Source organism: Dromiciops gliroides, chromosome 1 (genome assembly GCF_019393635.1).
Source record: "Dromiciops gliroides isolate mDroGli1 chromosome 1, mDroGli1.pri, whole genome shotgun sequence".
NCBI lineage: Eukaryota > Metazoa > Chordata > Mammalia > Microbiotheria > Microbiotheriidae > Dromiciops > Dromiciops gliroides.
This window is the reverse complement of record NC_057861.1, coordinates 525,881,240-526,025,418: the sequence shown is the minus strand read 5'-3', so window position 1 is coordinate 526,025,418 and position 144,179 is coordinate 525,881,240. Positions and strand designations below refer to the sequence as shown.

General features: G+C 40.5%; 2 protein-coding genes and 1 pseudogene across 4 annotated transcripts; 1 reads left to right on the top strand and 2 right to left on the bottom strand.

Annotated features, from left to right (window-relative positions):
* The first annotated feature begins 32,699 nt into the window (after positions 1 to 32,699).
* On the top strand, positions 32,700 to 48,207 carry LOC122741767 (transmembrane protein 11, mitochondrial). 2 transcript variants are annotated; one of them, XM_043985533.1, is made up of 3 exons: positions 33,052 to 33,172; positions 35,657 to 35,817; positions 46,614 to 48,207. In XM_043985533.1, exons 2-3 carry the CDS (start codon positions 35,756 to 35,758, stop codon positions 47,128 to 47,130), a joined length of 579 nt encoding a protein of 192 aa, XP_043841468.1. In that variant the 5' UTR covers positions 33,052 to 33,172; positions 35,657 to 35,755; the 3' UTR covers positions 47,131 to 48,207. The 2 variants fall into 2 exon arrangements, with proteins under 2 accessions (XP_043841458.1, XP_043841468.1); XM_043985523.1 differs by lacking the exon at positions 35,657 to 35,817 and having other exon boundaries at positions 32,700 to 33,172; positions 46,614 to 48,205.
* A 4,612-nt stretch (positions 48,208 to 52,819) lies between these two features.
* On the bottom strand, positions 52,820 to 120,727 carry DHRS7B (dehydrogenase/reductase 7B). Of its 2 annotated transcripts, none has more exons than XM_043985507.1 (7): positions 120,494 to 120,727; positions 84,673 to 84,851; positions 79,678 to 79,787; positions 66,182 to 66,392; positions 64,947 to 65,039; positions 63,271 to 63,423; positions 52,820 to 54,485 (listed from the first exon to the last, which is right to left on the bottom strand). In XM_043985507.1, the coding sequence occupies exons 1-7, from the start codon at positions 120,511 to 120,513 to the stop codon at positions 54,280 to 54,282; spliced, it is 972 nt and encodes a 323-aa protein (XP_043841442.1). In that variant the 5' UTR covers positions 120,514 to 120,727; the 3' UTR covers positions 52,820 to 54,279. The 2 variants fall into 2 exon arrangements, with proteins under 2 accessions (XP_043841442.1, XP_043841449.1); XM_043985514.1 differs by lacking the exon at positions 120,494 to 120,727 and adding an exon at positions 96,779 to 96,872.
* A 22,861-nt stretch (positions 120,728 to 143,588) lies between these two features.
* On the bottom strand, positions 143,589 to 143,921 carry LOC122739012 (annotated as a pseudogene).
* Positions 143,922 to 144,179: the final 258 nt, after the last annotated feature.

Below are 144,179 nucleotides of genomic sequence, written 5' to 3'. Positions count from 1 at the left end.
ACTATACTGTTTTAGCAAACAAAAAATTCACATTTAGTACATGTCAATGAAGTCCTTCGAGAAGGAAGTACCTACTCATGTATAACTTACATTGAGTTCTTGGGGTGGGGAGTGGGAAGGGAGGGAGGAAGAGAAGTTGGAACACAAAGTTTTTAAAAATTGATGTCAAAATTTGCTTTTACATGTAATTTGGAAAATAAAAATTTTAAACAAGAAAAAAAAGAGAGAAGGAAGTACCTATTTATTCTGCATATAGCTTGTTTTGTATATATTTGTTGGTATGTTAACCCCCTATTCGACTGTAAGCTACTTGAGGGCAGGGACTGTCTTTTGCCTCTTTTTTTTTTTTTTTGCTGGACTACTATGGGGGTTAAGTGACTTGCCCAGGGTCACACAGCTAGTAAGTGTCAAGTGTCTGAGGCTGGATTTGAACTCAGAAACTCCTGAATCCAGGGCCAGTGCTTTATCCACTGCACCACCTAGCTGCCCCTTTTGTCTCTTTTTGTATTCCCAGCACTTAGCACAGTGCCTGGCACATATAGATGTTTAGTACGTTTACTGAATTAAAATATCAGAAATTAATCTTTTTTCTTTTGAATCAGATGTCCTGAATTCTGTTGAAATATACACAGAGACATACACATAAAAATACAAATACACGGGCACAGGTAGTGAGCATAGTGAATAGAGTATGCCTTAGGACCTGGAAGGAGGAGCTTACACTCAGATAGAAGAAGGCAGCCCACATTAGGGAGTAGTGGCTGGTGAAGGGAGTTTTGGGGTGATAAGCATATCAATCATAATACTGATTTGATTTGTGCCCCAAAGAAGAGGTGAAGGTGGAACAGGAACAGGGAATACTCCAGAGTAAGGTGGATGGCAAGATGGCCAGAATGAACTTCTGAATGGCATGTGAATGAAGCATGGCCTGGTCTGAATCTGACCAGCTATGATGGTGAATTTGTGTTCATTATCTCATTGGCCAATTTTAAAGAGTTCCCAAACTAAGTGAATTCATTCCCCCCAGGCATGGTGACTGGAGGTCTCAACTAGGATGATATTCTGGGTAGAGAGAAAAGGACAGTAGCAGGATGAATGGCAAGATGGCCCAGGTAAAAGGCCAGATAGGGAGGAGGAGACAAAAAATGAAATAGTTCCTGCCCTGAAGGAACTTACATTAGTAAGTACATTTGGAATGAGAGCTTCTTGCTACTAAAGATTGGTTCACTCAGCCATTTGATACTTACTAGCTGTGTGACCCTGGGCAAGTCACTCAAACCCAATTGCCTCACAAAAACGAAACAAAACAAAAAAAAAGATTGGTTCATGCCTTGAATTTGTATCCTTAACACCTATCACAGAGCCTGATACATATAGTAGGTGTTTAAATAAGTGCTTGTTGGATGGCTGATTCATTGATATTGGGAAAGATTCTTAGACCAAATGGTCTCTGGGGTTTATAATGTGAGGTTAGAATGTTTCCATGGAAACTTTTAAAAATAAAATGTTTGTAGTCCTTCACAATCAGCCACTCACATATTTATATCACACAAGTAGTAAAAGAGGTTACACCAAATAGCTGTGCCTGCTATTTTCCCTGAAGTTCAAGTAAAAAACTTTTCTTTTGTGCTTTCAACACACTAGGCAACCACTAGGGAGCGAGAGTGCTGTGTGAATAGTCAACTCTACTCCTGACTGTCAGCAGCACCTCAAACCAGTTTGGGCCTGAGCTACCTTCTCCGTGAGATGTTGCCAAAAAAGGAAGGAAGAAAAGAAGGGAAGGAGGGAGCAAGGTAGGAAGAGAGGAAGGAAGGAAGGGGAGGGAAGGAAGGAGGGAGGGAGGGAAGGGGGAAGGAAGGAAAAGGAAGAAAAAATCCCCAGTGTTGCAGACTGTCTGGCTTCAAAGAGAGTACAGAACCATTCAGGATGGTAGCCAAGGTTTGTGTACCTTTGGAGTGGAGCTCAACCAAGTAAAGTCTACAGACCAAGTGTGACCAACATAACAATAGAACTGTCAATACTACCAATCCTCTCCTCCCAAGACTTCCCTTAGGAATAGAACCTGACAGGGGGGTGTGGGCTAAAATGAGCAGGATGCACAGCATTTCTGGGTGCCAAAGGGGGTCTTCCCTCATGTAATTTGCCTGGGAAAGCCATGATTCCTCAAAGCAAGAAGCTAAGTATTTCCCACTGAGGCTTGTGCTTCAAATCACTGCAACCTAAAGGATGGAATCAAGTAGCTACTGGAAATTAATCTCTTCCTTCCTCCCACCCTTGCCCTTGACTAATTGGTACAATGGGACACACACTGACTCTGGAGTTAAAAGAACTGACTTTAAATACTACCTCCAATTTCCAGTTCTTTGCCACCACAAAGAGAGCTGCTATAAATATTTTTGTACATGTGGGTCCTTTCCCCTTGTTTATGATTTCTTTGAGATACAAACCTAGTAGCGGTATGACTGGGTCAAAGAGTATACACAGTCCCATAGCCCTTTGGGCATAGTTACAAATTGCTCTCCAGAATGGCTGGATCAGTTCACAACTCCACCAACAATGTTCCAATTTTTCTACAGCTTCTCCAACATTTATTATTTTCCTTTTTTTAAAAAATCATTTTAGCCAGTCTGATAGGTGTGAGATGGTACCTCAGAGTTGTTTTAATTTGCATTTCTCTAATCAATAGTGATTTAGAGCATTTTTTCATGTGACAATAGATAGCTTTGATTTCTTCATCTGAAAACTGCCTCTTCATTCAAAACTGCCTTCTTAGAGGCAGCTAGGTGGCGCAGTGGATAAAGCACCAACCCTGGATTCAGGAGGACCTGAGTTCAAATCTGGCCTCAGACACTTGACACTTGCTAGCTGTGTGACCCTTGTCAAGTCACTTAACCCTCATTGCCCCATGCAAAAACAAAACAAACACAAAAAACAAAAAAAACAAGCAAAAAGCTGCCTTCTTATTTGACCATTTCTCAATTGGAGAATGACTTGTATTCTTATAAATTTGATTTAGTTCCCTATATATTTTAGAAATGAGGCCTTTATCAGAAACACTGACTGTAAAAATTGTTTCCCAGCTTTCTGCTTCCCTCCTAATTTTGGCTGTGTTGTTTCTGTTTGTACAAAACCTTTTTAATTCAATGTAATCAAAATCATCCATTTTGCATTTCATAATATTCTCTATCTCTTGTTTGGTCATAAATTGCTCTCTTCTCCATAGATCTGAGAGGTAAACTATTCCTTCCTCTCCTAATTTACCTATGGTATCACCCTTTATGTCTAAATCATGTACTTATTTTGACCTTATTTTTGTATGATGTTGGTAAGATGTTGGTCCATGCCTAGTTTCTGCCATACTATGCCCAAGACATTTTTATGCAATCCCGGGAAAGTATATACATAACCTTTTACTGCAGCCAAATTTTTCTCATCCCCACATTCAGTTATGTGACTCCATATGGGGTTTTGACCCACAGTTTAAGAAGCTTTGGTCTAGATTAACATTTATGTAAGACATGTAGAGACAAAACTTCAAAGCCAGAAAGGAACTTGGGAATTGTCTGCTCTCTTCTCCCTATTTTCCAGAAGACTAAGACTGAAGTCCAGAGAGGGGAAGTATTTGACCAATGTCATTAAGATCGTTTATGACAGGGGGCAGCTAGGTGGCACAGTGGATAGAACACCAGCCCTGGAGTCAGGAGGACCTGAGTTCAAATCCAGCCTCAGACACTTGACACTTACTAGCTGTGTAACCTTGGGCAAGTCACTTAACCCTCATTGACCAACCAAAAAAAAAAAAAGATCGTTTATGGCAGAACTGAGCATGTCTTATCCCAACTCTGGTTTGTACCAGGATATATAAGAATGTAACCATCATATCTATGGCTGCAGCAGCTTGGGATCAGCCCAAACTACGAGTAGGGACAGTTTGTTCATAAGGACATCAAGTTATTCATTTATTATTTTATTTTTTGTGTGAATATCAACAAAAACAAACATTTGAATACTCCAACAACATACAAAAACAAAATAGACAGAAATAAAATAAAAACTTCCATTATTTGCCATTTATTTAAAAATTGTACTTTCCATCTGTATATATACATGTATATGTATGTGTATATATGTATATATAAAATATGTGTATGTGTATATATATATAATATGTGTATATATATATAAAATATGTGTATGTGTATATATATATATAAAAATATGTGATAAAAAGATGTGGTTCCCAGTTTCACAGGAGGCTTCTGGGAGGAAGAAGGAAGAGTTGAGTCCTTTTTTGTTCCTGACCTCGACATAGCAGGTCGAATGATGGGGTCTCTTAGAAATAGGTAAATTTTTTTTTACCTTTCTCTCTGATCATTAGATCCTAATGCTCTTTAATAAATACTTAAACACTTTAAAAAAAGATGTATATGTGTGTATTTAGCAATGGAAGGGATCTATGGGTAATTGAATAAAAAGCCAAATGTAGAGCTTTTGACCAAAAGAGTAAAAATCAGCAAAATTATAAAAAGAGTGTGTTTTCTGAAAAAAAAAAAATGTTTTTCCCTCCATTTGGATTCATCAACTCATGGGGTAGGGAATTCCCTGTATGAAAAATCCCTCCACAGTGCAGAGTGGCAGTTCATCTGTAATTTAGTTTTAGAGAGTTACCAAAGACACTCAGTGAAAGGTTAAGAGTTATGCCCATGGTCATGAAGTTAGTATGTGTCAAAGGCAGAATTTAAAACCTAGGTCTTCCTGGTTTAAAGGCCACTCTTCTCCCTACTTTACTATGATACCCTACCCAAACACACACACAGACACACACACAGAGGAAATGGCAAACCACTCTGGAATCTTTGCCAAGAAAATTCCAAATGGGGTCATAAAGGGTTGGACATGACTGAAATGAAACAATAACAACAACAAAACACACACAATTGACTTTAATAAGATAATAACAAATGTGTTCTATTTGATTTGGGGAAGGCGGGGCAATGGGGGTTAAGTGACTTGCCCAAGGTCACACAGCTAGTAAGTGTCAAGTGTCTGAGGCCGCATTTGAACTCAGGTCCTCCTGAATCCAGGGCTGGTGCTTTATCCACTGCGCCAACTAGCTGCCCCACCCTATTTGATTTTGTAATCCTTCTTTGGAGTCTTTTTTTTTTTTGAGTTGTTTTTATTTCTATTGATGTTTTTTGTCCACACAATGATTTCAAATTAAGTCCCTGCCTTCCCCAATGGGCCAGCCCTCCTAACAAAAATTAAAAAAGAAAGAGAAAAAGGCAGCAAACCCTTTTTTCTTTTATGTATTTTTTCTTTTTTAGATTTTGCTGCTGCTGTTCTTTTATTTTATCAATTTTCTGGATCTCTTTTGTTTTTATATCATCTTCCTTTCCAAATATATCCTCATTCCCTTTCCTACCCATCACGCTATCCTTTGTTTTTTGTTTTTTTTTCATTCTGAATAGAATTTTATTTTCCAAAATATATGTAAAAACAAATTTTTAACATCAATTTTTTTTGTGTGTGGGGGGGCAATGGGGGTTGTGACTTGCCCAGGGTCACACAGCTAGTAAGTGTCAAGTGTCTGAGGCCGGATTTGAACTCAGGTACTCCTGAATCCAGGGCCGGTGCTTCATCCACTGCGTCACCTAGCCGCCCCCAACATTGATTTTTTTGTTTTTGTTTTTGTTTTTTTTTGTTTTTTGTTTTTTTTTTTAAGAGCAACGGGGGTTAAGTGACTTGCCCAGGGTCACACAGCTAGTAAGTGTCAAGTGTCTGAGGCCAGATTTGAACTCAGGTACTCCTGAATCCAGGGCTGGTGCTTTATCCACTGCGCCACCTAGCCGCCCCCCAACATTGATTTTTAAAAACCTTTGTGTTCCAACTTCTCTTCACCCCTCCATTCCCACCCCCCACCCACAAGAACTCAAGCAATTCAAAATAAGTTATACATGAGTAGTCATGGAAAAATTCCCATATTAGCTAGTTGTGAGAGAAAACAGTCAAAAAAACCCAAAACTTCAGATTAAGGAATTGTCAAAGAGGAAATCAAAAAACATTTTTTAAATGTGTTTCCCTCTGTTTTCAGATACTATCAGTTCTTTGTCTGCAGATGGTCTGCAATTTTCATAAGTCCTTCAGGGTTATATTCGATCATTGCCTTGCTGAAAATAACCACATGCCTCCCAGCAGATCATCCCCCACTATTGCTGTTATTTTGTATACAGTACATTTCACTCTGCTTCAGTTCATGTAGGTCTTTCTAGGTTTTCCTGATAGTATCCTGTTCATCATAACCTGTATATAGTACCTTAAGCTTGACAGAGAATTTTCTTCATAAAAGCCCAGCAAAGTAGGTACCATACGTTTTGCCATTATAATCAATCATCATAACTATTTCCCTCCATCCCACTCCCTTCCCATGACATTTACTCTCTCTTCTTTTTACCTATTTCTCCTCAGAAGTGTTTTACTTCTGACTATCCTCTCCCTCGCTCTGTACTCCCTTTTTTTACCCTTCCTTCCTTGTCCTCTTCCCCTCCTATTTTCCTGCAGGGTTAAATAGATTGCTCCTCCCAATTGGGTATGAAAGCTATTCCCTCCATGAGCCAAGCTATCCTTTGTAACAGCAAATAAAAAAGAGAGAAGAGTTCAGCAAAGCCAACCAACATAAAGGTGTAAATGTGGTATTCCCCACTGAGTCCTCAAAGAAGAGGGAAAGTCCAGATTCTCTGCTGCTATACTTTCGAACACAGGTGTAGACAACAGAGATTGATTCTTCTTCCCTCACTCTGTCATTTCATATATGTCTTCCCATGTTAATATATTTTTATCTTTCATAGTTGCCATTTTAGGGCATATTCACATCCCTTTATTATCATATGTCTTAATTCCACCTCCATGATGCTTCACACTCCCCTTTTGAATTTCCTTTTTTATGTTATCTTCCCCATTAGAAGGTAAACTCTTTGAGGGCAGGATCTGTCTTGTTTTCTTGTATTTGTTATCCCGGTGCTTAGCACAGTGTCTGAAACCTAATAAGTACTTAATTCATGGTGGTTTTTTTCATTCATTCATTAAAAAACAAAAAACCAAAAAACCCAAAAAACAGCTGTCCAAATTCAAGATAGTAAAGACTGGGCTGGACCAGGGCTTCTTAAACTTTTTCCACTCATGACCCCTTTTCGCCCAAGAAATTTTTATGCAACCCCAGGTATATGGGTATATAAAATAAGTATACATAACCTTTTTTTAAAAAATAATAAACGTGGCCGCTAGGTGGTGCAATGGATAAAGCACCAGCCCTGGATTCAAGAGGACCTAAGTTCAAATCCAGCCTCAGACACTTGACACTTACTAGCTGTGTGACCCTGGGCAAGTCATTTAACTGTCATTGCCCTGCAAAATAAAAAAAATAAACATTTTATTTTAAAGTTTCTAGTTCCTAATTCTATCCCTCCTTCCCTCCCTCCCCTCCCCCTTCCTTAAGCCAGTAAGCAATCCGATATAGGTTATACATATACCTGACCTTTTACTGTTGCCAAATTTTTGGCGACCTCCACATTTAGTGATGCAACCCCATGGGGTCCCGACCCTCAGTTTAAGAAGCTAAGGGCTAGACAACAATTCATAAGAAAAAGACCTGGTAGTCTTAGAAGACTGAAGCTTAATGTGAGCCACAATATGACATGCCAGCCTAAAAACCCACAGCAAAGTTAGGCTATATTGATGGAACCAGAATATTCATAATGAAGTGGGTCATGAGGTGGCCCAATCATACCCTGTCCTGGCCAGACCATTATCTGGGGGACTGTGTTCTGTCTGGGTGCCATATGTTTTAGGAAAAGAATGGCCCATTCAGAAGATAGGAAGAGGGGCAGCTAGGTAGCACAGTGGATAAATCACCGGCCCTGGATTCAGGAGTACCTGAGTCCAAATCCGGCCTCAGACACTTACTAGCTGTGTGACCTTGGGCAAGTCACTTAACCCCCATTGCCCTGCCAAAAAAAAAAAAAAAAGAAGATAGGAAGAACTTGTAAATCATGCTGATGAATTGCATATAGTATGTAGGAATATTGGGGCGTAGGGGGTTAGGTGTCTTTTTTTTGTCCTTAAATTTAATATTTGATTTTTCCCAATTACAAACAAGGGGTATATAATCTGGAGTTGAAAAAACAGGGAGACAAAACAGTCTATAGACTCTCCAGCAGGAAAAGGATTTACTTTGTTCTATCTTGCCCCAGAAAGTAGAAATGAGCCCTGAATGCAAATTGCTGAGTGTCAGGTTTCACAGATTCGAAAATCTCAGAATTGGAAGAGACCTTTAAGGTCGTCTAATCCAACTTGAATCCTGTCCCTGAACAAGAGCCTGTCTATAAAGATGGTCGCCCACTCCACTGGTAGCTGGATGGTACAGTGGCCAGACCTCTGAACCTGGAGTCAAGAAGACCAGCACTCAGGGGGCAGCTAGGTGGTGCAGTAGATAGAGCACCAGCCCTGGATCCAGGAGGACCTGAGTTCAAATCTGGCCTCAGACACTTGATACTTACTAGCTGTGTGAACCTGGGCAAGTCACTTAACCCTCATTGCCCTGCCCAAAAAAGAAAAAAAAAAAAGACCAGAGCTCAAATAAAGCCTTAGACACTTACTAGCTGTGGAACTCTGGGCCAGTCACTTAAACCTTTGCCTGACTCAGTTTCCTAAAATGTAAAATGTAGATCATAACCATTTCCCCCTTTTGTTCTGATTCTTCTTTCACAACATGACTAATGCAGAAATATGTTTAATGTTGATGTGGGATAGAATTTAAGGTCAAATTGATTGTGAGTCGTCCCAAAAGAATTACAAGACTCAGTGACTCAGTTTCCCAAGTTTTATTGCAATGCTGTGGGTGACCACAGGGAGAGAACCAGAATATTGGAAAGGTATCTTTTGAATAAGGAAAGGAAAGACTTTTATATTTATAGTATGGATAAATTGATTATCAGTCTCATTATAATAATCTCCACCTAGGGCTGTTACAAGGGAGGGCTTAAACTAATTTGGAGTTCCTGGAGTCCTAAGCCAACCTGAGGCAGGTACCTTTTTCTATGGAGGGGTGTTTTGGGGGTTTCCTCATCATAAGGTGAATCTGGGAACAAATTTGGCCTTTTCTGCGCATGTCTCTTTCTGATTCCCATGGCGAGTTTCAAAATATAATCATTTTTCATTAGAATTTCTACAGCCTTGTCATTTCCTTTATTGTTATTTTGACCTGACGCGTTTTGGTCATTTATGGATACTGATCACTGTGGGTACGAGAACCTAGCATTTTGACTTGTAAGTTATCCATTAACTGGGATCTAACTCCCTTTTGAAGCTAATATCTGAATTAGAACTTGGATCTTAGGTTTTTCTATTAACCCTTTTTTTCCCTTCTACATCAATGCCATCGTACATATCAGATTTCTTTCTGTCTTGGGGAGGGGGGGAGGGAAGTGTGGTGATTAAAAATTTTATGGGGTTGCCCTATAATTGTCCCAAGTTTTAGGGAAAATTAGCTGGGGTTCTAGTATATTGCTACTTAGAAATTAGAGGCTAGTGCACCAGTTTGGGCCATTAAGCATTTATTAAAGCATATTAAATATTATTAAAAAGAGAGCATACGGCTCCAAAAGATTAGAAGCCCTATATACCTAGGATAGAAGAGAGAGAAAGAGAGAGAGAGAGTGAGAGAGAGCAAGAAGCTTAGGAGAGGGAAGAGCGTGCGAAGAGAGTGAGAGACTCCTCTTGAGGGTTTTTTTGTTGTTTTTTTAGTGAGGCAATTGGGGTTAAGTGACTTACCCAGGGTCACACAGCTAGTAAGTGTTAAGTGTCTGAGGCCGGATTTGAACCCAGGTACTCCTGACTCCAGGGCCGGTGCTCTATCCACTGTGCCACCTAGCTGCCCCCTCTTGAGGGTTTTTAACCTGTCTCAGGTAGAGCTGGGTCACTCCACCTTGATCCAAGCTAATTGGCCAGTAACATTGGCCTTAAGAAAGAACAGGCAAGGCTCTCTGGGTCTCATAGAACCCCATTATTTTCTCACAGAAGGGAGGAAAGGAGAAAAATTTGGAACTCAAAATGTTATAAAAAACAAATGTTGAAAACTCTTTACATGTAACTAGAAAAAATTAAATACTTATAAAGGTTGAAAAAAATAATAGGGTCAGCTAGGTGGTGCAGTGGATTAAGCACCGGCCCTGGATTTAGGAGGACCTGAGTTCGAATATGACCTCAGACACTTGACACTAGCTGTGTGACCCTGGGCAAGTCACTTAACCCCCATTGCCCCACCCCACCCCCCAAAATAAATAATAGCACCTACCTCACAGGATTGTTGTGAGGATCCAAAGTGTTTGGCACAGTGCCTAGTACATCATAAGCACTTAAATGCTTGTTTCTTTCCTTGCTTCCTTCCACAGTGAAAGAAGGACTGCTACCTCCGGACTCAAACCATTCTACTTTTGCAGCACTCTCATTGATAGGTTTTCCTAATGAGAAAATTGAAATCTGTCTCTCTGCAACTAACCCCACTCCTCTTAGTTCTGCCTTTTAGATACTTGAAGACAGCTATTGTATCTCTCCCTAAATCTTCTTTTCTCTAACTTTAGTTACTAGTATCCTTACATTCTGATTGTCTTTCCTAGAAACCCTCCAGTTTGTTAATGATCTTCATGATATATAGTGCCCAGAGTAGAACCCAATACCCCAAACATCATCTGTCCAGGGTAGAGTACATCTGGTACATTTTTTTGCCCTTCTTTGTATCTCCAGAGTTTATGGCACAGTGCCTTATACACAGTAAGTGCTTAATAAATGCTTGTTGGCTGAACAAATGGGAAGAGCAGGCTCTCTGGTGTCAGAGGACCTGGGTTGAAATCCTGTCTCTGAGGTTTACTACCCATGTGACCTTAGGCAGGTACAGTAACTAACTTGGGTCTTGGTTTCCTTATCTGTAGGATAGGTGGGCTGGAATAGATGACCTTTTAGATTCCTTCCAAAAGGTTAATAATGCAAATTAAACTTAAAAGCATAGCATGTAAGCTTTTCCCCTTCTCTAGAGTCAATTGTTATACATTTATCAGAACACCACCTATGAGCTAATGAACCCTCCTGAAGACTCTCATCTCCTTCATTCTATATTCTGTATTTTTTCTTAATGTGACCTATGATAACGTGAAGGGTTTTTGGCTGCTATGTCATAATGTGGACTGATATGAGCAAAGGCTCATCGATTTGGGGTTGGAAGAGACTTTAGTAGCCATTTAGTCCAACCCCTTTTATTTTCCAGATGAGGAAACTTAAACAAACAGGTTAAGTGACTTGTCCAGGGTCACATAGCTGGTTAGTGTCCGAGATGGAATTTGAACCCAGGGCCTCCCGACTCCAAGATCAGCATTTGATTCACTCTGCCACATGACACAGTCTTGAGTTTTTAGCCTTCTAAACAATATAGATCTTTTTCACATGGACCATCTTCTAGTCATGACTTCTTCAAGTTGATTTTCTTAATGCATATGTAGGACTTTACATTGATCTTGGTGAAATTTCTTTTTCTTTTTTCTTTCTTTCTTCTTCTTTTTTTTTTTTTTTCCGTGAGGCAATTGGGGTTAAGTGACTTGCCCAGGGTCACACAGCTAGTAAGTGACAAGTGTCTGAGGCTGGATTTGAACTCAGGTGCTCCTGAATCCAGGGCCGGTGCTCTATATACTGCGCCACCCAGCTGCCCCGATGAAATTTCATCATATGTACTTTGACCCATCATTTCAGCCTGTCAAAGTTTCTGCTCATTATTGATGCTGGAATTGTGAACTGATCCAAACATCCTGGAGAGTAATTGGAAATTAGGCCCAAAGGGCTATCAAACTTTGCATACCCTTTGACCCAGAAATACCACTACTAGGTCTGTATCCCAAAGAGATCATTCAAAAAAAGCGAAAAGGATCCACATGTACAAAAATATTTCTAGCAGCTCTCTTTGTGGTTGGAAATTGAGGGGATGCCCATCAATTGGGGAATGGCTGAACAAGTTGTGGTGTATGAATGTAATGGAATACTATTATGCTATTAGAAGTGAGCAGGCAGATTTCAGAAAAACTTGGAAAGACTTAAGTGGACTGATGCTGACTAAAGTGAGCAGAACCAGGAGAACATTGTACACAGTAACAGCAACATTGTGTGATGATCAGCTGTGATAGACTTAGCTCTTCCCAGCAATACAATGATCCAGGACAATTCCAAAGGACTCATGATGGAAAATGGTCTCCACATCCAGAAAAAGAACCATGAAGTCTGAATGCAGATTGAAGCATACTATTTTCACTTTTTTTGTTGTTTTTTCCCTTTTGTTCTGATCCTTCTTGGGTTTCATTTCCTATGTTGAATCCCTTCCTGATTCCTCCAGGTATAAGTACATGTTCCTTATTCCTACTACTTTGTTCTAACATATTTTTCTGTGTATAAAATGTATATATATTTTTAAAAAATAAACATTTTTATTTAAAGTTTTGAGTTCCAAATTTTATCTTTCCTTCTCTTTCCTTTCTGCCCCCCCCCCCCGCCCCGGCAGTAAGCAATTAGATATAGGTTATACATGTGCAATTATTCAGAACATTATCATATTAATCTGTATAAGAAAACTTAAATAAAAGAAAAAATGAAAGAAAGTAAAAAATAGCATGCTTCAATCTGTGTTCAATCAATGTCAGTTATTTATTTGGAGGTGAATAGTATGCTTCATCATTATTCCTTTGGGATTGTCTTGGATCATTGCATCACTGAAAATAATTGTCATTCACAGTTCATCAAACAATATTACTGTCACTGTGAACATTTTCTTGGTTCTGCTCACTTCACTATACATCAGTTCACACAAGTCTTTCCAGGATGATCTGAAATCATCCTGCTTGTCATTTCTTATAGCACAATAATATTTCATCACCATCATATACCACAGTTTGTTTAGCCATTCCCCAGTTGAAGGGCATCCCTTTGATGTCCAATTCTTAGCCATCACAAAAAGAGCTGCTATAAATATTTTTGTACAAATAGGTCTTTTTCTCTTTTTGGGGAATGTCTTTGGAATATAAACCTAGCAGTCGTATTGCTGGATCAAAGGCTATGCATGGTTATATAGCATAGTTCCAAATAGTCCGGAATGGTTGGATGTTTTTACAATTCCACCAACAGTAGATTAGCGTCCCAGTTTTCCCACATTTCCCCCCCCCCAAGAAGATTTATATTTTTAATAGAATAAGATGGCAGGGACTGCTTAATTTTGTCTTCATGTCCCTAGCACCTAGCATACTTCATAGACAGCACTTAACAAATGTGGGGTGAGCTACATTAAAACACTGTTGGTTGGGGGCAGCTAGATGGCGCAGTGGTTAGAGCACCGGCCCTGGAGTCAGGAGTACCTGAGTTCAAATCCGGCCTCAGACACTTAACACTTACTAGCTGTGTGACCCTGGGCAAGTCACTTAACCCCAATTGCCTCACTAAAAAAAAAACAACAAAAAAAAAACCCACTGTTGGCTAAGCTGGGAATTGGTCCAAATATTTTGAATGACAGTCAGTTCTGTTATAAGGTGACATGTGCATTCCTGCTCTGTTACGCAAAATTGTGTGTAGGGATGTGTGGGCCTTGCTATGTTTTGCCCATGGAAGTTATTGTATCCACATGGGTCTGTCTAGATGGAGCTCACAGAGAAGCAAGAATAGATACATCTAGAATCTCCTTCCCTCACCCTTCTCCATGGGAGACGTTAATTCCTGCCAGGAGGGGAAGTAGGAAGTTGGGGGACAAACCCTGGCTACTCTGCTTTTTTCAAAGAAAGGGGGTACCAGACTAAAATGATACCAAACTACTCCCTTAAATATTGTTAGTCAAAGGGAAACAATGTTTAGGTTCAAGCCATGTTCTTGATTGCTATCCCTTAAGGGTGAAGAAGTGCCCAAGCCATGTATCCTCTTCCCACCAAATGTCAGTCCCTCAGTGGATACACCTAGAAAATAACAAATAAAATAATTTATCCAAATAGATAGCAAACTGAAAGTAGAGAAAGTGTGTTTATATGTGTGTATGTATGTATATGTACATTTATATATGATAATACATACATATATGAGATTATATGAGTGCATCGTGTATATGTCTGTATATCCATATATATCTATATCTATATCAGAATACATACAGAGTAATACACAGAGTAAATGAGCTTTCTGATTGGGAGCAAGATCTGACCCAAGGGGACATTCCATGAAGTATCTGATGCAGTATGCTGGAAATAGGGGTGTGGTTACAATACTGGCTTCTCTACATTCTTCCCAATTAGTGGAATTGAAAATTGATACCCCACTTTATAATGTATTATTTTATTAAGTCTTTGGTGGTGGGGTGTTTTGTTGTTGTTGTTGTTGTTGTTGTTGTTGTTGTTGTTGTTTTATGTTTGGTTAGGGGGTTTTTTGTTTGATTGGTTTTTTGCAGAGCAATGAGGGTTAAGTGACTTGTCCAGGGTCACATAGCTAGTAAGTGTCAAGTGTCTGAGTCTAGATTTGAACTCAGGTCCTCCTGATCCAGGTCTGATGCTTTATCCACTGTGCCACCTAGCTGCCTCCTATTTTATTGTCTTTTTGCAGTAACAAAAAGCTAGAAGGAAACCAGGTACTCACCAATTGGGGAATGGCTGAACAAACTGGGACATATGAATGTAAGATTGTACCATAAGCAATGATGAAGATGAAAAATTCAGAGAACCAATGGGAAGACATATGAAAAGAAAGAGAAAAGAAAGAATCAGGAAAACAATTAAATATTATGATTACAAAAAATGTAAATTCAGGAAAACAACAGAATATAGATTAAACTTAATGACCAACGAGAATAATATGGACTGACTAAATTAAGCAGAACTAAAAGAACACAATATATGCAGGGCATACAGACTCAAGAGTAAGTTGGGGGCTTTTTTTCCCTCTCCTGCTGCTCGAGGAGCTGGCTGCCACCATGAATGACACTGTAACCATCAGAACCAGGAAGTTCATGACAAACAGACTTCTTCAGCATAAACAGATGGTTATACATGTCCTTCATCCTGGAAAGGCCACAGTGCCCAAGACTGAAATTCAAGAAAAAGTGGCCAAGATGGACAACTCCAGATGTCATTTTTGTCTTTGGATTCAGAACCCATTTTGGTGGTGGCAAAACAACAGGCTTCGGCATGATTTATGATTCCCTTGACTATGCAAAGAAAAATGAACTGAAGCACAGACTTGCAAGGCATGGCCTGTATGAGAAGAAAAAGAGGTCAAGAAAGCAGCAAAAGGAATGCAAGAACAGAATGAAGAAAGTCAGGGGTACTACAAAGGCAAATGTCGGTGCTGGCAAAAAAGGAATAAAAGGCACTATGGATTTTTCATCAGAGCATAAATAAACCATGTAAAAACTTAAAAAAAAAAGAATGAGTTGGGAGCAGGGGTGGGGAGTGGTCCTTACCCCAACCCAAACTTCACACTGACAAATTAGGCCCCCTTAGGGTGGCTACATCTCCTCAGAGTTGTAAGGGTACTTCTAAGGAGTTGGAGGGTCTTTCTAATGCCATTGGCTCAAGCCCCCAATTCCAGTGTGTTCTCCAATATTATTTTTCAGTGCCAGTTAGTATCTCCCCAATATCACTGATTGACCCAATGATTGATGCCCCCAATATTAACCAACCAATTAATATCAATTAGCTCTTGCACAAGATTATTCATTGAGAATATATAGCAAGAATAGAAATACAAACTCGCTGAGACTTTCCCCTTTTCTAGCTTGGTCCCTGGGGAGAGAGGATTCACAATTAAAAAGGCTGGTACAATGCATTTGCTTCACTAAGTTCACTTCACAGTGTGGCATAGCTTTGGATGATTTGTTTCCTGCTGTAGGATGTGGTATCTTGGCTACCAGCTGGATTCCCTGCTGGGCTAGACCTCACAGGTCAGTCCTCCAGGTTGCACTGACTATAGATGCTGTCAAACTCTGTTGGCTCTTCCAACCTTTTAAAGCTCACAAGGTGATGGTAGTCTTCCCCATCTCCAACACTCCACTTAAGATCAGGAGAGAATAGACACTGCAGAGACAGACACAACAGGGCCATGTAGTTGTAGAATGCATGGCAGCAGGCCAGGTGGGAAAATAAAGGCCTAATTCTGAGACCTCTCTCTTCCCACCCAGAGCCTTACAGTACTTCATCCTCCTCTCAAGCAAAGAGACAGAGACAAGAGTGAGAGACACAAAGAGAAAGAAACAGAGAGACAGACAAAGACAGACAGACAGACAGAGCTCAATTTGACTAAATGTCTTTGAAAGCCCATTCAGTTCTGGCTCATAAGTAACACAAAGGCCATTTTTCCCCCACCAAGGAGTAAGCAGACAGGAAACAGTTATGAAATATTTGCACATGATCTAGAGTAAAGAGTTGGGTCTCACCATGTCTTGTTATCATGAGCTTCCAGAAGCAGGCTCACTCCCAGCCTCCAGGGGGGGAATGGTATCAGGCTGTGCATGTTACCAGGAGTGGGCTCTTATTGGCTAGTCCCCCACTATGTATACTACCACCACAGGAATGTAAATTAAATAATCACTAAAAAGGAAGCCCTATTCTGAGTAACTGAAAAACCAATAATGGTTTCAGAGAACAGGTATGAAACATTTCCCCCTCTGCTCTGCAAAGAGGCGCAGGCTATGAAATCATCCTATTTGATTTTGGGGTTTTTTGTTTTTGTTTTCATCCTATCTGATTTTTTTTTTTTTTGCTTAATTTCTTTCTTTTGTTATAAAGGGAGATTTCAATCTGGAGAGGGAAGAGAGAATCTTCAAAATGGCTGAGATGTAAAAATAGAAGATGTCAATAAAACTTATTTTAAAAAAATACAACGGCCATTATTGGTTCTAGATGACTAACATTAAGACCTCCTTCCTCACTATTAAAAAGTAGTAAACTGGGGCAGCTAGGTGGCGCAGTGGATAGAGCACCAGCCCTGGAGTCAGGAGGACCTGAGTTCAAATGTGGTCTCAGACACATAACACTTACTAGCTGTGTGACCCTGGGCAAGTCACCTAACCCCAATTGCCTCACCAAAAAAAAAAAAGTAGTAAACTATAAGTGTGGAAAGTTATGTGATCTATAGATCACAATGATCATCTCAAACAATAGTTGGATATTGACAATACCTGAACTTGGTTTTGTTGTTGTTGTTTTGATTTTTTTGTTGTTGTTGTTTTTGGTTTTGCAGGGCAATGAGGGTTAAGTGACTTGCCCAGGGTCACACAGCTAGTAAGTGTCAAGTGTCCAAGGTCATATTTGAACTCAGGTCCTTCCTAGAGGTGCTCCTTTATGAAGCACCCCACTTTCTGCAAACAACTTGATCCAAATATTTAAAGGAATAGCAAAAGATGGAGTTTTAGAAGGGCATTAGAGATCATCATTTGAATCTATTCCCTTTGCTTTATTGATGAGGAAACCATAGCCCAGAGAGGTTATTTAATTCACTCAATCACACAGTAAATGGTAGAAGTAGACTAGAATCCTACTCTGCTACCTCCCGAATCGATGTTCTTTCCCCTATATTCAGACTCCAGTCTCTTTAAAATTCTGTACATTCTGCTATCTCTAAAATAGCTCTTACTTTTCCCCCCTCTGTGTCTTGCTTATTTCTTTTTTTTTCTTCAGTATTCCTTTCAATTGCCTCAACAATTCTGTGTCTCTTGATTGACTGCTAATCCCAGAAGAGCAGAAGATCTGGTGTAGCACACAAATCCAGAGGCAGAGGATAGCAGATGGTGGCAAGATCAATATTATTTTAAAAATCTGGAGGGAAAAAAATCTGGAGGATTCCCAGGTAGAAGAAGGAAGAAATTTATTTCCAAGCCATCCTTTTTCACTCAAATCAGGGCTGGGGGGAGGTGAGGGGGGATGGTGGAGGGAGGGGTTGGGTGATGAAAGGCCAAAGGAAGGAACATTTTATGTCGCTGGGCCACCCCCCCCCCAAAAAAAAAAAAAGCCATCCTGCTTTGGGAAAAAAAAAAGATGGATGCGTCTTTTGTTCACTTTCCCAAGCTGAAGTTTGCTCTTTACAAGAATATTTTTTTTTAATGCATTATTGCCAGAGTCCAGGGAATCAATGTCTTCAGTTATCCCCCCTATTATTTTATAGCTAATATTTATATAGTACTTGGGCCACTAGATGGCACAATGGATAGAGAGCCAGGCCTGGACTCATGAAGGCTCATTTTCCTGAGTTCAGATCCAGCCTCATACACTTACTAGCCTGTGACCCTGGGCAAGTCATTTAACCCTGTTTGCATCAGTTTCCTCACCTGTGAAATGAGAGGGAGAAAGAAATGGCAGACCACTCTAGTATTTTTGCCAAGAAAACACCAAATGGGATCATGAAGAGTAGGACACAACTGAAATGACCGAACAGTAACAACAAATGATCCCTCCAGGTCTAAATCAATAATACCATCTTTGAACTATATAATTTGGGGGCCAGCTGGGTGGCTCAGTGGATATAGTGCTGAGCCTGGAGTCAGGAAGACCTGAGTTCAAATCCAGTATCGGACACTTACTAGCTGCATGACCCTGGACAAGTCACTTCACACTGTTTGCCTCAGTTTCCTCATCTGTAAAATGGGCTGCAGAAGGAAATAGCAAACCACTCCAGTATCTTTGCCAAGAAAACCTCAAATGGGATCATGAAGAGTCAGGCATGACTGAAACAACTGAACAACAAGAATAAACAAACCTGACTGCCTTGGAATCAGGTAAATTTTGAAGCAGGCAGCACTGAGGTATCTCTCACCCAGTGGCTTTTGCTTTCCAACTCCCACAGTCTTTGACCCAGAGGTGCCTCCCAGTAGGGGAAGGTACCTGATTATCTTACTCTGATGTACCTAAACAACATATCAACAAAGTGGAGTGGAAATAATGTTGCATTAGGGCTCAATATACCTGAATTCCCATCCTTCCTCTGTGATCTTGGACTAATTACTGAATTTCTCTAAATCTCTGTATTCTTACCTATGTAGCAGTGGTGTGTTGTGGCGAAGGAGTAGAGGGGTTCAACCACTCCTGTTTTCACTAGTCTACTACTGACTCATTGCCTATGTAAGGGATTGATGAGGTAATCAATCAGTTGCTCCACCCCCATTTAGCCTTTATCAAGTGAGAACATATCCCTTTTGAAAGTCAGAGGTGTAGGGGGCAGCTAGGCGGCACAGTGGATAATGCATTGGCCCTGGATTCAGGAGGATCTGAATTCAAATCCAGACTCAGACACTTGACACTTACTAGTTGTGTGATCCTGGGCAAGTCACTTAACCCCCATTGCCCCACCAAAAAAAAAAAAAAAGGTCAGAGGATCAATCAGTCAATCAAAGGAATTATAGCTGGCACCAGAGGAAATCTGTTCAAATTGGTTGAAGACTTGGTCATATCCTGCAAAGTTTCTATGAAACCATCAAACTAGTTTTTAGCCCTAAGCCAGAAACGGTACCTTGGCAAGCTTCTAATTGTTAGCTCTGTCTCTCTCCTCTGGAGATGGCTCCCCACTCAGTGGCCTTTTAATTTCTTGTAAGTACTAGCAGAGTAGCAAGGGCTTGTGGTAAAGTTTATAAAGTAAATATTTAAAGCAAAGGGGAGTAAATACACTTTCCCATCTCCACAAGGAAAGGTTTCAGGCTTCCTCCAAAGCAGGAGAAAGGAGATTAAGGACTGCTGTCTTAGAGTCTGTAGTCAGAAGATGGTTTCAGCAATTCAGCATCTGTTGCAATATCATTGTTGTTCAGTGGTGACTCTCTGTGACCCCATTTTGGGTTTTCCTGGCAAAGATACTAGAGTAGTTTGCCATTTCCTTCTCCAGATTATTTTACAGATAAGGAAACTGAGGCAAACAAGGTGAAGTGACTTGCCTAGGGTCATGCAGCTAGTCTCAAATCAGATTTTAACTCCAGATGATGATTTATTTATTTTTTTTTTTTTGCGGGGCAATGAGGGTTAAGTGACTTGCCCAGGGTCACACAGATGGTAAGTGTCAAAGAGGAAAGACTCAAATTCCTGACTCCAAACTCAGATCTCTATCCACTGTAGCATCTAGGTGCCTAAATCATAAGCTATTAAACCAAGTAGGCAACTTCACTGTTCATCTTTTCCAATCTGCTCATTTTATAGATAAGAAAACAGGGGGGGCAGCTAGGTGGTGCAGTGGATAAAGCACTGGCCCTGGATTCAGGAGGACCTGAGTTCAAGTCCAGCCTCAGACACTTGACACTTACTAGCTGTGTGACCCTGGGCAAGTCACTTAATCCTTATTGCCCCACAAAAACAAAACAAAACAAAAAGCAACAACAACAAAAAAGAAAACAGGGCTGGAGAGATGAAGTCACTCTCCCAATAGAATGTAAGCTCCTTGAGGGTGGCAGAGTGTGAGAAACCAAATTGTGAGAAACCCCATTTAAAGATTTCTAGGACTCAGTGTTGGAGAAGTATCAAAGGCCTTTATTTATACATTCACGAGCAAATAGGCCAGCTACCTAATGGAACTGGCAGGGAGCTAGGACTCGGGACCCTTTTATCTCTTAATGGGCTGACTCCACCCTTCTTCCTCAGTTATAATCTTCCAGCCAAGACACTGGCACTAAATGCTAGCCAATTGGAATACAATATAGCCAAAGGGGCAGCCCTCTAAACTCCTCCCGTGTGACCAGCTCTGGGTGTCTCTCATCACGTGATCCTGATTGGGGGGGGGGGGGAGGAAAGGAGCCATTAATAAGCACCCTTCTTCCAGCTGAAATTCACCTCCCAGACATTCCCCAGACAACTTCTGTCAGCTTTTGAGGGGGGGGCCCATATTTTTCTCACAATCCCTCCTCTTTGTTTTTGACCACTGAGCTCCCCTCAGTCCTCTGCTAATATCATATTTGTGGTTTTAGTAACACCCCCCCCCCCCAGTGTCCATTCAGTGCGCAATTTCATCATGAATCTCAGATGTAGCTGTCAGGTCTCTGGAACCACTTTCCTTGGGGCAGTCTAGAAGATGTCTTATTTCCAGGGCACTTCTCCAGTGGATTCACTTCTCTGGTTTCAAATTACTTGCCCCGTTAAAATCTCTTAGACAAAACAGATTTTAATAGCAAATATGACTGTTTCCCAACCAAGCTCATGTTATAAATTAATCAACTATTCTGCTTCTCCAAGAAAAGAATAATCCCCAACCAACCCCCCTCAGGGCCAGAGCATTCCTAACTGGACTCAGGTCTACCAGGTTGCTACTGCATTTAACTAAGGGAAAAGAGGGCGAAGATCTCTTCTTCTGTAACTACTTCAAGCTAAATACAGTTGTAGAGCTGGCGCTAGGTCTTAGTAGAAGGAGTAGAAATCCTGGCAGACCTGGTTCAGAGAGAGAAGGGGTATATTACCATAAGGTTGAAAGCCTTGAGCCTAGATGAAGCAAACTACTGAGAGGTTCCAAAAATTAAAAGGACAAGAACCAGTATTACTATAGGGAGAAAGGGGGCAAAACCAAGAGGGAGGGGCAGCTAGATGGCGCTGTGGATAAAGCACTGGCCCTGGATTCAGGAGATCCTGAGTTTAAATCCGGCCTCAGACACTTGACACTTACTAGCTGTATGGCCCTGGGCAAGTCACTTAATCCTCATTGGCCTACTCAAAAAACAAAACAAAACAAACAAAAACAACCAAGAGAGAGAATCCAGGAACCCCAGGATCCTGCATCAGGAGTGAAAAGCTGTTCCAGTGAGAGATGTCACGAATGGCCCATGCTGTTCAAAGCTTTATCTAACATAGCAAAACATTCTATAAGTTACCCTTTTCTACCTCTCTTGAAACAAACTTGAGATGTTAAAAACTTTCCCAAGCCACCCACAAAGGAGTCCATAAAGTTATACTCTTATACCCTTCTTTAATACAAGACAATTAAGAATAGAATTTTCATCTTTGTTTCATCACTTTTTGCATCATCTGCCTACTTATCCTCAGGCCATTATGAGAAATTTAAGAATCTAATACCATTGGTACAAGATGCCAAGGCCAAATTCAACACTGTGTTTATCATGCCACCTGGGATGATAATGGGGGTTACCATAAAAGAACAAAAGTTGCCAAGCCTCATGGAAGCCAGTGCAGGGGAAACCGAGTCAGGCTTAATCAGATGCATGGGATTGAGATGTCCATGACATCAGGCATATAGGAGGGGGGATTGAAGTCAGGTATAAAATGAGATGGCATAGCCAGCCATCCAGTGCTATGTCGGGGCTGGGGGGGGAGGGCAATGAAGCCAAAAGAATCTCACCCCTAGCCCCAGCCTTTGCCAATGACTGTGCTCTCAGGCCTTTCCCAAAGCAGTAGAATACCTGAGCTTCGAGAATCCCTCTCCTCCTGTGACAGTTTGGTACCTGCTCTTCTCTCCCCGTGGATAGTTGGCACCTTGGTTGCTCAGATCTAATAACTCAGAATTAAGGCAATTAATGTCTTAAAATGGTAAATTTCCCATAATCCAAGTCTCATATGGATTTAACAGCTGAGGATAATTTGATGGCAAAAAATGTGAATTAAGTTTATAAATAGTTCTTATCCTTATAGTAATTTATTGGCCCAATCATAAGTTCAGTTCTTAAGGACAAACATGTATAGAATCCAACCAGTAATTATTAAACTCCTTTAGAACTGCTGAAATTTTAAAAATACATTGCCCCTTTGACTTTCAAGATTGCTTCTAACCAAGAAAACCTAAAATAACAGCTATTTTTCCAAATACTAATTACAGATATATAATTTCCATGAATGCATATGTAGAGCAAAATACGCATGGAAGAATAAAAAACAATGAAAATCAAACTGGCTTGAAACACAATTTTAAAAGAATGAAAATCTCTATGAATAAAAAAATTTTATCTGAATCAATTTGAGGAGGAGGGCTATATAGGTACAATTTCTTACACAAAAGCTGCAGTGAAAGCTTTCAGTTAATCAATAAACTCAAACAGTATTTAACCCTTAGCAAAATTATAAAACCAATTTACAATAGCATGCAACATATGAAGTACTTAGAATAAATAGCCCTTGTGTACAATATAATATTCAATAATAGAAATTAAAGATTAAGGTTCTGTATGATGACATTTGGAATACAGATCCAGATGTAATTAAATTCTGGTCTCATTTAAGTTAAATTTATTGGTTTTTTTTATTATTTATTGTTATTGGTATGCTATATCAGAAAAGCTCAATGATCTTGAAAGGCATGGGGGACTTACCTGAAATGGTAAAGAGTAAATGAGCACAAGCAAGAGAACATTGTACACAGTAACAGCAATATTGTTTCAAGAACAACTTTGAGTCATTTTGACTATTATAAATATGCACATTAAACTTATAAAATATATAAAGTAGGGGCAGCTAGGTGGCGCAGTGGATAGAGCACCGGCCCTGGAGTCAGGAGGACCTGAGTTCAAATCCGGCCTCAGACACTTAACACTTACTAGCTGTGTGACCCTGGGCAAGTCACTTAACCCCAACTGCCTCACTAAAACAAAACAAAATAAAATATATAAAGAAAAATGCTATCTGCATCCAGAGAAAGAACTGATAAATAGAACTATGTATGGAATACTTGAACATATATATGTATGTATATATGTATATGTGTGAGTATATATATATTTATATACACATATACATATTAGGGTCTAATAGTCATTTCTAGGATGAGGGAAGAAGGGAGGGAAGGGAAAAAAAGACCTATGTGATAATTTTGTTATATATTTGGAAGAAATAGTAACTTACATATGGTAGATTTGCAGTTTCATGTACAATCATCTTTTTTCATTGTACTGTGTTATGGAATTGGAAAGAAAATAAATAGAAAAATAAATTTAAAAAAAAAAAAGGAAGAGTGGTGTGCCCTCAACATAAATGAGTAAATTTGAAAGGGGAATGGGGGGGTACAATGTAATGAGATATTTGAGGTAGCTAAGTAGCACAGTAGATAGGACACTGGGCTTGGACACAGGAAGACTCAACTTCTTGAGTTCAAATCTGGCCTTAGACACTTTCTAGCTGTGTGATCCTGGGTGAGTCACTTATCCCTGTTGGCTTCAGTTTCCTCATCTGTAAAATGAGCTGGAGAAGAAGATGTCAAGCAAACCCCAAATAGAGTCATGAAGAGTCAGACTGAACAACAATGAGATATTCATGGCAGATAACCCACCTATGCTTGCTGGTCCTATGGAACTTGCCCTGTCCCATCTCAAACTAAGGGGAAGTGGAACTCTTACCTTACCAATTAGTGTTATAAGCACAGCTTCAAGTCCTTTTAGAAGCATGTGCCAAAGCCACAAAGTGATGGGGTGAGGGTGGGGGTGGGGTATAGATTTCCCCAATATCACTGTATAGCTAAGGTTGTAGGTGTATGGTAGTAGTTAGGTAATCATTGCCCTGAGGAAGAGCCAGTTCGGAAAAGGAAGGTGAAGAGGGGGCAGTTGGGAGAGAAGGGTAAGTGTGGTTATGTTGGAGACAAGCAGAGCAAATGTTTTCTTGGGAAGGGTAGGTAGGCTCCAACCCATCTTCTCTACCTCTGGCTGTTTACACATGCTCTTGGCGATAGTTCCCATTTAAGAGACTACAGGTCTCCTGAGGGGTCAAAGTTGAGGCCTAAGAGCCCCCTGCAACCCTCAGAACTCTTGAGTGAGGCCCAAGACATTAAAATGTAATTGGAAAGTTATTAATAAAATAAATAAAAACGCAAACCAACATAGGTAATGTTAATCTGAGGCTTTACACTTTGACACCATTGGTCCAGATGACCCCTAGATGATTTCCCTCAATCCTTTGGTTCCTATATGTTTTCGAAGAGGATGAAGTTAGGAGGGGGGGAGGGGGATGTCTTGATTCCCATGTGAATTGGATTTATCAGCCTCACTTTCTCTTTCAGGGTCATCTGAGTCCACGGCAAGGCAAAAGTCAAGATGACTGACAATGACCAGTCTTTGATGTCTGACCAAGCTCTAAGTCCTCCAAGGCTTCTGCTTCTTCACTTTCATGGCTATTGGAACAAATTGTTCTCATCTGTCCATTCCATAAGGAAGTCTTTCTTATAGAGCAGAGCTTCTTAAACTTTTTCCACTTGCGACCCCTTTTCGCCAGAGAAATGTTACGGGACCCCAGGTATATAGGTATATAAAATAGGGATGCATAACCTTTTACTGTTGCCAGATTTTTCACGACCCCCACATTTTGTTACAGTTTAAGAAGCTTTGTTATAGAGGACCCTTCAGATCACTTCCTTGGTTAAGAAACATTTGAGAACTACTGTACCTTAAGAGCTGCAGAGAAGAAAATAGTAGTCATTTAGATGCTGAGGGTGGAGAAAGTGGGGCTTAGAGTTGGAAGATAAAGAAACTAAGGAAAAAGGAATATAGATCCTACATAAAAATAGAATGTGGAGGTGTCCCCAAAACAGCCCCTAAAGGAGAAAAGCAGAAAAAAAAGTAGATCAGACTCCAAAACCCAGGTGCCTTTTCTCCCAGGCAGAGCATGGTAATGCCCCATTCTTGAGCAAGTTTCCAGCAAGTTTCCTGCCCAGCTGCTGAGATAATTTGCTCAAATGTCTCATCTTCAAAGGGCTATGGAAATGCCAGGGCTCACCACACCCTGGGTAAGCATGCTGAGTCCTGCAGCCCCAGGAGCAAGGTAACTAGAAGATGATGTAGAGGAGAGAAACTGAGGTAAGGAGTCAGCTGGAGAGACATGCCCAGGCCCTGCCTGAAATACCCCATGGTGAGGAAACTGTGAGAAATCAGAGAGAGCCTTGGCCCAGGTATTGTAGGGAGGGAGGACTAGCTTCCAGGGGTGTGGTTAAAGGGGGACAGTTCCCCTCCCTACCTGGAGCAGTTGTATGGGAGAAGCAAAAAGGGAAAGACAATCCAGTTGGGGGGGAGGGGTGGCGCCCTGGCGGCACAGGGAGACATGAGGACTATCGCAGAAAGCACAATAGACCCTGTCTTCCAAAGCTATAACTGCCTTGTCTTAATTCTGTTATGGGCCTGGGGTACCTCAGAAGTTTTTTGGGGGAGAACTCATGGAACCTTCTAGAGAATCTAAAACAAAGGACAGACAGACCTAAAAAGATGGGGGGGGGGGCGGTGGCTAGGTGGCACAGTGGATAAAGCACAGGCCCTGGATTCAGGAGGACCTGAGTTAAAATCTGGCCTCAGACACTTGACACTAGCTGTGTGATCCTGAGCAAGTCACTTAACCCTTACTGCCCCTCAAAAAAACCCAAACAAGCAAACAAAAAGAGATAAGTAGCACACTTTCAGGACTGAGTTAACTCCAAGACTACCACCCTTCATTCCTCTCCCCCACCCATTAGGTATGGCTGCTGCCTAAATGGTGCCTAGGGGATCCATAACTCCCAAAGGTAACTTTCCACAGTCAGATCATCAACCCATCAGTCCCTCCACCATCAATCCTCTATAAAAGTATTTGCCTTTCTCCTGATCAAGGAGATAGATATCTCAGAGAACCATGTCTCTGTGCTGTGCTATCTCCCCATGAGAAGATGTCCAAGAACTTCTCTCGTGGTCTCCTTTCTCTAGTGCCTAAATGAGAGTATTTATTCTAATTGATTTTTGTGCGAGAGGGTGTGATTCTTTTTTTTCCTGCCCACATAAAAGTAAAAAAATAGATTTATTACAATTTCCTAGTACAACTTAGACATAAGTCTACATTCTTAGTATTCAAGCCATGAAAAACAAACAAAAAACAGCTTACAAAGTTAGAGGCTCTTTTGTCCAAATAGGTCATAATGACATAATCGACACCCAATGTTTCTACGGGCAGATGGCACTTATCAAGGTCCAGCTATGTGCTCAGCCCTGTGGGATACAAAGACGAAAATGAAACAGTCTTCACCCTCAAAGAAGTTTTGTTCTATGCAGGGAGACAACATGAATACATCTAAGTTTCTACAAAATAAAGACAAGGTAATTAGCAGTAGTAATTGGAGGTTTAGGGGAGATCAATAAGAGCTTAATACGCTCTTTCCATGTGCCAGGCACTGTGCTAAGAAACAGGGCATACAAAGAAAAAAACAAAATGGTTCCTGCCATCAAATGGCCCCTTGCCCATTAGAATTTACATTCTAATGAAAGAGCAATAACATATACTTTGTTGTTCAGTCGTTTTTTAGCCATGTCCTCCTTTTCATGACCCCATTTGGGATTTTCTTGGTAGAGATCCTGCAAGGATTTGTCATTTCCTTCTTCAACTCATTTGACAGATGAGAAAACTGAAGCAAAAAGGGTCAAGTGACTTGCCCAGGGTCACAAAGCTAGTAATTGTCTGAGGCTGGATTTGAACTCAGGAAGAGGAGTCTTCCTGACTCCAGGCCCAGCACTCTATCTACTATGCCACCTAGCTGCCCTAATGACATATATAAGCCTAACAAAAAAGACAAAGGAAGAGTAGATTTAAAGTAAACCTAGAGAGGGTGACCCTAGCAACTAGGAGAGAACATGAAAGGCCTCCTTGAGGGGATGGCACCTGAGCTTAGTCCTAGAAACCAGCATTCTTAGAGGTTGAGAGAGAGAACATTTCAGGGAAAAAGTTGATGAAAAGGCATAGAAATAAGAGATGTAGCTTGATGTTCAAGGAGCGGAAAGCAGGACTGTGTGGCTGGATCATAGAGATTATGGAGGGGAGTAACATGTAATTAAACTGGAAAGGAAGGAAAGGGCCAAGTGTGAAGAGGTTTAACCGCCAATCTTCTTTTTTAAAAAATATTTTATATATATATATATATTTTGTTGTTGTTGTTGTTGGTGGTGGTGGTGAGGCAATTGGGGTTAAGTGACTTGCCCAGGGTCACACAGCTAGTAAGTGTCAAGTGTCTGAGGCCAGATTTGAACTCAGGTCCTCCTGAATCCAGGGCCAGTGCTCTATCCACTGTGCCACCTAGCTGGCCCCAGTTACAATCTTCTTGCCAAGACACTGGCGCCAAAAACTAGCCAATCAGATCCCAATGTAGCCAATGTGGGGAGGCGACACAGAGACAGCCCTCTAAACTGGTCCCCCACGTGACCAGCCTTGGGTCTCTCTCATCATGTGATTTGGTTTGCTGGGTAGGGGGAGGGGAGGCAACCCCTTTTTAGACTGGGAGGAGCCCGGCCCTGTTTGTGGATATTAGCATTTTCAACTTGGGGGGGGGCCCACATTTCCCACATGTTTCCTCCTCAACTCCTAACAATCTCTTAGACACTTCAGTATCCAGTCTGTTGCTGAGGTCTGTCAATTTCAACTTTATATTGTCTCTCTAATGTACTCCTATCTGTACTGACACTATCTACCACCGCCGCCACCACTACCACCTTGTTACAAGGTCTCATTACCTCACTTCTAGAATATTGCAATAGTGTGCTGGTGGGTCTTCTTACTTGGAGTCTCTCCCTACCCAATTCATCAGCTGCCAAAGTAATTTTCCTAAAGTTCACAACCAACCAAGTCACCCCCTTACTCAACAAATACTAATGACTCCCTATCACCTCCAGGATCAAATACAAAGGCTTTTGTTAGTCAAAATCCTCCATAATCTAACACTCTTTCCCTTCACTTTCACCATTGACAAAATGAATATAATTGTTAATACCATTTGTAATATGGACTGCATAAACTTCTTAGTCATCATGATAATCTAAAAATTCCAGTAACATCCTTACATTCCTACCCTTAAGATAATGAGATTAGATTGAGTTGTCCCACACCCTAGGTCTCTCCATCCAGGGATGTTGCCTTGTGGGGAGCCCAGATCAAGCTGGATCTCACCTTCTAGTAAGCCTTGTAATCCTTTAATGTCGAAGCTGCCAGGTCCTGTGTAATCCTGACTGTGGTTCCATGCTATTTAAATTGTTTCTTTCTGGATGCTTGGAGTATTTTCTCCTTCACTTGATAATTCTGGAATTTGGCTACAATATTCCTTGGAGTTGTCCTTTTGGGGTCTCTTTCAGGAGGTGGTCAATGGATTCTTTCAATGAGGATTTTATCCTCTGATTCTACAATATCTGGGGCAGTTCTCCTTGATAATTTCCTGGAATATGGAATCTAGACTCTTCTTGATCATGGCTTTCAGGTAGTCCAATAATTCTTAGAATATCTCTCCTGGATCTATTTTCCAGGTCAGTTGTCTTTCCAATGAGGTATTTCACATTTTCTTCTATTTTTTCAGTCTTTTGATTCTGCTTGACAGATTCTTGGTGTCTCATGGAATCATTAGCTTCCATCTGCCCAATTTTAATTTTTAAGGCATTTTCCTCAGTAAGCTTTTGCACCTCCTTTTCCTTTTGGCCAATTTTTTCTCTCATTTGGCCAACTGTATTTTTGAAGGAATTGTTTTTTTTTCTTTTCTTTCTTTTTTTTTTTTGTGGGGCTATGGGGGTTAAGTGACTTACCCTGGGGTCACACAGCTAGTAAGTGTCAAGTGTCTGAGGCTGGATTTGAACTCAGGTACTCCTGAATCCAGGGCAGTGCTTTATCCACTGTGCCACCTAGCTGCCCCAAGGAATTGTTTTCTTCAGTCAAATTTTGTGCTTCTTTTTCCAGAGTAACTCTCATTTCTTTCTTCTTCTTTTTTTTTTGGTGAGGCAATTTGGGTTGTGACTTGCCCAGGGTCACACAGCTATTAAGTGTCAAGTATCTGAAGCTGGATTTGAACTCAGGTCCTCCTGACTCCAGGGCCAGTGCATCTTCCCACTTGAGGTTTCACTTGTAGGCGTTTTGAAAAAGTCATCTGAGTTTGTCTTTTGGTCTTCCCTTTCACTATAGAAGCTGTCAATGGTAAGGGTCCTTTTTTGTTTCTTACTCATATTGTAGCCTATTTTATTTGTTTGTTTTTAGTGAGGCAACTGGGGTTAAGTGACTTGCCTAGGGTCACACAGCTAGTAAGTGTCAAGTGTCTGAGGCCGGATTTGAACTCAGGTACTCCTGAATCCAGGGCTGGTGCTCTATCCACTGAGCCACCTAGCTGCCCCTGTAGCCTATTTTAAATCTCCTTTTCCATTTGGCTTTTCAAACTGTTGACTTTTTTCTCATGACTCTCCTGTATCGCTCTCATTTCTCCTTCCATTCTTTCTTCCCTTTCTCTATATCTTCTTTCTATTTCTCCCACTTTCTCTTCAAAGTCCCTTTTGAGAGCTTCCATGGCCTGAGACCAGTTCATATCTTTCTTGGAAGCTTTGGATGTTGGAGCTTTGACCCTTCTTCTTCTGAGGTTGTATTGTGGTCTACCTTACCCCCAAAGAAGTTTTCGATGGTCTTCTGCCTACTCATCCTGGCTTACTATTTCTTGGCTTTTAACTCCTTTGGTTTTTTTTGTTTTTGTTTTTGTTTTTTACAGGGCAATGGGGGTTAAGTGACTTGCCCAGGGTCACACAGCTAGTAAGTGTGAAGTGCCTGAGGCCCGATTTGAACTCAGGTCCTCCTGATTCCAGGGCCAGTGCTCTATCCACTGCGCCACCTAGCTGCCCCCTTTTAACTCCTTTTTAAAGTGTGGCACTGCTTCCAGGACACACTGTTTGAGCTACAGCATGGCCCGGGGAATGAGTGGGCTTCTTCTCAGCCTGCCTGGCCTCACTTTTATTTGATTTTAAACTCTCCACTGGGAGGTGGGGGTGGGGTTGGGGGTGGGGGGCTGCTTCTTGCTCCGCTCCTCTTTACAGCTTCAGAGGGCCCCAGGTGTTTTGGTTTGAGCAGGGGCAGGTTTTAATCTCACCTGGCCTATTCTCTGGTCCAGAGATAACCTCAAGACTACCCAGCCATTCAACTCAACTGAGCCCTCGGTTCCAGAAGACACTGGTTCTGCAGCCAATTCAGAGGCACTGGGGCAAATTCCTTGGGTGGGTGTCTGGTGTGTCAGCCTGGTTGCAGGGTTAGGCTTTATTCATGGCCCGACACAGCCCCCTGAAATCTATCTATAGCTGGAGAAAACTCTCAGCCCGTATTTTTGTGTGTTTTTCTGCTCCAAGGGTTCTTTTATTGCTATTTTTGGGGTGATTGTATCAGGAGTTCTGTGTGTTTAATGTCTTTCCTCCACCATCTTGGCTCCACCCCCCTTGTAGCTTATTTTTAAACTGATAAAATTGAAGTCTGCTCCTGGGGCAGTGGTCATTGTTGCAAGCTTCTTGTGCTAGAGGATAGGGGCCAGGTCACTGGCTTTCTGTTCTAAGGCCTCTATGGCTTTTGGATTCCTCACTGACCTGGGCTTGCTCCCTGTGTTGGGATGGCTTGGCTAAGTCACACCTGTCCTTTGGGTGTCCTCTAGGTGGCAGTTTGCCCTCTCAGCCAGGGATAGTGGGTCTCACAAATGGCCTGTTGTGCCACCAGCCTTCTGAGTCAGGACCAAGGGGCCTCAGCGACTTATTTATGCTGTGTCCAGGAGCCTCCTACTAACCTGCCCAGACCCCTCCGTGCCGCTCTCAGCTGTACTGAGCGATGCCAAGCTGAGCTGCCCTCCCCTTTCACCAAAGTGAGACAGACCTTTCCTGAAGTCTTCTAAATTATCTCAAGTAAGACGATTGTGTCTCTCTGTCTTTTTGTAGGTTCTGTAGTTTCAGAATCTGTTTAGAGGCTTGATTTAGTGTTGTTTTTGAGGGAAACTCGGGAGAGCTCCGGCAACTTCCTGGCTTCTCTCCGACATCTTGGCTCCTGAGTGAAGAGGAGTGTCAAACTCAGCTGACTGAATCTGACCTTGCCCCCATTCCCATACCCATGAATTGCCTGAGACTGACCAAACATTATCACTTTCAGCCTCTGACTAATTTTGTAAATGTCCCAAACTCTCCCTTCCAGAGATTGCCAAGCTTTCTCTAAGGATTTTTGCTTGTTATACAAAACAACTTAACTGGTGAAAACTAGAGATGTCTCTCACCTCTCCCACCTGCAGCCTGGCCATTTCCCCTGCCTCAGTACCCTATAAACCCTGTTCCCAGCCCCTTCCTTGGGTACCCCAAGTGGGGCAACTCACTAGCCCTGATTAAAGACTTTAATTTTGCTATATTAGCTGTTTTCTCTGAAATTCAGGTTGACAGGTGACATGGGAGAATGGATGAGTGGTGGGAAGGGGAAATGGGTGAATGAATAGGTGAGAGGAGAGTGAATAGGTAGGTTTGTGAAAGGAGGGAAGGGGAGGTGGGTGAATGAATGGATGAGTGAATGGAGGAAAGGGAGATGGATGGCTGAATGCATGAGTGGGAGGGAGGGTGGATGGATGAATGAATGAGTGGAGGGAGGGGACAGCGAATGGGCGAATGAGCGGAGGGAGGGAAGGGCGGGTGGCTGGATGCAGTTTCCCTCCTCTCAATGACCTTAGCTAGCAAGTAAAGGCGCCCGTGAAGGACAGAGCCTCTCTCCGGCTGGGCCCGCTTGGCTCGCCTCAGGGGGAGGGGGCGACTGGGAGGTCAGGCCTTCCGCGGAGGCGCCCCGGGAAGGGAAGAAACAGGAAGGGGCGGGGCGCTCGTTGGTGAGAGTCCGCCGCTATAAACTGCTGCCAGGCCCAGTCCGGAGAAGGCGCCTTGGCTGCAGCGTGGAAGCGGGAGAGGCGGGAGACCGAGGGGGGCGGGGAAGGAGGAACGCCTCCCCAACGGCATTCTGGGACTTAGAGGCTCTCTCCTCGTGTCCCTCCGGCTTCTCCTTCTCGGGGCCAGTGGCATGCTAGTATTTGCTGAACCTTTGCATCTGAACTCCTTGGGAGTCTCACCTAGAGAAGGGACGAGTTTAGCAAACAATGTAGCGTAGAAGACGCTTTTACTTTCTTTTAGTCCTCCTCCCTTAGGGTCGAGACTACGTTTCCCAGTCATCAGAGCTCAGGCCGCTTGGAGAGATGGCGCGATGCACCTTGGGTGTTGTAGTTCTCGCTTGAACCAGGCTTCCGCACCCGGGGCTATCCCGGTGCCGAGGGCCGGACTACATTTCCCTTCAGTCCTCCCGAATTCCCTCGGCCGCCTTGGCGGAGACATTTGCGAACGGAGTGTCTCCAAGATGGCTGCTTGGGGAAGGAGGCGCCTTGGTCCGGGCAGCAGTGGCGGCAGTGCCCGAGAGAGGTGAGCTTGGGGGAGCCAAGGTTCCCCCTGGGCCGGTGGCGGAAGGCGTGGGAAGCCAAAGGGAACCAAGCGGTACTGCGGTGGCCTCGGCGCTGGCCTCTTCTCCCGCCCTTCACTCAGTTCGTTGGGCTCCTCCTTCCCCCCCGCCCGCTCTGTCCCCCTGCCTGCCTGCTGAGGGGCGCCTGGAATCCGGGCTCGAGGAGAGAAGCCGAGGGGGGGGGGGAGGGGCGGGGAGCCAAGCTGCGGGCGCCGGCCTCCAGCACCTCCCGGGGCTCCAGGGTGCGCCGCCGCGGCGGGGCGGGGTAGGAGGCGCTGGAGGGAAGTGTGGCCCAAGTCCGGGCCGCTGAGGGCCCGGATCGTGAGGGGAGGACCCGGGGGCAAAGCTCCAGGGGACGGGCGCCGGGGTCCCACCTGGGCCCCCGAGGGTCGGAGCCACAGCACCCGCGTGTATCCATACGCTGCCCCCCTCCACCGCCTCTCGCCCATCCCCCACGTGGGGCACGGAGGGGGGCGTTTGGCGAGGGGCGTGCGTGTTTGAGTGTGCGTTCGCGCGTGTGTGAGTGCGCATGTGGGTCTGTTCGTTTGGGGGTGGGGAGGCCGGAGGAGAGGAACCAGTGACAGAAGCAGGTCAACCGCGGGAAGGTCAGTGCGAGCGTGCACGTTTACCGGGCCAGGCCTTAACCCTTTCCAGATGTGGAACTCGCGAGGACAGAGGTGCCCGCCGCCCCCACCCCCACACTGGCCCCCGTCCTGGCCGAGGCTTCTTAGGACTTGGCTAGGTCGCTCTTCGGATCAGTCCTTCCAAGTGACCTTTTCCTACCCTCCAGGGGCTCGGGTCGGCAGGCAGAAATGCGTTTCCTTTTTTCGGTGGCCGAGTTGTCTGTCATTCGAGATGGGGTGGAAACTGATTTTTGGCTCTAGAAACCCCTCTCTTAGTAGGAATGGATTCGGAAAGACCTTTCCTGCTCTTGGTGCTGGGTTAATTCAGTACTGAATGGCTTCGGGGAAACTGTCTAAACTTTTTAGTCACTTGTGTGTGTGTGTGTGTGTGTGTGTTTAAACAAAAGAAACGTGTTTCCGGCAGTCTGCTATCCTGATTGGGGTAACAGTCGATCAGTACAGGAGAGGAGATATGTACTTGGGTTGCTTTAAATTAAAGTTACATTGAAGAAAGAACACGGTGGAGAGGGGGAAGACTCAGTATTAAGTCTTAAATGTCATGGTGCTTTCTTTTTTGTTCCCTCTTCACTGGAATGGGATGGGGGCGGGGCGGTGTTATGTTGCTGTTTTGACATTCTTTAGGGGTAGTAGTAAGAGGCTAAGTCAAAGAGCTATTTTGATAAGTTTTCAGATGGTATTAGAAATATTCAGATTTCCTGTACTTGTTTTATATGCATTGGTTTAGAAAACTTAAAGGAATCAATGAAGAAAAATATACACCCTCAGTCAATGTATGCAGGTGATAGAAAATGCCGAGTTGGGATGCTGTGTTCCATCTTCCTATGACATTGTTAGGATTTTTTTTAAACCTTTGACTGATCCCTGGAAGTATCCACAAAATGCAGCAGAGAATGATTTGTGCTTTTGAATAACTAAGTCAAGAATCTAGGAAAGAACCCATTCAAACCAATGGCTCATTTGTAACAGTTGTAACAGAAGAACGTTTGCTTCCTAGAAACAGGGCATCTGATTTTCTCGTTTCATGGAGTTGTCTTTCTCCTTCCCCCAATATGACTTGTTTTGGCTGAAGGTTACCTATTTGTTTTCCTTGTAAACTTTTTTAGCTAGGTTTTGTTTGGGTAGTAGCTCACCAGATCTCAGCTTCCCTAAAGATCCACCTCCCACTCAAGAAGCAGGAGGTGGAAACAACACTGCCATCTAGATCTAGCTTGTCAGCTGCTTTCTGTGGCACACCTACAGATCTTGCCTGGCCAGCCGGTGGGAAGACTGCTCTCTAAAGGCAGGGTAGATTAATTGATTACACACCACCATAAATTATAATGACTGCATGTTATTGGGTCTTATGACTAAAGTAGACTATTTCTGGCCCTTTTAAATGACTTTGTTCCATGTCCAGTTTGCACTAATGAAAATCTCAGCTTTAAATCTCATTCACTTTTAAGACCACTTGCTGCATTTTCCTGACTAGCATATGGTTTCTGGTAGAATTCTGAAGAAGCATTGTCTAGTGTGTGGGAAATAGAGACTGGGAAAACCTAATGAAATAACGAGTAGTTGCAAACACTGCCTTATGACGGAAGGGCTAGGTTTTCCATATATGTATCACCATTAGAGAGTCTTGTGGCATACCCAAGAGAAGCTATTTAAGCCACCTTGCCAATGTCTGTGGATTCTGGATTTACTTTGATAGGGAGGGTAACAGATGGGTGGAAATAGTGAAATGATAGCTGTTTGCATGTTGCTTTGTTCTTCATTCTAGCAGGACTCTTAATAATTCGTTCTTACATATTCCATTAAATCTAGGGATTCAGCCATGTTTATAATGAAGAACAGCAGACTCTGAGCTGTGACCTGAATTCTTGTCTAAAATTCAGCACACTGGCTGCAAGAGCGCCAAACAGAATGCCACTTGTTCCGTCGGAGTCTGTGAGACAAACTTGCACACCTAGGACAGAACAGTGCAGGTATCTGTGTGTTCTGCAATAATACATGGGCCAACTTGGAACAGACCACAGCTCTGCTCTCCCTATGTTTGCTGCTTAGACTTACGCAGGGACCTTAAGAGTTTGCTTCCATCAGTGGTGGTTTGAATGTGAGTATAGTCATTTGTTTGGGGTTCCTTCTTTATAGTTGACTGAAAATGGATTTGCTTTGTACCCTCTTCTTTTTGGCTGCTATTGCAGTCACTACTTAGAATGAGCCTTCAAAGGCCAGCAGTATCACAGATTTGTAGGTAAATGGGGCTCCAGGGTGGTTTCAATTTTTATTTTTCCAGGATTAAAGTCATTTACTAAGCCAGAGGTGCCTCTTTTTATATATTATTGGGGGCGGGGGCAGGGCAATGAGAGTTAAGTGACTTGTCCAGGGTCACACAGCTAGTAAATGTCAAGTGTCTGAGGCCAGATTTGAACAAACAGAAACCTCTCCCAGTGTACACTGTCCACTGCCTTAGGATTCCATGTTATCGAAGCATCCTTTAGGAAGCAAGGATTTGGATGAGACTACTTTTAAGTCTTGCTGAATCACACCTTATTTAGCTGGAACTTGATTTCCTCCTCAGTGGAGTCCACAGACTCAAAACTAGCTTTGATTTGACTTGGATTTTGATGGTGAAATGGTAGTTTGGGGTTACTAACCATGTTAAATATGTTGGCCACTAAGTTGAGGGACTTGAAGAACAAGACCACATTGGCAGGTTCCAGGAAAGTTGGCTCATGCTCCTTTGTTAGTGGACTTCTGTCCTGACTGGCACCTTTCATTTTAGATTTGTGGATTTTAAAGCTGGAAGGCACTTTTGAGATCTCTAGCCTGGCATCTCTTCAGAGAGACTCTTGAACTTTTATAAGTGGCTTTGTGGCAGGACTTTTTTCCATGACTGATTTGGAAAAGACCACCAAGTGTATTTTTTGTTCATGACTATAGAGGATTAAATCCCCAAGCCTTTAGATGTCTGAAAAGTTCCGTGTTTTTTGCTTAGCAAACCAAACAAAGGATAGATTCTTACTTCACTGAAGTAGGCACCCAGTTGCTGTATTGATTCCTGGAGTTGGATGTGTCAATTAGGGTATGCTTGGGTTCATTATGGTTCAAGGTTGGAATTGAGGTGCCTTACTGAAAATTTTATCTTAATTCATTCTTTTGGGGGGGGGGCAGTGAGGGTTAAGTGACTTGCCCAGGGTCACACAGCTAGTAACTGTCAAGTGGGGCTGGATTTGAACTCAGGTCCGCCTGAATACAAGGCCAGTGCTTTATCCGCTGTCACCTAGCTGTCCCCATCTTAATTCATTCTGACAAACTGCTGCGTATTGTAAAATATTTCTTGTTTCTTGTGAGTGCATTAACTGTCCCAGTATCTAATCACAAAATCATAATGCTTTTTTATGTGTTTATGTGTAATCAGACATTTCTCAAATGGTAATGATCAGCTAATTGCCTTTTGAGGTTCAGGAAGCTGAAAATTAAAGATGTGAAGAACCTGGACTTTAGTAGTCAAGCTTAACATAGTTTATAACCAGCTTATATGAAGGCATTCTTCATTCAACAAACTGAAATACTTAAAAATAGAAAAATGAGTAAAGGAAAAAGATGGGTGGAACTGGAACCTCCCCTTTCAGGAGGTGTTCTGGTGATTAAATAAATTCATGTGTCTCCTTTCCAGTTTCACCAATGATGTGTGACATTATTGCCTTTAGGCAGCAGAGATTTATTTGTGACACCTTAACATTAATTAAGTCTATATGTACCCAAAGGGGAAAGGTTATACCCAAAGGAAACCATAGTCCCCAGTTCTTGGGAACTTATAGTCCCTCTCCAGAGCTACCAGAGCTTGGAGTTGTCTGGAATATTACCAATGTACAGCACTCTTATATTCCCTCCTCCCAGGCCCCTTCATTTCCCAACATCTGCTCATGTTTCAGTAGCATGTAAGTTGCCATGCATGTTTTGGTCACAGCAGTTGCCAATGGAAAGAACGGGAAGATATTTTCCTGTACCCTTGTTTCCTTTAAAGGGTGGAAGGTTGGGATATTTGGAGTAATGTAACAGTTGCTAGCAAAATTTGAATTGTTAATATCTTGGGCTTTATACCACACAACTTACTGCTTTGCTGGTCTTTAATTTTGTAGTACATAAAGTAGGAATACTTTGATCGTTGGTTTGTTCTTTGCCACAAAGGGAACAGTTTTCCGTGTGAGACTCTTGGTCTCTAATTTTTCAGGATGCAAATCGGTAGCAATGCTGCTCTCAGTAATGTTTTATTCACATAGGCATATTTCATTTTATGTAGTAGATGTTGCAAACACTTGAGTTTTATTTGCTTGGGTGGGTTGAGTCTGTCGGGAGTTTACTGGGTGGGGGAAAACATACAGCTTTGTGCCCTAAAGGTTACAGTTAAGAGAGGAGATGAATTGGACAAATAAATCATGTGCCACAAAAGAAAACTTGTGCGCAAAGAAATTCAGGTCTAAATCTATAGGCATCTCTCCCTTAACTTTATATAAATTACATTGTAGGTTACCTTGGGGAAATTTTCATTTCCAAGTTGGCATTGCTTTCAGCCCAATTCTAAGCTACTGAACTGCTATTATTTAAATTGAACTCATAGTTACTAACTACACTTAGTGTTCAGGAAATGCAAAAGCATTTCAGAATTTAACCAGCTATTGTTAGGAACTCTACAAAGTATTAGAAAGCTGTTTGTGTGTGCACATGTAAATTACTCCCATCCTCACTTCTACCAGTAAGGGAGAAAATTAAGAATTTAACATAGAGTAACAGTAGCAGAAATGAATTGAACTGAGTGTCCAGCTTTGTTTTGTCCATAAAAACTATATGGAAGAGGATAGAATTCAGTTTTAAAAGGCATCATGGAGGAGCAGGGAGGCTTTCCCCAGATGTGTGAAGGCCTGTGCAAAGGTAAAAGTCTTTAGGGGTGAAATGACAGATAACAGACCTGACTAGAGTGGGTAGTTTACCCCAGACCGTGATTTTGGTTGATTTGAGGTCAAATGGTGAAGGCCGGCCAAGGTTCTTGACAGGTATTTAGTTTCATGTTAATGGACATTTCCACATCTGTACTTATGGTGGATGGTTGTTACTAAGAACTGAAAATTGGGGGTAGAGTGGGCACGAGAGTGGTTATTATGTATTTTAGTTCATGTTGATGTTTATTTGTTTTGTTTTTGCGGGGCAGTGGGGGTTAAGTGACCTGCCCAGGGTCACACAGCTAGTGTCAAGTGTCGGAGGCTGAATTTGAACTCCGGTCCTCCTGAATCCAGGGATGGTGCTTTATCCACTGTGCCACCTAGCTGCCCCTCAGGTTGATTCTTTTTTTGGGGGTTGGAGTGGGACAATGGGGGTTAAGTGACTTGCCCAGGGTCACACAGCTAGTAAGTGTCAAGTGGCTGAGGCTGGATTTGAACTCAGGTCCTCCTGAATCCAGGGCCAGTGCTCTATCCATTGTGCCACCTAGCTGCCCCAGGTTGATTCTTTTTTTTTTTTTTTTTTTTTTAGTGAGGCAATTGGGGTTAAGTGACTTGCCCAGGGTCACACAGCTAGTAAGTGTTAAGTGTCTGAGGCCTGATTTGAACTCAGGTACTCCTGACTCCAGGGCCGGTGCTCTATCCACTGCGCCACCTAGCTGTCCCAGCTTGATTCTTAATACACATTTAATGCCTGCAGTGAAAATCATTTGATAATATCATCTAAACTGTTATAGTTGGATTTGTCAGAGAAGCCTAAACCCCCCAAAGATACAAGCTTTTTATTTGTCACTTTCTAGAACCAAGACATGCTTATTGCATGCCAACACGTTTTAATCCAAACCAGTGATTAGTTTGGGAGGAAGTTGGCCAGTGGGACTTGGACAGTGTAAAGTAATGTTTTAACTATGTCTTGATTTTGTGTAGTGATTCATTTAGATTGTGTGAGTTTTAGAGTATTAAGTACTACAGTGTTGGGTGATGGCTAGAAATTAGAAATAGCTTCCTCAGTGGAGCAATGGAACGATTTCATTTCTTAACTAAACCAGGATGAAAAATCAGTATCAGCAGTTCAAAGCTGAACCAACAAGCAGCTTGATCTTGGCAGCTTGATCTTGATCTTACAACCCTAATGATCCATGTTCATAGTGGCAGAGAATTTTAAAAATGTGGGCTTAATGGGTGGTTACATGCACTATCTGCTCTGATCTAAATGAGTTCTGACAGAAGATTATTTGTTCTCTTTGGTTTTAATATGTTGATTGTAAAGCCAGTAGTCACCGAACAAGGCCTACTCCTAGGAAGGAGACTGGGTCCCAGAGACAAAGATAGAGCAGTCGGCCCTCAAGGACTCCTAGGAGGGGGGAGGGGCAGGGGATGCAGCATGGTAGACTCATGGAAGCAAATACTGAGTGTAGGCAAAGCAATGCAAAACAGTTATTGGGGGACAGCTAGGTGGCGCAGTAGATAAAGCACCAGCCCTGGATTCAGAAGGACCTGAGTTCAAATTCAGCCTCAGACACTTGACACCAGCTGTGTGACCCTGGGCAAGTCACTTGACCCTCATTGCCCTGGCCCCCCCCCCCCAAATAACAGTTATTGGGATCTAGAAGCCTCCAATTTGGAGGAGCTGTGATATGATTTGTGTCTGAAGGTAGATAAGGCAGAGGTGAGGGGAATGTGGCCTAGAAAGCCAAGAGATACAAGGCCCTGTGGACGGAAGAGCTTGTGTATCAAACTGTAGAATCAGTTGAGGAACTTGGTTATCTGGAGGGCGTTAGGAGTCTGGCAACAAATACAGGATGCCTGTTTGTGGACTGGCGGAAGGAGATTTGGGGTAGTACATCTCTGTAGAGGCAGCATGTGAAATCTCTTCCTTCCCAGGCAGGTCTAGGTTAATTCTCAGCAGGTATGATTGGACAGCTCTTTTCAGGTCCCCAGGTGGTGCTGTGATTGCCTGTCATGGCCTAAGCCCTGCTGCTTATGCCCAGTCCTCCTGGAGCACCTTTCTGCTGTTATATTGTTCACCATCGAGCTGTGGGTGCCATTTGTTGGGTGGCTTCCTCTGCTGAGCTGCACCTTCCTTGACTTGGAAGGTTTTTTCTTTTCAAGTAGACACCTCCATAAGCTAGAGACACATCCAAAGGAAGACAACCAGGATGACCGAGGGCCTTGAGACCATAGCATGTTTAAATTGGTTGCAGAATTTAATGATGATTAACCTTGAGAAAAGATGGGGGTGGGGGGGCTGCTGTCTTTAAGTACTTTATTTTTGTTTTGTTTTTTGTTTTTGTTTTTGTGGTGCAGTGAGGCTTAAGTGATTTGCCCAGGGTCACTCAGTGTTTGAGCTGGATTTGAACTCAGGACCTCCTGAATCTAGGGCCTGTGTTTTATGTACTGCGCCACCTGTCTTCAAGTACTTGAAAGGCAGTCAGGTCAAAGAGGGGATTATTAGGCTTAATTTGTGGTGGTATTCTCAGAAAGCAGAAGTAGGACAATGGGTAGAAGTTTAAAAGAGGTAAATTTAGACCCGATTGAAGAGGAAATGTCCTTAAATTGTAGAAATCCAAGTGGAATACGCTGCCCTTGGGAGGTAGTGTGCTCCTCCTTTAGATTTTGGGGTGGACTTGTCATCAGTGGTTTTGTGACTTCTTCCACCTCTGAGATTCTGTGACCTTTTATTTTGAGAATATCTCAAGTTCATTTTTTATTTTTTCAAGTTCCCTTTTAAAACTGCACTGTTGATGCTTTGGCACATTTTATATGGCCCATGTTTTATTTGGAGGCAAACAGTGATCTGTTTTCTTAGCAGTAGATCCCCTAATGCTTTTGAGGGACTCGGGAAGAAAGCATGATGACCAGATACAGCTTCTATTTGTCTTGAAATACACTAAATAGAATTTACTTACACACACACACATTGGATTTACCTTCTCTGGTAATTTTTATTTGCCCGTAACCAGAATACCAAGGGCTACACAAATCTCATTTTCATGTATGGAATGTAAATTATCTCCTGATAAAAAGAGGTATCCGGATTTAAAAAGCTGCCATAAACTGCATGATAGTTTAGGGAGAAGATTGTCCTGGGATGGAAAGCTTTTATAATTTCTTTCTTTTTTTTTTTTGTGAGGCAATTGGGGTTAAGTGACTTGCCCAGGGTCACACAGCCAGTAAAGACACTTGTCTGAGGCCAGATTTGAACTCAGGTCCTCCTGACTTCAGGGCCGGTGCACTATCCACTGCGCCATCTAGCTGCCCCCTTTTATAATTTCAAAGCAACTGATGCCTATTATTAGCTATTTCATCAATTTCAGCAATAACCTTAATTTTAAATAACTAGTTTTTCAAAGGAACTAAAATTGAAAACATTAGCTTGTTTGCTTCTCCCTGGCTTTTTTTCACATGTTGTGCCCAGGGAAAATTTTGAGTCAGTATCTTTTATTTCACTTCCCCATATTAAGACAGAAAAGTGGTTGTTGCACCTGAAGCTATGGAGGGAGGTGTAGAGTGTTCACCAGGAGTAGAATAGAATGGCAGGGCATTCAGAATTGGAAAAATAGGATTGGGCTGAAGATTTGACTGCCCAATGATGTGTGGTTTGCAAGAGAAATAACTTCTCAGGTACCGTGGTTTTGATCTGTAGTCTTAAGTAAACAGTGTTTTTCTCTTTAGCTTCACAACAGCTGTCAAGAGTCACACTTTAAGGTAGGGGTTCTTAACCTGGTGTCCATGAGTTTTGTTTTGTTAATTTTGATAACTATTTCATTCTATGTAATTGGGTTTCCATTTAAAAAATTTTATGCATTTTAAGAACACAATTCTGAGGCATTTATAGACTTCACTAGACCTCCAAAGGGGTCCACTTCCACAAAAAAACAGTTAACTCCTGCCTCGGGAAGAAGCAGATTTCTTCATTTGGAGGAGTTGAGGTAGCCAGAACATTTGGGGGGGGGCAGGGATTGGGGCAATGAGGGTTAAGTGACTTGCCCAAGGTCACTCAGCTAGTAAGAAGTGTCAAGTGTCTGAGGTCCTTCTGAATCCAGGGCCAGTGGTTTATCCACTGCACCACCTAGCTACCCCCCCCCTCCCCCCAATATCTTAAACCTGTATTTGAGACATTTGTTTCTTTGCATGAACAGGGAGTTCTTGATTCTCTCTCTCTTTTTTTGCAGGGCAGTGAGTTAAATGACTTGCCCAGGGTCACACAGCTAATAAGTGTAAAGTGTCTGAGGCCAGATTTGAACTCAGGTCCTCCTGAATCCAGGGCCAGTGCTTTATCTACTTCACCACGTAGCTGCCCCCTAGTTCTTGATTCTCAACCTTTAAATCATGGAATTCCCAGGACTTTGAGTGTCATTTGATTCATATTCTTAAGGAGGTCACATAACTAAATTTGAAGCAACTTCTCTCTTTATAAAATACTCTTACCTTTTCGATTTCTTTTCTCTATCTTCCTCTCACTATGAGTCATGGATTTTTGACTGCATTTGAAAATCCAGAGAAAATGTCTAGGTTTTGAGATTCCCATGAACTTAGTTTTCATACACTTCTCTAAAGAATTAAGACCTATTAATGCAAAATTCTATTCAAGGTTTCTACCTGTTTCTTATAACTATTCATTTCCCCCTCAAGAAAGAACTGATAATGATAGATTTAGACTCTGCTATTTCTGCACTGTGGACAAGCTGTTTTGGCAACCCGTAGTTGGAAGCATTTTAACAACCGATCATATTTATGTACCCCAACTGCCTTTAGGGAACTAATTTGTCCTCAAAGCACAGCAGTTAGTCTACCACCTGGTTAATTCCCATGATTGCCACCTTTAGAGTATACAAAATTGAATTCTAGCACACAATTTAATTAGAATGGACTAGCCTTATTTTAGCCAAAATTAATTAACAGTTTCATTCCCTGGGATAAAAGGGTTATTTATTTCTAGGCTCTTATACACACTGAAATCAACTCAAACCTGCTGCTGCTTATTGTAGTGTGCCAGCTCTGTACCTCTTCCTCTCCTACCCTGTCTAACAGAGTTTACATCCTGCGACAGCTTTATCTCTTAGGACGCTTTTAGGAGCAGTTATCAGTCCATTAATAACTACTTTTCATTCTAATGTGAGCATGTGGGAGAGCTAATCAGTTGTTTACCTAATTAACTTGTAAGTAGACTAAAACTAAATTGCCTCAGGCTAATTTCTGCTTTAAAATGCTTTTTAAAAGTTGATTTAACCTGAGAGTAACATTTGAAATCACAAGTACCTGCCCTTTTTCTTTGTACTGATTTCAGTTTACATACCCTGTGTAACATTAGACTATAATTGCTTTCTTATTGATGATGGGGGGAAAGAATTCACTTAAATGAACTGGTTTTTAGGGAACTAAATAGCAGACCAGATTCTTTGTAATAAGGGATGGCTCTCTGGAAAAGGGTAGGTGGGAAGATATTCAGGGGGGAATGTGGACAGTGTAAAAACAAAATATATTTTAAACTAAATAGCAAACTTATAAATTTTGAGTCATATCTGTCGCCACATAGCTAATTAGGAAAATGAGTAGCTTTTAATCTAGAACTTTTGGCATAGTTTAAGGGATATATTTCAAATGACCTTTTATTTGTGGTTCAGGATGGTATCTCTTTTAGCCAGCTTAGCTAAGAGATCAGTATTAGCATGTAGAAAATAGTGATCACTAGAAACTTTGTAGTACAGCCTCAGCCTCTCTCCTTCCTTGAGAAGGGTCTGTAGACTGGTGCATCAGAAAAACTTGTAAATAGCATGTCTTGTTTCTGCAAGGTGTTTGACACATTCGCTCATGGTAGTCTTATGGACAAGATGGAGAAATGAGGGCAGGGTTAGAGTAGCAGCCTAGTTAAGCTCATTTATGAAATTGAGCAGCTAGACCCAAAGAATGTTGGATTGAATGATGGATTGGTATCACTGTAGTCAGATGTCTTAAGTTGCTTGTTTCAGTGCTGATCTGTAGCCAGCATTTTTGTCTACCAATGAAAGTAGGCTCATCAAATTTGGAGAGGTAGTAATAAAAAACTGAGAAATAGTGAATATAGTGGTTAATAGAAACAAGACCTTAAAAGGTCTTTGTGCTGGAATAATTGAGCTGAAACAATAAATGAAATCAAATTAAGTACAAATCCTGAATGGGGGAAGTGTTTGTGTTAAACAGACCAGGGCTCAGTTGGTTTACCTCTTAGAAAAGCTTAATGTAGCCTTGTACTGTTTAAATCTAAGTGTAGTTCCCAGAATAAGAAAGGTGGTAATATCACTGTCCTCAATGTTGATCAGATCACACCTTCCACACTATGTTCAGTTTTGGAAATCATGTGATCTGAATTTGAGATGATGTTCCTGAGGACAGTTTAACCCATTTTGGAGGAGGTAGAGAAGGTACAGGATATGACATCTGGTTTGAGGGCTGTCATGGGAAATCTGTTGATTTAGTCTTTGTGGCTTCTGTTTTGAAGTGCTAGGACCAATGAGTAGAAATTATAAAGAAGCAGCTTTTTGCTCAAGCTGTGGGAAGAACTTTCTAAATTAGTGTTGGACTTGTAGTCATGAAGAGACATGAGTTTGACTTCTCCCTCAGATGGTCCTATAATTTCAGCTTCAGTTTCTGCATCCATAACAGGGTTGGTGATAATAAGCACCGACCTCAAAGGGTTGTTGCAGTTATCAAGTGAGATTTACAAAATGTTTTTTGTTTTTGTTTTTTTGGAGGGGGGACAATGAGGGGTCACACAGCTAGTAAATGTCAAGTGTCTGAGGCTGGATTTGAACTCGGGTCCTCCTGACTCCAGGGTCGGTGCTCTATCCACTGTGCCACCTAGCTGCCCCCTGCAAAATGTTTTGTAAACCATAAAGTGCTTATATCAACATCAGCTATTTTTTCTTTATTAATAACCTTAGTGAAGCTTTTTCTGATTTCATAAGACTTCAAAAAATTTATTCTTTTTCCCTCCATTCGGACATACATGAAGTCAAGAGACCAGAACATTCAAGTTAGTCTGTCTCCAGGAAGAAGTTTGTAGTTCTGCAAGAGAAGCAGTTTTAAAACTGAAACACAAGATGAAAATTGTAGTAATTACCTTTATGGGTATCCATAAGGTTCTGCTATTCTCATTAGTAACAAGCCATGTTTAACATCTCTGAAACTATTGAGCAGGTATTTGGGCAGTGGATGAAAGGAGACAGTAGGGCTGTTGTTACCCATAGCTTTTGAGGACTTTTAGCAATTTGGTCTCTGACATCTATGCCACAGGCTGCTTTGTGCTCAATCACTAAAGACTACATTGTACTGTTGTACCCTTTGTTCTTAGACAAAGATAACTTCCTTTGAGCACGCTGAGGGCAGGGTGTTATACACTACCTTTTATCAGTGTGTATTGTCTTCGACATTGAAGTCTCTCTCTTCTCCGGGTAATAACTTAAATAATAGTAAACTTAATTTTGTGCACTTTTTTTTAGTGTGTTAAAAGGTGATTTTCCCATTCTGTCCCTTCCCCTAGCTTTTTAACTGAACCCCACTTTTTAACTAGACCTGGTATGTTGCATTAGGAACTTTTCCTAGACTTTAGGGTGCCCTTTATATGCATGATTCTAAATTAAGTTCTTTCTAGAGTATCCCTGGAGGCTTGTTGAAGATGTTGGATCTTTTCACATTTAAACTGAACCTCACCCTCCCAAAACCCTACTTCAAAGCTGGCATTGTTGAAATTAAGCAAACCAGGTTCTTTGTTTATTAATTGTCTCATCTTTCCTCAACAGGGTAACCTTGTCTGCCACAGAGTGTTATATCGTTCATGAAATCTACAATGGAGAGAATGCCCAAGACCAGTTTGAGTATGAGTTGGAACAGGCTCTGGAGGCGCAATACAAATACATAGTTATAGAGCCCACCCGGATTGGCGATGAGACTGCCCGATGGATCACTGTTGGGAACTGCCTGCACAAGACAGCTGTGCTGGCAGGCAGTGCCTGCCTCTTCACCCCGTTGGCACTTCCCTTAGATTATTCCCATTACATCTCCCTGCCTGCCGGCGTGCTGAGCATGGCCTGTTGCACCCTCTATGGAATCTCCTGGCAGTTTGACCCCTGCTGCAAGTATCAAGTGGAGTATGATGCCTATAAACTTTCCCGACTGCCTCTGCATACGCTCACTTCCTCCACTCCTGTGGTGCTGGTGAGGAAGGATGACCTGCACAGAAAGAGACTGCATAATACAATAGCACTTGCTGCCATGGTGTACTGTGTAAAGAAGATTTACGAGCTCTATGCTGTATGATTTCAGTAGAAAAGGGAGAGAAAGAGAAAAAACACCCACAAAAGACAACAGTGTATTAAGATTTCCACAGTAACATTTTTTTTCCTCTGAAATGCAGTGGAGACTGGGAAGGTGTTTGGTTTAATATTTGTTATTTTTCAGAGTAAGACAAATCACTGCTACACCAAGGGATTTTCAGCTCATTACACTAAGATGTGGATCTGCAGTGACTTGACATGTTCTAGGCTGTGGAAGTCTGATTGAGCAGTGGAATGTTGATGGAAGCAAACGATATCAAGGGGGGTGTGAAATGCTTTTTTGGGGGAGGGGGGAATCTTTCAAGTATATTGTTTAACTGTACCATCCAGAGCCAGCCAGAAGCTATTGACCATTAAAATAATGAGCATTTCAAGTGTTTTTCTCTCCATGCCTTTATATGTACCTGTTTTTAAGGATCACCTTTAGGATGGTGGCTTAAGGTTGATCTGAGGGACAAGTTGTGGTTTTGTTTGTATTTAACATGAATCTTAGAAGTTTGTTGTTCATGAGGTGCCTTCTGCACCACTGTTGAAACCCATTGGAATGGGGTGACCATAATCAACCAAGGGTCCCGCCCCCCCCCCCCCCAGTAGAATACAAAACTTTACTTGGTCACTCTGTGGCTCCACTTTGTTCTGGGGAGGAGAAGAGGGGCACTAAACTTGACAGCAAAGTGCTATGGACTTGACATCCTACTTTACTCTGTAGTGATCTCAAGACTTCCAGGAAATGTGAACGAAATCTCCTGAAAAGATTAGAAACTCCTGCCCTAGCTAACAACTGTTGTAAGATTTCTCTTCTCATCTGTCCAGTTATTTATCTATTCTCTCTCTCTGGGTGGCCAGTTGCTAGACTGCCAGATTCACTTGTGGTTTAGATTTAAGGTTTTAAAATTGCCAGGAAGTCCTATCTCTAGAACTGAATGCCCAAACCATTCACATTCCACTTGGCGAGTCACGGTGTGGGTGGCAAAATGATGTTGGGGGATCTTTTAGATTTTGAATTTTAACAGTAAATTTTTGCAGGTAACTGGCCACAGGGAAAGTGATCCCCAATAAATGCCTACCTGATTCTGCAGAGCTCATTGAAATCCTGTTGTAATGATTATCTCTCAGGTATCGAGAAGCTTGTTACCTACTTGGAAATCCTGTTTTGCTTGAATGACAAATGTTTATGTAATAGGCCCTGACTTGGGAAGGGAGCCACTTGCCCTGTTTGGAAATGTTCTGCCTGCAAATCAAATTTCAGGTGGTGTGGTGGCTTGAAGCAGATAGGCCTTCACTTGAGCAATGGAAGATCACTGTTGCCAGCTGAGGAGGTGTGAGGCAGAAGCTCTTTACCCTTGAAATAGAAACTGTGTAAACAGGTAGACTTGTTTTATCACTACTTCCCAAGCAGCATTTAACAAGGTTTGTTTTGTTAAGAGAATAACCCACATTCTGAAACACCATCTTATTTACATTTTCTGTAGCCAAAGTAGACTGAATTATCACTTTTGTTAACAAGACAGGAAGTTTTAGTCCTTGGTGTCTACATAAGTAGTAGACCTTGTTGATAAGGAAACTTGAAAACACCTTGTCCTGGCATCTGCTATACTAGACTGTAGCAAATTCCACTCCCTAATATGAGGGTTAACCAACCATTTTATCATATCCCCATTAAGGAGGTTTTTTTTTTTTTTGATATTTCCTTGTTTGTAGTGCTAATTTTTTATTTCTAGAGATGGGGCATGGAAAAACTAAAATATGCCAATCCCAGTGGTAGTTTTGATCAAGGTAATATAAGTCTTTTTTTTTTTTTTTTTTTAGTGAGGCAAGTGGGGTTAAGTGACTTGCCCAGGGTCACACAGCTAGGAAGTGTTAAGTGTCTGAGGCTGGGTTTGAACTCAGGTCCTCCTGACTCCAGGGCCGGTGCTCTATCCACTGTGCCACCTAGCTGCCTCAAGGTAATATAAGTCTTAAGTGGGGATTTTTGTATTTTGGGGGGGGAAATGAATCAGAAAACATCTATATATGATTACATTTAAGCCTCAAAATGACCTTATTAATAAATTGTGCAAATGTCCTTTCTACTAATGAGAAAACTAAGACACAGAATAAATAATTTGTTCTAAGTACAAATCAACTGAAGATTACCCATGTGAGTTACTGACATGGATTGATCTAGTTTTATCCTTTGGTGTTTTGAGAAAAATGAATACCTTTCTACTTTATGCATGTAAATCAGTTACCTAGAGTCTGAGTAGGAAGGGACCTTTAGGGTTCATCTGATCTAACCTGAGCCTTAGCCAACAGACTTTTTAACATCTCAGAATGAGTGGACGTTCCATCAATGGGAGGAAAATCCATTATCTCCTGAGGCAGCACGTGGCACTTTTTTTTTTTCCTCTCCTCACACTGAGCAGAAATTTTCCTCTCTGGGACTTCTACTCATTGCTCCTCCTCCTATCTTCTGGGGCCAAGCAAAACAAATCTAATCCGTCTTTCACATGACAGCTCTTTAAACACTTGAAGACAGCTATCATGCCCTATCCCTTTACTCCCCCCTCCTAGTGTTCTCTTCTTTCCAGACTAATGCTGTTAGCTCCTTTAGCCAAATCTGGGGTGGCATGGTGCTCGGTCTCCTCATCCTGGTCACCCTCCTCTGGACCTATTCCAGCTTGCAAGTGTTCCTGGCAAACTTTCCAACTTCACAGCTTCATATCTCCTCATTCATTCAGTGAATAAACATTAACTGAATATGCTGAACATATCATATAAGACCATAACACTAGGTACGAAGGACAAGACACGGCCTTTTCCTTCACGCAACCTGGAGCAACTTCCGTTTCAGAAGTCCTCTGTAACCTTACAGCTGGTTAAGAAAACTTGCTAGGCATCATTTATTGTTCCCGATAGCTAATAAACATAATTTTCTGTGCTCCAGAAGCCTAGGGTAACCAGCTCTATATGAAGAGTTTACTAAGTTGAGGGTCAATGAAAAGGGTGATGAGGAAATAGCTGGAGGAGGAAAATAAGTAGTTTAAGCAATCCAGGGGTTGGAAAGGAAAACATGGGAAACTGATCTGATTCATCACCTCTAGTTTGTAAATTCTTATGCTTTTAAAAGTTCTACTTTTTTTTTTTTTTTTTTTTTTGCAGGCAATGGGGGTTAAGTGACTTGCCCAGGGTCACACAGCCAGTAAGTGTCAAGTGTCTGAGGCCGGATTTGAACTCAGGTACTCCTGAATTCAGGGCCGGTGCTTTAACCACTGCGCCATCTAGCTGCCCTAAAAGTTCTACTTTTTATGAAAATTGATAGAAAAAAGTTTTATAACCCAGAGAATAGTAAGATGGTTTGATGACTGAGTCAAGAGTCAGTCATTCTGTTGTGTTAGACAGAAGTAACATCAATCTTCTCTATTGTTGGCAAGTTTTCAAGTGCTCATTAGGAAAAAAATCCATTCAATTCCATTAGTTCCAGTGGAACTAATGAGCTTTGTGGAATCTGAATGATGAATCATTATTCAGAAAATTCATTTATAGGCAGCTGCCCATCTGAGCTTACAAAAAAAAAAGTCCAAGAGAACCTAAAGATAATAGTAAAGGGCTTTGTCTGTTGGAAAAGAACCACTGAGTAGGTCTGGGCTCTGCTTTTTCTTCATGAACATTTCAGTATTAAGGCCTACACTATGTGCCCAACCACCGTGCTCGATGCTGTGGATACAAAAAGAAGGCAAAAGACAGTACCCTGCCCATAAGGAGCTCACAGTCTAATGGGGAAGACAACATGCAAACAAATGTATGCAAAGTAAGCTTCAAAGAGAAGGAACTGGAATTAAGAGGGCTTGGTAAAGACTTGAAGAAAATAGGATTTTGGTTGAGACTTCAAGGAAACCGGGGAAGTCAGTATTCCTCGATGAGGTGAGAGTGTGTTCTGGGGTAGGGGCTGGGGGGGGAACAATCTGAAAGTACCCAGAGCTGAGAGATGGAATGTGGGTCCTGAACAGCCAGGCCAGTATCACTCCATCACAGTACACTGGGGAGTAAGGTGTAAGAAGACTAGAAAGGTAGGAGGGGAATAGGTTTTCGTGAAAGGCTTTGAATGCCAAAAAGAAGTCTGATCCTGGAGTCAACAGGGAGTTGGTATGATTGAACCTGCACTAATTTAAGGAAATAGCTTGAATGGCTTAATGGAGAATGGATTGGAGCGAGGAGACTTGGGGCAGGCTATTGCAGTAATCCAGCCTGTACTAGATTGACGGCAGTGTTAATTTGAGAGATGTTGCAAAGGGGAAATTGACAGGCCTTGACAATGGATTGGATATGGGGGTTGGGAGATAGTGAGGAGTCAAGGATGACTTCTAGGTTGTGAGCCTAAGGGACAGGGGAGATGCAGAAATAGGTACGGTAAGAGCAGGGGAGGGCGTGGGGTTAGGGGTGGGGGAGGGAGAAGATGAGTTCAGTTTTGAACATGTTAAGTCTAAGATTGGTATCCAGTTTGAGATGGCTGAAAGGTAGCTGGGGATGTGAGCTCAGGGCTAAGTAGAGGTTGGGGCAGGAAAAGCAGATTTGAGAATCATCAGAATAGAGATGCTAAGTACAGTAGAGTGGAAGAAGAGAGAGGGTCCAGGACAGAACCCTGCGGGGCACCTACAATTCAAAGGCTTGATCCACAGGAGGAAATAACAAAAGAGATGGAGGAATTGTCTGATGGATGGGAAGAGAACCAGAAGAGGGGTGTCTCAAAAATCTAGAGAAAAGAATATCGAGGAAAGTGATCAACAGTGTCAAAGGCTGCAGAGAGGTCACAGATGAAGGATTGAGGAAAAGCCACTGGATTTGTCAATTAGGATAACTGGAGAGAGCAATTTTGGTAAGAGTGAGAAAGACAGGAAATCTATTAGAGAAGACAGAATGGGATGGGATCACTTGTGGTGAGTATTAAGTAAGGAATACTGACCTCATGTAAGACGGGTGACAGAAGGCATCTGAGTGATCAGAGATGAGGAAGAGGGGAGGAGAGAGTTCACAGCTTTCAGGTATGGCAGAAAGAATTGTTACAAGCTTGGAAACCCATCTCAAATTAAACTTGAGTAATGGATTACTGGGCTATTCTGATGTATCCATCTATGCCCATAACTTTCCCTCAAAGGTCATTGTTTCAATAAATGTCTGTAGATAGTCCTAGCTTGTCTTAAAACACTCCCAGACAACCACCTTTATTAACATACACTTTCTTCACTGTCCTTTGATTTAAAAAAAAAAAAAGAAGCAAACAAAACTTCAGTATTCGAGCAGAGCATGGAGCTTTAAGCATTGATGAGAAAAAACACCATCCACTACTTGTAAATGTCCTTATTTAATACCACAGACATACAAGGTAGAGCTGTGCTTTTTGTTTTGGATATTCACTGAAAGGGAAGGATACAATGTTACAATGTAACAAGATGGTCACATTCATTCATCACTAGTGAGAGGAAAGAATGACAGGAAATTTTTGTTGTGTTCAGAATTGGGGTCAGGCAAGAATCTAGGTCTCTGCCTTACTGATTACTGTCTTGGTTTGTTTCACTTACGGCCAGTTCCATTCCCTGATGAAAAGAAAACTGGAAAAGGTGTCTCTCTTATGATAAGGGCCTAAAAGGACAGCAAGTTCAAGTGTCTGCGAGTATTTTGGGGTAGGAAGAGAACCACTTCCCACTTATCTGCTTCCATAGCACAACCAAGAATCCCTGGAATGTCCAGTACACCTTTGGTTGGGGGAGGTAGAAAAACCAAACCAAACCCAACCCAAGTTCTTCTTCCCAGGAATTATAACTATGTAATAAGCCCTTACCCCATGGCATGTGGCTAATTTTACTTCTGGGGTAGCCACAGGACAAATACTCAGTGGTGGCTAGATCTGTGGCATATATATCAGGACATTAGGGAAATCTCCATTGGACCCACCAAAGAAAGAAGTCGTCTAGATAGAAATGGTTTCTTAAGCCTCAGAACAGAATCTGACCTGCTTATGTTCAATAAGGAAGGTGTTTTGGCTCAGATCTTGGAAGTTAGAGAGCTAACAAGTTGCTCAATGTATCCTCCAAAGAACCAGATATCACTCGCTTTAGGATTCACTCCCTTGCCTGACGGTATTTCTGAATTCTTGCTTTTGAACCATAGCTGAGCTATGCATTGCCAGATCTAGTAGCTAATACTCAACTGAGGCTACAGCAATAAACTTGCCACCTTACATTTATTATGGTATCACGTGGAAGAATCTGGCATTTCTCAAAATCCAATTTCAATCAAATCTAGGATATATCAGAAGTTTCCAAGACCAGGGTCAGCATGCCAGAGAGGTTAAATGCTGAGACACTGCTAACGTTTTGAATGAGAGGCAGCAGAATGTTGAGGACCATAGCTGACCATGGAGTCAGAAGACCTGAGTTCTAGTCCTGCTTCTGATATACATGGACTGTAACCATGGACAAGTAAGTTACTTAAACTTCTCAGCACCCATGGCAACTTCCTAAGAATAAGTTGCCTGATCGGTGGAAGGAATCTCCACATGTAGAGTTCCATACACACCAGAATTCATAGGTCAGGACCAAAAGTAGTTGAATAATTCTATGGAACAGAGAGAAGAATTAGTTTTTCAAGTGTACAGAGCCTTGCAGGAAGGATTAGGAATGAGTTTTATGCTGAAGATTCACAGGCCAAGTGATTTTTGATAAGCTAAGGCTGGTCAAACCACTGGAACAGATGTCCTGATATTCCTCCTGACTTCAAGGATTGTACTGATTGACAGTAGAGAGCAGAACCGGCAACCTGGAAGTGCCAGGAGATGTGGTTTCTCCATCACCTACATGTCGTGCCTATCAGACTCTGGCTGGTAGCATTCATTTCTTTCATAATTAAAGACATGCATGTTTCTGGGATACAGAAATTTCGTCCTTTTCCCTGGTGAGTTCAGCATAATTTCCTCAGTTCCTTTTCCCTGCTACAAGAGGCTACCCGGTGACCTGCAGCAAACAGCTCCACCACCTTCCCCCTGGTTAGACCTTTTAATTAATGTTTCCATTAGTTCAGCTGTTGCACATACCACTACCAAACCAAGATCAGGCAGCATATGCTCAGTCTTGAATGAACCCTCTCTGAAGGAAGACTAACAGTCCTTTGCTTTCCTTTCCTTTTTGGCTCTCATTGCCATGATATAGAAGAAGAGCCGAGGAGAAAGAGTTCTCAGGGAGATGGCCAAACAAGGCAGCAGGTCTGCCACCATCACTTCCTTCTTCTTCTTCCCCACAGCTGTGAGAACTGCTTGAGCCACCTCTGCAGGACTTCTGCCACTGGCCGTGGTCTTGTCCATAACTAAAAAATAAAGTCAGAAATCCTAGTACATAAAGCTTTAAGGGAATGTGAAGAAAGAAAAACCAGCTGGTTAAATTTGCCTATAAAGAAGCTACTTGTGCCTCCTACTCTTCTGTAGCAGGTCAACATCCCAACATAAGAGTTTACTGATGTTTTGCTCATCTGTATTTGGTCTATGGTTTCACCACTGAGTAACGGTTCCACTTATGTTTGTGACATTGGACAAATCACAAGATTCCTTCCAGAACAAATGTTGTACAATCTTTCTTTTCTTACTTTAAAACAAAAAAGGTTCAGATGTTCACCAGACTATCCTATACAATAATCCAAGAAAGGCTCCAACTGGTTGAAAAGATGTAACCTCAGCAGGTTGGTTGTACTTTGATTTATCAATTTATTAATAATAGCTACCATTTATATAGAGCTTACTATGTGCCAGGCACTGTGCTAAGCACTTTACAAGTATTATCTCATTTGATTCTCACAACAGCTTTGTGAAATAGGTGTTACTATCCTCATTTTACAGATAAGGAAACTGAGGTGAAGAAACTTAGGTAAGTGCCTGAGGTTACATTTGACCTTAGGTCTTCTTGACTGCAGGCCCCATGCTCTATCCTAGCTGCCTATTATAAAAGCCCTACTGTGTTCTAGGTATTAGAATGAAATATATTCAGTCTCAAGAAAGCGAAGAATCTTCCACAGAGGTTATTGCCATCTAATGTTTTCATCATTGGCATGAATGATGAAAGAAAAAGCATGTTTATTGGGGTTTACAGCAGAAACCATCTAGAGAGGTATGACCAACACCCTGGGAGATAAAGCACTGGCCATGGATTCAGGAGGACCTGAGTTCAAATCTGGCCTCAGACACTTGACATTTACTAGCTGTGTGACCCTAGGCAAGTCACTTAACCCTCAAAAGAAAAAAAAAAAACAATTTGCTCTAATCTAAGATAGGGAAAGACTGACTATAGACAAGTATACCTTAAAAAGATAGAAGGTCATCATGGAAAACAAGCTGATTACGACTCGTGACAAAGACTAGTGATTTTGAAAGGCAGTAGGATACTGGGTGGGAGTCAAATCAAGTAGGCTTTCATTTTTCATAGACAGTATTAAGCTCAACTGCATATCAACCTGATCTAATGATGCACACTCTATAAATATTACAATATAAGGCTGGCAACATTTTTGTTCATACTTCTTGTTGGGTTTTTTGTTTTGTTTTTGATTCATACTTTTTTTGGGGGGGGTAAGGCAATTGGGGTTAAATGACATGCCCAAGGTCACACAGCTAGTGTCAAGTGTCTGAGGCTGGATTTGAACTCAGGTCCTCCTGAATTCAGGGCCAGTGCTCTATCCACTGTGCCACCTAGCTGCCCCGATTCATACTTCTTAAAGCAAGTATTTTGGAAATGTCTGAATTCACATGACTGATTCTTTTTTGTATTATGGTAGAATGGTGATAATTATTATCTTATACTCAGAACTTTACCATGATAAGTTCTGTTGTATACTCTACATCAAAAGATGAATGGCTATGGACAACAGAAGAGCAAAAGGGGGTGGGGGAGGATAAGACTTATGTTGAAGGATTAAGAGAAGTGAAATTCATCAAAGCCTAGCTGAGAAATGGTCATATTAGGTAATGGCCAGCTGTACTTTGCCTCCAGTGAGGGCGCAAAGTGCAAACAAGGCTTGTGAAGAAGCAAGGAGGCTGCTTAACTAAGAACTGCCAACTGCCTAGAGGCTGCAGATGCCTCAAGTCACCCCATCCAGCCTCAATTCTCCCAAGCTCTAGCTCCCCATCACAAACTGCCCGAGGGACATCTCCATCTATTGGACTTGTTTAATAGTCACCTCGAACTTCATGTGTCTAAAATGAACCTATTATCTTGCCCCCTCCTTCCAGTGCCCCAGGTTTGAAACCCTGGAGTCACCCTAAGCTCTCACCTTTCTCACGCCCTGCCTCTCATCACCCTTGGTGATGCCTCCTCCACCGCATCTCTGCTCTCCACCCCCTTCGTTCCACCTCTTCACATTCAGTAAAAACCTTCGTCATGTCTCTTAGAGACTATGGCAACAACTTCTTAATTGTTCTCCTTTCTTTGGGCCTCTTTCCTCACCAAAGCATCCCCAACACAGGTAGCAAAATAATCTTCCTAAGGTACAGATTTTGCTGTTATTCCCCTTACACAAGAATTGTCAGTGGCTCCCTACTGGGTCTGAGATAAGGTACAAGGCTCCTCAGGGTGACATTTAAATCTCTGTACAATCTGGCCCCAGCCTCGTTTTCTGGACAGTTCATATCACTTCCCTTCACATGTTCTATATTCCAGCCAGACCAACCTACGAGCTGTTCCTTGAACTTGGTATTCCATTTCCCACCTCCAGGACTTTGCACAGTCTATTCACTCCTCCTTAATTCCATTGCTTAGAAACCCTCCTTCTCCTAAAGGCTCTGCTCATGGGCTGCCTTCTACAGTAAGCGTCTCCTGAGAGACCTATTTTTGGTTATAGTTCTCTTCCTCCAATTATTTGGTTATAGTTTTTAGTTCTCTCTTTCTCCAATTATCTGGCATTGGGTAGAACATCAGTTCACCAAGGGCAGGCATTGTTTTTCATTTTTGTCTATGTCTTCATCATCTAGCAAAGTGTCCTTCAGAGTCATACACAGAATCTCAGAACTGGAAGGGACCTTTGGACGCCATCTGGGCCTCCTTAGACCTGGGCAAGGACAGCACTCCCACACTTCAACTCTCACTGCCTCTTCCCCCTCCCCAAATATCCAAGACAAGCAATTATCCCAGCCTTCCCATGAAGATCTTTTGACTAGGCAGGGAGTCTAGGGGTTATCTTATAATAATATAGTACTTACTATGTGGCATCAGGTACTGCTAAACGTGTTACAATTATTCTCTCAATTGGTCTCACAATAAACTTGGGAGGCAGGTGCTATTATCATCCCCATTTTATAGATGAGGAAACTGAGGCAAACAAAAGTTCAGTGAATTGCCCAGAGTCACACTGTTAGGAAGGGCCTGAGGCCATATCTGAACTCTGGTTCCCCCTTACTCCAGGCTCTGCAGGGGGTAGGTAGGGGAATATCACCAACCTCACTACTTCACTTCTCTTATCCCCTGAGACAGCCCACTCCTCACATGGAAAGTTTTAATTGTTAAGAAGTTGGACCTTATACCAAGCCTAGAAGTACACCTTGAACTTGTTCCCCCTGCTCCTAGCTCTGGCCTCTAGAGTTAAGCTGACCCACTTTAATCCCTTCTCTAGGACAGGCCTTCCAATACTTGAAGATGGTGATGCAGTCTGCCCATGCTTTTCTTTTCCAGGCTACACATCTCCAGGTCATTAATTGGTTCTTCAGTGACCCAGTGGCTGTGTGAGCTTCTCCTGAATATCTTTTGCTAGAGGACAGAAATCCATTTCTCTTAAGATTTCTTGAATTTTAAAACAATTACTCCAAGGCAGATGTTTATTAAATCAATGGTTGCTGAATGAATCAGTCATGTGAGACCATGTATATCAAGTGCTTTGTTTAGCAATGGCAGTGATCCCTATGGATCTGAGAGTTAGTTAAGAAGTAGTGCTTGGGAATCTCCTTTGGAAATCTGAAAATAAAAACGGCTGGGCAGCTTTCCCTTTCAATTTTCCTAAGCCTTTTTTTTGGGGGTGGGAGGGCGCTATGGGGGTTAAGTGACTTGCCCAGGGTCACACAGCTAGTAAGTGTCAAGTGCCTGAGGCCGGATTTGAACTCAGGTATTCCTGAATCCAGGGCCAGTGCTTTATCCACTGCGCCACCTAGCTGCCCCATCTTCCTAAGCCTTTTACTGAATCCCTGTGGTATATAAGGGCTATGGCCTAGGCCCTAGAGGTGTGAGGATCGAAACAAAATAGTCTTGGCCCACTAGGAGAAGACGTTCTACCAAAAGGAAAAGAGGAGTACTGCTGAGAGTAGATATAAATCCATGCAAATTAATTTCTGGGAGTGGTTAGAAAAACAACTGGGGGAAAGGCCTCTGGTAATCTTTAAGTAGGCAGAAGCAGATGAACTTTCAAGGTTATTCTAAAGCATACTTCTGTGAGTCAGTGAGAGTCCCTATTTTTTTTTTTTAGTGAGGCAATTGGAGTTAAAGTGACTTGCCCAGGGTCACACAGCTAGTAAGTGTTAAGTGTCTGAGGCCAGATTTGAACTCAGGTACTCCTGACTCCAGGGCCGGTGCTCTATCCACTGCACCACCTAGCCGCCCTGAGAGTCCCTATGTTTTATATGGGGTGTCCTAACTTTGGAAAATGACTAATGGGATGGATTGCCAAAGGCACTGGAATTTCCTTCTGTCTTATGTGTAATCAGTCAGTCAGTTGATCAACAAGCATTCATTAAGCAGCTACGGGGTGCTAGCCAGGTGGGAAAGATGGTCTCTTGCTATTGGGAGGTGGGGGTGGGAGAGTTCCCAGGGTAACAGGAGAGAACAGTATGGTAGAAATGGTGCTTGATTTGGAATCAGAGGATCTAGGTTTGATCCCCCACTCTGATAATTAAGACCCAACTTTAGCCAAGTCACTCTCTAGGCCTCAGTTTCCTAATCTATAAAATAAGGAAGTTAGAAATAAAATAAAACAAGTAAGTTGTACCTCTAAGGTCCTTTCCAGATTAAAATCTTATGATCCTATTATTTTATTTTATTTATTTATTATTTTTTTTTTTATGGGGCAATGAGGGTTAAGTGACTTGCCCAGTATCACACAACTAGTAAGTGTCAAGTGTCTGAGGCCAAATTTGAACTCAGGTCCTTCTGAATCCAGGGCTGGTGCTTTATCCACTGTACCACCTAGCTGCCCCCAATCCTATGCTTTTAAATACTGTCTAGAGACATGGGATAGACTAAAAGACCTCTATAAGCCCCTTCAAGTCTTATGACTTCACTTGTTCAACTAAGGGAAAGGATGGGGACCAGACATAAGATTTCTTGGGGACAGTGAACTCCCAGGTGAGAAAACTCCCTCTACCAGTACAGGTCAGCAATTCTCTGAAACTTATTAGTCTTACATGGATGAGATGGCCATAATAGCATGCATATTTATATGGCACCTGCTTTCAAACCTTATAGTGTAGGTAATGCAATTTAATAATACTAATGTATTCCCAGTTGAGGAAACCAAGGCTCAGAGAAGGTAATGGGTGGAAGTTAATCCTTTGCAACAATCTAATTTTAATAGTGGTTACTGTACTTTTGGTTAACATTTTTTTTGTATGGTGCCTGACATCTGTGCAAAAGTAGTAAAAGTAAATGATTAATAAATGTTTTTTGAACCTAACTCTACCCCCCCCACCCCCACCCCGGGGGAAAAAAAGCCAAAACACAAACCTTATCAGTCTTATAAGTTGGGCCCTCAAAGAGTAATTGAGTCATCCAGGGTCCCCCAGTCAGCATATATCAGAGGCAGGTAGTCTTGTCTGAGGCCAGTCTCCAGTCACTGTGCCATGATGCATCACTTTCAACTTATCTAAATATACCTTAATGTTCATCTGTGAGTCAATATCATAGAAAGGGGAGCCTGCTTCTCAGGCTAATCTTGTAACTAGTAAATAACTGGGAATTCAGTTAGCAACATTTTAAGAATTAGAGATTAAAACTGAGGGCCATCTGTTATAGGATTGATTTGAGCTAGCGGGGCCATCCAATCCAACCCCCAGAATAGTGACCCACCAAACCTAGGACCAAGAGGGAGCACAGAATATAAGCATTCCCAGGATTGTTGGTTTTCTGAGTGTGACTGATAGGAAATATAGGCAGAAGAACAGCCAAAAGGCCATGTGTAACTATTAGTCAACAGTCAGAACTCGTTTCTTCATATTGTATTTCTGTTAATATAAATACATGGTAGTATACTCATTGTTGCTCATTTGAAAATGAGCTCAGAACACCATCAAGGCAACCGTTTTGTAAGTATCAATTCTGCTAGCCCTACTCCTTGAAAGTCATTATGCTGTAAGGGAGAAAAATAAGCCATCAAGAAAGGCGTGGCTCCTGACTAGTTTCAATCAGGCTGAAATGTGTGTGTACGTGTATAAATGTGTATGCATATATGTGTGTATGTACATATATGTATATATTCACATATATGGATGGATGGATCTTATATACTTTGCTTCTGAAGATGGATTTCTGTCATTGGTGAACTTCTTGTTAGAATTTGCATGTTAGAAAATACCTGTGCCTCAATAACTTCCCCAAACTCCAGTTTTAGATTTCTAACAACTCACTTCCTCAATGTCCCGTAAGTACCTCAAATTCCACATGTACAAATCTGAATTTATCATTTCCCTTTAAAATAATTTTCCTAGTTACCCAGGTTCAAAATTTCAGAAGCATTTTTAACCCTTTCCTCTTCCTCATCGATAATATCCAATTAGATCCCAAATCCCATTGAGTCTAGTTCCACAGTCTCTCTCATCTCATCTATCTTGTGCTAAGTGTTATAATGGGCTTGAAGTCAGGAAGACCTGCTTCAGATATTTACTAGCTATGTGATGCTGGGCAATTCACTTAATGTTTGCCTGCCTCAGTTTCCTCAACTGTAACATAGGGCTGTAACATAATAGTACCTACCTTTCCGGGTTGTTGTGAGGATCCAATGACATAATATCCTAAAGCACTTAGCACAGTACTTGGCACATAGTAGAAGCTTAGTAAATGCTTATTCTCTTTCTCCTCTCTTCCCAACCCTTATTCATAATATCACCACCCCAATTTGGGTCTTCATTGCTTTTCAATTGAACTAAATATTGTAACATTCTTCTTACTGATGTCTCTGCTTCAAATCTTCATTTTCCAATTCCAATTCCATTCTTCTTCACATTAATTCCAAAAGTATCTAATATATAAGTCGAACTACGTAAACTCCTCACCTTGAGTGGCTCCTTACTGCCCATAAGAGAAAATACAAATGTTGCAGCCTGGCATTTAACCAACTGGATCCAACCTATCTTTCTAGTCTTATTTAAATTTATTCTCCTCATAAACTCTATTTTTCAGCCTCCTACTTCACTGATGCTGCTATTCTCTATCTCATTTGACATTTTCCCACCTCTGTGCATTTGCATATACTATCCACCACACCTGGCAGAGATCATCCCCATGTCTCTGCCCAATGAAATCCTTTCTCTTTCTTCCAGGGCCAGTTCAAGTACCACCATGTCCTCCATGAAGCCTCGACTAACCCACCCCCCACTTACCCCCAAGCTCAAAGTAATCTCTCCCTTTTCCTTCTCTTTCTTAGAGCACCTTGTCTAGACATTTCTCCTTTGTCCTTATTGGCTCTGAATCATATCTATTCATGTCCATATCATATTCCCCATTGGGTTCTTGAGGCCAGGAACTGTGGTGTTTTTCAACTTTATATACCCTCACTAAAACAGTGTCTTAAGCTGAGCAGGCTTACACTAACAAATATGTGCTTGTTCAACTGCAGGAGAATGAGTGACAATATGTCAGGAGCTTCCAGGACAGGAAGTCAAACTAAGTGAGAGAAGTCTCAGAGATCTTGTAGACCTAGACAGACAAGAGGTACTATAGGCCTAGGCAGATAGACATAGTTCAGAGTCAGTAAGAGAGGCAGACCTATGCAGGGTTTAAACTCTGACCCTGACTCAGAGACTGGTTAGTTTCAGCCTGGCTTTCTACTGTCTGATGAGGGTGAATAGGACCTGAGGTATTGCTCTTAACTAAAAAAAAGCTTAAAAGTTTGAAAAATAAATCTTGTTCTTAGAAGGGTTCCAGAATTATTTCTAACAATTTGTAACCTCTGGAATAGCAGCAGATTCAGAGGGAGTAACTGCTGTGTCAACATGGAAGTTCTCTTTCATTTCTCAAGCATAAAGGGAAAAACACCACCACCTTTAAGGTCATGACAATTTGTGGATTTGGTAAACTTACTTAGTTTTAACTGATTCTCATGTCTGAAGGGAGGTATGGAGATTTTTCAAGTTAGGGATGAACTGTTTTTTTTGTGTGTTTTTTTTAAACTATTTATTGGGGCAGCTAGGTGGCGTAGTAGATAAAGCACTGGCCCTGGATTCAGGAGGACCTGAGTTCAATTCTGACCTCAGACACTTAACACTTACTAGCTGTGTGACCCTGGGCAAGTCACATGACCCTCATTGCCCTGCCCCCTCAGCCCCCCCCCTTTTTTTGGTCGAGGCAATTGGGGTTAAGTGACTTGCCCAAGGTCACACAGCTAGTAAGTGTTAAGTGTCTGAGGCCAGATTTGAACTCAGGTCCTCTTGACTCCAGGGCTGGTGCTCTATCCACTGCACCACCTAACCGCCCCACTATTTATTTATTTTGGCAAGGCAATGAGGGTTAAGAGACTCGCCCAGGGTCACACAGCTAGTAAGTGTTAAGTGTCGGAGGCTGGATTTGAACTCAGGTCCTCCTGAATCCAAGGCCAATGCTTTATCCACTGTGCCACCTAGCTGCTCCTGGGATTAACTGTTTTTAAGGTCCTCAGGCACCACAGAGGCCTTTCTCTATCTGATATCACATTGCTTAAACCTGACTGGTCAGGAGTCACAAGATGTTGCTGAGGAAGTAGGGAAATGATTCAAGACTGGTCAGAGTTAGTATCAAAGAATCAACCCTGGGATCTTTTCACTCTGGGGAACTGAGCTATAAGAATCCCATAGTCAAAGGAAGCAGTACTTCGTGATTTCATATGCCTGCAGCCCTCAGTGTTTCCTGTCAGCACAGGGAAATCTGTTCCTTACCTCCATATTTGGATCCGTCTGCAGTTAGGGCATTGAGAGAAAGGTTGGTCTGGATATAGCCAGGGCAGATTACAGTCACATCAATTTCATGCTGTTCCATCTCCGCCCGCAGGCAGTCAAAGAATGCTTGGGTTGCATGCTTAGAGGCGGCATCTGCAAAACATGGCCACTTAAGGAGCACGCAAAGAGAAGGAAACATTGACCCGAAAACAGATCATATCGTTCTTTATGCATTCCATTTTGTAAACCATTTCCTCTGGTGTATTTCATTTAGAAATGTTGTGGGAATTACTCACCTGCTACAGAAATGTGCCCATCTCAGCTTCTCAACTGAAGTGACTGTGAGGCACTGCTTCAGGGGAGGAATGTGGCACCCCTAAACAGGGTACAAATGCCCTAACATATACTTTTAAAGTATAGAGATGGAAGACTCTCAACTGAAATTCATTGTTCTCTAAAATAGTGTTCCGAGCCTTTAAGTTTAAGGAATGAAAGGGTTATTTACCTACCAGCCAGGAAATAGGAATAGAAATGGCTATAAAATTTAGGAAAGGGCAAAGAAAGCCAAATGAAGGAAATTAAGCAGTTATTTCACTCACTGCACTGGGTTGCACTCCTCAGATCAGTTTTTGGATGAGTTCTTTCCATAGGAAGGCAGCAAGGTTTGGTGGAAAGAATGCTGAACCTGGGAGTGTTAAACTCAGTGTCTTGAGATCTGAATCAAGTGCCAACTCTGTCACCTACTGCTTTTCTGATCTTGGGGCACAGTCTCTCTGGATCTTAGTTTGCTCATCTATAAAATGAAGGAGCTGGATTAGGTGACCTTTAAAAATTCCCTCCAGGGCTAGATCTATGCAGCATAAGACTGACCTGATCCAGGGTTTCCAGGGGTATGAGCTGGGGATGGGTGGTGAGGGATTTGCTCCTATCATCAGTGATTCTATGAATTCAGTCTAGTCCTAAGGATTCTCAAGAAACCAGATGCTTACTTTTGGGGCTCCTTAAAGATCTGGATTATTTTTCAGCAAGCATCAAGTGCCAAACCAAAATTGGACACCAAGGCTACATACCAAATGTAACCTGTATCTTGCCAAGGGATGCCAGAACCAGTTTAGGCTCCCTAGAATTCTTGGGCCTGGGATTTTTCTATAGATAGGGTCTTAAAGAGCTGCAGAATCCTGGTTGATAGCATCCTTATGCTTAGTCAGTTCCAACCTAATCTCAAGAGATTGGTGAGATCTTGACCACATTTAATAATGCAATGGGACACATGTCTGTTCGATTCAATTCTGTATTGGGTGAATGCAAAACCAATGGAATGTGGCAAAAGTGAAAATTTATCAAAATTAAATAAATGACCTAGTTTTTAAGAAATAACTTAGAAAATAGATTGGTAGTTCCGTGCCAACAGGGAATTATAACAGGTGGATAAAAGGAGAAAGATACTAATTTTATAAAATCACATTTCCAATTCCAATTTTTCTGGACACATCATGTGACCAAATTTCGCTTTTCCTTGAAAAGTTATATTTCTAACCTTCATTTTAAAGTGTCTTCAAGAACGCTCATCACTATTCTTTGCCTTCCCTTTAGTTGAGGGGTTCACAGGTTGGAAGCATGCAGAACTTTGAACAGGACCTTTTAGATTTCAATAAAGGATTTGAGGAGATACTTACATGCTGATCTGAAAGGAATACTGATTTTGCCCTGAATGCTGCTAATCACAACAATGTGACCTTGTTTCTTCTCTATCATGGAGGGCAGAATTGCTAAAGAAAGAGAAAAAGCCTTAGAATATGACAGATCACAGTCATGGCAGCTAAAAAGCAAAATAAATAAATAAATGATTTTTTAAAAAGCCATTATGCTAAACAGATATAGCTCACCAGAACATCTGTATAATCTTAACTGGGCTCTTACTGCAGCAAGGCAACCTTTTTTGATCTCTCTAATCTCTTTGTGCTCTCATTCACCAATGGCCAGCTTGTTCCAAACCCTTTCAAACTTCCTGAAGCCTCTGATGGCACCCTCTCCCCCGACCCTTTCAGCTGAGTACCTTGCCTTATACTTCACCAAAATACTGGAGACATTTAATCTCTCTATCCTCCCCTCATCTCATTTCCCCAAAATCATCCTGCACTATCTCCCTCTTTCCAAACTCTGAGGGATAAGGTGTCCTTCCTACTTGCCAAGGCCAGACCCTCTATATGCACCCTAGAACCCATCCCATCTTCTCTAGCACATTGTCTCCTCCATCATCCCCACTGTCTTACTAATTTTCAATATCTAAATATATCCTGGTTCCTTTCCTGTTGCCTAACCCTTTCAAACCTCCGGAAGCCCCTGACAATCCTTCCTAGCTGGCATTTTATATCTGCTCTCACCAATGGCTAAACTCCTTGAGAAAGCCTAAAAAGTGACGATTGTTTCATTTAGCTTTGTATTACCCAAATAATCCTTTACTCATAAAAGGCACAAAGAAAATAGGTGTTCAATGAAGGAATGATTGACAGCTTTAAATGGTAAATTCAATGCCCCTTTACCCCTATGAATAAAATTAACAGCAAGCACTAATCAAATTAAAAGCAGTGCTTACTAAGTTCTCTCATGTAGGGTAAAACCCTAATTTCTGTCCCAAAGGAGATTTTGACCAATAACAATTCAGAATGAAAAGGAAAACAGTAGCAATGGAACTAAAACCTGGGGTAGTATCTTGAGATGAAGCTATAAACTAGAGACAGCAAAATTTGGACAGATGAAATAACCAATAGCCAAACTATTATGAAAACAAACATTCTAACGTAAATTATGGGATGGGAAAGAGAGACTTGATAGAGGGTAACTGAACAAGGGGCCAAGTTAATTCCAAAATGACATTCCTCTATTTAAAAGAAATCCATAGTCACTGTACCTTTTGTTAAGGCAACTGGACCAAAGTAGTTTGTCTCCATCACTTTTTTGTCCACCTCCAGGGTAGTATCCATTATTGTGCCTCGATAGCTGATCCCTGCATTATTGATTAATATGTCCACATGACCAGTGTATTTTAGGATTTCATTCGCTGCAGGGACTATAGTGTCAGAATCAGCAAGGTCAAAGACTACAATATGAGGCTTGTGTGTCTGAATTTGAACAAACAAAACAGTAACACAATTCAGCTTCTGAGCAACAATCATGTGATCAACATATTTACATTTTGCAGAGCTATGGAAAACCAGAAAAGAATCAAACATTTTAAGAACTTCAAATGTGGCCAATTTGATCTTTGTTACGTAGGACCTCAGAAGATGTACTGACCTGGAATAAAATTAACCAGTTTATAATCACCTTCATTCATCTTCATGCCTGTTAAAGCATTCCTTGCATGGAAGGCTTCAACCTGATATAAGAAGCTTTCAGCTTCAATCACAAATTATTCTTCTCAAAAGGCGATAATATAGGGAACTTCTTAGCAGCGAACCCAAGATATTTAATTACCAGTCTATCTTGCAGGCACACTGGCCATCCTGGAATAACCGAGATCTGTTACTTCTAGTAGGATCAGTATATTCAAGCCCAAAAGACATGTATATTTTGCCATTAGTTACATATTAAGAGGCACCTACAAGTCTCTCCAAAGAGATTAATTTTCATTCCTTAATCCTTTATGTTCGCCAGTAAAACTCACAGAAGAATGTGCTGAAATCCTTTATGCTCATCATAATCTGACTTTACTTAGGAGATGAAAAGCTAACTATTAATAAAGTCAATTTTTAATTAATCAGAGACCAAGGTTATGGCTTATCTAGGATCTTTTTTTGGGGGGGGCAATGAAGGTTAAGTGGCTTGCCCAGGGTCACACAGCTAGTAAGTGTCAAGTATCTGAGGCTACATTTGAACTCAAGTCCTCCTGAATCCAGGGCCGGTGCTTTATCCACTGCACCATCTAGTTGCCCCCTAGGATCTTGATTGTTATAACAATTATCCCTCTACAGGTTGACTGCCTTTTGGCTACAGTCATCAGCTTTTCTCCTGAAAGAATGGCAGAAGAAAGAAAAGATGGAACACACATATACTGATTTTACTATGACAAGTGACTCTGATGAAAATTTGGTATGAGAAGGGCTTGAAACTATTGATGTCAATGATCCTTTCGACAGCTGTCTTCTGTTTCCTTGACTGTACTATACTAGGGATATTGGTATATGTGGGACGAGGATGAAGTATGGTTTGGACTAGACATGTCTGAAAGTCAGGAATCAGGTCTGTGTATTTCCTTTTGTATAACTAGCAAGACAGCACACACAATTAGGAAGGTACTTAAAAGCCGTTGATGACAATGAAGACTAAAATACAGAAAAGGAACAGGAAGTTCTCAAAACAACGAAATGCAAGCTATCAATAGCCATCTGAAAAATCGCTAAAATTAAATGAGAATTAAGACAATTTTGACGTTCCAACTGACACATCACATTGGCCAACGTGACAAAAAAGAAAACTTGACTATTGTTGGAATAGTTTCCAGAAGATGGGCCAACGGATGGTTGCTGGTGGAGCTATAAATTGGTCCAGTTATTCTGTCTTTTCAAGTGTTGGATCATTTCCTTTGTTTTCCAATATTGATTCACAGATGCCTGAACGTGTTTACTAGATCCAGGGACCATATCTGCTTCAGTTACAAATGTTTTCCCTGTTAATTTATCTGCTTTTGTTCAAGGTCTTTGAGCTTTCTCCTTCCAGAGATCTTTGGTAATTTCACTCTTTTCCCCCCTGATTTCCCTCTTCTCTTTCTGATTCTGTCCCCGATGATAGTGATTTCCTTGGGGGCTAGATCTCAGAGTCTTGGCCTCCTTCCATGCTAGGCAATTTACAGTTTACCAGCCTAGGCCTCTGCCCCAAGTGACTTTTGGGTGGTCAAAACTGCCCCCAGATGGATGGTGTGTGCTTTCCCTCATGCTGCACAGCCTTCCATACACACGGTGTCCTGGTGATGCGTCCTGCTTCTTCTGTTCTCCAGTTCTCTGGCCACCACACTTGTGCTCTGGGTTGTCCACCCTAGCACTGGAGGATTGCTATCTGTGTGGGCACTAGCAGAACTGCTGGGCTGGTGCTACAGGGTTATCTGCTCCCACACCAGCAGTTCAGAGCTTTGCAGTGCAGATGCTACTGGGTTATGGCCTCCAATATGCTTTTGTTGCTAACGGACTGCTGGCTGGTTCTTGCAGCTTGAGTAAATTTCCACACCCTGGAGCCAGGTCTCCACAGCACTGGAAAAAGGGAAGAAAGACTGGGTGTGGGGTTAGGTTATTTTTGGACTCACTTGTTGGGTCCTTGGGTTGGCTGGTGCACCCTCATATGTATGGGGTGTTTAGGAGGACTAGTAGCTCTGGTGTGAGGGCTTGTCCAGCCCTTTTCAAGGATGCCTGTCCACTTTTGGCGACCACCTGATTCACCCGACTCTCACCTGTGGCTCCAAGAAGCTGTAGTATGCACAGTGACGACACCCTGGTAAACCACCATTGCACACTAGCTAAACCAGGTTGAGGGGTAACTGAGAGACTTCAAAACTGTTACGGGTCAGTTAGGGGAATGTTTACCTCAAGCATGTGAAATGGGTGGATGACAACTATTTATTTGTTCCAACAGCCATGCTGTTGGAGACGTCAAGGTCAGCCACTGCATCCCCAATCATTGTCAGCTGTCTTGATTTTTGTCCTGCCTTCAATGACTTCAATGACTCAGAGAGAGACAGAGACAGAGACAGAGAGACAGAGAGAGACAGAGAGAGGCTGATGATTTTGTGTAACTTAAATCCAATTTGCACACAAGACATCATCCTGTGAAGTCATTGGTCCTTTTCAAAAACAAAAGACAAACAGGGGGCAGCTAGATGGCAGAGTGGATAGAGCACCAGCCCTGGAGTCAGGAGTACCTGAGTTCAAATCTGGCCTCAGACACTTAATACTTAACTAGCTGTGTGACCCTGGGCAAGTCACTTAACCCCAATTGCCTCACTAAAAAAAAAAAAAAAAAGACAAACAGCCTCAATGCTAGCAGCATGGGAGGTCCGGGCAGGGTGCTGCTGAACGACCTCAGGGTCAGTAAGCCTTAGTTCATGGTTTTTTTGTTTTGTTTTCTTTTTTAACTCCCTTCTGGATTTTGAATATCCTAGCCCATGGAGACTGCTGAAGCTGTTTTATCTTTGGCACATTATTTCTGTTTTTGAGAAGTTTGAGAGGTCAAAAGGATCAGAGAAGGGTACAGCTAGGTAGTGCAGTGGATAAAGCACCAGCCCTGGATTCAAGAGGACCTAAGTTCAAATCTGACCTCAGACACTTGACACTAGCTGTGTGACCCTGGGAAAGTCACTTAACCCTCACTGCCCTGGAAAAAAAAAAGGATCAGAGAAAATAACTAGTCCTCCATCTTGTCACTCATGTTACCCAGAAGTTGCTTGATCCAGCCTTTCTAGACAACAATTTGGAACTATACTCACATCAGAAAATCACTAAATTGTACGTATCTATTGACACAGCATTACCACTACTACGAGCCTAAATCCCAAAGATATCAAAGAAAAAGGAAAAGAACTAACATGTAAAAATGTTTATAATAGCTTTTTTGTTGTAGCAAAAAATTATAAAAAGAGGAGAGGTTCCCATCAATTGGGGAATGGCTAAACAAATTATGGTATTTGGATGTAATGGAATAGTTAGATCAAGAGTAGTGTGAATAATAAATCTTCTGAAGTGGTTGCATCACTTGAATTTGCACTGCACATATAAACTGGGCCAAAACCAATGATCAAATTTTACAAAATATAACTTTAAATAGTGCAAATTCTAATACATGCAACAACTTCAGTTGATTATTATTTGCACTAATCATGACCTAGCTGTATTGTTGTGCCATATGAAATGAGGAAAGGAACGGTTTCAGGGAAACAGAGGAAAACTTATATGAAGGGAAGCAGAGTGAGGTGAACAGAACCAGAACAATTTGTACCATAACAACAACATAGTAACGACAACTTTGAAAGCCTTAAGAAATCTGATGAATGAAATGACTGACTATGGTAACTCCAGAAGAGTAATAATAAAGCATACCTGACAGAAGTGAGAGAGACTTAATGAGGAGAATGAGACATGTATTTTCAGACATAACAAAAATGAGGATTTGCAAATGTGAGCATTTGACTCTGCTTATTTGGTTTTTTTGTTGTTGTTGTTTTTTGCAGGGCAATGAAGGTTAAGTGACTTGCCCAGGGTCACACAGCTAGCAAGTGTTAAGTGGCTGAGTCCAGATTTGAACTCAGGTCCTCCTGAATCCAGGACGGTGCTTTATCCACTGCACCACCTAGCTGCCCCCAAGACAGTTTTTTTTTTTTTGGCGGGGCAATGGGGGTTAAGTGACTTGCCCAGGGTCACACAGCTAGTAAGTGTCTGAGGCTGGATTTGAACTCAGGTACTCCTGAATCCAGGGCGGTGCTTTATCCACTGCGCCACCTAGCCGCCCCAACTCTGCTTATTTGTTACAAAGATTATGTTTTTCTTTTTATTTGGAAGGGGAGAGAGGAGCAGGGATGGAGAAGAGAAAGAAAAGTGTATCACAGAAGCACAGATGAGAACAGTAAGAAGTACAGAAGGAAATATGAATAAGCAAGACAACTCTAAAAGTGACATGTTAAATTTATTATAGACTTTTTAAAAGAAGCAAGCTATGTAGAATAGAGATGAGTGGCTTCACATGCAATTCTTTTTTTTTCCTACTCTAATCTAAATATGGAAATAGTCATTTTTTGGATGTTTCTTAAAACTTTAAAAATTTTAAAAGAGATATCAATAAAACTTTAATATAAAATGGAACAAAACATTTATCTCTTATCTTTCATAACAAATATCAATCTAAAATTTTTTTAAAGACTCTTTAAAAGACAAGAGCAACAGCACTCATTCAAAACAGCAGCAATTCCTATTAAAAACACAAGAGAGCATAGGAAAAAATGGAGCTTACCTTAAAGGAGTAATACTTATGTAAAACTATCAGTGAGCATTATCTATAATAAGGATAAACTAGAAGCCTTCCCAATAAAACAGGGGTGAAACAAGGATGCCCATTATCTCTTCTAGTATTTAATATTGTACTAGAAATGTTAATTTTGCAATAAGAGAAGAAAAATGAAAGGAATTAGAATAGACAATGAGGAAAAAACTATTGTTCTTAGCAAAAGATATGCTAGTATACTTATAAAATCCTAGAGAATCAACTAAAAACTACCTGAAATTATTAACAACTTTAGCAAAGTAGCAGGATACAAAATAAACCTACATAAATCATCAGCATTTCTGTATTTTACCAACAAAGTCCAGCAGCAACAGATAGAAAGAGAAATTCCATTTAAAATGACTATAGATGATATAAAATACTTGGGAGGCTACCTGCCAAGACAAATCCAGGAACTCTATGAACACAACTATAAAAGACTTCACACAAATAAAGTCAGATCTAAAAAACTGGAAAAACATTAGTTGCTCATGTGTAGACCAAGCCAATATAATAAAAATGCCGATCCTATCTAAATTAATCTATTTAGTGCCATACCAATAAAACTATCAAAAATATTTTATAGTGCTAGAAAAAGAGTAACAAAATTTATTTGGAAGAACAAAACCTCAAGGACATCAAGGGAATTAATAAAAAATATGAAAAAAGGTGGTCTAGCAGTACCAAATCTCAAACTATATTATGAATCAGTAATTATCAAAACAATCTGCTCCTGGCAAAGAAATAGAATGGTGGGTCAGTGGACTAGAATAGGATTGGAATATACTATAGTAAATGACTATAGTAATCTAGTATATGATAAACCTAAAGATCAAAGCTTTTGGAAAAAAACTCATTATTTGACAAAAACTGTTGGGAAAACTGGAAACCAGAAACTAGGTAAAGACCAATTATCTCACAGTGTATACTAAAATAAGATCAAAATGGGTACATGATTTACACACAAATGATGATACCATAAGCAAATTAAAAGTGTTTCTGTCAGATTTATGGACAGGAGAATAATTTAGGATGAAAGAAGATATAGAGAGCGTTACAAAATGTAAAATATATAATTTTAATTATATAAGCTTTTTCACAAAAAAAATGTAAGCAAAATTATAAGGAAAGCAGAAAATTAGTAAAGAATTTTTGCAACAAGTATCATTGATAAAGGCCTCATTTCTCAAATATATAGAGAACTAAGTAAAATTTATAAAAATACAAATCATTCCCCAATTGATAAATGGTCAAAGGATATGAAAAGGCAGTTTTCAGATGAAGAAATCAAAGCTATCTATAGTCTTATGAAAAAAATGCTTTAGATCACTATTGTTCAGAGAGATACAAATTAAAACAATTTTGAGTTATCACCTCACACCTGACACTTGACACTTACTAGCTGTGTGACCCTGGGCAAGTCACTTAAACCTCACCCTGCCCCCCCCCCCCCAAAAAAAGGACTAGTAGTATGGTAATGTTCTACATAATTGTGCATGTATAACCTATATCTGATTGCTTACCACCTCAGGAATGGTAGAGGGGAGAGAGAGAAAGAGAGATAGAATTTTAATCTCAAAGTTTTATTAATTTTGTTCCCCCGGGGCAATGAGGGTTAAGTGACTTGCCCAGGGTCACACAGCTAGTAAGTGTCAAGTGTCTGAGGCTGGATTTGAACTCAGGTCCTCCTGAATCCAGGGCCGGTGCTTTATCCACTGTGCCACCTAGCAGCCCCACAACACTCAAAATTTTAAATAAAAATGTTTATTCTCTCTCTGTCTCTCTCTCTCAAATTAGTCCCCCCTCCCCCCCAAAAAAAGACAGAAGAGCAGATAATGGAAGACGACTATAAAAGTGTGGCAAAGTTCTGTAATAACGGCTCAGAATGAGCAGAAGCTGGTAGGGAAATCTAAAGACAACAAAAAGATTAATTTTTCTTTTAACTATATCAAGGAAAAGAAAGGATGGGCCCAAAGCTCAGGTGGATGGGACAATGAAGACTGATGATGAAGAGAGAGCAAAACTAGTCAACTCTTATTTTGCTTCTGTTTTATTTTCCAAGGAGAACATTCTTTGAAGTAGGAAGCCTCAGGCAAAAATGATTAATCAAGGGTTGTAAACCAAGATAAGTAGGAGGACAGTAAAAAGCATCTATCCACCCTTGATAAATTCACATCACTAGTCCCAGATGAAGTATCACTTTGGGGGTACTGAAAGAAATGGCAGCACTTCCTGCTAAGATGGCTGTCTGAATGGAAGGCAGACCACCCATTAATTCTATTTTTTTTCTTTTTTCTTTTTTTGGTGAGGCAATTGGGGTTAAGTGACTTGCCCAGGGTCACACAGCTAATAAGTGTCAAGTGTCTGAGGTTGGATTTGAACTCAGGTCCTCCTGACTCCAGGGCCAGTGCTCTATCCACTGTGCCACCTAGCTGCCCCTACCCATTAATTCTAACTAAAACCTAAATTTTCTCTAGACTGAATAACAATAAAAAAAATCAGTGAGAAAGTATGTTAAGTGTCTTCCTCTATCCCAGAAATGCACAAAAAAAGTCAACTAAAAGCCCAGAGACAATAGTACAAGTAAAGTGAGTTATGGTGTAACTAGAGACAAAACATATAGCCTTCAAGGCTCTGTGTTCAGAGATAGGAAGAGTAGAGTGATTCCCTGAGAAAGCTCCAAGATTGGGACCTTGGGAGTCCCTGGAAATTAGCAGGACCAAATAACCAGCACAGTACCAACTAGTGTGGTGCCACAGCGCTTAGATCAGGACCATCCAGGGCCTTTGAGGTTCCTACTTTTCTGTTCTGAGACTCCAGAGTAGGCTCTGAAGATCCAAGATTCTGAATCTCAAAGATCCATAGGATCTTTGGAGGCAGATTATAAGGGATTCAGTGCAAGAACAAGCAGGACTGATCACCCTCCATCTCCCAAGAGTGAATCAAGGATTAGCATATGGTCCTGGCACAGAACCCCAACTCAAGAGCTAATACTGGAGGAAATGAGTAAATCAAAGAAAACACCCACCAGTATCAAATTTATAGCAGCTCTAACTCCATAATACCTGCAAAACAGGGAATTAAAGGAAAAAATAGATTTTTCCAAAAGAACTATAATGGATATGTAGAAGAAAAGAGGAGATTTTTTTAAAAAGAAAAAAGAAAAGCTCTAGAGAAAAGAATTAGAAGGAGAATAAGTAGTTCAGAATAGAAATTGGTCATCATTAACCAAGATATGGAACACCTGAAAACTAGAACAGACAAAATGGAAATCAGTGACTTCCTAAGACAGAAAGAAATTTTAGAAATGAATCAAAATACTGAAGGAAAAAAAGGGAAGAAAATGTAAGCTGAATTAAAAACAAACAAACAAATAAAAACTACTGACCTGGAAAACAGATGAAGGAGAGATGATTTAAGAACTGCAGGATTCTGAAAACCATAAAAAAAGAGCCTAGACACCATATTTCAAGAAATTATAACTGAAAACTGTCTAGATCTATTAAAGTAATATAGCACTGGCCTCAGACACTTGACACTAGCTGTGTGACCCTGGGCAAGTCAATTAACCCCAATTGCCTCACCAAAAAAAAAAAAAAAGTAATATAGCAAAGACAAAAAGAACCCATCAATTAGTTAATAAAAGGAACCTTAAACTGAAAACATCCAAGAGTATCTGGACCCAAATCCAGAGCTTCCACATGAAAGGAAAAATAAGAAAATACTTAGAAAGTAACATGTTATGTGCCAGGGAACAATCAGTATCACATAAGACATGGCGGTATCTTTTAAAAACCAAAGGAAAGCTTAGAATACAATATTGTAAAAGGCAAAGGAGATAGGCCTACAACCAGGAATAATTTGCCCTGAAGAACTAAATATAATCCTATGGGGGGAAAATGGAATCCAGGACTTTTTTTTTTTAATTAACGTATTTATTTATTTAAGTTTTCAACCTTTGTTGTTTAGATAAGATTTCTAATTTCAAATTTTTTCTCCCTCCCTCCCCTCTCTGCCCCCCTCCCCTAGACAGCAGGCAATCTGGTATATAACATTAAACATATTTCTGCATTACTCATGTTATACAATAAGAATCAGAACAAGAAGGAAAAACCTCAAAAAAGAAAAACAACAGCACCAAAAACAAAAGAGGTAGTATGATCCAATTAGCGTCCATATTCCACAGTTTCTTTTTTTTTTTTTTCCTGGATTTGGAGAGTCTTTTCCATCATGAGTCCTTTGGAACTTTCTTGTACCATTGGATTGGTGAGAAGAATCTAGTCTATCACAGTTGATCAACACACAATAATGATGATACTGTGCAAAATGTTCTCCTGGTTCTGCTCATCTCACTCATCATCAGCCCATGCAAGACTCTCCATGTTTCTCTGAACTCCTCCTGCTCATCGTTTCTTACAGCACAATAGTATTCCATTACATTCATATACCACAACTTGTCCAGCCATTCCCCAATTGATGGGAACCCCCTCAACTTCCAATTCCTTACTATAACGATTGGAATGTCGCCACCTGCTGGAGACTTACTATAGAAAAGCTCTGCCATGAGGTGAAGATCTCTGAGGGCAAGACCATGCATCTTTTCTTTGGCATCAGGAAGTGACGTTTGCTTGTGGGAGGAAGAAGGGGGAGCCTGGCACTCTGATTCAGGTGGAGAAGGGAGCTAGAAATGTGCTCTCCCTTTAATAGATAGATGAATGTAGGCCTTTCTCTCTCTCTTTACCAAATTCTTGTTCTCCTTAATAAATGCTTAAAAGTCTAACTCTTGCTAAAGCTCATAATTGAATGGCAACCACTCATTAGATATTTTAGACAGTATAGCTAGAATTTTAGCCTTACATTGCCACCACAAAAAGAGCAGCTATAAATATTTTTGTACATGTGGGTCCTTTTCCCTCTTCCATGATCGCTTTGGGAAAAAGACCCAAAAGTGGTATTGCTGGGTCAAAGGGTATGCACAGCTTTATAGCCCTTTGGGCATAGTTACAAATTGCTCTCCAGAATGGTTGGATCAGTTCACAGCTCCACCAACAATGCATTAGTGTTCCAATTTTTCCACAGCTTCTCCAACATTTATTATTTTCCTTTTTTGTCATTTTAGCCAATCTGATAGGTGTCAGGTGGTACATCAGAGTTGTTTTAATTTGCATCTTTCTAATCAATAGGGAATCAAGGACTTTTAAGCATTTCTAATTTAAAGAATAGAACTTTGGGGGCGGCTAGGTGGCACAGTGGATAAAGCACCAGCCCTGGATTCAGGAGTACCTGAGTTCAAATCCGGCCTCAGACACTTGACACTTACTAGCTGTGTGACCCTGGGCAAGTCACTTAACCCCCAATGCCCTGCTTTAAAAAAAAAAAAAAGAATAGAACTTTGAAACCCAGATCTAAGCTTGGAAAGTTGTAGAAAGGTAAATTTATCCAGACAATTGGAAGGAACTACATATAATGTGATCTAATACTAACATTCTAATATGGAGAGAAGAAACAACTGTCCCATCAGAACCTTAAAGGGTATTGAGGGAGTTGAGTAAAAAAAAAAAAAAACTGTCCTGAGTGTGGATTTATTTTATTCTGAGGGTTTGAAGAGGAGAAAGAGAAGGCAAGGTAAAAGGATATACATCACACCAGTATAGTAGAAAGGAAGGAAAAGGAAGGGGAGTGGGGAGATACTTGCTATTTCTTATAATTAGAGTTTGTGAGAAGACTATACAAACATGAAGAAAGGGACAGCGAGAGCAGGTATATGATTAACCTCACTTTTATTAAAACAAAACAAAAACAAAGGAGGGTTGACCACAGAGAGTTTCATGTAGAACTACATCAAACTAAGCAGGGAAACAAGCTGGGACTACATGAAAAAGACCCTCCACAATATAGCATCACCATAACTTTCTAGACTTTATCTTTTACTCTTCCATGTACTCTGTGCTCCTTCCTGCCAAATTAGATCACTTGCCATATACCTCTATGGTGAACACTTATCACACCTCTGACCTTTGGCTCATTCCATTCCCAAATGGAAATGCTCTACTCTTTCCTACCTAGTTGACTTTTTACCCATCCTTGTAAGCCACCTCTTCTAATAAGCCTTGCCCAAACTCCTTCAAATATGACCTATTATTTTGCTCGTGCTGCTCATATCATTTGTCATTTGTACTGTAATTATTTGTATATGTGCCATATCCCCTACTGGACTGTATAGGACATGAGGATGGGCTGTGTATCTTATCTGAACTTTGCTTTGCAATAAGCACTTAAGTTTTAAGTTGTATCTCAATCTTGGCCATAAATAATATTTCATCTTGGTCATACACCTCATCAGATTTGGCTCCAAATAACCCTTGGCCACTTCCAAAAATCAAGTTTACCCTCAGAGGATGAGAATATTCAAAACAATTTGCTGTGTGTACTCTGGTACCCTGTGCACTACCTTGTGGTACCCTCATTTATCACTTAGTAAGGATGAGCAAGGGTCTTGAAAGTCAAATAAAGATAAAGGAATTTAAATTTTACCAGGCAGGTAACATGGAGCCTTCCCTGGGTTTTTAATAAAGAATTGATATGAACAGATTTGTATACACAAAAGATAAGCCTAGTAGTGGTATGATGGATGTTTTGGAGAAAGAAAAGAGGTGAGATGAAAAGACCTGCTAGGGATCTATTGAAAAAATCCAGGTAGGTATGGGGCCAATGAGAATAGCAAGGCAAAGAACAGATACGAAACATATGATAGAGGGAAAGCTAATGTTACTGCTTTTTCATGTAGTTCATAAACTGAATCTTTCTCCTCATCAACAAATGTTCAAGTGTCTATTCAATGTAGGGACCAAGACTCAGAAGTAAGAAAAATGTCTGGAACAATGGTCGCATCACCAGACTAAGCCTTATCCTCTCAAAGCTTACACGTGTAAGCTTTGATTTTTTATGTTTTTTAAAGTCTTGTTGATTTTAATTTTAATTTTTAATTTTGTTATAGCTCACAAGGGAGCAATATAATAATACACAGTAAAAACTTAAGGTAACATTGTTAACTTACAAGATAGCTACTGTTAGTCTCTCACTACTTACCTCCCCCAACACCAATGTTATCCAGGGGTTCTTTTATACTTCCTTATATTTGATCTACAACCACCTTCTTTCACACTACACTGAGCATTCCTAGTCTTAGTATTAAGGAAATTGAGTATTCTAGAAATGATCAAATGGCTCATTCATTCATGCCGCAATCATTTATAAGGTGCTTATTATGTCCAAAACATTATGAAGGGCAATGACAAAGCCTCCCTCATTAATTTTTTTTAAATTTTTTTTTTTAAGTGAGGCAATTGGGGTTAAGTGACTTGCCCAGGGTCACACAGCTAGTAAGTGTTAAGTGTCTGAGGCTGGATTTGAACTCAGGTACTCTTGACTCCAGGGCTGGTGTTCTATCCACTGTGCCACCTAGCTGCCCCCATTAAATTTTTTAAAACCCACAAATTTTAACAAGAGTCAAATTAATTGAGGGGAGGACGTGTTGTTAAAATTGATTAAAAAAAAAACTATCTGGGAAGTGAGACTGATTATTTTCACTTTTTAAAAAAATGACCAATACTACTATCGGACACAGCTGATACATTGTTTGCTTTCACTGAATTACTTTTTCTGCCTTTTTTGTTATTTATTATAAAGGGATGACTTGTTGGGTAGGGGAGATGGATGAGGTATTTGGGAATGAAGATGATATAAAAACTATATAGATATAGATGATATATGTAGAAATATACATATGTAACTGTATACAATTATATATGTGTATATATGTAGATAATGTTTTTGTTTTTGTTTTTTTGGTGAGACAATTGGGGTTAAGTGACTTGCCCCGGGTCACACAGCTAGTAAGTGTGTAAAGTGTTTGAGGTAGATAATATGTTTTTAAATGAATAGCTGTTACTTGAAAATTGGTTACTACATCCATCCATCTATCTATGTATCTATGCATGTATCTATTTATGTATGCATGCATGTATGTATGTATCTATCCCCATGTGGTAGGAAATGAGCAACCATAAAAGAAAATCAAAATATCAGTAAAGTTACCAGTAACTCTAAAGGTATATAATTTGCATCTCTTAACTGAAAAAGCACCGAGTGCTCCTAAGTAAGATTGGGAACATAGTTCTTGAGTCTGTTTGCCTCTGTTCAGTTTTTGATGTGTAACAACATTTCAGGAGATGTTACTGCCTCCATTTTTGGAATATGAAGAAGCTTTGAATGTCTAGTGGTAACAAGAATGCCTCAATGTTCCCTCAGAAATGCCTGACTACAGGACACAAAATGCACATCTCCTGTGCAAAGGCAACAAATGCTCCAACGTTCCATCCTTACCTTTCTGTACTGAGTAGCAGACAGCTCTCTAACGAGCTCTTCTAGCTTCTCTTGGTTTCTTCCACAAAGAATTAACTTAGCACCAGCCGCATAAAAAACTTTAGCACATTCTAAAGGAAGATACAACAAGAACAGAACTTTTATAGGTGAAGAGATCCAAAATCATTCTCTACTAATGTAACTAAAGGAATACTTAATGAAAATTCAGAAGATACAGGCGACTGTCCAATGCATCTCTGCCAATACATCTCACCCCCATGAGCACTGTCTCCTACTTCTGGGGCCTATGTTCACAAACCTGACTCTCATTTTCACAACAGAGCCCCACATAGCAAAGGATTGGAAATTGAGGGGATGCCCATCAATTGGGGAATGGCTGAATAAGCTGTGGTATATACAAGTAATGGAATACTATTGTGTTGTAAGAAATGATAAGCAGATGGATTTCAGCAAAACCTGGAAAGACTTACATGAATTGATGATGAGTGAAATGAGCAGAACCAAGAGAACATTGTACACAGTTTCAACAACACTGTGTGATGATCAACTGTGATGGACTTGGCTCTTCCCAGCAAAGCAATGATCCAAGACAATGCCAAAAGACTTATGGTGGAAAATGCTCTCCACATTCAGAGAAAGAACTATGGAGTCTGAATACAGATTGAAGCATACTATTTTCATTTTTATTGTTTATTTTTTCTTTTGTTCTGATTAATGTAGAAATATGTTTAACAGGATTGTAATGCATAACCTATATCAAATTGCTTACTGGCTTTGGGAGTGGGGAGGGAAGGGAGGGTAGGAGGAAAATTTGGAACTCAAAAAATGTCTTTACTTGTAATTGAGCAAAATAAAAATAAATAAATAAATTTAAAACCCCAATAATAGAGCCCCACAGCCCCTATGTCTGAACTGTCCTAGAATTTTTTTTAAAACCTGAATCATGATGTGAATTAAGGCTTAAAGCTACTTGTTTAAAGAGTTGCTACCCCCATATACTTAGCTAGAAGCCCAAGACAAATAGCAGCATTGTTGCTAAGTGTGTTAAAAAGAGTAGTAGTTCTGGGATATGCAGTCTCCATAGTGGTTCTGTGTGATATGAATAATGAGGCTTTAGACCATAAAACAGCTTTTTAGTATCCAGGATATAAAAGAAACTTTTTATCTTGGTATCCATTTTTAAGGTAGTTCCAAGTTAGAGAATTAATGACTTCACTGCCAAGAAGAATGAGAAGGCAGGTATTGGTATTAAGGTATATTCTTTTAGTCTAAATACCCTTTCCCCAGTATTGTTTCAAACTTCTTTGTAACTATAAGAGTTCAAAGCAGGGTGGGATAGGAAGCCATAAGACTGTTTCGTACATAGGGGCTCTTCTTCTCAAGGAAAAAAGTCCATAAAAAAATTTTTAAAATTAAAAAATTAAAAAAAAGAAAAAAGTCCATCATTATAAGAATCATCCTAGTTCCATTGTTTTAAAACCCTCTACTTCTCACTGAAAACCACTCCAAATGGTCTTCCTTCCTACTGCTCAACCTCAGTGCCAAATTTCTCTCACCAATTTTACATATCTATATGAGTACATTATTTCTGTATGTAAAAAAAAAATGCACTGGGGGCAGCTAGATGGCACAGTGGATAGAGCACCAGCCCTGGATTCAGGAGGACCTGAGTTCAAATCCCACCTCAGACACTTGACACTTAGTAGCTGTGTGACCCTGGGCAAGTCACTTGACCCTCATCCCCCCCCCCAATGCACTTAAGAGCAATTTGGAACTATGACCAAAGGGCTATAGAACTGTGCATACCCTTTGATCCAGCAATACAACTGCTAGGTTTATATCCCAGAGACATCACCAAAAAGAGAAAAAGACCTATTTATACAAAAATATTTATAGCAGCTCTTTTTGTTATGGCTAAGAATTGGAAATCAAAGGAATGCCCATCAATTGGGGAATGGCTAAACGAACCGTGGTATATGATGGCGATGGAATATTATTATGCTATAAGAAATGACAAGCAGGGTGACTTCAGAAATACCTGGAAAGCCATGTATGAAATGATGTACTGTGAAGTGAGCAGAACCAAGTGAACATTGTACACAAAGACAGCAATATTGTTTGATGAAGGACTGTGAATGACTTGATATTTTCAACAATGCAATGATCTGAGACAATCCCAAAGGACTATTGATGAAACAGACTATCCACCTCCAAAGAAAGAACTGATATTGATGGAACAGACTGAAGCATCCTATTTTTCCCTTTCTTTCATTTTTTTTCTTCTAATCAAGTTTTCTTGTACAAAATGACCAATATGGTAATGTTTTACATAATTATACAAGTATAACCCATATCTGATTGTTTGCCACCTCAGGGAAGGGGGAGGGGAAGGAGGGAAAGAGGGATAAAAATTGGAACCCAAAACTATAAATAAAAATGTTTACTATTAAAAAAAATGCACCTGCATTGAACTCTCTGAGAGAAAGATACTCTCTCAATTAAACAAGGACATATTCAGTTGCATTCATACTTGTCTGGCCATCTTTTAAACTAGAGTTAATAAATTTATTCAGTGGGCCAGGCACGTGACTAGCAATAGAATGAAAGTTCCTTCAGGAAAGGGATGATGTTTTTTGTCTTTGTGTCTACACGGCTGAGCACAGTGTGGGGCATATGACAGATGGCAGGTCATTGCTAAATGCTTCTTGAATGAATGCATGATGAGCCAGGTTGCAGGCAAAGACACTGCTCCAATACCAGCTGCAGCAAAATTAAGAACAGGACCCATCATAGTAAAGGGTATATACTTTTGCCAGCCTTAGCAGGCACTATCTGCTAGGGTCAGTGTAGTGTTGCAAGCTCAGACCATCCCTCTTAGCAATGAGCCAAGCTTCCAGGAGAAACTGTTAGAAAGATTTCTCTTAAACTCAGAGGGCAACATTTTAGAGAGAAGGAATGTTCTCTAATGTTCTCTGTCATTCCCAAAGGAATGTAAAAACTTTTGATGGAGACTAGATAAAGCAATACACTGAACTACTTTGGGATATGCTCCCAAAGGGTGGGGAAGAACACAGAACTGAGAAGAGTACATCTTAGGAAGGTCAGTATATAAATAGCCTTTGAAAAATGATCGCCCAAACTCTATGCTAGATCTGAGAGCAGCAAAGCCAAATGGGAGGAAGTGAACCTGTACAGAGAGGAACTGAGATAAAACAACATGCTGGAAAATCACTCCATTTCCCATCCATAGGAAAGTTTTGTAGAAAAAAAAAATATGAGGGCAGGCTGGGGAGTAGTGAGGGACAGAGGAGAGGTGTTGTCCCCAGAACTATCACTTATCTGGCCATCATGCAGTTCTCTGTTGTCAGATTTCTGGGATTCCCTCCTTTGTTAGCCCCTCACTACTTAAAATGGGTATATAATTTTTTTTTTTTGCACGGGGCAATGGGGGTTAAGTGACTTGCCCAGGGTCACACAGCTAGTAAGTGTCACCTAGCCGCCTCCTATAAAAATATTTTGTTCCTTTATTTGACAATACTAAGATTTCTTCTCGCTAAAGAGAACAAGTCATATGAGAGTATGGAAAAGAGAAAAGAAAGTTTGGAACAGCTTCTGTAGGGACTGAGATAGAAATCAATTAAGGTGGAGCCCAAGGATTAACTTGCTAGAGTGAAGGTCTGGCAAGATAACACAAATTTGGAGTGGGCCTAGTTAGGATGTTTGCATGACTTTCTCCAGCTCAGTCTAGCAGCATGGGAGTAGAACCAAAGTAAGCAGATGGTGGGAGTAATGCAGGGTTGGGATTTGGTAAAATGTGAGCAGTGATGGGACAAGATTGAAAAGGTGAGCCAAAGAGTCTAGATTTAAAAAAAAAGAATAAGAAAGTAATGTGAGAGCAGTAGTCAATGGCCCCACAAAGTAATGAGGGGTAGAAGAATTGGAGGTTATAACAAGGGTGAATAAATTTAGGGGGGTAGCTAAGTGGTGCAGTGGATAAAGCACTGGCCCTGGATTCAGGAAGGTCTGAGTTCAAATCTGGCCTCAGACACTTGATACTTCTTACTAGTTGTGTAACCCTGGGCAAGTCACTTAACCCTCACTGCCCCACAAAAAAAAAAAAGAATAAATTTAGGAGGAGTATGGCATAGGGAAAAATAGAATGGCAGGTAGTCATGACTGGATAAAGGAACTTCAGAGTTCTTGATAATGGAAGTAGAACAGTTATAGGTTATGTCAAGATCAAAATGTAGCTCAGGTAGAACAGAAAAGTAGATAAGAGGAGATTAGATTAGGGTGTTTGAGGGAACATGAACAAGTATGTTGAAATCCTCTAGTAAAAGAGCAAGAGCTGGGAGAGAGTTCTTTTTTTTTTTAATTTTTAATTTTTTTTTTTTTGGTGAGGCAACTGGGGTTAAGTGACTTGCCCAGGGTCACACAGGTAGTAACTGTCAAGTGTCTGAGGTGGATTTGAACTCAGATCCTCCTGAATCTAGGGCTGGTGCTCGATCTACCAAGTCACCTAGCTGTCCCAAGAGAGAAGTTCTGAGACTGTCTATTACGTACTGAACTACAGAAATGAAAGAAAAGTAGCTGAGAGCCATAGATAACAGCCAGCAGGTTTTAGACTGGGTAATAAATTTGGAAAGAAGAAACTTCAAGGGAGAGGTTGCTGTGTGAATGCAGAAGAGGGAGAGTCTAGAAATGGCAACGTGGAGAAAGGAATATTCTGACTCCTCTCCCCCAGTATCTAAATAATTCTACCTAGGATATGTGAGTAAAACACAGTTGTACTATTTACCTGTTCCACCTAGTGAGAGAATTGAGTCCCCCATATCTAGAATACTCTCCCTCCTAAGCTCTACCTTTTAAAATCCCTAATGTCCTTCAAGGCTCAACTCAGCACTACCTCCCACACTCTTTTAGGCTCCCAGGTGCTAGTGCTTGGACCTATTTTGCCTACTCTTTCATTAGTGAGCAACATACTTGGGAACTCACCTTTCCCCAGTCCAGATGTTGCCCCTGTAATCACGACTACAGAATTCTGGATGTAGGCCTTCATTCGTATCCACTGTAGCAACTTGAAGAGACCGAAGATTCCCATACAGCCAACCAGCAGGGGGATGATGGCCATGGAGGTGATACAATCCATCAGCTTCCCCTTCAGTACAATCCTCCTAGGGGTGTCAGGTGCAAAAAACAAGAATGTTTGTGGCATACTAAGTAGAATTAATAATCCCCTTCTTTCTATATGAGCAATATCCCAGATCTCTTTATCAAACCTAAGCTCTGAGCCCCAGCAAATATTGCCTCCTTCCCAAAGTATTATAATAGCTATTTAGCTTCCAAAAAGCTCCTTTCCATAACTTTTGTTGATATTAACTTCTCTTCCATGTGGTTTTATTTCCATCCATATGTGTGTATATATATATTGGTTATATATATGTTTCCATATATATGTATATGGAAATATATATATATATACACACACACATATAAACAAATTGTATATGTGTGTTTCCATATATACATACATACATACAAACATACATACACACATGTGTGTGATGCTATCCCGTACAACAACTAACACTGATATTACTAAAGTTGCATTTACATTATTTACATCATTGTAGTGACAGATGAGTTGCAGCACTGAGCTGCAGACATATTTAACAAAGCAAAATTCACTGGCGCTCAAACCATAGATTTTCTTTTGGGGGGGGGGTCTGAACATTTTATCGTATAGAGAACTCCAGTTACAGAAACTCCTTCCAGCATCTAGTTCAGCAACTGGGCTACCAAGAAGTTGAGTGGGGTCACATAGCTAGTCTGTTTTAGAGGCAGGTCTTGACTCCCAGACTGATTCTTTTTTTTTTTTTTTTTTTTGGTGAGGCAGTTGGGGTTAAGTGACTTGCCCAGGGTCACACAGCTAGTAAGTGTCAAGTGTCTGAGGCCGGATTTGAACTCAGGTACTCCTGAATCTAGGGCCAGTGCTCTATCCACTGAGCCACCTAGCTGCCCCCAGACTGATTCTTTATCCAAGATGATACCCTCCCTCTCACAGATTTTATTACTAGTTTTTAGGGGCAATGAGATGATTCTCAATAAATGTAAGGGGGGAGGTGGGAAGGATGGGGCGGAGTTCTGGTCTGAAAATTAGAAGACCTGGATTCTCTTCTACTCATGGTGTGATCATAAACAAACCCCCCTTTGCATCTCAATGACTTCTTTAACCCCCAAATTGAGGGGTTAGACCAGACGATCTCTAAGATCCCTTCTAGTTCTTAGAGTCTACATTAATATCACATTTGGCTTATAACTAAGCTTGTTAGTTAAGTGATTGTCTTTATAAAAAGTGAACATGGAGGGGCAGCTAGGTGGTGCAGTGGATAGAGCACCGGCCCTGGAGTCAGGAGTACCTGAGTTCAAATCCAGCCTCAGACACTTAACACTTACTAGCTGTGTGACCCTGGGCAAGTCACTTAACCCCAATTGCCTCACTTAAAAAAAAAAAAGTGAACATGAGGCAGCTAGGTGGCTCAGTGGACAAAGCACCGGCCCTGGATTCAGGAGGACCTGAGTTCAAATCCAGCCTCAGACACTTGACACATTAGCTGTGTAACCCTGGGCAAGTCACTTAACCCTCGTTGCTCTGCAAAAAATAAATAGATAGATAAACAAACAAACAAATAAATAAATAGTGAACACTATATTCGGGGCTCACCTGATTTTCCACAAGAAACCTAAATTTTTTGAAACTGAATTGAAATACTATTACTAATTTCAGTCCCACAACATTTTAGGCATAGAAAACCTCAGAACTAAAATGACAGCATACAAACCATGCAGGGTCTACTAAGTACATCAGAAATGGAAAGAGCGGGGCAGCTAGGTGGTGCAACGGATAGAGCACTGGCCCTGGATTCAGGGGGACCTGAGTTCAAATTTGGGCTCAGACACTTGATACTTAATAGCTGTGTGACCTTGAGCAAGTCACTTAATCTTCACTGCTCCATCCACCAAAAAAACCCAACAACAACAACAAAAAAAACCCAAAACAAACAAAAAACCAAAAAAAAAAAAAAAATGGAAATGGAAAGAGCACAAGATTTAAATCACCAGGTTACAATCACGGTTCTGCCACTAGCTAATCATGTGACTTCAGGCAAATCAATTAACCTATCCTGAGCTTAGGTTTCCTCATGTAAAAAGGCAAATGGTACTTATAATACCTAAATCAGAGGATGTGAGGAAAGCACCTTGTAAACCTTAGAACACCACATAAACATAAGCACTTATTACTAACATCCCATAAAGGCTAATAAGAGACCACTTCTACTTAATATACTATACTATACTAAATATATTTTGTATAAAGCAGAACAGTCAAAATAGTTCAAGAAGGGATCAGCAACAACTGAGAAGAGGGAAAACACCAGGCTGTGGCATTTGTCTAAGCTTCAAATGAGAGCACAAGTAGTTAAACGTGGCCATAGTGTTAGCATACACTAAGATTTCCCTCAGGGCCACAGGAGAGGTGAGCATGGAGCCAAGGGAAGGGTAAGACAACAGTAGTAATCAATTAATCAACAAGCATTTATTAAGCACCTACTATGTGCTGAGCACTGTGTTGAGTACTGGGAATACAAATACAAAGAATGAAACCACTGCTAGTATCACAGATTACATTCTTGGGAAAGTATAAGAATGACTAAATACCTTTGCTTAGCTCAAAGTGCTCTATATCAAAGTTTCTTAAACTGTGGGTCAAGACCCCATAAGGGGTTGTATAACTAAATGAAAAATTTGGCAGTAAATGTTTGATTTGTATACCTATTTTATATGCTTATATACTGAGGGTCATATAAAAATTTCTTGCGTGAAAAGGGATCATGAGTGGGAAGAGTTTAAGAAGCCCTACACTATACCAATTGGACTGAACATGCCTCCAATAAGATCAGTAACATCGTTTGTCAATTGGACCAATGTATCATTGAAATAAGATGACAATCTATCCTCTACAGTTTACTACACCTCCATGATTAAAAACAATATTGCCTCAATAATCCCCATGTAAAAGAATAGCCGGATTTCCTGCATGCTCAGCTCATCAATCAGTCAACAAGCATTTATTAAGCACCTACTATGTATCAAGCATTGTTAAGGCCTAGGAAAACAAAAAGGACAAAAACACAGTTCTTGCCTTCAAGGAGCTTACATTCTAATGAAGAAGAAAAACATGCTGCAACAAAGTACATAGAACAGAGATGTAGTGTAAATGGGAGGGAATCTAAGACCATGCATTAGCAGTGGGAAGGAGTGGGAAAGGCTGCTTGTAGGAAGTGAGATTTGAGCTCAGTCTTAAGGAAAGTCAGAAGGTGGAGGTGAGAAGAGACAACATTCCAGTGAAAAGGTCAGGAGATAGAGGGTTAGGCATGAGAAACAGCAAGAAGGCTAGTGTAACTGGATTTTAAGAGTAGGTGGAGGGGCAGCTAGGTGGCGCAGTGGATAGAGCACCAGCCCTGGAATCAGGAGTACCTGAGTTCAAATACGGCCTCAGACACTTAACACTTACTAGCTGTGTGACCCTGGGCAAGTCACTTAACCCCAATTGCCTCATCAAAAAACAAAAAACAAACAAAAAAAGAGTACATGGAGGGGAGAAAAAATGAAGAATACTGGAAAGGTAGGAAGGGACCATGTTATGAAGAGTTTAAAAAGCTATATAGAGTATTTTTTATATTCAATTCTGTAGGTAATAGGGAACCACTGGAGTTCAGTGAGTGTGTGTGTGTGTGTGTGTGTGTGTGTGTGTGTGTGTGACATAGTGACGTGTGTGGGGGTGAATTTTCGATCACTTTTTGTAGTTGAGTAGGGGTAGACTAGAGGGAGGGATGACATGCAGCAAAGAGACCCACTAGCAGGCTATTGCAATAATCCAAGCATCAGGTAAGAAGGGCCTGTACCAGAGTGCTAGCAGTATCAAAGAAGAGAAGGGGACATATTGGAGAGATGGTGCAAAGATGAAATTGACAAGTCTTGGCAACTGATCAGCTACTGGGAGTGGGGGCAGGAGTGAACAGTGAGAAAAAGTGAGGAATTAAGAATGACACCAAGGTTGCAAGTTAGGACAACTGGGAGGATGACTGTACCCTCGAAAGTAATAGGGAAGTTCAGAAGAAGCAAGAGTTTTGGGGAAAAGATAACGAGTTCTGTTTTGGACATTGAGTTTGAGATGTCTAATAATCAGTTGGTGATGACACTGGAGGAGAGGTGAGAAGTTAGAGTTGGATAAACAGATCTGACAATCACATGCATGATGAACCCATAGGAGCTAGTGAGATTACTAAACAAGATGTCATAAAGTGAGAAGAGAAGAGGGTCTAGGACAGATCCTGGGGGCATAGCTATGATCAGTGGACATGACTTGAAGGAAGCACCAGCAAAAAGAAAACATGGTAGTAAATATATATATATATATATATATATATATATATATATCTCAACCCTTTAATATCTTGTAATGCTGTTGTCTTATCCTGGTCTTTAGAATAAGAACACAGATGATCCAGTAAATGAAAACCATTTTTATTGCTTCTAAAATAAAATCAGAGCAAGGACAGACCAAATGTTTGGCCCTTTCTTGCATGAGAGTAATTGTGTACTACCCTCATATACTTCTGGACTGTCCTGACATCCCAGTCCCAAATGTCTTGCAGACTATTTCTACTTTGTTTCCTAACAACAAATAGATTTTATCTCTATAGTGTCATTGAGCCAGGATCACTGGGAAACAGGCAGCTGGCTGACTCAGTCTTCTATAACTTACAGAGACTCTTTAATTCCATAATCTTCATTTATTGTGATTGATTATGCATAAGACAATGAAAATAAAGCTCTGTCTGGATATTAGGTCAAATATGCAATGCTGTTATAAGGAATCAATCAGCTCATTATTTGATCTATCAACTCTATTACTTGAATAATTATTTTAACAGTATATATAAATTTCTATTGTGCCTATCAAAATACATTGAGACATTTCACCATAATCAAAACAAACAATTTGTTATTGCTGCTTTTCAGTCATTTAAGTTGTGTCCAACTCCTCATGTCGCCAATTTGGGATATTCTTGTCAATATTAAAATGCTTTGCCATTTCCTTCTCCAGCTCATTTTATAGATGAAGAAATCGCAGCTAACAGGGTTAAGTAATTTGCCCAGGGTCGCACAGCTAGTAAGAGTCTGAGGCTGCATTTGAACTCAGGAACATGAGTCTTCTGACTTCAGGTTCAGTGCTCTATCTACTGTGCCACCTAATATCCACAGGTAATTCTCTGTAAAAATCATTTCCTTCCATCAACAACCATCCTATCTATTTCTTATAAATAAGCACTTCCTGCTAAGTGAATACATTTTCCTTTCACCCTTCATCCTGCCAAACCTAGCCTTGAGCACATTGAGAATGAAAGTGATTTCTAAAATACAGAGCTCTTTACCCTGTGTATTAGTAGGTTTAGCACTCTCCAGAGACCACAGGCCAGATGACCATGGCCTATGGGCAGGGTAGCCCCTGACCTACTTTCACAGTTTCTAGGGATACTCCTGAGATCCAAGGACACATAGGATCCTTAGAGTTCAGCTGGCACTGATGGCTGGATGGACCCATTCCTGTGTGTGTGTGTGTGTGTGTGTGTGTGTGTGTGTGTGTGTGTGTGTGTGTGTGTGTGTGTGTGTGAGAGAGAGAGAGAGAGAGAGAGAGAGAGAGAGAGAGGGAGGGAGGAGAGAGAACATGGGGGTAGGGGGAGAGGGAGAGAGGGCTGCCCACTTTCTCAGTTTCATCAAAACAACTTCATTCAATACCCACTGGTTCAATCAATCAAGAGAGAGTGGGGGCAGCTAGATGGCACAGTGGTTAAAGCACTGGCCCTGGATTCAGGAGGACCTGAGTTCAAATCCATCCTCAGACACTTGACACTTACTAGCTGTGTGACCCTGGGCAAGTCACTTAACCCCCATTGCCTGCAAAAACAAAACAAAAAAATCAAGAGAGAGTACTGGTAAACCCTTAGATATCCATGACTTTAAATTCATTTTTACTTCTTTCACAAAATAACCCTGAAGGACAGTGGGCTGCAGGTGGGAAGAGCTAAAAAATTAAGAGGAAAAAAACAACACAAAACACATCTCCTTAAGAAGTTAATAACAGTTCTCTTTGTGACCTATACTCCTACTCCCTGGCCTTTTCCCTAGAGATGCAGGTACTGGCTGGTGGGTCCAGCAATCCAAAGAAGCAGCTCCAGTAAGACTGGCTGACTCTGTTCTGAGTCAACCTTAGAATTACCTAAGGCCCTAAATCTCACAGATGATCCCAGAACCAAACTCAAGTCTTCCTTGGTTCCTATATACTCTGTTCTCTCTCCCACGGTGCCAGAGTTGTCCAATTCTCTTTCAGTTCACACTTATAACCCTGGAGTTGAACAAAATAAAATGGAACCACAAGGAAGTTAGAGAAGATGCTGTGGGCAGGCTGTCATTCATTTGATTACATTCTTCTCAACACTGAGTACCCACTTCATGGGGGTTGAAGACTCGGAGAACAACTTAAAAAATACTCTGGAACAGATCTTGTCCTATAAACAGACAAATTAGGCCAAGAAGGCTAGAGGACATCAACCCTCAAGTATCATTCCCCTACTGTTTCACACCTCTAGGGGAGAGAGCTTAAAACAGCCACCTCAGCATGGCTTCCTACTGGAAGAGGAATCCTGTGATTTTCATCTTTCATATACTAAGGATCCTGAGGATCCAAGTAAAGCCCAGGCAACAAGGTACAAAATGGATAAAAGAAAGAAAAACTACAAACTGTCTTAGAAATTCCCACACCAAAGGAGGAACCTATCGGGATAACATGAGCCCCTAAAACAAGACCTCAGTCCAATCTGGATCTCCTAGAACTGGAGGACATTTTACCTCAGGTAAACATGGTGCCAGGTTAATGCAATCCATTCGTCGTCCTATAGGCTATATTTCTATGGGGAGAGCATTCAATCAAGTGTGTTAAGGACTCAGATTGCAAAATGAGTTTAAAATTGGTTATGAAACTGTCCCAGCTGCCCAGAGAACCAGATATGGGGGGGAAAACCAAAACGTATTTAGCAGCCAAACCAAAGTGGGCTATACATGTGGGAGAATCAAGTTCAATCTCAGATTAACTCTCCTGATCATTTGGAGCAAGGAGTTTCACAGTGATAATCACTGCTGTTCCAAGGGAGTACTTTAGGGGCTCGAAGGCCCATCCTATTTCTACTCTCCTCCTGGAAAATATAAGTAGCAGCAATGAGAGAATTAGTCAGAGGAGAGGATATGCTATTTGACCTCTTCTTTTTTTTTTTTTTTTTGCAGGGAAATGGGGGTTAAGTGACTTGCCCAGGGTCACACAGCTAGTAAGTGTCTGAGGCCGGATTTGAACTCAGGTACTCCTGAATCCAGGGCCAATGCTTTATCCACTGTGCCACCTAGCTGCCCCCTATTTGACCTCTTCTACATCTCAGCTATTAGGGAATGTGAGACTAAAGCTGCAATTTCACTGATGTTGGGAATCTCCCTCCTACTCCCAGAATGCCAAAACCTGGCCTACCAAAACAGGTCAGCACTTTCTCTGTGACTTTCAATCTTAGAGCTGTCTAGCACAAAGCTTCTTAAACTGTGGGTCGTGTAACTAAATGTGGGGGTAGGGAAATATTTGGCAACAGTAAAAGGTTATGCATATCTGTTTTATATACCTATATACCTGGGGTCAAGTACAAATTTTTCTGGTGAATAGGGGTCACGAATGGAAAAAGTTAAAGAAACCCTGGCCTAGGACACAGGGGGCTAAGTGACCTGCTCAGGTTCTAACAGCACGTATGTGTCAGGGGCAGAACTAGAACCCAGGTCATCCTAGCTCTGAAGTTAGCCTTCTGTCTACTACTCACTGCTACCTCTCATCTTCCCATTCTCAGAAGTCAGGCCTGAATTTCTAAATAATTCACTCGCTCACTTCCTGACTTTGGGGATACAGAAGTAAAAGGGAAGGTCCTCAAAGTGAAACAAAACAATTGTCTTGGCTGGCATAATCCTCAACCTAGTAGGAAAAAATGTCCTGGGTAACGTAGTAAAAGTAAAAATGATGAATTTTAGTTTTTATTTGGGGGTAACGCCTACAAAGGAATTTCTTTACACAAATAATTTATTACCCGTTTTCCATAACAGTGAACTAAGTTTACAATTTGCAAAGCCCACATCTAATAACTAGTTAGGATTTCAGAAACCTAGGCCTTGTCCAATCAGTGACAACTCTCATAGAAAGACTCAAATGGGAAAAACATGTCTTGCTCACACGACTTCCTATGTTTAAGGTTCAGCATGTAGAAGGGAATGGGGGGAAACACATATCAGTATCTTTATGGGTCACAGTGGGAAATAGGGTCATGGAGAGAAAGGTCTGGAAAAAAGAATGAATCATTCCTAAGCCCCAAGTAACAACTACAGCTATAAATAAATACATGGTGCATTACATAGAACTTATTTGTGTATGAACACAAGTTGTACTGTCGCATGGAAAAAAGGCATTAAAGCCTATTTTTGTACGGCTGATAGTTTTAAATAGCTGAAAAACCTTTAAGGCTCTCATTGGTGCACTAAGCCTGTTTGAATTTTATCAACCACAAAATGGTCAGAAGCATAATTATACCAAGTTTTACTATTTAAAGTAAGGATGGAAAATCCTCTTCAGGTCAACAACTGGCACTTAACTCCAGACATCCTGAGAGGTCAGGAAATATTACTATTCACTTGGAATTCAACTACTCTAAATTTCCAGAGTAACATTTTAAAAACAGCTCCCAGGACATCAAGTAAGGAGACAACACTGTCTTGTAGCTGAGATGACCCAGCTCACCCAAGCAAGGCACAGTCATTCCTCCTTTTAACCCTTTCCTCTATTTCTTTCTCCTTATTAGTTAGAACTTTATATTCCATTTCACAGGTGGAATTTTCCTTTAGAATTCTTTTCTTTTCCCCAGCAGTTTTACAAAAACAAAAAGGGGAAAAGGAAAAAAGCCATCCATCACCACCATCACAAATTTTCAATTTGCTGATATTGGTTACTGACTTTGTTCAGAAATGACAGAAATTAAACCATTAATACTCTCATCTGAGAATAAAAACATTGTTGTTTTATAAGAGAAGGTATATCAAAACCCTTGATAAGTCAGAAATGGTTTCAGGCCAGTCAAAAAGCTTGGATTATACAGTAATTCACAGCAGAATCAGGTTAAAGGGCAAAGAAGGATTCCAACTGGAAGGAACACTGAAATCATGAGGCAAGGAGTGGCTTACTATCTTACAAAGCAATAAGGATCCCTTTCCTGCAAACACAAACACACCCCATTCTACTTCCATAATCAAGTACTGTGCTAGCGATCATCCAGCCAGTCTATTTAAGGTTACAAAAGCAGATAAAAATCTCTTTTCCGAAAGTAAGAGTGCTGGTTAAAAGGAGAGCAAAGTTCCTTTTTGTGTCCTAGTATCTAGACAGCAGCAGCACAGTGTCCTCAGTTAGCTCCAGTCTTTGGATTGAAGAAAGTACAATATCCTGCCTTTGAAAGCAGCCTCCTTGCCAGCAGAGGGTCCCAATGCCAGTGTCTTTCCTGGGTCTTCTGACACAAGGGCAGACAGACAAATTGGGAAATGGCAAGGCACCAAACAAATGCTCCACAGCCAACAGCCACTGGTCAGGATTGCTGAGACACTCTTCCAGAAAAGCAATATGCAAGTTTCCTTCTGTGCCCTTTAGAAGAACACAGTCCATTGTCCCTCAACCCATCCCCAGCTTAAAAAGTTATAGACACGTTTGAAAAAGCAAAACTTAAAAGAAAGAATAACATTATTTCTGACTGGGTGACAAGTACCCAATAGTAGAAAGAATGGCTGTTTCACACACAGTTTAAATGAATGACATTCTCTGGTAAAGCACTAGGGACAAGTGGAACGTAGTCATAGAATTTAAAGTGGAAGAGGCCCAGAACATAAAAGGAGATCTAAAATATACTCTAGTATTGTGCTCTTCAGATGATCATGATACAAATATTTATTTAGGAGGAAACTTAGTACAGTAGAAAAAGCACTGGCTCTGCAGTTAGGTTCAGATTTTGGTTTTTGGTAGGGCAATGAGGGTTAAGTGACTTGCCCAGTGCCACACAGCAAGTAAGTGTCAAGTGTCTGAGGCTGGATTTGAGCTCAAGTCCTCCTGAGTCCAGGGCCCGTGCTTCAGCCACTGCGCCATCTAGCTGCCCAACCTCATTGTACAGTTGAGAAAACTGAGTCAAAGATTAAGTGACTTGTCCAGCGTCACACAACTAGTAAGTGTCTTAGGACAAATTTTAACTCAGATCTTCCTGACTCCACGTCCAGCCCTCTATCCACTGTGCCGCCTGAATGCCCTGCAGAAGTAGAAATTGGAGAAGAAGAAGAAAAAAGTATCATTATAATGTTGTAGCCTCATTTAGCAACTACTATGGAGGGAAGTCCCTTAAAAAGGAGGAGAACCGTGATCTCTCCATGTCAAATCACAAACATAGTGGTTGCTGCTATGGCAGGTTTCTGTGCCAAGTCAAGGAGATGAGCAGGAAAAAGAAAAACAAAGGGAGACTCTTATGACCTGGAGCTCCCTTCCCCTAGATTCCTGTACTTTTAAGCTAAAAGCCTGGCAGGATGGAGGAGAGAGAAGCTCCCCACTTATTGTCAGGGATGGTCCTTGGCATTAAATTTTTCTCTTTTTTTCCTATTGCTATTTCTTGTCTTGGAAAATAGGCTTTATTTTTTATAGGTTATTTTATGCTTTGTTATGCATAGGTTTTGTTGGTAATTTTGAATTTAGACTGGTTCCTGCAACAGGCCTTATTTTCTTTTCTGTGAGACTAGCTAGAATTCTGCAATCTGCCTTGTGCTTTTTTTTTCCCCCCAGAATTTGTTGGATTGCTTGGTATAAATGTGACTGCATTCCTTCCCTAGCCAGACAGTTTTAAAAATATGTTTGGGCTTTATTTCTTAGATTTTAATTTGTGGTTTTGGTTTTTGCTTTTGCCTCAGAAAGGGAATTTGACCTCCCTGCTCTGTAAATTATATTTCATTCTGCTCCTTTTCCCATAGTGGGCAGATTACTATCTTGCAGCTATTGAATACATTTTTCAACTTCTTTTTTTTTTTTTTAAAGTGAGGCAATTGGGGTTAAGTGACTTGACCAGGGTCACACAGCTAGTAAGTGTCAAGTGTCTGAGGCTGGATTTGAACTCAGGTACTCCTGACTCCAGGGCTGGTGCTCTATCCGCTGCGCCACCTAGCTGCCCCTATTTTTCAACTTTTCACATATATTTTTGACAGATAATGTTGTTCCATTTCTTGGTTATATATTAAAATTGTCTTGTTTACTCTCAACTTTCTTTTCTTTTAGAAGATGTGATTTATAAGCCTCTCAGATTAGCTTGTCTTCCATAGTTTATCATAGAAATATTGTTATGCAAAATGTTTATGGCCGAATTTTACATATATACTTTGTAGTTATGGGCACATTTTGAATTCATGTGGTTTGCACAATTATTTCCTATATGTTAGTACAGGAAAAAATGTTATCAATACTATTTTCATTATTCTGAGTTCATACCTATTGCCCTCATAATGCTTTATACAATAACCTCTTGTTTATGCAAATAATTTTTCTTGCTGTAATATACACATTTTTTTTTGCTCTATATAATATTACAGGTGTGTGGCTCAAGTGATCTCTTAAAAAGATAAGTGCGAAAACACCTAATGTATTGATCAATCTAAGGGGTTAAAAATCACAGAGGCCTCTTAATATTAGGAATAGATCCAGATTGTAAGGATAAAGAGATTTTAAGAATATTATACAGGGATATGGAGTTTGAGAGTTAAGCTCATTAACAGAGGATCATAGATTTAGCAGCAGAAGGGAGCAGAAGGGATTTCAGAGGCCATCTAGTCCCTTCACCTCATTTTATAAACATCAAAGGGTTAAGTAACTTGTCCAAGGACTCACAAGTGTAAGCAGCAAAGTCAGCAGCATTCAAACACAGATCCTCTGACTCCCAAATCAGTGCCTGTTCCACTGTACCACAATGCTAATAGCAAAAAGAAAAAAGGAGAGAAGCAGAAAGCTCCGGGGAGGCGGGGGCAGACAGGAAGAGATGGGGCAGAAAAACAGCAGCCAATGGCCAATTCTGTAATTTGTGTGACTGCAAGGGCAGAAAATGGCTTTATCCTGTTTAGACACTAGAGAGGAAGGGGTCAGTTGTTGTCCTTTTTACTGGAGGAGGTCCCAAATTACATCAATAAGTCCGGGTCAATGTACAGTGTAGTAGAGTGTCTACTTGTGGCTGATCAGACTAATATGAGCTTGGAAGGCTTTGCTACAGGTCAGGTATGAAGAGTCCATATGAACATTCAGAATGGAGATATCTCTAAATTTCTGCATCTTACATTTCTTTTGAGCTACTGCAATTCTGCTTTGTTCATTCAGCATAGTACCTTCTTTGATGTGGGCATGCCAGGCTCGGCAGGCTGTGCCAGTGTCTCCTACATCTCACAGGAGAAACCCAAGTTTGAAAATGTTGTATCGTTTCTTCTGACCACCATGTGAATGCCTACCTTGTGTAAGCTCTCATAAAAGTCTTTTAGGCAAATATATGTTTGGCATTTGAATAACACAGCTAGACCACTGGAGTTGGGCTCTCCACAGCAGAGTTTGAATGTTTGGAAGGAGAATGGACCTCAATGTCTGCTACTTTATCTTGCCAGATCATATTTAGAATTTTTCTAAGACAAATGAAAATGAATGAATGAAACCACTTCATATTCAATTCCCACTTGTGCCCTCTGTCTAAATTTATTTCTATCATCTGCCCTAATACTAAGAAAGTTCTTATGAGTTAGGCATATCATCTTCCCATGTAGTAATGTAAACAGTTTAACCTTTTAACATCCCTCTTAATTTCTTTTTCTTGTTTACCTTTTTATACTTCTCTAGGGTCTTATATTTGAAATGAATGAAACTTCAAATGAAAGTGGCTTAATTTTTTGGCACAGCACTGGTAGATTGTCAAGATTTCACAGACATACAATAATGAGGTCAGAACAACAGCTCTGTAGATCTTTAATTTGGGAGGCAGCCTCTTCTCTCCCACACTTTCCTTCAGAACCTCCCAAACACTGAGCTGGTTCTGGCAATGTGTCTGTCAACCTCTTCATCTGTGTGAATATCCTGGAAAGTATACTGCCAAAGTAAGTGAATTTATCCATAGCATTCAAAATTTCTCCATTTGCTGTAACTGATGGTGCTGGTTGGTAGGGAACCTCTGTTTTCTTGGTGCTGTCAGGCTAAAATTAGCACAAGAGGCAGAGAACTAGTTCATATTCTTTTGCATCTCAGCCTCAGAGTCTACCCTGAATGCACAATCATCTGCGAACAATAAGTTGTATGTCAACTCTCCCTCCACTTAGTCATGGCTTGTAGCCTTTTCAAATTAAATTATTTACTGTCAGTGCTGTAGCTCTTTTTTTTTTTTTTGGTAGCTCATCTTGATGCTGTTTTCATCCTTGCTGAAGGCATCTGACAACATGGTGGAAAACATGCTAAAAAGCATGGGATCAAAGACATAGTCCTGCTTCACTGCATTGGTGACTGGAAAAGTGTGAAAGCATCATCCATTATGCAATCACGAAACTGGCATTTAATGTTAATGAACTTTTCCAGGCAACCAAATTTTGCCAAGATCTTCCACAAACCTTCACAGCTAAGTATCAAAGGTTAGATCAATGAACTTTGTATACAGACCTCTGTTTTGCTCCTGGCATTTCTCCTGGAGTTGTCAGGCAACAAACACCATGTCAACCATTCTTGGCCCTTTCTGAAGCCAAACTGCCTCTTGGATAGACGACCATTTTCCAGGTGAAGGATCAACCTATTAAGGGGAACTCTGGCAAGAATCTTGCTGGCAATCACTGAGAGAGAACTCCCCCCTCCCAGCCGTGCCCTGCTCCCCCCCCCCACTCCACCCCATGATTGTCAGATCATGTTTCATCATTGTCAGAAACCTGTTTCCTTTTCCATTATAGAGATGGACGATGGAGGCATCCTTGATCTCCTAGGGGTCTTGGGGTTATGATAATCTCCTCTTGCCAAATAACCCAGAAGATTTCAGTCAATTTTTGTTTTAGCAGTGGACCTCCTGCCTTATAGATCCCTACTGGAATGGAATCAGCTCCAGGCACTTTGCCACATGAGAAGAACCTAATGGCATTAAAAATCTCTTTTTCAGTTGGAAGTTTGGCTAGAGAGGGATTAACTTCAACCCAAGCTATAGTCAATGGCTTTCAGCATTGGTTGATGACAGTCTGTTGAGAACCCTATGGAAGTGTTTAGCTCATTTCTCCAGAATCATGTCCTTATCATTAATCAGTGTGGGTCCATCAGTGCTGATTAGTTGAGATGCATCAAAGGTCTCTGGTCTATCTATAGCCTTCAGGGAATCATAAAAGCATTTTGGATAGTTAGAATCAGTGTAAAACTGAATCTCATCTGTCTTCTTACTAAGCCAAGAATCCTGCATCTATCCCACTAAGATTTGTTTGAACTTTACTTTTGATAGAGTCAAACACTGCCTTCTTCGAGATGAATAAACTATTCTGCTGGTAAAACCTGTGGAGTTCTTGTTTTTCATTTAGTAGCTTCTGAATTTCCCCATCCTTTTTGTCAAACCAATCCTGAAGTTTGCCAGTGTTCTGGCCCAGATGAGTAAATTTGGTACTGTACACCAGATATCTGAAAGCTGCCTTCTCCTTTTCTACTCCACTGTTGCCAACCATATGTTGGCTCAGCTTTCCTTCCAAGTCAGCAACAAACTGTTCATCCATGGAGAAGCACTCTAATCTGCTGATGTTGAGTCTTCTGATGGTCATTTTGTCTTGGGGTCGCTGTTTTTGTTTAATTTGAATATTTAGTTTGGAGAAAATAAGTCCAGCATTCTATACCAACACATTGCCTTTGTCAGTCTCACATCCTGTCTTACAATGACATAGTCTATTAAATGCCAATGTTTGGTGCAAGGGTGTATCCACAAAGTCTTACTGCATTTAAGTAAAGAGAAGACAGTGTTGATGATGAGGTCTTGAGAGATATGAGTCTTCAGTGGTGAGATTTGCTATTGCTATTTCCAACACTATTCCTCCCAAGAACTCCCTGCCATGTCTGATAGTTGGTGCCTACTCTGGCATTAAAGTAACCCAGAATTATAATGCTTGTCCTCTTGGCACATTGATGATGAGTTTCCAGGTCTTCATAAAATTTTTCTTTGACTTCATCAGGGTTTGTCATGGTGGCAACATACACACTGATGACCATGGCATAGCACTTTCCTGCAAGTGGTGATCATACTGTCATGTCACTGGAGAGGGGTCAGTAAACACATCTCCACAGCTTGAAATTCCGGTAGGAGGGACAATGCCTCTGAGAGGCAGCCTCCCCAAACTTAGGTCCAGACAGCGCCCACAGTGCATCATCCCTGATCACCATCTCACTCACAACACCCGCTGCAATCACCATGAGCCTGCAGTCTCTGAATGAATGAAAGAAGAAGGGCATTTTGGCTCTACCATCTCACCATATGTTCCCAAAATGGAAGACATGGTTACATGCTACACCCTGCCTTCTCCTCCTTCTTCTCGGGTCTTTTTTTTTTTTTTTAATAAGAATACTGTGTGAATAATCACAGAAGACTTCACATAGATAATGACCTCAGAGGTCAGTAGAATCCTGCAAAAGCATTTCCATCTCTAGAATTATACAGAGGACCAGATTCTGACATAGGGTTACACTTTCCATCTGTGTGACCTTAGGTAAGTAAATTAACCACCTTAGGCTTCATGGTCCTCATCTATAAAATGAGAAAGTTGGACTAGATAACCTCTGAGTCCTCTTTCAGTTTTAGGTTTATAAACCTATGACTATCAATTTAATTATTACAGTAACTGATCACTATAATAATGAAGCATCTTGACAAATAGGAAAGCCCATCTTTATTTATCATGAACTCTAGACTACAGTACTCTGTAAATAAGCCAATAAGAATCCATATGATTTAGTTCTTTTCTTTAAGTAATCTTTTTTCTTTTTTTTTAAATTAAAATTTCTTTGAGTTTAAATATCAAGGTGAACATCTCAGTCAACTATGATAGACTTAGCTCTTCTCAGCAATAAAATAATCCAAGACAATTCCAAAGGACTCATGATGGAAAATGTTATAAATATTCAGAGAAAAAACTATGGAGTCTGAATGAAGATTAAGGCACACTATTTTTACTTTTTTTGTTGTTGTTGCTTTTTATTGTGATTTTCCCTTTTATTGTGATTTTTCTTTCACAATATGACTAATGTGGAAATATGTTTAACATGATTGTACTATATAACCTATATCAGATTTTTTACTGTCTTGGGAGGGGGGAGGGAGGAGAGGGAGGAAAATATGGAACTCAAAATCTTACAAAAATGAATGCTAAAAACTATCTTTACATGTAATTGGGGAAAAATAAAATACTATTAAGTGAAAAAATTAACATTTCAACATATGAAAAGAAAAAAGATGGTATATGAAACTGGATTTCTATTGATATAGTTTTAAAGTATATATTAAATTTAATAGGAAAATAACAAAATGGCCCTGCTTGTCTGTATCTTCTTCTGAACTTTCTTCTGCTCTCTTCTGGGTATTTTTAATGCTTCACTAATGCTCCTTCCTTCCTTCTTTTTTTCTTTCTTATTTATTTCCTTTTTTTGGTTATCACTATCACTACCCAATACTCTTCTGCTCACCATTCTACCTTTGTAACAAACATAGTCAAGCATACAAATTGACTCAATGGTACGGTCTGAAAATGCCTGTCTCATATTGTACTCCTAGGTCCATCACCTCTCTGATAAGAGATGAGAACCATGCTTTATTATCAGCCTTCTGAAGTCATGGTTGGTCATTGCATTGACCAATTGATCAAGTCTTTCAAAGTTGTTTTCCTTTACATTGTTGTAATCATTGTATAATTTTTCCTCCTGGTTCTGTAAACTCTAGTTGGTATCAGTTCATACAAATCTTTCTAAGTTGCTCTGAATTTCTTTTTCATCTCTCTTTCCAATATTTCATTTTCCAGTTCCTTGTTACAACAAAAGATACTGCTATAAATATTCTTGTATATTTGGTTCTTTTCCCTCTGTCTTTGACCTAATTAACTTTTGATTTTTGTTTTATTTCTCTGGAATATATGTCTAGTAGTGTTGTTTCTGAATTAAAGAATATATACAATTCAATAGTTTGGGGAGTAAAGTTCCAAAGTAAATTAGTTATTTATATCCCATATTGATCTTTTCCCCCCAAAGCACAAAATGGGGTAAAGTTATTGAACATTAATCAGAAAATCCACATACCTGCTTTGAAGCCAATCTCAAGAAGAAAAGCATCATTACAAATAAGTAGACTTGTATTTAAGTCACACAGGTCAAAAGAAAAAAGTTTCTTGCCCCACAGAAATATACTGTGTAGTACAATGAGGAGGAAGCTCAAATAGCTAAGTTTAAACCAGTACCTGTCTTCAGTCTCTAGTTACCAAACAGCCATCTATCTTCCTTAGAAAATTGTTTAATTTTTCACACAGACTATTACCTTTCTTCTTTCTCCTTTTAAGTCAATCAACTCCTCATATTGTTTTCCAAGCTCTATACATTATTGATGGTTATTTTGTATTGGTCTATACTAATAAAGTAGCCTTACTACCTTAGCTTTGTAAGAACAGCCATTAAAAACAAGTTTAAAAAAATCAGACAATCAGAAATAATTATGCACAAATAACATTAATACTTATGGGGGGCCTATATGGAAAAGAGACTGATTCTCATTTGACTATATGGTAAAGAGACTGATTTAAAAAAAATAATATCAAGATAGATAGATATATAGGTAAGTAGGTAGGTAGATAGATTTATCTCCAAATGATATATAAATGACTCAATGTAGAAACTTTGGAAATTATATTCTTGATGCCCTGAGCTTCAGAACCTTCAACATATTCCTCTGAATAGCTTCAATGGCAACAGACATTCATCCTTTGAAGGTGAATTTCATTTTTGCAAACAACCAGATTGAAAGTAGTCTAATAAAGAATACAGATGGGAAATACCTTTTTAAGTTTAAAAAAAAAAGACCTGTGGGTTAACTACAAAGTTAATAGGGCTGATTTTCTTATATGGCTTTTTTTATGACATTTTAAAATTAATTTTATTTTTTTGTTTGGTAGGGCAATGGGGATTAAGTGACTTGTTCAGGGTTACACAACTAGTAAGTGTCAAGAGTCTGAGGCCGGATTTGAACTCAGGTCCTCCTGAATCCAGGGCCAGTGCTTTATCCACTGCGCCACCTAGCTGCCCCCTCTTATATGACTTTTAAAAATCTTGATCCAGAGCTGGACAGGAACTTTAAGGTCATTTAGTCTAACTTCCTCATTTGACAGATGAGAAAACAGGAGGCCCAGGTAGGTTACTTGACTTCACACAGGTAGTAAGAGGTATGGTTAGAATTTGAACTCAGGTCCTGTGACTCCAAGTTTAGCATTCTTTCCACTTAGCATGCTGGCTCTAACAGCAATCCCCAGAAAGGAATTATAAACAAGTTTTTAGTAATGGTAGTATCTCTGGAGTAAATATATAACCCCTTAAAGTTGCTTGGACAAACATTCATTAGGATGTATAACCTCTTCTTTGTTTTGGTTTTGGGTTTTGGAGACAATTGGGGTTAAGTGATTTGCACAAGGTCTGCGGCTGGGTTTGAACTGAGGTCTTCCTGTCTCCAGAGCCAGTGCTCTATACACCACACCTCCTAGCTGCCCCTGTGTTTGTTTTTAAAGAAGTAAAAATGTCATGTCTTGAGGCAGCTAGGTGGCGCAGTGGATAGAGCGCCGGCCCTGGAGTCAGGAGGACCTGAGTTCAAATCGGACCTCAGACACTTGACACTTAGTAGCTGTGTGACCTTGGGCAAGTCACTTAACCCCAATTGCCTCAATAAAAAAAAATGTCATGTCTTCATAGCCATAACTCCTTAAAAATTAATTTATAATGAACGATTATGTGATAGCCAAAATGAAAATAACTTCAAAAGTTCAAAATCACCCAATCTGATCTTTTTTAAAGTGAAAAATCTGTTAAAATGTAAAATATAACTGTCAACAAGAATACAAATAATATATATGTATGGTATATATGTGTTACATATAAATAATCTGGTTCAAGTTATGAAGCAGATACATTTGAAAGGAATGGCAAGGCTAGTACAACAGTGATTGCTGACTTAAACCTAGCTATTTGAGGTCTCTTCTTCCTCATTCTTCCTTATTCTACACAGATATAGTTGGATGGGGCAAGGAACCTCTTTCTTTTGGTGTGTGGTAAAATATGAAAGTTTTTAACAGTCGGTTAGGATAACTGAAAGACGCCAGTTTTTCAAGGACCACCCTTTTGGGGAGGAGATGAACAGTCCGCCTGCTGCGCATGTCAGACTGCCTGCCGGGTACAGTCCGCCTGCTGCGCATGTCAGACTGCCTGCCAGGTACAGTGCGCCTGCTGCGCATGTCAGACTGCCTGCCGGGTTTTTTTTTTTGACTTCCGGGGTGGAGAAAAGGAGAGAGGCCTTTTTGCCTGCTGGGCGGGACTCCTGACGGCGCGGCACGGACTCTCTCTCTCCAAAGGTGGCCTTGTCGGTTGGTGGCCTTGTCGGTTTGGTGAGTTGTTATAAGGAATATAGACTAAGCTTAGACTTAAGACGATTTGTATTGTGTTTCTACTTTCCTATCCTTCTAACCAACATCACCTTGTGACTATCATAACTATAAATAAAAAGGTCTATCTAGAAAACCAAAACCTGCTTCCATTTACTAGTTTGGGAGATAAATTAAGGGAAAGGTTAAGTAGGGGAGATTTATGATCTAATATCCAATTTTAAATCTCACAGTTGTCTACAACTGAGTATAGAGTCTATTTATTAGGAATCATAAAAGGACACCCATTTCAGAAATATAACATGAAATTTCATGTTGATCTAAATGAAATCTAATTTTTAAATATGGTCAGTATAACTCATATATGCTACATCATTTTGGGTAATGGGGCAAGGGAGAGAGGTATTTTATCAGTGTAGGATGCCCCCCATATGGAAACTCCTTTCACAAATGCAGATCGGCAACTCATCTGTTACTGAGAGATTAAATGAAATGTCCTTGGCCACACTGCTGCCATATGTCTGAGGCAGAACTTGCACTCAAGTCTCTCTGACTCTATGATCATTATGCCTTTCCAATGGTCAACAATAAAGGAAAAAATTCTGGTTTGAATTTTTTTAAAGCCTAAGTTCTTATACGGTTCTATGCTTTTAAACATATATATATATATATATATATATATATATATATCATATAGCATTGAAGACCATTTGCTTGGCTTTTTTTTTTAATCCCATTGTCTGAGAACACACAATTTGTGATTCCAGCAGAGATTTGTACCTGGGGAAACTTGGCAACACTTAATTAGAAGTCTCAACTTGGAGAAGACCAAGTTTGGGGGGGGGGGCAGGGCACTGTCATATCACTACCATTTCACAAATGATGGGGCAAATCCAGAGATGTTTGAAATACTAAGAGGTGAGGCACAGAGAAGAAAACAGAAGGAATGAAGCATAGACAAGAAGGAAGTTTTGAAAATATGTGTAATTTATTGCATACTTTAAAAAATTGCAGTATGAAATGGAGATTCCCAGTTTCATATCTCACTTTGTGTACTGCTATATATATGGAAATGTTCTTTATAGGTGTAAATTTGAAATAAAAACAAACTTTAAACAAACATACTCAGTGCTATTGGTTACTAAAATCAATTTGTTTCTAATTTGTTTTTTAAAGAGTGAATCTGACATTCATAGAAGATTCAAGTACATTATTTTTTTTGCAGGGCAATGAGGGTTAAGTGAGTGACTTGCTCAAGGTCACACAGCTAGTAAGTGTCAAGTGTCTGGAATCATATTTGAACTCAGGTCCACCTGAATCCAGGGCTGGTGCTTTATCCACTGTGCCATCAAGCTGCCCAATATTCATAAAAGATTGATAAATCACAAAGCAATTCTTTATCCATGGAGAAGAAAGTTTGGCAGACTATATCGTCCTTTTAGTGTCCAGTCAATGTGGTTTGACTCCCACAATTCATTTTAGAGTAACATCAATAGGCAGAAACTGAATTGAACCCTGTTTTTAATAGTGCCAAGGACACTGTGGTGCTTAATAGTAATTAATAAAAATGATAATGTGATGGAATGGAAAACACTACTTCTAATCAGAAGCAGTATGGTTTTAATGAATAAAGAGCCTGCCCTGAAGACAAGGAAGACCTGCCTCTGACCCTGGGCAAGTCATTGGACCTCCTTGTGGTCTAAGCAATTCTCTAAGTCTATAAATTGCAGAAAAGGTGTTGACCTGAATGGCTAAAGGGAGCTTCCTCACCCAAGAGTTTCCTATACACATGAAATCACAAGTCTAGTCCTTATCCATACCCCAAACCCAAGCTTACAGAAGAGATTCACGTAGCTCATTTATTTCAAACTTTCCGTCTTCCATGAGGAAATCAAAAATTCTCATGGTCTGTTTGTGACAAAAGACACTGAAAACAGGAATAGTTTAGGCAAGAAAAAGAGAGAAACCTCGAGTAGCCAAGAAATCAAGCCACAAGATAAGGAAGAATATAACTGGTACATAAGGTCCAAAGGTATATTACATCAAATGTCTTAGGTCAACTTTTTTTTTTTTTGGTGGGGCAATGGGGATTAAGTGACTTGCCCAAGGTCACATAGCTATTAAGTGTCAAGTGTCTGAGGCCGGATTTGAACTCAGGAACTCCTGAATCCAGGGATGGTGCTTTATCCACTGCACCACCTAGCCGGCCCCCACCCCCACCCCACCCCAGGTCAACTTTTCTTATAGCTAAACTCTGGCAGAAGAATAGATTAAAAAATAATTTTTAAAAATTCTAATTGGTATCAGTATCAGCATCCTGATTTCTGCCCTGAACTTAGATAAATTATTTGTCTACATCAAAATTCTCCCTTTTAAACAATGTACCTTTTACTATAATTTAATGAAGTTGATATGAGACACTGAAAAACAAAGTATCTGGTAGAATTAAAAATCCCAATAATGCCCACTATGTTTCCATTTTGTGGAGGGGCCTAGGATGACCAGCCTTTTGTTCCTCTCCTGGCTCTACTCCTGACTTCCAGATTTCAAAACTATGATTCGGTTGCTCAGTAACACTCCTCACCCTGAAACATCACATCACCCCCCAAACTGGCTCACTGTGAAAAAGCTCCCCTACCAAGCAAGTTCCCCTTCTCCCACTGGTGAGCTTTGTCCATATTCTTGAGGGGCCTGGCCAGGCATTCATCATTTCCCTCCCAGCTTGGCTACGGATTTATGGATTTCTTCAAAACCATGTCTCAGCTGTTGTCTCATTTTAAAACTTCTCTCAGCACCTAGGCTCTCCTCACACTGCCAACATTCACCAATTTTAGTGGCCTACTCACCCTGGAAATATCCCTCGACCAAGCTGGCCCCCTTCTCCCAATGGTGAGTCACTCCTGGGCCTCTATTTTGTGGAAGGCCCCAGGCTAGTCAATTTTCATGCTTTTCCCAGGTCTCCTCCTGACTTCTGAACTTTAAAATCACACCTCTGCAGATACCTACTTCCCCAGCCCCTTTTAGCTGTCATCCCTCTTTAAATGTAAGCTCCCTGATGGCAGGAGCCACCTCTGTGCTTGTATTTGTATCCCCAGTGCTTAGTAAATGCTTGTTTCCTTTATCCTGCCTTCCTTTCAAAGTGTTCTCATATTCTTTCATTTGACCTTCACAACCCTAGGATAGTATCATTCTCATTTTACAGATGAGGAAGTGGAAGTATTAGGTGAGTTTCCCAAGATCACACAGGGCTAGTAAGCAATGGAGCTGGGAACAAGACTTAACTCTGCTGGCATTTAATGCAGTGATCTTCCCACTACACCATACTACCTCTCAAAAACATCACTATGGGGGAAGCTAGGTGGCACAGTGGATAAAGCCCTGGCCCTGGCCCTGGATTCAAGAGGAGCTGAGTTTAAATCTTGCCTCAGACCCTAGGCAAGTCATTTAACCCTCATTGCCATGCCCCACCCACCCCCCAAAAAAACCCCAACACATCACTATGCCACATATTAACAGTTTCCTTTTTGAAAAAAATGTTCTTGAAGCTTCTCTTCTTAAGAAATTTAGAGGGGGCGGCTAGGTGGCACAGTGGATAAAGCACCAGACCTGGATTCAGGAGGACCTGAGTTCAAATTCGACCTCAGACACTTGACACTTACTAGCTGTGTGACCCTGGGCCAGTCAGTTAACCCTCATTGCCCTGCAAAAAAAGAAAGAAAGAAAGAAAGAAAGAAAGAAAGAAAGAAAGAAAGAAAGAAAGAAAGAAAGAAAGAAAGAAAGAAAGAAAGAAAGAAAAGAAATTTAGAGCAGTGACTGATGTTCACTTCATGTTAGAAAACACTCAAAACAAAAATACCAAAGAATGACCCTTCAGAGTACTGAAGACAGATAGGAGGGAAAGGGAGGGAAAAGAAGAAAGACAACCTGATAGGGCTTTTCCATTTCCAACTTCTATACTTACATCTAAAAATAACCCAACATGGGTCATATCACTTTCTTTTACAGTGTGTCCTCTGAAAATAAATAGAGCTTAGGGAACTTTTTGGCAATAGCTTTTGGAAGACAGCTTCACTTTATTGCTGAGGTTTATCACTTCTATTTATAAGTCCTCACAAACTGGAAAAAAAAAATGCCTGGTAAATTCAGGATCTGTATGAATAAAGAGAATGACACTCTGCTTCTCACCCTTCTCCGTGGCCTAGGGTCTCCATGGCCATGGTCTCCACTGATCTCCTGGAATACTCACTCTATTTCAAATAGTGCTCTTTCCAAATGAATTCATTCTATTTATTACTATTAGAGTATACAACAGGGAACGTTTTGACCTGCATTTATAACCAGAAAGCCAACATACACTGAATGAAATATGTGAACAGAATTCCCTCATATCTCACAAGTATTATTGGGTCTATCAGTGAACAAGCTGAACCTGGATTAGAGAATTCAAGATTTTGGAATGTTCTTCCCCCCCCCCCCCCCCCCCCCCCCCCCCCGCCCTTTAGGATGATTACTTATTATACTTGATTTCTATGCCCAATGTGTCAGTATTTTTGGTCATCAGTAAAACTGCATCCAACAAAAAAATTCCAAGACAGCAAACTAATTTTTAAAAAAGAGAATATTCAATGGGTCATTCCAGAATTTCAAACCAAAATACAATTAATACTAATATAAAATTCTCTCCATTTAGCATTCTTCACTTAACAGAAAATTGAGCCCTTTGGTATTTTATCATGACATCCACCCAAATGTAACTATGCCGCTCCCTCAACTTTGGTGGAGGACACTGGATCCCACATCAATTTAAAATTATATGGGAACAAGTTGTTCAACCTCAGAGTAAAACAGTTTTTGCATGACATATGTAGAGGCAGGGTAGTATAAAGGAAAGAATGTCAGACTTGGAATTTTTAAAAAATCCGTTCCAGCTCTTGCTCTACCACTAGCTAGCTGCTGGCAAATCACTTACTATTTAACCTCACAGAGCCTCATTATCCTTATTTATAAAATGATGGGGGTCTGACTAAGTGATTTGTTAAGTACCTTCCAGCTCTAATACTCTATGGTAATTAGGGTTTGGAATGAACCTTACCTCACCAAGTAAAATCCTAGAAAATACATTCTCTGAAATTCTAGAGTGGAAAACTCAAGTACATACTTAATTAGATGGGAAACAGAAAAGGAAATGTAGTAAAGTTAGGCCACATAACGTATCATTTCTACAAAGAACCAAATAAGAAGAGGGACAAACGTATTGTTAGGAATACAAATGGCGGTTGCCAGGAAAACATTTCTAAGAGTCAAAGAATTTTAGAAGCCAGAGGAAACAAAATGAAATATAGTTTCATAAATACTATTTATTTTCACAGAAGATCTAGTCCCACTACCTCAATTTACCAACAAGGAAACAAATGCAGAGGTAAAGCAATTTGAACAGAAGGTTTACAAAGGTAAAAAGAAGAGGCAGGACCCAAACCAATGGCTTCCTCCAACGTACCATTCTGCCTCCACATCCTATTACTGAAGATGTCTGATCATGGTACAAGGTTTTCAACATCCTAGTCATGTTCTTTCTGCTTCATGTGAAACTGCAGTTCCCCCTTTTATAAGATCATAGTTGTGAATTATTTCATCTCAGTACAGTATGTTCTCATTATTCATCATGAATATATAATTTGTGATGGTCACAAGGAACGATGCAGCAGGAACTCTACTACCATTGTCTTCACTGACACAGGTCTCTGCATTAGTTTCAGAAACTGGGCTTGTACTTTAGTTAGTTATGGGCAAGTTATAGGAGAGGCAACTTGGGTCACTGCAATACTAGTCACCTTTGTGGAGCTGCCAAGACTTCACTTTCCCTAAGATGAAGACAGAAAGCAGGCTCCTGAGCCACTAGAAAAAGCAGGCATCACTCTGGCTCCAGGAACACAGGTCTCCTATGTAGGAAGGGGCTCGGTCTGCAACCTTCTTTTCCTGGGATGCTGGCTGCTCTCAGATTCTAAGACATCTTTTTCTTCCGACCTCTGAAGGGTCTTGTGGAGCAATACAGTCACTTTGAGGCTGCAGCAGTGGTGCCTCCGTAAGCTTTGGGTAAGTGACTAGGAGTGTTTGACCTTACAAAAGATGATCAATTAGCAAAATGAAAAATAATGGGGTGATGACCAAAGACTCTGTTAAAGCCTCTTTAAGGAAAAGCAAACCTCAAGCTTAAAAATTTTTAACAAGAAAAAATAAAGCAATCTCTATTTAGATGCCCTTAATTGTAGGTCTCCTTGGAATGTCTTCCCTCCCACTATCAAGATGCTATCCTTTTTTTTTTTTTAATGAGGCAATTGGGGTTAAGTGACTTGCCCAGGGTCACACAGTTAGTAAGTAGTAAGTGTCAAGTGTCTGAGGCCAGATTTGAACTCAGGTATTCCTGACTCCAGGGTTGGTGCTCTATCCACTGTATCACCTAGCTGCCCCAAGATGCTATCTTTTAATCAATCCCCAGCTCCTTACCTTCCTCCTCTTAGAAATCTTTCTTGATCACCATGGTAAAAATGACTTCTCACTCCTTAAAGCAGAATTTATTTACATGAAGTTAGTGCATTTATTTACATGAAGATTTATAACTAGAAAGGACCTTAGAAATGATTTAGGCTTTAGATAACATCTAGAAATCCTCAGAAATCAATTTCCTCATTTTATAGAGGAGGAAATTGATGTCCAAAGGGGATTAAGGAACTTGCCTAAAGCAAACCAGATAGTAAGAGGTAGAGTCGGATCTGCAGTCTTGGGATTAAGCCTTTTAATGTAGTCATCATAAACATGTCTTAAGACCCTAAATGGATTGATTTTCTAGAGGCTAGGGGTAATACCTAACACATCCATGTCCTACATGAAGTCAAGAAATATTTGTTCGAGACGATGGAGTTAATATCAATTTGAGAGGGCTTAATCTGGTAGCAGTATGCATGCTAGGCTGGAGGGAAGAGATTAGAAGCTTTTAGGAGACTGGCACAATGGAAAATGGAGGCCTGCAACAGGCTTGGTAGCAGGGAGACTGAAAAGAAAGGCTGAATGCAAGAGATCTTTCAAAGGAAGATGAGACAGGATTTGGTATTGGTTGAAAGGTATATGAAGGGAGGGAAGAATCAAAGTTGAGGAATTTTGAGCCTCTCTGGCTGGGAAACTACTAAAAATGTGAAAGTAGGGGAGAGGAGCTAAATGGACAGGGAAAATGATTGTAGACATGCTAAATTTGATGTGATATGAGATATCTCAGTAAAGATATTCTCTGCATTTGGAGTCCAACCAAAGGGTCAAGATGGTAAAAGATTGAAAAAAAAAATGAACACAGAATTGCTAGGTCAAGCCAGTTTCTAAGAGAAAGAATATCATTATAATAATATTTATATAATGCTTTACATTTACAAAACACTTTACTAATAATAACTAGCATTTATATAGCACTTCAAGGTTTATCTCATTACATTCTCACAACCACCCTGGGAGGTAGGTACTATTATTCCCATTTTTACGGATGAGGCAAAACTGAGGCAAACAGAGGTTAAGTTACTTGATTAAGGTCACACAAGTAGTCTCTGAGAATGGATCTGAACTAAAGTCTTCCTGACTCCAGGCCCAACCCTCTATCCATTGAATTATCTAGCTACCTATTACATTCGCTTTATATCTTATATGATCATGACAACCATCCTGTGGGGGGGAAGTCATTGTCCCCTTTTTACAGATGAGGAAAGAGACTCATATAACCTGAATGATATGTGTACAGTCACAAAGCTGGTTAACACAGATATTAATTTGCAGATAGCCAAGTCTCCAAGTTTCAACTATCACCTTTCAGTAGATAGTTTCCAAATCCAGACCTCTAATTGGGGCCTCTCTCCCAAACTCTAGTCTAGCTGACATTTGCAGCTTCTTGCAGATCACCAGAGGGCAAAGTGGAAATAGAATCCAACAGTCACCTCATGGAAAAAAAAAAATGAAAACTCTCAACATTATGGCCAAAACCCAGAGATTCCATGTCAAAGAAAAAGAGCCAAGCATGGAACCTTCCTAACTCTAGGCCCATTGCTCTATCCACAGTGCCACCTAGCCACCTGGGGAAAGGCATTGTGGATAAAAATAGGAAACCAATACACGACAAGCATCCAAAGACAGAATTTAAATACCAAGGAGCCACAATCAGAACCACACATTTTAGCAGCCACCAGTAAAAAGTAGTGGAGAGCTTGAACTATGATGTTTCATAAGGTTAAGGATATAGACTTATAACCAAAAATAAGTTACCCAGAAAAATTAAGTATAATCCCGTGGTAAAAAAAAATATGAAAGTTTTTAAACAGTCGGTTAGGATAACTGAAAGACGCCAGTTTTTGAAGGACCACCCTTTCGGGGAGGAGACCAATGGCATGAGCTATGCAAGCCAGTCTGCCTGCTGCGCATGTCAGACTGCCTGCTAGCACTCCACTTCTGGGATGCGAGCTTAAAAGGCAAGGAGAGAACGGAAGTGGGGACTTTTTCCTGCTCTGCTGGTCTCCTGACTGCGCTGCACGAGAGTTCGACTGGGCCCGGCTCTTGGTTAACAGCAAGCGCTTGACTCGGTCTCTCTCCCCAAAGGTGGCCTTGGGCTTTTGGTGAGTTTTATACGGAATATAGACTAAGCTTAGACTTAAGACGATTTGTATTGTATTTCTACTTTCCTATCCTTCTAATCAACATCACCTTATGACTACCATACAATAAAAGCTCTAACTAGAAAAACCAGAAGCTTCTTCCATTTACTAGTCTGGGAGATAAATTAAGGGAAAGGTTAAAGAGGGGAGATTTATGATCTAATATCCAATTTTAAATCTCACAATCCTGAAGGGGGAAAATGGATCTCTCATGAAATCAGAAGACTTTCCAGCATTCTTTTGGGGGGGGGGGGAATAAGAATTAAGTGACTTGCCCAGGGTCACACAGCTAGTAAGTGTCAACTGTCTGAGGCCAGATTTGAATTTAGGTCCTCCTGAATCCAGGGCTGGTGTTTTATCCTCTCTTGATGAAAAGGCCAGACCTGTGTAGAAACTGAGTGCAGAATGAGACATATTTTTTTTTGGACATGGCCAATGTGGAAATTTGTTTGGCTTGACTATACATGTTTGTAACAAGAGCTTCGTTTTGATTTTATTCTCATTTGGGATGGTGGTGTGGAGTGGGAGAGAAGATGGATTTTTCCCGATTGAAAAACATAATTTAAAATATTTAAAATAAATTTCATTTGTCTTTAATATTTGTTCAGCTATAATTTTATTAATAGAACTATCTTTAATGTTTCTTAATAAGGTTCTCAATATTTTTGTCTTTATAATTTGTCCCATACATAAAACTTCTAGAGGATAAGAATCATGTCATACAATCATAGATTTAGAGGTGGAAGGGAACTCAGAGACTATCTAGTACAAAGTCCTTATTTTACAGATGAAGAAATTAAGCCCTAGGGAGCTTAAGTGACTTGCCCTCAAATCATAAAGGTAGTAAGCAACAGAGATGAGATTTAAAATAAATTCTCTGATATTCAAGAATCAGTACTCTTTCCGCAGCTCTGCCTCCATTTACCTGACTTTTCTGTTCCTAACAGAACACAGACCAATAAGTAGTTAATATTTAACAATTTTGAGTATAAACTCAATAACATTATAATTATGACTCAAATACACAAGAGAATGTAGCTTGGACTACAAAACAAAATGCAGCAAGAATAGAGGCTTTTCATTAGAAAAGTGTCTTTTTAGGATAGACTTTTTTTTTTTTTTGGTGGGGCAATGAGGGTTAAGTGACTTGCCCAAGGTCACACAGCTAGTACGTGTTGAGTGTCTGAGGCCGCATTTGAACTCAGGTCCCCCTGAATCCAGGGCCGGTGCTTTATCCATTGTGCCACCTAGCTGCCCCAGGATAGACACTTTAAAAAGAAAATGTTTGAAAAGTGATAAAACTCATAATTTCAAGTCTAAATGTGAAATAAATTAGAAATAAGAATTTTGGAAAACTTTTCTCATCCCATAAGAACACATTTTTCTTCTCTTTACATAGCACCTTTGGCCTGCTTTTAAAGTTGCTGCTATATGGGGGCAGCTAGGTGGCGCAGTGGATAGAGCACCGGTCCTGGAGTCAGGAGCACCTGAGTTCAAATCCGGCCTCAGACACTTAACACTTACTAGCTGTGTGACCCTGGGCAAGTCACTTAACCCCAATTGCCTCACTAAAAAAAAAAAAAGTTGCTGCTATATATAGTCCAACCACACCCTTTTTCTATTGCAATGCAGAAACAAATCTGATTTTTTAATGAGTTTTTCTATGTTATTCATGAATTAATTTTCCTCTAAATATATGACTGTCATACTTTTTTACTAACAAATTTTTGCTAGGTATTCTATTTTTCAATTCAGAGACAAATAGCATCTGAGATACCACGACAATTTCAAAGTTTCATTAGCATTAATTTGCTGGCTGATATGCCAGGGAGAAGTAGAAGGGAAAGAGGGGGGGAAATGGATAAATGAAAGACAAACGATAACTTAAATATCTCATTTTGTTTTAAAATTTAATTTTAAACTCTTCATAAGTGACTTAAGCTTTACTTCTTTTCTTTACCAATTATTTAATAACAAAATGGCCTCTCTTTAATGACTCATCTCACTGATTGAGATGTTACTAAGGAATAAAAGAGCTATAAGTTTTCATAGGGGGAAGGGGGTGTGAGGGACATAAATAAATCAACTAAGTAATCAAAAGTAATGGGATGTAGATCCCAGAATGTGATAGATGTTTCCTTCAAAACTATGTAAATCATTCTTTCATAGAATGTTTAGTGAATGTCTAGTGCCTGCAAAGTTTATCAGGTGCCAGTGGTTCTCAAACTTTTTGGTACATTTTATTGTCTTAAACATTATTGAGGATTTCCCAAAGAACTTTTGTATATGTGAGTTATATCTACCGATATTTACCATATTAGAAATGAAAATGTCTTAGTAGTCTTATGAAAATAGTTTTGACCTCATTGACCCCACTGAAAGGGTCTTGTGAAAACCTAGCAGTTCTTGGATCACCTTTGAGAACAGTATACTTGGGGAACTCCTATGGAAAGGAAAACAAAGCACAAGGAATCCTTTTTTTGTGTGTGTGTGTGAGACAATTGGGGTTAAGTGACTTGCCCAGGGTCACACGGCTAGTAAGTGTTAAGTGTATGAGACAGGATTTGAACTCAGGTCCTCCTGACTCCAGGGCCAGTACTCTATCCATTGAGCCACCTAGTTGCCCCAAGGAATCCTTTTTTAAATCTTCGGATCCTTAACTGTAACAAACACTAAGCTTCAATTTTCAGATACAGTATCTGAATTTCTTTAAGTAAAGAAGTAAATTATTCTTTAAGTAAATTATACTTGTAACATATAAATTGCTACAATTCAGTAATTCCATTTATCCCATTGTGGGAAAGATCTTATATACTACCTTTAGCAGCAGTGTGTTAATCTGCAGGTCAGTGTTTTCCAACAGATTAGGACAATCAGGATCAAGAGATATCTTAGAGCTATTTAGTAGTGACAATTAGAACTACTGGCTACATAAATGGAGAGAACTGATTTTCATTAACTCCCCATGTTCTCACATTGCATCACTTGGTCTTCAAATATCAGCTGTAATGCTCCAAAGGAAAACGGAATTTTCAAAGCTACAACCTTATATTTGGGGGTGGAAGCACCCTTATAAAAACTGTATTTGTTGGGGGCAGCTAGGTGGCACAGTGGATAGAGCACCAGCCCTGAATTCAGGAGGACCTGAGTTCAAATCCGAGCTCAGACACTTGACACTCACTAGCTGTGTGACCCTGGGCAAGTCATTTAACCCTCATTGCTTGTGCAAAAACCCCTAAAAAACTGTATTTGTTTTACTAATCCCACAGAGGACAGAAGTGTCAAGAAGCATTAAAAGGTATTGGAAATACATTCTAGACCATTACTACATTATCACAATGTGTAAATTTCCACTTTTTGCTACTGCAGAAAATAAATGCTGCTCTGTAAACAATGACCAACAGAATAAATTGAAACAATTTAAACTCCCTTTACTACTCCCAGATGTCTTTTACACATTATAGAATGCTGAGGACCATAAAACTAGTCATCTATTCTTTGAAAATGTGGCACAAATGACAAACACCAAGTAGTTAAATCTGAAGAATTATTCCGGGATAACCATATTCAGCCTTCAGCTTTTCAAGTACACATTTACTTAAATATGTATTGCCACAGATACATACATACATACATAGAGATTTGCATAACATATATGTATTGGCTTTTTTTTATATGACCATTGGCTGTTTTCAATTTTTACTGCATCTTTAATTATGCTAAGCATAGTATAGCATAGAAGCAATGACTGTGTACAAGACAGACAAAAATAGTAAGGATGAAAGCAATTTTCAGGTAGTTTATATATATGGTCTTTTGAGGCAGGCCAAGTCAATGATCAGTGATTTTTACCTGTGTAAGAATTTTGTCCACCATAATCCCTCAGTAACTTAGATAACTCATGAGGAGGTCTCTGATGCTGAAGGGCTTAAGTGACTTGCCAAGGATCACACAGCTAATAAGTAGCAGAGGCAGGACCAGAATTTAGCTTTTCCTCATTCCAAATGACAAAAAGGAAAAGCTGGTCTTTAAAATGTACTGATTAGCACTGCCATGTTAAAAAAACCCCAAACCACACACATTTTAACAGAGCCCTCAAAAGGTTTAGGGGATGAATATATTCCTAAATTTAGTTTTCATTGCTAAATTCCAAATAGAAGCCAGAACCCTGTTTGTTATACAGTAACTCTACATATATGATTGCTTAACAGGTTCTTAACACAATTTCCTTGATTCACATTAGCAAGACAGAACTAGGTTAAAATGCCATATTAATTTACAATTTTGAAACAGTATGTTTCATAACATAGTTCCTGGTAAAACAACAGTTTTTAAAAAACTGTTTATACAAATCTGGGAAATGCTTAATTCACTGCTAACAAGAACCCATATTTAAACAGTCAGAGCTATTATGGCTGTGTGTTTAGTACTGGCTAGACCTTGACTAATAGAAAAACGACTTGTCCCTTCACTAAGGAGTCTACTGGCCAGATTTCAGGTTACTGAGGACTGAAGTAGATGGCATGAAGAATGCTGCTTAGAATAAAAAATAATTTATTAAATTTTTTAACTTGATAGGTAACAAGAAACTTCCAAGCTAAATTTAGTCTTCAATCTCAATGCTAATCTGTAAACTTGTTACGAATATATTCCAATAAACAAACTTGCTGTTGGAAGTACACATAGATTACCTGGCAGATCATTTTTACCTAAAAAAAAAAATAACAATTAACTAGTAAAATATTTCTCATTTGTATCACCTAGAATAATAATTTTTAGTATATAATCATACAGCACAGTACATCACAATATCTTGTATGTACACAGCACTCTGCAGTTTAAAAAGCACTTTCATGCACCTTGACTCAGTTGATCTTCATAGCAACCATTCAATCTAGGCAGGGTAGGTGATATATTATTCCAATTTTGTAGATAAGGACACTGTGGCTCAAGAGAGGTTAAGTGATTTACCCAAATGTCACAAAGCAAGTAAATGTCAGAGCTGGCTCTAGTAACCTAGGTTTTCTGACATTAGTTCCAATGGTTTTTCCACTATACCAAGTCTATGAATAAGATAAGATCAGGCCCTAAAAGGTCAAACTACCAGGCACACATATGGTCTGAACACTACCAGGTTCTTCAGAGAATAACACTAGTGATTATGGGCATGACACTCACTTCCCCTTCTTGGACCTCAGTTTCTTCATCTGTAAAATGAGGAGACTGCTTTAGATGCCCTCTGAAGTTCCTTCCGTTTCTAGATCTCTGATCCTAGGATCTTATACATTTTTTTTTTGACGTAAATATATAGGAAGTTATGGTCACTTGCAGGCACCAAATTAGCCCTGGCTTTGTGGCTACTCTCAGTGTTATCACTTTATTGACACCAGGTAGGGCAATGAGTTGGAAGTATATTCTTCTGTTACTGATCACATGACCGTATGGCCAAGGACAAGTCAGCTCATCTTCCCATACCTTACTGTTTCCTCTTCTGTACCACAGTGATGATATTTTATTTTTGAGAGTTTTAAAGAATATTTAGGTAAAGCTGATAAAGCACTTGAGCTTTGAAGTGGAAGGCAAATAAATATAGTCAGCTCAGTTTTCTATGTTGCTGGAGATGAACAGAGGCACAGGTAATGCAAAATGACAATCATGTCATTTTTGTCTTTTAGGAACAATCTTTTTTGACTGTTTTTCACAGGCACTTATCCTTGTATCCTTCCCTAACCCTGCCCTGTAACCAGCGCAGAGTCAAACCTATTGCCTGAAAGTAGGTGAATGCCTGCTTTGCCTTTATTTCAACCATTTAGAAAAGCGCCCGGGGGGCAGCTAGATGTCGAAGTGGATAAAGCACCGGCCAAGGATTCAGGAGTACCTGAGTTCAAATCCGACCTCAGCCACTTAACACTTACTAGCTCTGTGACCTTGGGCAAGTCATTTAACCCCAATTGCCTCACCAAAAAGAAAAAAGCGCCCGTCACTTAAACATTTAACAAATACTGTTGTCTATATGAATGAATGGGTTATCCAGACAGATCCACAAAACTGACAAGCTTCTAGTGAGCTAAGTGGATTACGTAAAATACTGTTTATAAATGTGAATTAAAGCTTACGATGCATAAACTAAATTTGGGCATAACCAATCACAAAAATGAAATTATATAAAGGCAAACAAACCTATTACTTTCAAAGGTTTTAACGTGTTCTCAGGAGAGTTGGATACTGTCATTCATGAAATTAAGGAAAGTAACCCAAAATGCCACGAGTAGGGCTGACCTAATAATTTACTGGCCAGAACCAAATACAAGTGAAAAGTTAACAAGAGAATAGCAATATTCTTTAAAAAGATACATTTCTAGTGGCACATCATGCTGTAACTACATTTATCTCCAGAACACATATCCTGTTCCTTTGGGAATATTAAAAAGTCCTGCATGAAAAGTACAGGGGTACTGATTACTTCCTTCTTCTGTTTCACAAATGAAGAAACGAGATCTAAAAGTGTTAAGTGATTTGCCCAGAGTCACATAAGTAGTGACAGAAAGAGGTATGAAATAGTCCTTTGGCACTGAATGATCGTCTATTCCAACAGCCTCATTTTACAAAGGAGAAAGTCACTCCTGGATAGCTTTGTAAACTAAGTCAGCCCTAAGACACCCATTATTTCCCTCCCCTCCTACTTGGGAGGAACTTGGGCAGCCTGGCTAGATGGATACAGAATACACAGCTGATTAGAAGACTATAAACTCCGTGAGGGCAGCAGAGATTTGTCTCACTTCGGCCACATTCCTCCCCCTCCCCACGGTCTCTCTCCCCTTGTGCCCCCTTCTCCCTTTGCCTGGCACATAGTAGGCGTTTAATAAAGGCTTGGCGATGGATGGGCTGCGCCCAATCCCGCACGTCCTGGTATCCTGCACAAAGTAACAAGGTCACACATCCAGCAGCACACAAAGGGACTCTGGGATGAAGCGCGGGAAGGGGTCTTAGAGACGAACGAAGAAACTGAGGCCCATTTAAAGTGACAGCCCAAGCCCGCTCCGTTTCCGGATCGGTTCACACGCTTCGTTTCACTCTGTCTACACCCATCTCTCCTCTCAGACGATCAACGAATTCGCTCAAATTCCCTCCCTAACCTCCGCCCCACCGGCCCGATGTGATGGGTTTCTCCTCCCCGGCCCTTTCCTTCCCTCCTTCTTTCCTTCCTTCCTTCCTTTCCTCAAACGTCCGGACAATTCTTTCCTATAGAACCCCCCTACCTGGTTGCCAGAGAGACCATGATAAATCAATTTTCCCCGCCCCAACAGGAAGTTGTGTTAAGCGTTCATTAACTTCCGCCTCAAGGGGGCCGGCGCGTGCAGGAGCTAGCCCAATTCCGGGAGGGGAAGAGTGGAGAGAACGTGACCCGCGTGTGTACGTGCGTGGGAGCGCGCGAGCAAAGGAGGGCGTCCTCCCGCCCCGACGCCTTACTCCCAAATCCCAGAGCCAGCGTTCCCAGGTGACTCCGCGCGGCCCGGTGTCCCCGCCCACCTATGACGTGAGTGTGGCGTGAGGCTGGAGACCCCCCCCTCCCTCCTCTAAGAGATCCGGCTCTTTTTAGATTCCTTCGTTTTTAAGGTTCCCCGCACACTGCGAGGGAAACGTAGGTCTGTGTCGTTCGGGTTCCGTTCTAGCTTGAGGCTGTCCGGGGGCGGGGGACAGATGGGGGCTAAAGATCCCGGACAGTTCAGTCCTTGGATTGAAAACAGGAGCTGCCGTCTCTTATCCCGACCTTCCGCTTCACTGAAGGGGGCATCTGGGCCCTTGCTCACCGGCCACGGGCTGGATGGGACAGGGGCCGGGGGAGAGAAGGAGAGGACTAAAGGAAAAAGAGAGAGTTTGGGAGGGGAGGAAACCGAAGGGACATCTATGAACTTGGCCTTGACCCTGACGGAGACAAGTGTATTTATTGCTTTAAGGAGAAATGTTTTCTCCTGTGCTCTTCCCACGTAACCTAACCTAGTGAATTTATAATCTAATGAACTAGGTTCCCCAGCCTCTCCCAGATGTGGAGTAGCATTAGAAGTGCTCTATGCATGTGTCAATACCCAATACATTTTCGAAGCTGGAAGAGGACTTCACCCATATATGCATAATAGCCAATATTTATATACGTTATACTGCTTTATTGTTTGCATAGTGCTTTGTTCTTATCTCATAATATTATATATTGCATATATTATCTCAAAGGCGAAAGTTATTAGTCCCCCTTTTGCAGATGAGGAAACTGAGTCTGAGAGAGGTTCAGTCGAACACCCCAAAGCAGGAAATCATGGTATAATAGGAGTATTAGACTTGGGAGTTAGCCACCTGGAGCTTCTGACCATCTCACCTCCTAGTGCTCTTTCTGCTGTACTATTTATTGTCCCTGAAATTTCCAGTGGTTAAAATGTGGCCCATCCTGCCAATTTAGACACATTGCATGCTTCAGAAACTTGTATCAAGAAACTTTTATCTAACAAACTTCTATCACTTCTGTCAAGAAATATGAGAGAAGTTACATATGAGTGACTAAGGTTCTTCAAGTTGTTATAAAAGTAATCAACTTTACAGAAAACAGCCTAATAAAAAGTAGGCTCTTTGTAAAATCGTGGGATCATATAGGGTCAGAGCATACGACACCTATATTATTATTATTATTATTATTATTATTATTATTATTATTATTATTATTATTGATTTGTATTTTTTTGGCGAGGCAATGAGGGTTAAGTGACTTGCCCAGGGTCACACAGCTAGTAAATGTCAAGTGTCTGGGTCTTCCTGAATCCAGGACTAGTGTTTTATCCACTTCGTCACCTAGCCGCCCCCAGCAATATTATCTTCAACTAGTCTTTGAAGTCTTAAAAATCTTGACGTATTTGAATCCATTTTCTCAATATAAGAAAAAAAATTCACTCAAATAGTGAAATGTTTCTGCCAACGGTTTCATTGTGACCCTTTTTGGTTTGACCTCAGATTCTAAAGCTTCCCTTTCTTCTATAGTCTTTTCAGCTAGCAGCTCAGTCAGAATTCTCATTCAGGTCTCTTTCAGAATTCTTTAGGTACTAAGTCAAATTTATGTAAATTTATGCAAATGCACATAGAGCAAGAACTGTCTGTGATGCCTAGTAGGTGCCAGGTGCTGGCACACAAAGATAAAAATGGAGCAATCCCTGTCCTCAGGGAACTTATGTTCCGTGTACACATAAAGGTATTTGTAAAATACAAGAGAATATTGGTGGAGGAGGCACTGGCAGCTGGGGGAATCAGGAAAGAATTTATTTAGGAAGTAGTATTTGAGCTGAGCTTGGAAGAAAAAGCATAGCACCTTGTCTGGTTCCAATTTGAAAGTATTGTGTGAATTGACTTTCAATTAACAATTAAATTGCATTATGGTGTTTTAATAAAACCAACCATCCATGTATTAATTCATCAATCTGTTGAATAACAATAGTGCAATAGTAACAATAACGTTTGGCCTCAGAGTACTCAAACTTTAACAAATTACAAAGATAAAAGTTAATTTTTCCTGTAGCAATCTTGTTGGAAGTGAAATTGTTATTAGAGTATATGCCAAGAGACCTTTTTAATGTAAAGATGAAAAGTGTAAAATCTACCAGAAAAGCCAGATGCAAAAACAGGTTAGAACTAACGCACATCCCCCTGTCCTATCTCCTTACTTCCTTTGTGCCTCCAAAATAATTTTTTATTTTGAACTCTTACAGAATTTAATTTCTAATAAATGAAAGGCTTAACATAACAATTTGGAGTCAAGACAGAAACAATTGTTGCTACCTCTAATAGGTCTAGAAACATTGACATATTGTCTATCTCAGCATGTACTGAAAAATAACAGAAGGTGTGACCTCAACTCAGAGCTAAAGATAATGACAATGATGTCGTCATTAAGTGTAAAGAGCTTAGAGCTTTACAAAGAGTACCGGAATTGGAGTCAAGGGACCTTAGTTCAAATCCTAGTTCTGATATTTACTACCCCTCAGTTCTTTAAAAGGAAAGGATTGGGGGGCAACTAGGTGGCGCAGTGAATAGAGCACTGGCCCTGGATTCAGGAGTACCTGAGTTCAAATCCGGCCTCAGACACTTGACACTAGCTGTGTGATCCTGGGCAAGTCACTTAACCCCAATTGCCTCACAAAAAAAAAAAAAAAAAAGGAAAGGGTTGGGGGCAGCTAAGTGGTACAGTAGATAGAGCATTGGCCCTGGATTCAGGAAGACCTGAGTTCAAATCTGGCCTCAGACACTTGACACTTACTAGCTGTGTGACTCTAGGTAAGTCACTTTACCTCATTGCCCTGCAAAAAAAAAAAAACCACCCAAAAAACAAAAAAAAAAGGAAAAAGTTAGACAAATAGCACCAAGCAAGATAGTCCCTGTCCTCAAGGAGGTTATAATACAAAAGGGATCTAGGAGGCAGTTGGGAAGAGGGAGAAAAAAGGAAGAAGGCAAGTACATGTTTGGAAATAGCCAAGAAGTAACATGGAAGAAGGCCTGATTCTGGGCAAGGTCCTTGTCTTTATCAAGATCCTTATTCTTAACAAAAGCTCATCTTTCAGATCTCATAGTGGTCCATGGTCAGAGTCCAAGGTTCTGATGTGAAGGGGATGAGCAAATGGACATTATATAGGCATTCTGGTTTGGAAATGGCTCACAACAATTTTTAAAAAAAATTTTTGCAGGGCAATGAGGGTTAAGTGACTTGCCCAGAGTCATACAGCTAGTAAGTCACAACAATCTTTTGAGGCAGACCAAGTCAATCATCAGTGATTTTTAGCTATGTGAAAATTTTCTCCACCATAATCCCTCAGTAACTCGATAAGTCTTGAGGAGGTCTCTGATCCTGAGGGGGTTAAGTGACTTGCCAAGGATCACATAGCTAATAAGTATCAGAGGCAGGACCAGAATTTAGCTTTTCCTCATTCCAAATCCAATACTTGCTACACTGAGCCACCTGCTTCTTCTGAGGTAGGTAATGTAGATATTATTACCTAAAATCATAACCTCTCCACAAAGTCTTACTCCAGTGAATGGGGAAGAAGAGACATTGGTTTCTTGAAAGCTATGCTAGTGACCCATAACCTCTGGCAGACTCTCCCATGCTGAAAAGGATAGGCCAGGCAACAGATTGAATAATTCCTGAAGACCAGTCTAGCTAGGTATAGAGAGACTCTTTATCCTGGCTGGCTACTGAGAGATGAATTATTTGTCCATGGCAACCCACAAAACTAGGAAAAATACAAATGAATAAACATGGATAGGTGGTAATTATATCATTGGAGTGAATATCCAAGGTGCACAGATCCATTTGAGTAATAACAATCTATATTACAAATGAAGAAATTTATTCTACAGGGATTGTGATTTATCCAAGGTCACATGATTAGCAATTGTCAGAGGAGGAATTTGCACTTGGGTCTTCCTGGCTCTAAGTCCAGCCCTACCAAGGTCTTAAGTTTGTCCAGGGCCTTTAAGTGATATTTATTTATGGTTACCAGAATTTCTCCTTCTCCACTGACAAGATATGATGGAGTGGAAAATGTTTTGATTGGTAGCTGGCAGAATTTCAATGAACCATAAGGAAGCATTTGCTGTCAATGAGAGCTCTGAAATAGATGATTGTCAAACATCCTTTACTAGGAGTCTTTGAAGATAATTTCCATCCATCAGGGATATCTTGGGTATAATTTTTATATAGCTTGATAAAGCATTTATTAAGTGTTTTTTTGTTTTTGTTTTTGGAGGGGCAATGAGAGTTAAGTGACTTGCCCAGGGTCACACAGCTAGTAACTGTCAAGTGTCTGAGGCTGGATTTGAACTCAGGTACTCCTGAATCCAAGGCCAGTGCTTTATCCACTGCGCCACCTAGCTGCTCCCTATTAAGTGGGTTTTTTTTTAATGTGTTGGATAGTATGCTAAGCACTCAGTATACAAATACAAGCAAGTAAGACAGTCCCTGACCTCAAGGAGCTTACATTCTAATTGGGGAAAACTACAAATAAAGGGAGGCTCAGAGAGGAAACCTCAGGAGTTTTAAGGAGCATGATATGTCAAAAGGCTCATTTTTCACCAAGGGGAGGAGGGAAGGGCGAATGCAAGTATTCTCAGCAGCAGGAGGATAGCAAAAAAAATTTCTCAAGTTCCCTTTAATGAAGGCTTCTTTTTCTAGGATTTAGAAGCTCTCTACCCCTCTAGGATCCCTGACTATACAAGGTTTCCTGCTATGAGGGATGACTTTATGTAGAAGGAGCGCCACCTACTGAAAGATCCACCCTCCTTCCTGAAGCACCAAAAATTAGCTCTATTTCAGGTATTTGCCAGTAAAAACCCACTCTTCTCTCTGCATATGAGCATAAACCTCAGGAAGATAATGAGAAAAGAGACAGTTATGAACTAGGACCATAGATTATTGCAAGTGTAAGGACAAAGAGCAGATAGCTGGGGCAGGGATAAATTTTCTTGCTTTCTGTACTTCACGAAAATAAATCAACAGTTTTCCCTTGAGGAAGACAAGATTTATTGTTATGTTCTGAAAAGTAATGAAAGCCATTGTGTGCCTGAGTTTCTACATCAGGGAAGACAGTTTCCTTTTTTTTTTTTTTTTGCATGTTACAGATTTAATTCTACTGGAAGACTAACTGAAATAACAATATTCAGAAATATCAAACCCACATCCCTTCCTTGCCAAGGATAGAATGTGATAAAACTTCTTTCAGGATGTTTTGTTCCATTCAGACATATCGATCTGCATCGTTTCTATAGTGGAAAGTATACTGGACCTGGAGTCTGGAAGACCTACATTCAAAGTTCATCTCAGACACCACTAGCAGTATGACCCTAGGCAAGTCACTCTATATCTCATTTTCCTAATCTGTAAAATAAAAGGCTTGGTCTTAATGACCCCTAAAATCCCTTCCATCTCTAGGATGCTATGAATCTTCAAATCCCTAATGAATTTCCATCCCTTCTGTTCAACTGGAGCATATGAAGGGGACAAGAAATGCTGAAGGGAATTGGCATTATTATAAGATTGACTCTTCCTGAATAAGCCAGCAGGGGGCTAAAAGGAAGGTGCCTGAAAATTAACCTTCGGAAACAATGTGATTCAACTTTGATGTTTCCATTTAGACTCCTGATGGAGAAGATTAGCTCTTTGCCAATTGTCCCCGGGGGATAGTTTGTAATACATAAAGGACTAGCCTCCCTGGGCCTTTTCTGGAGGAGTTGTATCATAGCAAGAAGGACAGAAAACTCTAGATCCAGAAGGGACCTCAACCCCCTCATTTTACAAATGAGGAAACTAAGGCCAAAGGAGCTTATGTGGTTTACCCAAGGTCACACAGCTTCTAAGTACTAGAGATTAGATTCAAATGCAGGCCTTCTGATTCCAAGTCTAATATTCTTTCTTTTTTGGTTATTAATATTAATGTTTATATTTATTCTGAACGTAGATAACCAATAAAATGGGTATTTGCCTATACATAGTTGGACAGAGAAAAAGAATTGCCTGCGAAATTGCAAGGGTTTTTTGTCCAGTATTCTTTCACAAATCCTCCCGGAATTAGATAGGTGAGTATCAGCAAAATTGTAGGATGCTAATACTGACTGATTAGCATCAGTACCAATCCCAATAATCAGATCTAACCTCTAGCAACCATAAGAGACTTCTGTCTCTTTTGTCTGTGAAGGAGGGAAAGATGGCATCCCCATTACCGAACCAGAAGGGTGGATTCAAGTATGAAAGTTGGTAAAGTATGCACACGAGATTTGCGACATTTCATTTGAGATTTAAAGCCTTTTCTGTCTAAATGATGAATTTGATCTGTTTGATCAAAAACAATTAACCAATTTTATTTATTTATTTTCGTGAGGCAATTGGGGTTAAGTGACTTGCCCAGGGTCACAGAGCTAGTAAGTATTAAGTGTCTGAGGCTGGTTTTGAACTCAAGTCCTCCTGACTCCAGGGCCGGTGCTCTATCCACTGTGCCACCTAGCTGCTCCCATTAACCAATTTTAAATGAGTTTACCAAGTGCAAGGTCATATTATGTTCTTTTGTGTTACTCCTCCAACCTGTACTGTTGTGTTGTTGCTACTGAGGTTTAGGCCTTATCTTAATCTTTCAAGGACATTACAAGCCCCTTGACTGAAGGGATGTCTAATCACATCAACATTAATACTGTACCTACTAATGCAAAGAACAACCACATACACCAAGAAATCAAGAGTGAATGTAACAGTTATAAAGGTCAAGCATATAAAACTGTGCATACCCTTTGATCCAGCAATACCACTACTAGGTCTATATCCCAAAAAGATCACAAGAAAGGGAAAAGGACCCACATGTACAAAAATATTTATAGATGCTCTTTTTGTGGTGGCAAATAATTGGAAATTATGGGGATGCCCATCAATTGGGGAATGGCTAAACAAGTTGTGTTATATGTATGTGATGGAATACTATTGTGCCATAAGAAATGATAAGCAGATAGATTTCAGAAAAACCTGGAAAGATTTACATGAACTGATGATGAATGAGATGAGCAGAACCAAGAGAATATTGTACACAGTATCAACATTGTGGGATAATCAACTGTGATAGACTTAGACAATACAATGATCCAAGACAATGCCAAAAGACTCATGATGGAAAATACTGTCCACATCAAGAAAAAGAACTATGGAGTCTGAATGCAGATTGAAGCATACTATTTTCATTTTTTTGTTATGGGTTTTTTTTGTTTCTTCTTTTTCATTGTTCCTTTTGTTCTGATTCTTTTACAACATGACTAATGTGGAAATATGTTTAATATGATTGTAATGTATAACCTATATCAGATTGCTTGCTGGCTTCAGGAGAAAAAATTGGAACTTAAAATCTTACAAAAATGAATGTTAACAACTATCTTAACATGTAATTGGGAAAAATGCTATTTTAAAAAATTTAAAAATAACAACAACAACACAAAACAACTAGTAAGTATTCAAGCCCAGGATCACATGTGACCAGTACATATCTTTTTTTTTGGTGTTGGTTTTTTTTTGGTAGGGCAATGGGGGTTAAGTGACTTGCCCAGGATCACACAGCTCGTAAGTGTCTGAGGCTGGGTTTGAACTCAGGTCCTCCTGAATCCAAGGCTGGTGCCTTATCCCCTGTGCCACCTAGCTGCCCCACCAGTACATATCTTAGAAAGATCTTAAACCTATCTCTTCCTGACTCTTGGGCTGGTTTTCTCTGCTCACTACTATATTATGAAATCAATAATTGTGCAGTGAGTGAGAAAGTGGAGAGTGTAGTAAAGTGAGAGAGTGTAGTGAGAAAGATAGTTTGGCTCTATGGATAGCGTACAGGTCTTAATTTTTCCAGGATATCAACTCCTACTTCTGACTCACCCTGGCTGAGTGACCCTGGGTACTGGTGATCATCATTGGAAATGGGAGTTTTCACATTAGGAATTTCCCACCTGAGGTCAGGACCAAAAACGAAAAATAATGTTCTAAGAAAAATCCGGCTTTGGGCTTTGCACTGGTAAATTAAAGGCAAACTTAGGAAGTAACAGTTAGGTGGCACAGTGGATAGAGTGCCAGGCCAGGAATGAGGAAGACTCAACTTCCTGAATTCATATCTGGCCTCAGACATTTACTAGCTGTGTGACCCTGGGCAAGTCACTGAACCCTGTTTGCTACAGTTTGCTCATTTGTAAAATGAGCTGGAGAAGAAAATAGCTAACCACTCCAGTATCATTGCTAAGAAAACCCCAAATGGGGTCATAAAGAGTCAAATATGACTGAACAACAGGAAATAAGACAAAAGGAGTTTATTGGCACCCCAAAGTATCAAGCAGTTGGAGTGGGTCCACCACCAAATCCAAGCTCCAACCTACTTTTATAGACAGTAATAGATCAATTGGTATGTAAGAGCAAGACAGTTCTGACTAGTAGGGTTTTTTTCCTTTTTTTTTTTTTGGCAGGGCAATGAGGGTTAAGTGACTTGCCCAGGGTCATACAGCTAGTAAGTGTTAAGTGTCTGAGGTCGAATTTGAAATCAGGTCCTCCTGAATCCAGGGCCAGTGCTCTATCCACTGCACCACCTAGCTGCCCCTGACTGGTAGTTTTAAAGGAGGAATTGGGATAAATGTCATCTCAGCTTCCCCCCATTACATCGTTGGGAGATGAGATTAGTTCTCAGGTAAGGAGAGTAGTCCCCTCTCCTTCCCTGACCTCAGTACCTAACAGTTAAGCAACGATAAAATATGGAGATCACTAAGACTATATTTTGCCCAGTGGCCTATCTTTGCACAGTAATAAGTGCTACAGAAGTTCAGAAAAAAAATGAGTTAGGTTTGGCATGATCTGGTACAACATTTAAAAAGTTCAAGAGAAATAGTTGCTGAGTAATTAGTTATTTTAATGCTGGCACATTATTATTTTTTTTTTTTTGCGGGGCAAGTGACTTGCCTGGCACATTATTAATAAAAGGGTCAGGGACACTCTTAAATGCCAAAGATCCCTCATGGAACCTACTCAACAATCACCCTTGGAAGGATGGGTGTTCCTGAGGGTAACTACTCAGATTGGTTAAAAAGTAATGAGAGTCAACAATACATAGATCCAAGACAATCCCAAAAGACTATTGATGAAACATACTATCCACCTCCAAAGAAAGAACTGATATTGACGGAACACAGACTGAAGCATGCTACTTTTCACGTTCTTTAATTTTTTTCTTTTAATCAAGTTTTCTTATACAAAATGACAAATATGATAATGTTTTACATAATCATAAAAATAAGTAATGAGAGAGGATAAATATTATAACGAGAGGTGGACCTGTTCTAATGAGAGGCTAGGGGATATGACTTTGATCACTCATTTATTTCCAAGTCACCCCCAGCTTTGGGCAATTTAATCAAAGAATTTACCTCCACCCTGACCTGAGTAGAGCACAATGGGCTTTCCCACGTGGCTGGAATCTGAACAAGATTGTTAAGAAAGCTAATCCAGTCTCATTATCAACAATGTCTTTCAGAGGCTGACCAACCTACAGGCATCTGAAAAAATTCTGGTCCTTATTCAATAAGCAATTATTAATATAAGAGAGAAAAAATCATTTCTCTCACCAGGAAGGAAAAATTCATGGAGAAATTTGCACAAAGGGATGAAGAATATAAGCTTCTTGAGGTCAGTGACTATTTCAATTCTGTCTTTGTACTCCTAGTACAAAGGAGGCATAATGTTTGGCACAAATATGGTTAATAAATGCTCATGGAATTCAATATATGCCAGCTGCTTATTTTATGATGAAGGGAAAGCCTTTATAATGATCACATTCTCACAAATGGTGAGAAAGAAAATTACCTCAGTCCAGCACAAAGCTGCTGATTTCCCCTTATTGGTTGTTGTGGTTTGTCCTTCATTCTTTTTGGGGGGGGGCAGGGCAATGAGGGTTAAGTGACTTGCTTGCCCAGGGTCATACAGCTAGTAAGTGTCAAGCGTTTGAGGTCAGATTTGAACTCAGGTCCTCCTGAATCTAGGGCCGGAGCTTTATCCACTGTGCCACCTAGCTGCCCCCATTTGCCCTTCATTCTTGAAGAGGACCATGACATCAGGAGGTGAATTGCAAGTGAATTGGATTTGTTAGGAAGGGCTATGCAAAGTCACCAGTCTAACTCTCTCCCAGAGTCAACTGGGTCCAGAGGCAAGATACACATCTGGACAACTGGAGATGGCTCTAGATGTTTGAGGCAAGTGGGGTTAAGTGACATGCCCAGGGGCTGTAAAAGTGTCTGAGGTCACATTTGAACTCAGGGCCTTCCAAATTCAGGACCAGTTTTCTATCAAATACCCCACCTCACTGCCCCACCTTTATTGGTAGAGAGAAGTAGGAAGAACTGTGATTTCATCAGTGGGAAGACCTCCCAATAAGGCAACTCTACAAGTATAAGTCTATGATTTATCATGGAGAGATTTGCCTGGGGCACTGAGGGGTTAAATGACTTCTCTATAATCACAAAGCCAATACTTGCAGGTGCTTAAAGCTTGGTCTGACATCGAAGATGCCATGGTCTTCTACTGAATTGTCATCCAGACTTTGATAAATCTGAAAGAGAGAGTGAGGCTGGTGACTTTGTACAATCCTGTCTCCCTTAAATCCAATTCACTCACAAGTCAAGACATCACTCTGTGATGTCGATGTACAAGGGAATCAGGACTTGAACCCAGGTGTTCCTGACCCCAAGGCCTGGCCTCTATTCATCATGACATACCCTGTCACAGTGGAGCATGTCTTTTATAAATCTAGAATTTCAACGACCCACTCATTCAATTCTGGAGGCAGCAATCAGATTGCCTTTGCAATTGGAAGTAGGCTTCTCTTTCACTAAAGAAAAGTGTTAATTACAAAATATGGATCTGTGTTAATTACAAATTATGGATTTACCATTTTGTCAGTGGAACAAGAGGTGCTTGGTGTGCTTTAGGGACAAAGAAAACTGACCAAGAAAAAGATTTGTCTTCAGTATTTAAAGTACTCAAGTGCCTATTAGCATTTACTCTTCCTCTCCAGTGAGCTAATTAGACCAGACTATTTTTTGCTCTGAACACTGCTCTGCCTCTATTGTCTACTTAGTTCAAAGTCAAAGTAGTCACTGTCAGGGATCATAGATTTAGAATTGAAAGGGGCCTAACAAATAACATAGAGAAACCCTCTCATTTTACAGAGGAAAAAATTGAGAGGTTAAGTGTCTTGTCCAAGGTCAAACAGCTAGGAAATGGCAAAAGTGGGAACTAAACCCAGGTATTCTGATTCCAAATTCATCACTTTTCCTACTGTACCTCTCTCCACATCAAAGACATTGATCAAGGATTAGAGGGTGTCTGGAGGACCCTAAAAGTCTCTTGAATTACAAAGGATCATTTGAGAGAATTGGAAAATAATGAAATAAAGAGTTTGAAATTCAGCTCTTTCACTGTGAATGACTTGACTATTCTCATCAATACAATGATCCAAGATAATCCCAAAGGACTATTGATGAAACATACTATCCACTTCCAAAGAAGGAACTGATATTGATGGAACAGACTGAAGCATGCTATCTTTCCCTTTCTTTCATTTTTTTTTCTTTTAATCAAGTTTTCTTGTACAAAATGACAAATATGGGGCAGCTAGGTGACACAGTGAATAGAACACTGGCCCTGGAGTCAGGAGGACTTGGGTTCAAATCCAGCCTCAGACACTTGACACTTACTAGCTGTATGACCCCCAGGCAAGTCACTTAACCCCAATTGCCTCACCAAAAACAAAAAAAAACACCCTAAACCTCCAAAATGACAAATATGGTAATGTTTTACATAATCATACATGTGTAACCCATATCTGATTGCTTGCCACCTCAGGGAAGGGAGAAGGGAGGGAGGGAAGGAGGGATAAAAATTGGAACCCCAAACTGTAAATAAAAATGTTTATTACATTTAGAATACAAAAAAACCCCAAGAAATTCAAGTCTTTCACATGAATTAAATCACTGCAAGTTCCATCAGATCAAAAATGAATGTGACTGGGACTTAGCCCCTTCCTACCAGTCCTCTTATACCATTGTTGTTTAGGCATTTCTGATTCTTTGTGACCCCATTTGGGGTTTCTTGTCAAAGATACTAGAGCAGTTTGCCATTCCCTTTTCCAGCTTATTTTACAGATGAGGAAACTGAGGCAAACAGGGCAAAATGACCTGCCAAGGGTGACACAGCTGGTGAGTATCTGAGGCCAGATTTGAGATCAGGAAAATGAGTCTTCCTGACTAGAGATCTAACATTCCATCCACTGTGCCCTTTCTTCTACCCTACTCCTCCACATACGCTTTGATCTAGTGTCACTGGCCTCCTCAGTGTTCCAAGAACAGGACACTCCATGTCTCAGCATTTTCTCTGGCTGTTTCCCATGCCTGGAATGTTCTTCCATTTCTGCTCTGACCTCCCTGGCTTCCTTTAAGTTCCAATTACAATCCTGTCTCAAAGATAGGAAGCCCTCCCCGACCTCTTTTTTTTTTTTTTTTGTGGGCAATGGGGGTTAAGTGACTTGCCCAGGGTCACACAGCTAGTAAGTGTCAAGTGTCTGAAGCTGGCTTTGAACTCAGGTCCTCCTGAATCCAGGGCCAGTGCTTTATCCACTGCGCCACCTAGCTGCCCCCCCTTTTTAATACTAGCTCCTTCCCTCTATTAATTAACTCCTGTTTTTCTGTAGCTTATTTTGTTTATATTTGTTTACACGTTGTCTCTCATTAGATTGTGAGCTTTCTGAGTGCAGGGAGTTTCTTTTGCTTCTTTTTGTCAGTAGCCCCAAGAGCTTAGCAGGTGCTTAATAAATGTTTATTAATTGATTGGTCATAAGGCATACTATAGAAATATCTATGCTGAATCCCTTGCCCCTTTACCTTTCATTACAACCTTCTCCCTCAACTCCATTTTCTTCTTTAATCTTTCAAACTTATCATCCGTTTAAAATCTCAGCATTGCTGTGAACATTCTGTCACTTTTATTATATCCAGGCTGCATTTGATAAAAAACTAAGAAAACAGCAGTGATGGAGAGTTGCCATAAATGGGTCCGGCAGTGTCTTATTCCTTCCAAGCATCATTGAGCACTGAGGTATGGCCTTTTAACCTGATTCTCTGGGGCCACAATTTTGTGCTCCAGTTCCCTACCTCTTCTTCCTATCCTATGTCCTTTACTAAGAATCTAAGATTTGACTGCTCCCTGTAGGAAACCTTTGACATGCTGTTCAAAAGTCCCTACTAAAAGCTGTGGGTTGCTATAGAGAAAATACCTAAAGATCAGCAAAAGAAAATAACTCTAATTCAAGTTATTGGTTGTTTGAACCACTGTGATCTTGGAGTCAAAAGAAAACAACTAGAAAAGGGAACCCTAAACGAAATTATTATGAGCTGGTTATCACAGGGGCCTGGGAAATTTAAAATGTAAAAAGACTAGAAGCCAAGATTTTTATTGATTTCAGTATGTGTAAAATCACATTAGGTCTTGCACTGGATAGATGGGGCACTGGACTTGGAGTCAGGAAGATGAGAGTTCAATTCCCGCCTCAGACACTTATTAGCTGTATGACTCTGGTCAATTTGTCTCAGTTTTCTCATTTGTGAAATGGGGACAATAACCTACATTTCAGGGTTGTTGTGAGGACCAAATGAGATAATAATTTTAAAGCACTTAGTACAATGCCTGGCACATATTAGGTGCTATATATGTGTCAACTATGATGGTGATGATGCAAAACAATATAATAATGATGACAATGATGATGACAACAACAATAATAATTAATAACAACAATGACAACAATAACTTTCCAAGAAAGATAGAGTCTGAAGACTTTGTACTTTGCACTTGAATCTGGAGGTCACATTGAAGCAGTGGATAAGTGTGATATTTACACATATGTTGTTCTACTCCGAGCAAAACACATTAGGCGTAAAGATGTCAAGTAAGTTGTGGCCAAATATATTAGGAGACTTACTGGTATCCTGGAATCAGAGAACTAGAAAGAATAGTTAACTACACCTCTTAGGGCGATGGGCCTTGTTCATACATCAAGACTGGCATTGTGTGGCTGTTGAGTGGTTTAAAATTATTCTTCCCAGTTCAAATCCAGCCTCAAACAATTTAATAGTTGTGTGACCTTGGGCAAGTCATTTAATCTCTGTTTCAGTTTCAACATCTATAAAATGGGGATAATAATAGTCCCTATCTCCCAAAGTCTTGATGATCAAATGAGATAATATTAATAAAGTGCCTGGCATGTGGTAGATGCTTAATGAATGTTCCTTCCTTCGTAAGACAGATATAGCAAGATTAAAGGTCCCTTACCAAAAAAGGAAGATGATTAAGAAAACATTTTTAAAGAACTTGACAGGTTAAAAAAGCTACAGAAATACTTTTGTGACAGATATCACTTTACTAAGCAATAACAAAGGATGATCACTGGGGTACACTATTAGATTTTTCTAATGTAACTGAAACTTCAGAGATGGAGCCTGCGAAATGGCTAAGATCCAAGAAAGGAATCAAAAGGCCTAGTTTGGATGACATCCACATAAGCTCAGCAAACAATTATGTCAACAAATGGCATAAGCAGGAAGGCCAGATCATTGCCAGCAGAATTTACAGAAGGGTTGTCCTTCAGGAGCCCAGACTAAGTGGTCAATGTAGATACTTTTGGGGGTAGCTAGGTGGCACAGTGGATAGAGTACCAGGCTTGGAGTAGGGAAAACTCTTCCTGAGTTCAAATCTGGCCTCAGATACCAGCTATGTGACCGTGGGCAAGTCACTTCACCCTGTTTGTCTCAGTTTCTTTATCTGTAAAAGGAGTTGGAGAAAGAAATGGCAAACTATTCTAGCATCTTTGCTAAGAAAACTCCAAAAGGGCTCCCAAAAAGTTTTACATGACTGAAAAACGACTAAACAAAAACAAAGAAACTGTACAGTTCATCACTACAGCTCAAAGTTGGCATCTCCCAAGGTACCTAGCAACACATGATTTGGCGACTGGAATTACATATCAGAAACTTTTGTGGACATATAACAAATCACCATATTACAAACACAAGTCTTCAAAATATCTCAGAGCACTATCAACAAATTATACTGTACTTGGACCATTATCATGGAACAAACCATTGCCCACAATCACCCAGACATTACATTGATGTATAAAAACTGAAGACCAACCTTTGTTATAGATATTACCATACCAAATAATCATAATGTCCAAGCTACAAGAAATGAAAAAAACTTAAAAAATATAGAGACCTAGCAGAGGAGGTTAAAATCATGTGGAGAGGGGGCAGCTAGGTGGCACAGTGGATAGAGCACTGGCCCTGGAGTCAGGAGAACCTGAGTTCAAATCTGGCCTCAGACACTTAACACTTACTAGCTGTGTGACCCTGGGCAAGTCACTTAACCCCAATTGCCTCACTAAAAAAAAAATTCATGTGGAGAGAGAATGAGAGGAATATCATTGCTGTTGTCCTATTTGATTTTGGATTTGTATCAGAGATGCTTCCAATTTAGCTAGGGAACATAATGTGTGTGTATGTTAATATATAAACACACATACATATATGTGTGCATATACATATGTGTGTATGTGTACAAAATAGATACAGAATGATGGGAAGGAGGGGCAGGGCATGAGCAACCAGGATAATCAGGAAAGGCTTCATGTATAAGCTGGTGCCTGAGCTGGCCCTTGTAGGGAACTAAGGATCTGCTATATGTGTCCTGGCAATTTAAATTGTTGTGTGATAGAATTTGGAGCATCCCAGATCATCAAACATGGAGACCCTCGGTAAACCTTACCATGTGGGTGGAGGTAGCCTCCTACTTTTTTTTTTTTTTTTTTTGGTAAGGCAATTGGGGTTAAGTGACTTGCCCAGCGTCACACAGCTGGTAAGTGTCAAGTGTCTTGAGACTGGATTTGAACTCAGGTCCTCCTGAATCCAGAGCAGGTGCTTTATCCACTGTGCCACCTAGGTGCCCTGGTAGCCTCCTTCTTCCTACATACCTGGAAAAACTGCATCTTTAAAACTAGTTGGACACAGAGAGTCATTCTCTTTCCTGAGTGCTCTTTCCTGCTGCACCCAAAGAGTGAAGATTGAAGTTCACTCACAGGGAAGGTCACTGCTAAGAACTGCAATACCTCCTCCTACCCTTTTACCCTGGCTCCAAGATATCTGTCGTTTGCCCCTCAGTTTCAGGTACTGGTGGTTTTCCCCACCAGACCTACTATACCTAGGAAACCAAGCTATGCTGATCTTGGAGTCAGGATTCAGGTAAGGATGTCACAGTCTGACCAGCCTGGCAGGGAAGCCCTGAGAAGCCAAGGTCTCTGGGATCTGAGCCTTATGGGGGTTTTGGAACTGGAACTGTGTGCTCTACAGGAACTGAGGTAAGCTATGAACCTACTCTTCCTCCCCACCCCAGAGATTGAGACAGTCAGGGTTGGGAGTTGGGGGAGATGACTGATTATGTCTCTTTGTTAGGGAGAGTTAAGTTTGTGTATTTGTGATTATATATTTTGAAGTAAATATTTCTCTGTAAAAGCTAATCCAACTGCCAGTGGCAAAATGGAACTAGGGTGCAAGGGATCACTCTATCCAACTGAAGAAACACTTTCAGTGAGGGGCTGGAGTCATTGGCAGAAAGCCTAATCCCCTTAAGGGTACCAGAGAACCATAGGGGAGGGATGAAACATAAAATATAAATAAAATAAATAATAGATAATAATAGATAAATATAAATAAAATATAAAATATAAAGCCTAGCTCTCAGGCAGTGGGAGCTACAAAAGGAAATGTTAACATTAAACTCTTAAAGACCAGGAATCATGGTCTTTAATCATGAGCACACTGTAGAATACTCAATCATCAGGCATATACTTTGGCCTTCTTTTGGGGCAGCTAGGTGGTACAGTGGATAGAGCACTGGCCCTGAAGCTGGGAAGACCTGAGTTCAAATTTGACCTCAGATGACTACTAGCTATCTGACTCTGGGCAAGTCACTTGACCCCAATTGCCTTAAATATCCAGGGCCATCTCTAATCATCCAGATGTGTCTTGCCACTGAACCCACTGGCTCTGGAGCAAAGAGTAAGGTTGGTGACTTTGCACAGCCTTCCCTCACTTAAATCTGATTCACTACAAGTCATGGCATCACCTCCTGATGTCTGCCTGGTGCCATTGTCCTCTTCCAATCTTCCAGAATGAAGGACAAACAGCAATAACTTTGGCCTTCTGGGGAAGATCAAGTTGTTAAACCAAAACCCATATAATAGTGACAAACAGTGTAGATGTTTCAATAGGCTTTTCTTTATACAAATTGTCTAATGCAGGGGTTCTTAACTTGGAGTCCATGAACCCCCAAGTCATTCATGGTTAACTTTCACTGGGTTTGTAAACTTGAATGGGGAAAAATTGCTTCTTTATTTTTATTATTCTCTAATTGAAATTCGGCATTTTCTTCCATTACAAGGTTGGGGGCAGCTAGGTGGCACAGTGGATAAAGCAGCAGCCCTGGATTCAGGAGGACCTGAGTTCAAATCTGGCCTCAGACACTTGACACTTACTAGCTGTGTGACCCTGGGCAAGTTACTTAACCCTCATTGCTCTGCCCCCCCCAAAACAAAACCTCCCCAAAACAAGGTTGGCCTGAGGTAATGATTAACCAGGGATCCCTACCTCTAACAAAGGAGACAAAAATTCCATTCCTAGTTTCCTCTCTTTACATCAGAGGTACCTAGAAATGGAGATGGGTACAAACATTTTACTGAGTTCTAGAAGGAAGATCTCCACCAAGGAAGATATGCCTATGAGTGAATAACTTTTAATAAGATTAGGTAAATTCTATGGAGTTAGTTTAGAAGTTAACATGGAAGTTAATTTGTCCAGGGCCACATATCTAATATGTATCAGGGATATAAGTTGAACCCTGGTCTTTAAACTGCCAGGCTGCCTCTAGGATAAGATTTTTTTTTTTGAGAGGGATGAATATAGGGTGGTTCTGTGAGACGTAGTATAGTATAGTGGACAGTAGATCAAGGCCTTCCTTAGGGTCAGGAAGACCTGGGTTAAAGCATTGTCTCTGACATATTTAGCTATATATAGCCATGGGCAAGCCACTTAACCTCTACTTGCCCAGGCAAGCAAGTTATAGACTAGTGTGAATGGAGTTCCCTAACTGGGGGCTCAGAGCTACAAAAAGATAAAGAGGATTATATGTCTTTAGATATTACTTCTCAGAGTACAGAAGTATTTATAACCTGAGAGTCAGTAGTAGGGTGAGGGTGAGGTGCACTATCTTTTTAACTCTGTTATAGTATGTTACATTATATTACATTTACATATACATATATATATTCAGTACCCGATTGTGGCAAAATACAAATAAAAATTACTCAAAAATCCTTCTCTGACTTTGATGTTTCATAAAGACATGAAATGTGCTCCCTTTTATAGAGCCAATTCATTCTGCAAATATGAAGGGCTCCAAGTGAAATAAACATCATTGCTCACCAGTAACTAGTTTAATGCATTTTTACTTTTCTTCCCAAGATAAAATGATATCATCTTAATATATGAAACATTTTTATTTCCATCCTGTTGGAGGATGGTCTTATTTATCTTATATATCTTGCTCTGCTTCAAACATCCTACTATCCTAAAAGAAAGGTATGGATCTGAGCATAGATATATTGTCTGCATTATATTTTTGTACACTAGATGGCAGCTTTGAACAAACATTTCAGTCACTATGCAGGTATTTTCTGCAAAACATTTGCAATAATTTTCTTCCTTTTCTGTCTCTTTTATGCCTTCATTTCCTCTGTTTATCATGAGGGATACACGGATGCTGCTGAGTGACATAATTTGATGTTGCTTGAAGAGGAGACAGTTTCTTCTATCCTCTCCTTCCCTCATTAGTCAACCAGTCTATCTTTTAAGTGCTGTTTTATAGAATTCTGTACAAATGGTGTTTGGCTGCAGAGAAATGAATTCTTCCGATCCATTCTATTCCCATAAGAAAACAACTTCATAGAGTAATTCCATTCCCCTTGACCACGAGTGAAAGACATTTAGGAAAGCTTTACCCTAAATAAATAAATAAAATAGCTTAAGAAAGCCTCTCATTTAATAGCCCTTTGGATGTCCCTATATTCCTTAAGCACAAAATTACAAAGAAGAGACCTTGGATTTCAAATACATTTTTGTATTCATGAGGCAATCACCTATCCAAGGTTATCAGCACTGTATGCCTCTTCTAGTAGCTCTGGGAAGCACTTGCCTCTGGGCTGAATGAACATTGATTCTCTCAAGGTATCTGCCAGGTAGTAGGGAATTTAAATGGTCATGGCTTAAAATGCTCCCAAATCTGTCAGTGAGAGATTTAGAGACTTTATTCCAGAGAGAAAGCAGTTTCCCCTTTCAAAAAGACATCATGATTTTAAAACAGTCTGTGTGAGAATCTATAAAGGCTTCCCTGTACATTACCCAACACATACCTATCAATCACAGCACAATAGCATGGATGAAAGCCTATATAGCTCAATGCTATGTTTTGATCTATAATGGGGAGGTATGAGTTCTCTTCGTTGCCTACCTAGGAGGGTGGGTAGAGAATTATAAGATGACAGAACAATAGAACTAGAGAGGAGGGCTGAGATGTAAGCTCCCTGAGGTCAGGGACTCCTTTGCCCTTTACTTAGGCTGTAGTAGGTGCTTTGAATAGTAAATGATATCGAGTTGCTACATCTGGTGTGATAGTAGATTTTTCTCTGTAGTGATAGGCAAGTCATTTTCTTTCCTCAGCCATCAGCAATTTCATCAATAAAGGTTCCTTTCTAGAGGAAGTATTTGGCAAATATTTAGCCTAGAGAAGAGAATAGAGAGGTTATATCTATATGAAAGGGGGAGGAGGTTATATCACCCACTGTATGCACAGCACTGTTCTTAACATACAGGAATTATGTAGAATTGGGTATGATGTTATTCCTAGGAGCTCATGAAGTAAGAAGGGGGAGATGAATAAGCATTTTAACTGAGAACTAATGAGAGGGTTAAACTAATTTAAGTGCACATGAAAATAGGAGACATGCCTGTACTCCCTCTTATGGGGGAGGTGGAGGCTGGCTGGTACCACTTATGGTGAGTCCCTTGGAGGGGAGTGGGTAAGGCATCAAGTGACTGAGGTTAGATTTTTAACTCACATCCTCCTGACTCCAGAGCCACTGTGTCACCAAGCTGCCACTGATCCAACCATTCTGGAGAGCAATCTGAACTATGTCCAAAGGGCTATAAAACTGTAAATACCCTTTGACTTAACAGCTACTAGGCCTATATCCCAAAGAGATCATAAACAAGGGAAAAGGACCCACGTGTACAAAAATATTTATAGCAGCTCTCTTTGTGGTGGCAAAGAATTGGAAATTGAGGGAATGCCCATCAATTGGGGAATGGCTGAACAAGTTGTGGTATATGAATGTAATGGAATACTATTGTGCTGTAAGAAATGATGAGCAGGCAGATTTCAGAAAAACCTGGAAAGACTTAAGTGGACCGATGCTGAGTGAAGTGAGAAGAACCAGGAGAACATTGTACACAGTAACAGCATCACTGTATGATGATCAACTGTGATAAACAAACTCACTTCAGTCACTTGATGCTTATTAGCTGTGTGACCCTGGACAAGTCACTTAACCCTAATTGTGCTCACCCCACAAAAGGAAAAACAAAACAACCCCCCCAAAAAACACAGAATGATTAGATTGGTTCACAACTCCACCAACACTACATTAGTGTCCCTATTTTTCCACATTTCCCTCCAACACTTGTCATTTCCCTTTTCTGTCATGTTTAGTTATGGGACTTTGATCAAATTGCTTACTCTTTCTATGCCTTAGCTTCCTTATATATAAAACAAAGAAAGTGGACAAGTAATAACTCGCATTTAAATAGTCAACAAAGGCCAGATTGTAGAGGGACTTGCATACCAGGCAGAGGAATCTGAGCTTTTTTGGGTAGGCAATAGAAATTGTTAAATAATAATAGCTTACCTTTAGATAAGTGTTATGTGGAAGTGCAGTGGAATTGATCAGGACACCCCTGACCAATTGATTTCCTATCAACTCTGCTGATGAATTGGATGGTCTTTTCTCAGTCCTCATCCTTCCCTACTTCTCTGCTGCACGTGACACAGCTGGCCACCCCATTAGATGTTCTCATCTCTCTAGGTTTTCTTAATCCTTCTCTCTTATGGTCCTCTTCCTATCTATCTGACTGCTCCTTCTCAGTCACCTTTGCTAGCTCATTATCCATATCACATCATGTAGCTCTGAGTGTTCCTCAAGGCTCTAATGAATCCTTTTCTCTTCTCTGTTTATATTCCTTTAGTGAACTCATAAGCTTCCATGGGTTTTAATTATCATCTCTATGCAGATGACTTAGGCACATGTTTCCAGCCCTGGTCTCTCCCTTGCACTTTAGTTGAACATCACCAACTGTCCATTGAACACTTTCAACTGAATGTCTCAGAGATATCTCACATTCAACATATCCAAAACAGAACTCATTATATTTTTCTCCAAATTTCCCTATTCTAACCAAAAACACCACCATTTTCCCAGCCTCGCAGGTTCAGAATCTTGGCAATTCTCAGTCTTCCTCATACTACATAGACACATCTCCAAATCTTTTCATTTCTGCTGGGGCAGCATCTTTCATCTGGTCTTTTCTCTCTATTCATCCAAGCCAACACTGTAGACTCTTGTGACCTGAGACTGTTGCAAAGTTCTCCCAATTGGTCTCTCTACTTCATCTTCTCCTCCACAATCACATAGCTGCCATCATGATTTTGACAGACCTGACCTTGTCACTCACTGCCTTTTGAATAAACACTACTGGCTCCCTCTTGACTCTAGGATAAAATATAAACTTGTCTGTTTGGATTTTAAAGTCAGGGAGAAACAGAGAGAGTTCTCAGAACCTGAGAGAAAGAAATCCTTCTCTAGAGCAAAGATGCTAATTGATACTTGAAGTGTAATGCTTCCTTCTTTTTCTTTTTCTTTTTCTTTTCTTTTACAATTCAGTGGTTTTTTAAATAAACATTTTTATTTCATGTTTTGAGTTCCAAATTCTATCTCTCCTCTTCTCTCCTTCCTTGCTTCCCGTGGCAGTAAGGAATTAGATATAGGTTATACATGTGCAATTATGTAAAACATTTCCATATTGCTAATTTTTATAAGAAGACTTGAATAAAAGAAAAAAATGAAAGAAATAAAATGAAAAATAGCATGCTTCAGTCTGTGTTCAATCAATATCAGTTCTTTCTTTGGAGGTGGACATATGCTTCCTTATTAGTACTTTGGGATTGTCTTGGATCATTGTATTGCTGGGAATGGCTAAGTCATTCGCAGTTCTTCATCAAATAATATTGCTGTAACTCTGTATAACATTCTCCTGGTTCTGTTCACTTTACTATACATCACTTCATTTAAGTCTTTCTAGGTTTTTCTGAAATCATCCTGCTTGTTATTTCTTATAGCACAATAATATTCTAATACATTACAAGTACATACCACAGCTCGTTTAGTCATTCCCAATTGATGGGCATTCCTTTGATTTCCAATTCTTAGCCACCACAAAAAGAGCCCTAGTAGCTAATTTAAATAGGACCATTTTAAAAACTTTGGAGTTTGCTTTTTTATTATTTTTTTTACAATTGCAAAAAATGTGTAATTTTATTCAATCAGTTTTCATATTCTAGATACTTGAGGGATACAGCATCACTCGGATCCTGTGTCCAATGGCCTTGGCAGGAAGATTGCTTCTGAACTTGGCCCAATCCATTCCACTGTTACCATGAGCCCAAGTAACTTTCCCCCAGATCACTCTTGTTCTGTTGGGTTTCCCACCAGGAGTCACTGTGTTGTTTTTTGCCTCGTATACATAAGCACATCTCTTACCCAAATAGAATTCAGTTTCATCCCGAGCATAGACTCCTTCAATTTTCAAAAGAGCTGTATGTTCCCTCTGGTTTCACAGGCCTCACTTGTAGCCAGCAAAAATGGCCATGGACCACAGTCTTCCAGACATTTTTTTTCTTTTCTTTTTTTTTTTGCAGGGCAATGGGGGTTAAGTGACTTGCCCAGGGTCACACATCTAGTAAGTGTCAAGTGTTTGAGGCCGGATTTGAACTCAGATCCTCCTGAATCCAGGGCCCGTGCTTTATCCACTGTGCCACCTAGCTGCCCCTTCTTCCAGACATTTTGCTGTTCTAGAAGTCCTGTTTCCAGGAGGCCTCTGAGGCTCCAAGATGGAGGGGGGGGCGGGAAAGCGACTTTGGAGTTTATT

Excerpts from the sequence above, each read along its gene's own strand:
- LOC122741767 (XM_043985523.1), top strand. The coding sequence starts at position 32,961 with ATGCACCTTGGGTGTTGTAGTTCTCGCTTGAACCAGGCTTCCGCACCC. Across the intron at positions 33,173-46,613 it reads GGCGGCAGTGCCCGAGAGAG|GGTAACCTTGTCTGCCACAG; the intron begins GTGAGCTTGGGG and ends TTTCCTCAACAG.
- DHRS7B (XM_043985507.1), bottom strand. The coding sequence starts at position 120,513 with ATGGTCTCTCTGGCAACCAG. Across the intron at positions 84,852-120,493 it reads ATGGTCTCTCTGGCAACCAG|GAGGATTGTACTGAAGGGGA; the intron begins GTAGGGGGGTTC and ends TGACACCCCTAG. Across the intron at positions 65,040-66,181 it reads TCCAGTTGCCTTAACAAAAG|CAATTCTGCCCTCCATGATA; the intron begins GTACAGTGACTA and ends CTCTTTCTTTAG.